The 140,606-nt window shown below is 48.5% G+C and overlaps 4 protein-coding genes and 1 long non-coding RNA gene across 9 annotated transcripts; 4 read left to right on the forward strand and 1 right to left on the reverse strand.

The window, feature by feature from the left end:
- Positions 1–28,852: 28,852 nt before the first annotated feature.
- HMGXB4 (HMG-box containing 4) lies at positions 28,853–44,333 on the forward strand. The gene is given in 12 exon segments (XM_049822696.1): positions 28,853–29,055; positions 31,235–31,340; positions 31,931–32,049; positions 33,426–33,501; positions 34,469–35,184; positions 35,187–35,681; positions 36,876–36,957; positions 37,470–37,534; positions 37,827–37,932; positions 38,490–38,659; positions 39,842–39,964; positions 41,913–44,333. Coding segments are annotated over 11 exon segments (2,028 nt in total). The 5' UTR covers positions 28,853–29,055; positions 31,235–31,309; the 3' UTR covers positions 41,958–44,333.
- A 627-nt stretch (positions 44,334–44,960) lies between these two features.
- Positions 44,961–66,139, forward strand: TOM1 (target of myb1 membrane trafficking protein). Of its 4 annotated transcripts, XM_049822698.1 has the most exons (16): positions 44,961–45,091; positions 52,377–52,461; positions 54,161–54,239; positions 54,384–54,533; positions 54,646–54,780; positions 55,039–55,185; positions 56,211–56,327; positions 56,785–56,918; positions 57,578–57,611; positions 58,187–58,295; positions 59,329–59,449; positions 61,877–61,952; positions 62,396–62,458; positions 64,155–64,214; positions 64,566–64,602; positions 64,707–66,139. In XM_049822698.1, exons 1-16 carry the CDS (start codon positions 45,040–45,042, stop codon positions 64,853–64,855), a joined length of 1,548 nt encoding a protein of 515 aa, XP_049678655.1. In that variant the 5' UTR covers positions 44,961–45,039; the 3' UTR covers positions 64,856–66,139. The 4 variants fall into 4 exon arrangements, with proteins under 4 accessions (XP_049678655.1, XP_049678658.1, XP_049678656.1 ...); XM_049822699.1 differs by lacking the exon at positions 62,396–62,458 and having other exon boundaries at positions 44,962–45,091; XM_049822700.1 differs by lacking the exons at positions 44,961–45,091; positions 52,377–52,461 and adding an exon at positions 52,472–52,559.
- Positions 66,140–66,727: 588 nt separating this feature from the next.
- On the reverse strand, positions 66,728–76,645 carry LOC126048125 (uncharacterized). Its single transcript, XR_007508796.1, has 2 exons — positions 76,468–76,645; positions 66,728–74,856 (listed from the first exon to the last, which is right to left on the reverse strand). It is a non-coding gene; the product is annotated as an uncharacterized LOC126048125 (long non-coding RNA).
- Positions 76,646–76,740: 95 nt separating this feature from the next.
- On the forward strand, positions 76,741–120,305 carry HMOX1 (heme oxygenase 1). 2 transcript variants are annotated; one of them, XR_007508795.1, is made up of 6 exons: positions 76,775–76,891; positions 77,228–77,345; positions 79,745–80,236; positions 80,847–80,955; positions 82,437–82,727; positions 120,296–120,305. XR_007508795.1 is itself a non-coding variant. In XM_049822702.1 (5 exons), exons 1-5 carry the CDS (start codon positions 76,860–76,862, stop codon positions 82,571–82,573), a joined length of 888 nt encoding a protein of 295 aa, XP_049678659.1. In that variant the 5' UTR covers positions 76,741–76,859; the 3' UTR covers positions 82,574–83,168. The 2 variants fall into 2 exon arrangements, 1 of the variants encoding a protein (XP_049678659.1); XM_049822702.1 differs by lacking the exon at positions 120,296–120,305 and having other exon boundaries at positions 76,741–76,891; positions 82,437–83,168.
- MCM5 (minichromosome maintenance complex component 5) lies at positions 85,700–96,621 on the forward strand. Its single transcript, XM_049822695.1, has 17 exons — positions 85,700–86,165; positions 86,982–87,168; positions 88,073–88,199; positions 88,312–88,440; positions 88,896–89,068; positions 90,331–90,486; positions 90,581–90,747; positions 91,365–91,536; positions 91,713–91,824; positions 92,596–92,739; positions 93,049–93,114; positions 94,043–94,219; positions 94,328–94,440; positions 94,649–94,777; positions 95,038–95,180; positions 95,740–95,867; positions 96,317–96,621. The coding sequence occupies exons 2-17, from the start codon at positions 87,002–87,004 to the stop codon at positions 96,416–96,418; spliced, it is 2,205 nt and encodes a 734-aa protein (XP_049678652.1). The 5' UTR covers positions 85,700–86,165; positions 86,982–87,001; the 3' UTR covers positions 96,419–96,621.
- Positions 120,306–140,606: the final 20,301 nt, after the last annotated feature.

Raw genomic sequence — 140,606 nt, forward strand, 5'->3', positions numbered from 1 at the left:
AATGCACCTCATCAGAGAAAAAATTGAATTTTTCAGAAGTCCAGCGGGGTTTTGGAAAGCTAAGCCTTGTGTCAAGGTTAATTAGGAGATAACTTTGGAAGAGCACCAAGGTAGCTGGCCCGACAAGGAAGACAGTGCCGTCGGGCTGGCCCTCACCCAGCCCTGCTGAGGCTCCAAGAGCCTGGATGCAGCCGGGCAGGCTCCATCGCGTGCTCTGGGGCGAGCTGGTGAGAAGGGTGGCTTCGCTAAGGTGGCAGGCAGCTCTCCACAGCAACCCCTCTCAACGCTTCTGCCCTTTCTCCCCACTGCACCCTTCAAAATGGGGCTCCAGCAGAAGGGCAAGTCCTCCAAACAGACACGGTTTCTTTCTCCAGATCTTATTATCATTACTATTCAAGCTATGAAGTGTACAGTTACAAAGCCAAGAGGAACATCGTGATTATCCAGCCTGCCTGCAACGGGCAGAGGGAACAGAGGTGGCGTTTGTCCTCATCATCGGCCTTCGGAGAGGACAGGAGAGATGCTGTCCCTGGGCACGCAGCCTGTGCGCAGAGGAACGTGTTTGGTGGATATTTCCTATTAAAACAAATAGGAGGATGACAATACTATGTCGCAGTCATTAAAAAAGATGTTGATTTCCCCAAAGGCTTTACTACAGGACTTCAGCCCAGAGTAGCTTACACCTTATGCCACATGGCCGTCATCTGTCATTTCACCCCCTCGCTGGAGGAGACCTGACTGAGCAAGCCCCTCTTTCTGGCTGCTGCTTTCGCAATGAAATCTGAGCCAGCCTTTTTCTCCCTGACAACGTGCTGAATCCAGCCCAGCCTCTTAGCAGCTAGAGCTATTGCCATCTGATGGATGGTTGGTCTCAGTCCAGTTCCTTGCTGAGGGAAAAACCCAGCACACCTCACCACAGGGCTCAGCAGGTTCTGGCAGAGCTCCCAACATGGAACAGCGTGGGAGGCACCCCATCATCCCGTGAAAGATGTACCTCTACATCGAGGGCATGGCAGGGATGCATTGCCCCACTGTACGTCCCTGGAGAGGGCCAAGCACGCTCCAGCTCCGCCCACCAGCAGATACCTCCAGCGGCCTCTAACTTTGAAGAATATGGACACCTTGGGCTTAATCCACAGGTCGTGGGACTTAACCTTCCAGTCAAGGCAAAGCCTTGACAGGTCTGAGCAGACTCGAGTGGAAAAAGGACTCTCCGCTGCTCCAAGTTCTTGCAGCTCCAAACCAACCACAGAGCCGTGGTGAGCAGCGGAGACCAAGCTGCAGGCGTGTTGTCACATAACTCCTGTACAGACTGTTTATTGCCCGCTTGATGCCAGTCCTTGTCAGCATCAATATCCCAATTTCTCTTGCTACAAACAAAGGTTAAGTGAGTCCAATTAGTCTAGTAAGGTAATATCAATAATGCTACTAATTACAGCAATTGCATTATGGATCATTAGTTAGTGATTATGACTTTGTCAAGTGCTTGGCAATTTTATGCAAGAATCACTCACAATGTGTCATAGAAAAGAAATATCTTCTTGGCATTGCTAGTTTCCAGTCTGTATAAATGATCTTAAAAGTTCGGGTGAAGACTGCCAGAAGCTTCTTAGGAAAAGAGGTGTCTGTCTAGTATTTGCAGTTCCACAACACAGAACACGAAGAGGGTGATGGTAAGTGGGGGTGGAGGGCTCCTACCATACGCAAATGAAAATTAATTGAGTCCTGAAGAGTTTAAGAAAACAGGATCTCATACAAATAAAATGGCCCCGGTTTGTGTGAGGTATTGACACATTTTTCTAATAAGAGGCATTATTATCCCTATTGCCTCCCTGGAGAGTCTTGGCATGTCTTATTTTATTTGAATAAATAATTAATTTAGTTTAATTAAGATCATCCAACAGCCTGGAGACAGGTTTTACTATTTCAAGATTCATGGCGGGGGGGGGGGGGGGGGTGTCTAAGTATGTAGATGGTAACCACGGAGACTGATTTTTTTCTTTAAATTAAATTGGAGGTGGTGGAAAGCTCTCTCCATCCAGAATTTTCCTCTGCCTGTAGCTCTGCTGTCAGAGCAGTGGCGACCAAAGACACTAGATTCCAGAACACAAACGGAGGGAACCCTCCCTGTCACCCCTTCTTTGGTCACAAACAAGTGAGCTCCAAGTGTCTAGATCACATTGAGGAACTTTTTGCTGATTTAACAGCTTTTCCAGGGCTTTTCCCAAGACCCTCTCCACCTGATCATAACCCACATTTTCAAACCCTTGCTTAGGTGAGTACTAAAATCATTCTAACCCAACTTTCATGAAAAATAAAAGAAAACTTGAATTTAAAGGCAAAGAAGAGGCCATTAAGATCCACTAATCTCACTCATGCACATGACAGACCATAAATTTCACCCTCTACTTCTTGCACCAATATGTAGTAGGATTGAAACGCCTCTTCTAGAAAAGGTCTTTGTCTGGATGATGATAAGCTTCCTCAGCTCATCATCCCACTACAACTTCAAGGACTCTTTAGAATTTTGAAGGATCTTATGAAGGTCTGGAAAGCTTATGAAGCTAGAGTAAACAGGTGGAAGCTAGAGTTATCCATAGACAACCCCAGGGTGCTGGAATATTCCTGAAACATGTAGGTATCTTGTCTACACAGGTCTTGACCTCTACCTTGTGCTTTCCACTGTCCTTCTGGACCGGCCATAGGAGTCAAACTGGCAAAATAACCAAGGTGAAAGTTCAACACCAAGAATGCTATAACCTACCATTACTCATGAGATTTTTCAGAAAAGGGGAAAAACCTTTCTTGACAGTTCAAGCCTTAAGAGTGAAATTTATGGGTAAACCTTTGCCAAGCTGCATGGCTGGACAAGTGGTTCAAAAAGTAAGTAAAATCCAGGGACCTCAAAGGACATGAGATGGTAAATCTGAGATGAACATGGACATGGACTGTAGAAAAGTGGTACCCAGAAAATGCAACATCCCAGACCAATTTCTGCTACTTTCTGTCAAAACGAATCTGAATAGACACCGGCACTCTGTTAGCCATAAAGCTGTAGTACAAGCTATGATATATTTGCACTGCTTCTGTTGGGGTTACAGCAAGCCAAAGCAGTAGGTGGGAAATCCAGCTCTTCACATGTGTTGAAAACCACAATGAAAACTGAGAAGACAAGGGCTTCACCTCATTTACCACTGCATAACCCCTCCGACTTAGGAAGATGGCTCAGGCAAAGCTGAAAGCAATATTCCGTCCATAATCACGTGAGATATTTAACAGACAAAGCAGATGCTTAGTAAGATTTTGAATGACTCATTGGAGGAAACCTTAAGCAAGAGACAATATATACACAAGCACATTAAACAGGACAGCATCTTGTTTTTTCCTGTTCCCTTTTTAATGTACAAGCAAGCAACCAAAGAGAAAAAAAATCCTTAAACTATTGTAATAAGGTAGCTCCCGTCTACATCATAGGAATACCTAGCTGGAAAAAGACAGATAATTCACCTCCATTTTCATTTGACAGGATCAGAAGAATTGTGATGGTGTGCAACTTTGGGTCACAAGTGTAAAATCTGCACTGTTTGTTCTCCACGGTCAGCATTGATTTACCCTCACTTGAACTGAGAGGTTATTTAAGCAGTAATTTCAGCTTCCTGCAACTCAGAAGCAATAAATGGATTCTCTCGTGCATTTGAGACATTTTTACTAAGCACATTCATGGGGAGACAACTGTTGATTATACTCCAAAGGCATCTGAAATAATAATTATGATAACAAAATGTCACAAGAAAAGCATGCCTCCTAATGACTTTCTAGCACACCTGCTACTTGTTTCTCTTTTATCTCCCTGACGTGCTCATAAATATCCACCCTCCTCCTCTTCCTTCTTAGGGCTCCAGGAAGAGAGGTGGCAGGGTGGGGAGAAGGCAGGGAGGTGCAGGCAGCGAGGCTGTTCGTGACACCCCTGGTGACTGGCCCTTGTCGTTCATTACTGTGTGTTGAGCAACTTCACGGCAATGGGAAGTGCTGTTGTACAAAAGCATTGGGAGTTCATTCCTTTTTCCCCATGACACCACTTGGCCTGTCCTGAAGACCCCACATCCAGTACCTTGCTTGGTTGTGCTTTAAGCGGTCCAAGACGCCCAGTCCAGATTTGAAGTCACTGTTTTCCCCTGCCTTCAAGGGATACAGCAGGGACCACAGCCTAGTCCTGTGCGTCAACATGTCCAAGTCCATGACGGGTGTCTGGAGACCACTGTTACCTACCAGTTGCTTTGTGGTTCGTGCAACCTGATTTCTGCCGGTCCCATTGCCAGGGGACACGGGAGGGCTCATCTACACGGTCCGTGAGCGTGCACCAAGGAGACATGGCACCAAAAATTCCCATCCAAGCAATAGGGACATGGTTTAGTGGGGGACTTGGTAGTGTTAGGTTAACAGTTGGACACGGTGATCTTAAGGGTCTTTTTCAATCTATATGACTTTATGATTCTACAATACAGCCCAAGGCACAAGGGGCAGCCTTTATGCAGGCAGGGACAGACCCTTGCTAGCTGGGCTGCACCGCTTCCATGACCTAACCCCCGGAGATGCTTTGTGCTACCCAGATGTATGGGGCTCAAATAAATGCTGGATCTGAGAGAAGGAAAGAGACTCTCTTCACTCCACCGCACACCGTATGCACACCCCACTACCACCATCAGGCACAACAGTGTCTGAGCACTGCACAAGTGTAGGATCCCCTTCCACCTACTCCCTCTAGTCCAAAAATTATGCCTTTCTCCAGGAAAGTCAAAATGTGCCTCATGTAGCTGAGACAGGGCTGTGAAAATTCATAGAGCTGCCATTCCGTCTCCAGCACCAGGACTATGCACCACACCGCTAAAGGAGGAGGTGCAGCTGACTGATTCTTGCTTCCTCAGTGCATTCATTCCCGAGCAAAGCATCCCTTGCTCATACTGCACTAGAACTAGTTCCCTGGCTAAATAAAACACTGCAGGCTGCAGAGCTGTCATTTTGGCACTGCTCACCAGCACTAAATTCAATTTTGAAAAGGAGAAAACAAAAGGGAAGAACATATCTGTTGGTTCTTGGCATTAATCAGTGAAAATTACTTCACTTCAGTGGCACCAAATGAATGTAACGGTGATTGAAATGCAATGGCCAGCAGGCTGACCACCTCAAACTCAATAGCAGTATAGTCTTTGTGCCAATTTAAGAATTATTTGGATTTTTCTCAGGGGTTTTTCATATGTATAATTACATTTGCATATAAGACCTCCATAATATGCCAAGCTAACAGCTCTCAAGACCGCAGTCCTCTGTTTTTAAACAAAACAGATTCAATCCAGGGAACAGATGCTGCCCTCTCAGGGAGTCTCATCCTCTCCATCAGAGATGCAGCTACTCTAGATCGTGGTATAGTTACTGACCAGCACTAGTACAGGTGCTAGAGAAGTTCAAGGAAAGACGTTTATCCCCACGTTTGTATTTTACCACCTCTGGCCTTTAATCAGGATTAAACCACCATAGCCCCATGCTCATGTCCGAGTTAGACGGGTCCCCTCTCACCATGGAGAAATAGGACTCCTGGCCAGGCTTTGTCAATCCATGCCTGTAAACATCTTCTAGCATTTCTCTCAGGCTTGGCTCTAGGAAGTAAGTGTTGTCTGCTGACTCTTGGCCAGAGAAAGGTGTTGACATGATTTTGTAGGGTCAGGAAAACTGGACGCATCTATACCATAGGTAGTATTAAGTGGTCAGAAGTATTCCTAAAGAAGGTCCCCTGGAGGCAAGAAAACTGCCCGGTCACCTGTCCTGCCTAGCTCTTGGCCACAGTGTCCAAATTGCTCATACATGAGATGCTAGTGTTTCTTTCCACGACTAAAGAGTCCACAAAGCACAGAACCCAAACACAGAGGTCTTCATGTAGCCCAGCCTGTGACGAAAAGCCGTGCTGGCCTCACCAGGTCACTGGTTCCTCTCCTTCGCGCCCATTCGGCTGCAGCCTTTGGGGATTTGATCCAGCACAGCTCGCTGCTTCACACCCAGCCAGCCTGGGCCAAGTCACCTCTTCTCAGAACAGAGCTGGGTGTCGCATGAATGCTGTGTCTAAAATCAGGAAACAAGGACCCAAGGGCTGACCAGCGTGACTACCGATGCAACAGTCTCCTTTCATAAAAACTTACCGATAAGTGCAACTGGCTCTTGGTCACCTCCAGTCTCCCCTGAATTTGAGCCATGAGGGTGTTTTGGGTTTCATTCTTAATTCCCCAAACCCAACCTATCTTGCAGTGAATCTGCTTTTGAGATTTCTTGCTTGGCAGAATGAGAAAACTGGCTTGTTAAAATGTCCAGATGGGGAGGGCTAACTGCACTGAGCATCTCCTGTATCTGTAATTCAGGCACAGAATGGAGGGTGCAACCACAGGGCATGGCAAAGCATGCTGATTATTCTGTCAGGAACTACTTAAGCTGGCAAATTTTAAGCTCTTACTTCTGATCAAGAAATGCCTGCAAACACATCAAGATTTTAGCACCTGCACTCATTATTCAGAATTATTTGATGAGCGTTTTGTGCAAACATGTTTAACTGCACGTGAATCATCCACAAATCATTTGGTGTGACCTTCATTCAAGAATACAACATTCACAGACTGCCAAGGGACCTGTCAACCACACCACTCTTTTTTTTTTTTAGCCTTGATTTCTTCAGGCTGAAAAGGGGAACCATTCCCAGGAAGAAAGATCAGAGGAGAAGACAAGCATATGCCCTCAGATTGTGAAGGCAGGGTACAAATTTAGAAATATTTTCATCCCTTCCTGACTACAGGATCAAGAGAGGCGTAAGGCTGATCAATGGACTGTTCGGAAAACTTTGCCTCCCATTTTCTCCTCTTGGTCTCAAAAAGTAATTGCACTTGCATACATGAGGGTGATCCTCTTTGCAGTCGAATATCTCTTTCTCTTTGCCTTTCATATCTACTAATTGCTTTAGCTCTGGGGGTCTGGCTAGAGGTATTAAATGGCCTGCAGTGTCATGCAGTCCTCTGTAACACAGCTCCCACAGATGCACCCACTCTCCTCCTCTCTATTTGCCTGTTTTAATTTCGTTCTCTTTCTCCTGCAGCCAGGAAAGGAAGAAAGAACCACCTGTGACAGACACCAGTGATATTGCTTGATAAAAGGTGCTCCTACACCATAGTGATGGGTGAGAGGAACCTGGAGAAAATCGAATTTGACTGACAGCATCAGTGCTGGATCTCTCGCCTGGGGTATTGGCACGGTAGTGCTAAAGGTCCCATCTCTAACACAATAATATTTCATATACCTGCCAAGCACGCTGATTTGAATGTATTCATCTCCCACTTTCTGTCACCACCTATCATGGTTCATCACAGTCACTGTTGCATTATTAATAATCCTTCCTCTGTGTGTATGGGTATGTTTGTAGCCCAGATGGAAAAGAGCTCCACCTGATCAACAGCAATCTCGGTGGAGGGCACCGTCTGGGGATTTGGGAAAAATTCACAAAAAGTCTGCCCTGCTATGTCAGTTTGAGGAACAGCCTACTGCTAGTTAAAGCATCCTATCCAGCTGGCCATGCACAATACAAGTGAAGGATGAGGTGACAGGGAAGAGAACAAGGGTTTACACATTTAAATGGCACTTGTCGGGTAGGTATCCTGATAAGATCAGTATGTGAAGAGTGTGCGGTTGAATGGGGATTTTACCCCAAAACTCTGCAGAAAACCAGACAGATAACAGCTTTCCCCTGCCAAAGTGGTCACTGGGACGACACCATGCAACATTTTAGTGAGCTGTCAGGATTGTCAATAGGATGACATTATCCCATGATTTCTGACTAGTGAGGTGGGAAAACTTATGTCTGGTGGCAGAGCAGAGCAATAAAGTACTTCAGCCATTAGTCATGGCTGCTGTCGGAAAAACAAGACTAGCCAGAGGACCATTGGCATGAAAAGAAATGTTAGGGGCACTGACACATAATCCCTACTTCAGAAAATACTGGGAAAGAGCTTTAAGAGCCCTGTGTATCCCTTAACACTGGAAATGGCTGTTGGCTCTCTAGGACACAGGGATGTGACCACTGATGTTTCCAGTGAAGACTCAAGTGCTAATAAACTTCTCTAACCCGTGTTTTGCCAGAGGACAAGCTCTCTTTCAAACAACCATACATGTTCCACCACCATCTTCCTTTGAAGACAGAATTGCAAACAAAACTGAATCCCAGCTCCCAAAAGTGAAAGCCCAGCCCACGTTTTACTCTGCGTGAGGTATCTATGGCACATTAGAAGGCTGTAATTTTATCTTTAGGGCCCAGCTGTCAAAATGGCAAGTTCTTCATCCTTGGCAGAATTGCCCCGGGACTCACATCACAGCAGATTTGCAGCTTTACCTGTCCTTTGTACACTATTTTCCCAAGCAGAAGGAGTTTCATGGCCAATGAATAATGGAACCATCTCTTTCCAAAGAACAAAACATGATGGTTGCTACCTTGCTTAAGAAAAGACAAGGCCAAGATAAATGTGAGAGCTGAATCCACGCTTCAGCTTTCAACCCAGATCCCAGTTACCCTGGAGAGTGCTCCAGAGCCACGTGCTGGGCTTGGCATGTATTTATTTCTTTGACAGAAGACTCATCTCACCAGTCTGACGGTAACGTCTGATTCTCACCAGTGCTTTGCAAACCAGCACGTACGTCACCACCATCCCTCCCATCCGTGCCTTGGGGTATTTCCCATTCCGCGCCCACCCTTCCACCCTCACTCTTCGGCTGCCGAAACACGGCTCCGCTGCCCCTGCAGCCATCCTCCGCGCCGGCAGCTCGCCGCAGCGTGAGGTCGGCACCGGTGGAACCCAGCGCTGGTGTCCCTCGTGTTGTTGCAGCACCCTGTCCCTGACGCATCAGAGGAAAGGCAGGAGAAGAGTCACTGGATAAATAGTAGTGCTCAAGATAACCGTGGACTCTGGCAAATAAGCTCTGCCTGGTTAAATTAGGGCTGTCCCTCGCCACCCCCCCTCACCGCTCTGCTGGAGCTGACAGAGGCACAGGGTGCACCCATTCGTGGCGTAGGGCAGCCGTGAAGGTGAGTTTTTGTTAAGATCCCATCCCAGGAATGAGAGAAGATGAATTGAGGCTCACGTTCCCTTCAAATACCACCGCAGAGAGGCAGAAACCCGTCACAAAAAAGCGGTGCGCGGGGGTGGGCATGTTTAAACTCACTCCAGCTGCCTGCCGTGCTCTGACAAGGAGATGTCCATCCTGCCTCAGAAGCAGGATTTCTGAGGTTTTGCCCCAAAGCATGTGATTCAATGCCTGCCCTTTTTTGCTTTACCTCAGGTAGCCACAAATGTTGTAAGGGGTTGTGAAATTAGGCCGGCCTCTTTAAAATCCGGCCACAGCCTTTACCTCTACAACCTCGGGCAGAGGGACAATAAATTCCATGGATAAACTACATGCAGTATTTTTTAAAGAAAAAAGATTTCTTTTGATCAGCTCTAAAGCTGCTGCCCTTTAATTTCAGTGAGTGACCCCTTGTTCCCATGTTGTGGGACAGAGTTTAGAAAAAAAAAAAAAAAAAGAAAGGAAAGAAAGAAAGGAGCAATCAATTTCACTTTCCATCTTTAATCATTGTGAATGTTTCAGACAAGTCTCCCTCTAACTAGTCATCATTTCTGGCTAAAGCGTCCCTGCGATCTCTCATCATCTATAAATTCAGTGACACTTCTATCTTCATTGACCTTCTCTGGACCTTTCAATATCTCCTACATTTTTCTTCACCTGACAAACAACAATTTCTGACCCACCATCAGCTCAATCCTTCCTGTCCTCCTCTGGAAGGGAGCCGGCTGCATTATTCAGCCAGTCCTTGACTATTGCTTCCTTTCTGCTTATTTAAAAGTAGATACTGGAGTCCCTGTTTTCAAAGCAAAGTCTTTTATTTTAGGCAGATTGTCAGTGCAAGAACAAGTTTAGAAAAATCTCTACACAAAAAAAAAAAAAAACAACAACCAGGAAAAAGTTTTCAAAAAGTGAGTTATTCCCTCATTTCTACTACTAACATACATGCAGAGCTGCAACCTGATATTGCTGTTGACAAGCCTGGAGAGAACAACAGGAGCACTTTTCATTGCTATGGCATCAACTTGCTTTGGAAGCTGCTCATAGTTTAGCTCTTTTGAGCTTATTTGCCCTTAAAGGAAGGTTTTGGGTTGGGCACAATATGGGTCATAGAAAACTACCTAAAAACAAGTATCTGTTGCCAGCAGAGATTGTAAGCACATTGCTCTGTGTATTCTTATGCCTTATCGTCCCTCTCTATAAAATAGTCAACGATGCTGTTGACCTACTTTGGAAGAACATTGATGGCTGCTGATGAAAAGCTTGAGGAAAGAGCTGGCTGTTATCTCACTGGCTTTCTCTTAGCTTTGTCTGAGGGGCATATGGAAGAGCCACATCTCCAGAATATTACATCTTCCAGAAGCCCAGCCTTCTCCCTCTTCTCCCCAGGCTTCATTCAGCAACAGAACATTTCATGTTGCAGACACTAAAATGTCAGTGCTGGCCGTGGAGATGGCAACTTCCGAAACCCATCGGCGTCATTTATGCACCACAGCTGTATTTGCAGGCTGTCTGCAAAGTTGCTCAGTGCCGCAACGCTAGACTTGCTTTCTTTTGAAATTTGCTGCAGAGCCCTGGGAGCAAGGCACTTATTTTTTTTCCACGAAACCTGAGATGCTGAAAAGCGGCTAGAGGCTTCTGTCAATCCTTCCCTTCCACCTCCTCGCTACGGCTTCCTGCTTCCCACAATACTACTGCACTAACACGCAAATTAACCCGGCTTAACTAGTTTCTGCTGCCAGCCCTCCACAGGACAGGTCTCCGTGCAGGGATGGAATGAGAAAAGAAAGTTACTTTGGTATGCCTGACACTCGGAAAAGTGGCTGAAAGCAATGATTATCAGGTGTTGTGATGGCAAAGGCCAGCAACAGTGACGTCCTGGAAATCCAGTGCCATATCTTTTTCATTCTGTGAACCACTGACCTTGAGTAGAAAATAATCTGCTACTGAGCAACATTATGACGGAGTACATGCAACGTGGGCACCTCTGCTGATATTTGCCTGTCTTTGTTTTACTATTTATATCTGTAATCGTCCTGGAGAGAGAAATTAATTACAGCCTGTCTCCCTATCCAGAGATCCTGTTCATATTACAAACCCCCGAAAGCGCAACTCAAGCACTTTCTGATTATCAGTGAAACTCTCAAACTGGAATACAAGCTTCTTAATTAATTTCTCCCTCTTTTTGAGTGATGATTTCACGATGTTTACAAAAAAAAAAAAAAAAAACCACAGAGAAGATGAAGAAGAAAGCAGTGAGAGATCAAGAGCAGAAAACAATTTTCTTCCGTTTAAAAGATAATTGCAGGGGAGAAGCTGGAGGTAGATGCTGGCAGGAGATTTCAGGCATCATGTGTGGCATTTCTTCTTCTCTAGAACAATAATGGAAGTTGGACAATAAAAACTGAGCATCCTGTTTGCACGGTCCTTCACTTCCCCAAGGCTCTCAGGGTCTTTTAGTCCATCTTCCATTTGCTGAAAAATCAGACATTTTGATCCAGATTTTCTAAGGAAACAGGATTCACACAACTACGCTCTTTATGCAGAGGTGTTAACGCACATGTGTCTGCCCATTTAGTTGTTTGCCTTTCCTTCCCTCACTCGCTTGAGCTCACTGTACAATTTTAGCTGAATTTCACTGGCATGACAGGCATAAATGAACGGTTTCATTAAAAAAAAGGAGGATGTCCGGGTAGAGGACAAAGTCTCTGTGTCCCAAATGATGGAAAGTCTACAGGCTGAACTCACAGCTTATTAGACTCAAGACAGCCCACATGGATGAGAAGCCTTATAAATGCCCCAACCACAAGAAAGATTTCAATTGGACTGACAATCAACCGTGAGACAAAAATGTATTGAAACCAGGCCTCATTAGTTCCATTCATCATCAACTATTCACTTCTTTCCTCCTGTGTCTCCTACAGGCTCCCAGCGGGTTTTCACCAGCTCTGGGGCCATCAGCAGCGTCCCCTCTGAGCACTGACCCCAATCCCTCTTTTCTGTCCATAACAAGGAATGGGGATGGGGAAGGAGAGAATTGCCACTTCTGCCCCCACCACGTCCACTTGCACCTCTGGCTACTCAGGCAGAGCAGAGGCTGTTTTCCATTTTTTTCTTGTAATGATATAAATAGAGGAAACTATTCCTCGCTCCCACCTTCCTTTAAACTGCCCGTAAGGGAGAGGATAATTATTTTCTTTGCAACTACTACCTCACGGGTGACTTCCCTCTTACCAGGTTACTACTAATCTGCTAATCCACTGCCACTCACAAGGACGAGACCTTGTCAAGACCCAAGGACAGCGATGGAGATCATCAAGGGCCATTTGTGGACCACACAGCCAGCACGGGGCCAGGGGCGCACCACCACCAAAACTCGAGCACACACAGCTGGGGATGCTGGCAAAGGCAGCAGTCCTTGATCCACACTTGACCATCAAGGTTGTGGATGGGAGACAACACAGCAAAGGCAGTGCCAACAGCCAGGGGAACCTGCTTACGGCTGCTGGGCTGGCTAAGGAGGTTAGTTTAAGCTGTATCACTATCTCTTGCTGGAGGGTTCGCCACTTGACTGCTTGCTTTGGAGGGCAAGCGTGCGATGGAGTGTCTCCTAAGGGGTTCCTGTACAAAGCCCCTGCTCAGCACTCAGATAAGCAGCTTGTATCTGAAGGCAGTGTTTCTTTCTGAGTTAATTCCTCTCCCTTAGAGGTTACGGAGGGATTTGAGCAGTTCATTCTCAGAAGAAAGCGAGGAGGGTTCTCTCCCCGTGGCGATCCATGTGGGAACCCCGAAGGAGACTGGGTGCTTCCTATCATGCCCCTGTCTGATCTTTAAGTCAGCGAGAGCTGTGCAGCTACAGCTAAGGGAAATTCAGCCGCCAGTTTTGGTAGGGAGGGCCAAGCTCACTGTTAATTAAAGGAGGAAGGGTAATTGTTTCTGTTCAGATAGTGTAGATAGGACCCCACATGAGATCATGGCCTCGCTGGAAGGTAGATTAGGAAGAAAACAAGCAAGCATGTTGGGAAGACCATTTGGGAAAAGCAAAGATTGCTCACTACCAGCATTTCCTAGCAGACTGTCTACAGAGTAGGTCAAGAGACCCACAGGCATGTCAGAAGAAACCAGATGCATCAGTATTATAAGCCAGCTCCTTAGTTGGTGGAAAACTCACCGGATCTGCACTTGTTACCTTGCTTTCTGATGGAAACAAGGCTATTAAAAAAGGCTAACAAAACCATCAAGTTCCAGTCCCCCTGCCTTCACATGAGTGACTTCTGAACAGGCTGATTGTGATACCAGCCAGGTTGGACAAAAAGCGTCAGAGACTGTTAAGTCCCAAAAAGTCAGTGAACAAAAGCTGTCTGAGTGGTGGAGAGAGACTCTTGAATAGCACAGCTGAAAAAAAGCTTTCAAGAGTGAGCTCAGCTCTCACAGAGATGAGAGGATCCATAAGGAAGAGACACCCGAGGACACCCCAACCGTAAGACCTTGAGATGGAACTCATCACCCCACAAAGCACAACCCCCAAGGACACGATGCTGCGTTGGTGCTCGCACCTCCTGGTGCCTTTCCTCCTGCCCGGTCCCTTCTGTCCCCTGCTTCCTGGAGACCCCTCTTTTGAGCACAGGGACAAAGTCTCAGCACGTGCCCATCCATGCCACCCTGCTGAACCAAGAGGAAAAACTGCATAAAAGAAGGAGAAAGAAAGAAGAGGAAGGGTAGGAGGCAGCTACTCCGAAAAACTAGATGAGACCCAGAAGGCCCACTTGACAGCTACTGAAAAGGAACGAGCATCGCATCGCACCGCAGTAAAACTGTACTCAGCTCTCCTCGCAGACGTTTCTGACAGATGTGTTCAATACCCCGTGTCTCACTTCATTTGGCTCCCCTCTCATCTGTTAGCAAGGGATTTTGATTCACGCAAGCACGAGCAGATGCGCACCCTTTCGTGTCTGCTGGTGCTTTTCCCCCAGCCCTGGGAGCCTGAGGCTGGACAGACCTTTGAGAACAGACATCAAAAGAAGGAGGCCATACCACAGCTTCTTAGCTGACCAACTGATCTGCGAGCTGCCTTACACCGAAATGCAGCTTCCAGCACCGCAGCCTTCATTGCAGGACTAATTGTCTTAACCTAAATGACACTGCGCAGGGAAGGCAAAGCTGGCTTTTATAAAAAGAAAATACTGTGGTGAATGCTCCAGCAGCAGCGTTACTGGGCGAGACAAGGAGGGCTGCCCAAGCGTAGTGGAAAACATAATGGGATGAAATCATTCGTGTATCACTTGTCCTCTTTGAGTTGGCATGGAAGAACAATCCATCTTTCTTCTCTGATCCCACCTTGAGCTGGCAAATAGGAGGAAGAAAGCATCTTCTGTTAAGCAGTGTGATCTGATAAGGACTAGAGCAATGCAATAAACATGGAGCCACACAGTGAGCTTTTTAGAGCCTGCTTTTCAGAGCAGAACGGCACTTGAAGGCAAACCTCATGGAGTTCCACAGACCTGACAATGCAGCTATTTGAATGCAATGTGTGATGTTGTCTGTAACCTGCAGCGTGGCTCACTAGTGCAGTATGTGTCACATTCAAATGCATTACATTGCACTGCTAATTGACTCTTAATTTCTCTCTGATGGGTGGTCAAATAAAGTAAAATCCAGCTTTATATAAGATTACTGACAAAAATGCTGTCATGAGTTATTCTATACATTAAGTAAGCTGGGTTGAAGTGGACACAAATCAGCCCTATGATCAAAGCCTTTAGGGTTCAAAACTTTATTTAACCATGTTTCCTAGCAAGCCCTGCTTTCACATCGATAATAAACTGTTATAGTGAGGCCCTCAAGGAGCAGCAATCAGGCTTGAAATCATAGACAATGATTTTTTCCTTTTTGGTACATATTGTACACTGAGAAGTCTTCAACTTGCCATGCATGTTGCTCCTTCGCATTTCAACACTCACTACTCCAGGGTGACTCCTCACCCCCTGCCTAGTTTTGGGGTTTGTTTCCCACAGTCAGCCTGGCGTCCTGTTTGATAAGGCACTGTGGCTTAGACCTGTCATCTCTTACCATGCACAATGAGATTTCCCTTCCTTCCTGCAACACTATTGCACATGCCAGTGTTGTCTACTTGACCGTATGAATTTGGAAAGACCGTCACGGGCGCTGAGGTACGCAGAACCTCAGAAAATGTGTGTGTGTTCTCTTAGCCCATTAGGAGGTTTTAAGTGATGTGCAAGATGGCAGATCCCCAAAGTTATTAATCCTCTGACACCCACTGAAATGGATGGTATTTAAGCAGCTAAAACCCAATAAGGACCAAAACCACTATCCTTTTGCACTTTTATAAAGCCTTTCATATGCTTACTCATGATGTGGGCTATCAGACTCTGTCCTAGACTCTCACCTAGTATAAATCAATGCCCTGCTGGTTTCAAAACCGAAGACATGAGCCAATGAATCAACAGCTTGTTTTTCTTAATCTAAACTCTCAGTTAGAATAAGGACTCTACACAGACCCCTGCCTGCGTCTTTTGTAAAGCTTTGAAATACTAAATCAAAACTCCTTCTGAATTCAACGCTTCCCTTGTTTCCTCTTTTCCCTTTGAGTAGAGCAGGAACATAATACAGCATAGTCCCGCAGCAGGAAGAGTTTGTGGTTAGCAGCTGGATAAGCCTCCAGAAGCAGCAAATTAAGGGGTCCAGGGCCTGAAGCAGAGAGAATTAGTTTGGCTTTTGAACACGGTCCAGCTTTGTTTTATCAACAACAATTTTTACTAAGCTCATCTGAAGCAGCGCAGGCATCGACGAAGTAGTTCGACCACTGGTTTGATCCCAAGGCACTGACATAGGCAAAGCCGGGGATGCATCTCAGAGATACCAGCCTGCCAGTTTACCCTCAGGACTGGTCTTTCCCACCATCCACGTTGTGAGCCTTCAGATGGGACTCACATGGGTGTTCCGTGTACACCAGGCGGGTTACCATGCCATAGGGGGAACATGTAGAGGTTGTTTGTGGGGCCGAGAGTGCTGCCAGTCCTCCCCCAAGCTGCTCCTGCACAGCAGCATAAACCTCATCGATATCCACAGCCACGGAAGGTGAGGATGTGTGAGGGAAAGCGCACTGGAGACCTCCGAACGGTGGGAGGCATGGGCAAAGCTGGGCTGAGAGACATGGGCTATCACGGGAGTCCTCACAGTTCTGAAGCAATGGTCTGCATGAGGGCAACCTCACCGGTTAACCCTGGAAACACTGGGGATGCCACCGGGTCAGCAGGATCGGTGTGGTGCAAAATGCAACAGGGGCTTCTTTTTGCTCATGACATTGTCACGAGATGTGAGATTCTTCTGGACCAGCACTCTCTGGAGCCAGAAATCTGGCAGGCAGGTATCGTGCAAACCTCTCACACCTCTCCGCACCCAGAATCACTATCGGATATGCCAGACCTTGCTGTTTCTGCATGAGACTTCTCCCTTTGCGGCTTGGTCCATGCTGCTCAGTTCTCAGCTACCTCATCCCCTGTTCAATTCAAACCTGGTGGTGTCTGCATAGCAGTGACAGTACTCCTAATTTTGCTCTGCTCCCAGCTATTTTAATTCTGAGCAGAGATTGCAACAAACTATTGCCAGTCCCTTCCTCCCTTTCCTTTCCCCTGCAAAAACAGGTTATGTTGCAACAGGAAAACATTCCGCCTCAATTTGAAGACCAACTTCTTGTCATAAAGGGAATAACGGTGGTCACAAGGCAGCTCCCAGGGCCCTGGTTCAGCAGTCGATCTCTGATCAGCGAAGCATTTAAGCACATGTTTACCTGTAGCCTGATGATTATATCCCTTACACTTTCCAGAGCCATGCTTTTCTGCCTCTGGTTTATGGACCCCTAAAGGCTCATGAACTGCTTCTAAGGGGGCCTGAAAGGTACTTAAGAAGAGCAAGCTTCTCCCCAAGAGGCTTGTTTGCTACGAAGAAGGTCCAGGCTCCTGCTCAGGGAATGAAGAGACCGAGGACCACTGCCTGAAATTAGAACACATCTGACTAAGCCAGGCCATGGGCTTTAACAACCTGGGATGCAACCTCACCCAAAGGGCTGACATCCCAATATCTCTAGGTTTGTCTTCGTGGTATCTTGCAAACCAACGCTGACTTGCTCTGGAGCCAATCTGGCAGGGTGGAATCAGCTCCAGACCCAGCACGGAGCAGCGGTGGTGAGCACAGGGCTGAGCCCGAGCTCAGACACCGTGCTGAGGGTGGGCTTTAGCACAAGCCTCCGGCGTGGGGCTTGTGTCAGCTGGTTTGGAGCAAAAGCAGAACATACTGATGTCCGCCTGCAAAGTATCTTACTAGACTGAAAGCTGTCGAAAGCTTGGTGTTCCTTATCTTCTCTGCCATCTGGACAGAAATGACACGAACTGCTCATTTTTGCCGGGACCAAGTTGTATCAGATCCTTTTCTCACAATGCTGGTCATGAAAAGGCACCTGATTTCAGCCCGGAGGGTATTGTGCCCACTTCTGCTCTTGCTTCCTCCTCGCATGCAATCCCAGCAAAATAAAGAGGCCTGCGAGTGGTGAGCTAACCTGGACCCATCCAATCTTACTAAGTAAATGTCCCATGTCTGCCCTTTATCGATCCATCTACAAATGTGCATATGAAAGTAGGCAATTCGTGCTGAGATTTACTAAAAATATGTCTAACTCACCTTGCATTTTAACTGGCCATTCAAATTACTTTCAGAAATCTATTATGTGCACTATCATTTTTATTTTCAGCACAAGGGGGATTTTTTTTTCCCCAGCCAGTCAAGTTACTGTCTATTTTTATAGAATAAATTGCTATAAATTAAGTTAGCAGCAGTATAAACAGAGGTAAAAGATCCCTGTCTCTGTAGTGGCAGCTGACAGCATTATGGAAATGTAGAATGTCTATTTCTGAGTTTATTCTGATGCTGATGAGTTTGCACTGATGTTCGTCTCTCTCATTTCTCATTTTATCACCTCTAATGCAGTGATTTTCCCTCCACAAGCTTCTCCTTCCTGAGGTTTGATTTAGTCAAGTAAATCCTACAGGCTATTTTAAAAATGAGCTGTAGGGAAATGCTTCAAGTTGGCATAGTGGGTAACTCTTAGCCTCTTGTTTGAATAACAAAACTTTGTTTTGAAATAATAAAAGTTGCTGCAATTGAATGCATTCAGTCCAATAAAAGTATAATCCATTTTCCCCTTGAAATATGCTCATAATAAAAGAGAGCATGTATTTTTGCTTTAAGTCCATTTCAAACTTCCAACCCCTACCGCAGGACAGCACAGAGAAAGTTAAGTAGGAGAGAGAATAAGGAAGTGAAAGTTTGCAGCCCTAAATGTGTGTCTGGGTGTGCAAATACATAACATAGTGTCCTTTTCTTTTTTACTTACTACTTTTCCATAACTCTGGATGTGTAAAGAAGTCTTTAAAAATGGGTGGAAAGCACCGATTTGGGGGATTCCTTCCACCACCAAATTGTAATAGGGACACTTGTGGGAATAAGAATTAATCCCTTATCTTGTGAAAGTTTCCAGATGCACCAACCCAACCCTCAGTATCAATATAAAAAAAAAAAAATCCATAATTTCACAGGTTACATAGGAAGTGACCTTGGAAGAGTCTCTATCCAGGAACTTGTTTGACAACCCTTTGTTTAGAAGCCTCCATCTGCCCTTTACTGAGCACGGCAGCATATTTTTGATTTTGTGAGAGTTTGGTAGAGGTGGTTTTGAAATCTATGACAAGAGCCATGTCCTTTCCAGTAGGTTTGAACACACTTACCTTGATCTACCTCCAGACCTAAAACTCCATTGAAAGGAGCTCTTTTAGGAGGAATAAAAGTGTGGGTTATTTTGGGTTTTTTTTTTCTGTTAAAAGAAGCAAGCCAGAAGAATCACAATAACCTTTCCCTCTTCCCTCTGCCCTAGAGCTCGGCTTGTCATTGAAACACGCAGGGAAGGAGTTATTGAACCCACAGAGACCAGATCCTGACTACCAGAGGAAACTTTCTCCTGGTTTTGGCACTGACATCTGAATGGTTCCTGGAGACTGCTCAAGTTCAGTGAGGTTTCTTGGGAAAGCAGGCAAAACACTTGACACCACTGGCCAGGCTGCTTTCCTGTCTGTGCACCCATCCGTCAGGCTGCTACGGAGCCTCAGTGTCTAATGGTTGTAGCTGGGAAACTGCCTAGGAATTACTCCTTTTTATGGGAAATTCCAGAATTGGGAAACTTGAGGATTGTTCCAAATCAAAATTATTCTGAATTTTGTAATCCTTTGGGGTATTTCTCTTCTCTTAGCATTTTGCTTTTAGCATTTTATTGAGCAAAACCAACCGCAATGGTGGAACAACAGCAAATAGCACCATTAACAAGATTCCTACTAGCCAGTTTCATCCCTGAGCCATGGAGTCAACCTCTGCTGGTTCCAGACACAGTCTCTGCTCTTAGCCAAAGCTAAGTTAGTTACCTTGCATTACCTTGGCAGCATATAACATACCATAAGAATGCAGGCATTAGCATGTGTATATACCAGTGTCTGCAAGCTACAAATTGGGGCAATTCTGGAGAAAAATATGAACTCTGGAGAAAAAAATAAGAGAATCATCCCTTAAAGCCCAGACTTCGTGGAGGCACCAAATGGAGAACATAAATCTCTTGCTGAGAAAGGGGCAAGTACTTTCTCAGGAGGTGTAGCTGCCTTTGCATACCCTGCAAATCTGGGAACTGTGGCTACAAGGAGCACCCCAGAGCATGCAGCTGTGACCAGGAGTTCAGGGCAAGAGGAGACCAGAAATGGCTCTGCTGCCATCTGGTGATTTTTGTAGCTGTTTGAGTTTAAGGAAAGATGCTGTAAATCTTGGCAGGTAGTACTAGCTTAGCAGCACAGGATAATACGCACTTAAACTGTGAACTTAGCTGTGGTAAAGAGAGGAATACGGTGAAAAATTCAGTGCTGGATGTCTTCAGAACATAATGAACATAATGTTGTGTGGATACATGTTCAGCCCAAAAGATATTGCTGAGACATTACTGCTGGCAATGACTGGAGCAGGAACATTTAAGAAATGCTGCAGTTGACATTTATGTGATCATTTGTCTCCCAGGAGCATTTCTTGACAAGTTCTCAGAATCCAAATTTGACTTCTGTTCTGGAACATGGGAGGGCTCTGCTTTCCCAAATGGCAGTGTTTAAATAAAATGCATTTTCAACTACAGCAATTACACTAGGGTTAACACAGAAATTTCCACCCTTGTTTAGAGCTGTGCTCCTGGACTCTGAGAAACACGAGAGCAGGAATTTCCACTGCCTCCTTTTGTCATATGGAAGAAAGCTTCCTTTTACCAGTCTTTTTCCTCTCCACTAAACTCTCCTTTCTTTTTGTTTCATAAAAAAACAGCAACTAGTGGTCACATCTTCTCCTGCACTGTACCTTCTATAGTGTACATTTCCCATCCCTTCTCTTCTTCACTAATGTTTCAATCTTTCTTTATACGGCAGTTTTTCCATGCACAGACTCGTCCTGGTGGTCTGACTCAACCGCCCTCTCCACCTGCTTTGGAGGTGATCTAAATTGAACTGAAAACTCCTGCTGAAGGCATAGCATTGATTTCTATAATAGCACTGCAATATCCCACATCCCATACTTGGTGCATTTTGCTTCTCTTTAACCACTAATTTTGTCCATCCACAGCAACTATTCATTTGCTGAATATGCTGAAAATATGCAAACACACTTAATAGAAAAGGAAGAATGTCTGCTGCTTTTCTCCTTGTTTGATCTTAGACGCTGTCCTCATCCTCCCACCTATCAGAGCTTATAATTTACCAGTGCTATTTCCAGGACAAATGTATCTAAAGAGTCCTAAATTTCAGCTCGGTAATAGGATTGCTAAATCCAAATACAGAATGATCCAAATAAATATATAGAGGTTTTAGCCCAGCCTCACTCATTTTACTAGAACACTGCTGTGGGGGTGTTTTGAGCTGTGCTAATTTGCAAATTTCTTGGTAATAATCATCTTTTCTTCAGGTTCCTTCAACTGGAAACTAATGCATTTCAAGGAGGAAAATGTGAAGAAAATGGCAACAACTGAAATAGACTCAGTGGGGGAGGTTTTCAGATTTGCTTTTTATTTGGTCATTTATTTCTTCAGAAAAAGCAAGCAGCTCAACTAAATAAAAAAGAAAACTCCTTGCTTATGAAATCTAGCAGACAATACAATGGTCTCTCAAGTGAAGTGGTAAAAGCTTCCATTACCTGAGACATTTAACCGTGAATTGAATTTAGGACCATAAAACATTCCATTCTTTCTGTGCTCCAAGTGCAGCACCAATACTCAATAGCCTTACCAGGATGCTACTGTTAAAAAGAGAAATGAGTTACGACTGGGATGTACACTGATACAATCTCTCTGCTTCTCTCTATGTAAGTACACTAAGTATTTTTTCCTTCATAGAAATGAACAACAGCTTTTTTTCTTGTTTGGGACTCCCCTGGTCTGAAACCTTCACTACGAAACATCAAATCCTTCCCCAGGCTTCTCACCAAAATAAATGTGGGGCACAGAGGCCTGTGTGCCTTACGTGGGAGCAGCACTTCTTGGGAGAACAATTTATCCTTCCTTGTATAGTGTACAATGGATCACTACACAGCTCGGGCATGTGGTGAGGATTTGAGGGTCACTGGGGGGGTTGGTCAAAACTGCTTCTCAGACCGTCACAGCTTCAGCATCCCCAGACAATGTTGAAAACCCTCAACTTCCATCTAGACAGCAATTAAAGGAAGAAAAGAAGACATCTCAAAATATTGTTGCATGCTTGCAGTGAGCTATGAGCTGAAGGAGCTTCCACTCTGATCCATCTCAGAGCACCTCAACTTCTTCCATAGGTTTCTGATGCGAATTGCACAGAAAATGTTCTCATTGCAAGGTTACCCCATGTTTTTACATACGCTTCAGACCAATACTGTCTTCACACAAAAAAATTAAGCTCAGCTTTATGACTCCTTTGTCTGCTTGGTGCAAAGTACAGTTAAAATTCATTTTAGAGAGACCTTCCACTCCTACATCTTTCCCAGCATTAGCTCACTCATGGCCCAGACTGCAGACTTCCCAGTTAGGTAGTTCTCTTATACCATGTTGCAATGCCACCGGTCCTTATTTCTAGGTTCTCCTGTAACCCAGAAAAGTGAGCTTGAGTTAATATTTATTTCAGCTTGTGGCACAGTGAAAGGTGAGGCTTCTTTAAGCAAGTTTGTTAACAAACACTAGTGCAACCACACAAAAAGTCACTGTATTCCTGACTGGCTATATTTACTCCAAGGCCAGGCTGCTTTTAGATAGCTGGGGAAACATGGATTGGTGGCTCCATGTAGTACAGCTCCTCTTTCCTTTGAGCGACAATTCCCAGAAAGCCTCAGCACTCCAAGATCTTCCCACCATGATGTGTGCCCCTGCACATGTAAGCCAAATGACCAGGATAAATATCCTCTCTCTAATAAATGTTATAACCATCTCCCATGTTCCTACTTCTCTAATTTCATCCTGTATTCCATCTGCAAATGCTGCAAGTCTTGTGATCTATCTGGCACAATATAGCAAACGGTTAATTTTTATCTAAGACAGTTAAAACTGGTACCCACCTAAATATAAATCCAGTATTATCTCAGACAGATGTGGATCAAGCAGGCAGCCAACCAGTTCATGGAGAGTGGTAAAAGAAGCATCTGCATTTACGCAGCAAAAGGGTGATAGCTGCATGTTCAGCATCCAATGGCACCTTGACTATCAGAAGAAAAAGTAGTGTAGAGAGGAAAAGAGAGAAAGAAGAGAAGAAAGATGGTAGACTCCTGCAGTAGCTAGGGCACATTGGAGACACAAAGCAAGACGAAGTCAGCTCCAGACCCCACACAACCAGCACCCCAAAGCCTCCAGCGTGATGGTGGTGGCCCACCCTGCAAGGCAGTACGACAGAGTGCGACCTACCTGAGACAACAGTCCCTCCTCCACATTACACGTGCTGCAATCACAGAGTAAATGTAGAGCTGAGCAGGCTCTGTCCTGGTCCCCAAAAGGCTGGGAATAAGCTGTATATGTTCCTTGTTTGCCATGTCCCCCTGTGACTACAGAGGAAATTATAATGCAGGCTGACTTGCTGGTTTTTTAACATCTTATCAGAAAGTTGTATCCAAAGGTTTTAAGAAAGTATTCAACTCTTCTATCCTCAAAAAAAAAAAAAAAAGAAAAAGAAAAAGAAGTATTTCCTCTAGAGAGAGGCAAGTATTAGAGTCACTGTATAAGACATTGGTGAGACCTTTGAGCAAACTGTGTCCATTACTAGTCACCCAGCTTCAGGGAAGAATTCAATGTGAGCAAGCAAAGAGCAAGGCTGCGGGCATGGGGAGAGGAAGGAGGAGGCCACCAGCTAGGAGTGAACTAGGAGAGCATGCCTTGTTTAGCCTAGCAAAATGAGAACTGAGAGGAGGTATGACGGCTTTCTATAAATACATCAGAGCAAAAACAGCAACAAGAGATAATAATTATATTAGCTAAAAGAAAATGTTGGCACAGGAACAAATGGATGCAAGCTAACTATGAATACATTTAGGCTGGTAATCAGGAGATGGTTTCTAACCATCAGGCAAAGGAAATTCTAGAACAGCCTCGAAGTGAGTGTTGTGGGGGGATGAGCCTTGATTGCCTTTAAGATAAAGATCGATCAGTTTACAATAGGGATTGAATGACAGCAGGCCTGCAATAGCAGGGAACAGCACTTGATGACCCAGATCATCTCGTCTAGTCCCATGATCCTGAAAGCACTGCAAAGTACCTGCTGTGTGGATGGCTGCAACATAGAAAGTGTCCTGCAACACTACCAGTTTCCCCCGACACATACCACCCTGCAATGCATGCAGGTGTACAAGGCACCTTTTGTTATTCCTCACCCAGTCCCAACACCAGTGCATCTTCTTACTGCCTTTGCCATGCCTCCAGACTTTGGGAGTCTGGAGCCCTTTCCACACGTCGCCTCTTGTCCACATTTTTGCAGCAGCTCCACAGATCACAGCACACCACAGTCATGAGGTTAGCATTAGCCCAGCTGGCATCCGAAGAGTTTTGCAGGCAGCACTATCCTGTTGCCAGCCTCTGCAAACTCCACTGCCACTTTGCAGTTGTCCAGAGAACAACGAAGTCTTCTGCTCTTCCCAAATGTTCTGATCTCCAGCTATGACATCTGTAGCCAGATGCAGAAGCAATGTGCAGCCCTGGTCCACAGAAACAGCCATGACCCATCTACATCATTTGAAGAGAAATTTTAGCAGTACAATAATTTCTGCTACCCTGTGCAGGACAGATGCTGAAGCTGTGGTTCTGTCATAAACAGAAAACTGCAGGAATGAAGCAGCCCAGAGTTACAGGCTTTTTTTGTACAGGTGAAGGATCATGCCACTCCGTCTAAAAAGAGAGAGGCAGGTCAGTCTGGCCTGTAGAGAAGAGGGCTGTAATGGAGACAGTCAAAGTATGAGAGGAGGAAATGAAATAGATTACCAGATCCAAGGAAAAAAGGAAAATGTAAACCAAGAATACAGATAGGGCTGTGTCCTGGTTTTGGCTGGGACAGAGTTAATCTTCTTCTTAGTAGCTGGTACAGTGTGTTTTGGATTTAGTGTGAGAATAATGTTGATAACACACTGATGTTCTAGTTGTTCCTAAGGAGCCCTTATCCCAAGTTAAGGATTTTTCAGTTTCCCATGCTCTGCCAGGAAGCAGGTATACAAGAAACTGGGGGGGAGCATGGCCAGGGCAGCTGACCCAAATGAGCCAAAGGGATATTCCATACCATAGAATGTCATGCTCAGTATATAAAATGGGGGGGGTTGGCAGGAGGGGTGGATCGCTGCTGGGGCATCGGTCAGCAAGTGGTGAGAAACTGCATTGTGTATCACTTTTCTCGGTTTTTGTTTTGTTTTTTAGTTTGTTTGGGGTTTTTTTTCGTTATATTCCTTTTCATTACTATTCTTCTTACTCCTGTTGTTATTATATTTTATTATTATTATTTTTAGTATTATATTTTATTTTACTTTAGTTATTAAATCATTCCTATCTCAACCCATGAGTTTTAATTCTTTTTTTTTGATTCTCCTCCCCATCCCACTGGGAGGGGGGAGGACTGAGTGACTGGCTGTGTGGTGCTTAGTTGCTGGCTGGGGTTAAACCACGATAAGCTGAATGCCTTATGTTTTATGGGACCAGGGCTGTGAGGAATTGTGGTCAGCAGAGACCAGCAAGGTCCCCAGGGAGCAGGCGTGGAGGGAGACCTGAGCACTGAAAGCAGTGGTATAGGCCTTGTATGGCTTTGTGAAACTCGGGTTAAACCAATTCTACCTCCCTGGCAGGTGGTGAGGAGGAGGAGATAAAAATCAGTGAAAAGAGGCAAATTCAATGCTGACCGATTGTCTGCATTTAGCCTTTCTTCTATGCCTATCTCTCCGGTACCGTCCCTTTCCCTTTGCCCAAGCACATCCAGGAGCACGTTCTTCCTCTCCAGACCCCACTAATCCTGCTGTAACACACAGTACTGTTTCCACACCAGAAGGATGAGGACAGGATAGATACCAGACAAGGATAGATGGTGAATATAATGTGGGGAAAGCAAGACCATACTGGGTGGCTTCATGGGTGGTAAGCCCTTAGCACACAACTCATCTTGCATTAAGCATACGAAAGTATACACACGTCCTAAAACGTTCTGCACTGGCAAGAGCATTTCATACAATATGTATCTCACTGCCAAAAAGACACCTGAGGGAACACATCATGTACCCTTTCACAGTTTCTCTACCTGGCATGTAGGCAAAAGAATACAAGATGCTTTCAACAAAAGGAATAAGCAATATTCTTACAATAGTCTGAGACTGACTGAAGCTGCACTTCAGGTCTTAAAAACTATAGGGACTGTTTGATTTTCCGATTCCCTCCCTACGACCTCTTATATTCAAGAGTACAAAGAAACAATTCTGTCCAGTGCTAAGGATTTGAAGGGTTTGTGACTCTCTTAAATTTGCTATCGGCATCCTGACATTTTCCCCACCTGACCTGTATAATCTAGGTGTACATTCTAAAGAGATCCCTGAATTTTCTAGAAAAAGGAAAGGCTAAGGTGTTTGAAAACACCCAGTAAATGCCAGTGGTTTGTGCTGGCTGGTTCCTTTTATTAGCTCTGAAGAATGGGAATGATTGAAGCGAGTTTTTCTGAGCATTTCCGCACTGATGAAAAGTACAGTAGGAGGGACTACATGTTGTTGTTGTTGTTACTATTACAATTACTATTATTATTATCATTATGATTGTTCTGTGGGAGGAAAGGAGCACAGATGGATCGCACCAGGGGAAGTCTGAATGATTGGTGCTTCAGTGGCTTTATGTGCAAGTATCCTGCTACACACTCATTTTGCAAATTCACCTGCAAATTCATTCTCTATCCTCCACACACAATCACTGACACAATCTAATACCTACGAACCATCCAGCACTAAAAACATTAAACTGCGGGGGAGCTAGAATCCTTTCTCATTCTAGGGTGCAGAATATTAAACATAGCATCCCTACACATTTACTAGCTGTCATTATCAAATGCTTGCCATCATCAGGCTAACTTGGGCTTTCAATTTTCAAAGCAATCCGTATCCCTGTTCCTTCAGGCTGCACCTAGCCTCTCCCACCCATGCTAATGGCTTATTCTGCCTTGCTCCCATTCTGCCTCCACCTGACCCATAGGCCAAGCGCTCCCAGGAGTTAACTGATATTTCCATACAGTCCATAATATGAGCAAGAAAGCTGAACACTGTATAATCCTGGTGACAGGAGCCATGTTTTTGTTGTACTGTGCATTGCCAAATGGGGTATGGATCCACCACTGGGACTCCTAGAAACATCATCAATAATCAGAGGTAAAGAGCAAGTCTCGGTGAGTTCAACTCTGGCAAGGTCCTCGTCATAAATTTGCAGAGGCACTTGTCCACCTGGGTAATTCCTCCCTGGGTTACAACTTGGAGGGCAAGGAGTGATTTTAGAGTTTCACCAGGAGCAGGCACATATGGGTACATGCGTAAGAACATCTGCACAGCCTAAAGGGCGGTGGGTTTTTACTCTGATGTGTTTCAGCTGCTGCACTTGCAGACACTGATGTGTTCACAGAGGCTGTACCCCTCACTTTGGATCAAACTATACTCACACAGCATAACAGGCATAGGCCTCCATCTTCTTCTAATTCCTCTAGGGCCTACTATACCACAAATAATTATTTTCATCATTATGTACTTGTTAGGACACAAAAGCATCAGCAGGACCAGAAGGGGGATCTGTAAGCACTGGGGAACAGGCATGTCTGTGATGGGTCAGGTTTAACCTCAGGCATGTGGGAATTGTAGTCTGCAGACAGCATGTGACTGTGAGCAGCCTCTGACAGAGTCATGTGAGTGTCTGCTGGCATCTAAATGAAAAGAAGACTCCTGCATCAGTGGAGATGATGGGATTTAAGGTAAGAGTTAAATGAGATTTGTTGAACAGGGACCTCCTCAGCAGTCAGAGTGAAGAAAGGCTAACCTGGTGGGGAAAAGATGTCTTTTCTGACCAGGCTGTTTCCTGAGCTTTTTTACCTCTGTTTTGAATCCTTTGCAGTAATGAATGAACCCTTTAGAAGATGCTGGGGGTAACGTGCCTTTCTCTTGCCTGCCTCCTTTGGACAGTTGATTGGAAAGGCTGTGAGGGTTGCATGATGCCTTCACAGGCAGTAGCCCCAGTGCACTGTTCAGATATGTGTATCTCAGCTCCGGCTGCTCCTGTGCAGTACATCTACTCAGTTCCTCAGGCACTCGGATAGGCTTACAGGAGGTGTGCCTGCTCGTGTGTGTGTGTGTGTGTGTGACTAATCTCATGAAAGTGCTGGGTCTGTAACTGCTTAATAACAAACAGGATTTCACCCTTCCCCATTGACCCACCGTGGCAGGCACAAGCAGCCAACAACTAACCCATGCTGCAAGCCCAGCCAGCTCCGAGACTCATCTCTTAAAAGAAAGGGATAATGAGAGAGCGGAACTGTGCCACGACAGCACAGCACATGCACAAAGAGGAGGTTGTGCCGAAGACGGGGCACACACGAGGTGGTAGAGGGCAGAGCCGGGGCCCAGCGCGGGCACCCTGCGTCTGGCCCACGCGTGTCTCCCACACCTCTGAAGGGGCACATAGCACCCGTGGAACCACCCTGGGGTGCCTGGGGACACGGTGGGTGGGCCCAGCCCCCGGTGCGAGCAGCAGTACGCTACGGCCCCTCACTCTGGCCTTAGCCCTGGGCCCGTACGCTTGCACCAGTGGGGGACCGGGTGGGCGAGGAGGCCCCAAGCCAGGCCCCGGGGCCAAGCCTATGGGTAAGCCCCGGCGCACGGTATTTCGAACCTCACCCGCGATAGGAGCGGCGTGCCGTGGCGGGGAAAGCTAACTGCGTGGCGGCTGCCGCCCCAAGGCCGTGACAGCCCGGTGCGGGGTCCCGCTCCCACCGCGGGCAATGGCGCTGCCCTCCCACCTCAGCCCCATCGATGCGCTCAGCAATCCCGCAGCCCGCCTTCTCCTCCGCCCTCGCGGGTATTCCCGTTGGACGTGCTCGGCGCTCGGCTCTCTGCCCCTGGCCCCGGCGCCGGGCGGGTCTCCCTTGTCTCCCTCTCCAAGATGGCGGCCGCGGGCGGCGGCGGCGCGGCGGGAAGTGGCAGTGCGGTGTGAGGCGGCTCGGTTACCGGCAGGCCCTGTCGCCTCTCGGCGGTTTTACCGCCGGGGCAAGCTCGGGCCTGCTGCAGGGGCGGAGCCGCGGGGCTGGAGTGAGGCCGGAGCCCGTTTGGGTGAGAGGACGCGCGGGCGGGAGCGGCCGAGCCCGCTTCAAACGGCGGCGGCGGGGCCCGGGCTCTGAGGGAATTGGCGCGCATGCGCCGGGCTGGGCCCTGGGGTGCCCCGGGGGGGGACGACACGACGGGTCCCGGCCCCGTGTCCGCCGAGGGGCCGGTGCCGACGTTTGCCCCCCGCTTTCTCCTCCGCATTCCCGGCGGGACCCGCCTGCCCCTCGCGGTTTTTCCTTCGGGAGCTCCCGCGGGGAAGTGGGGCGAGGGAGCCCGGTCCTCCCGTCCGCCGCGGTCTGTCACCAGTGGGGTGTGCGGCCTCCCTTGGGGGACCGAAGCGCGGAGGTCGCGGCGGAGTCCCGGGAGGGGGGCGGGGGGGCTGCAGAAAAGCAACGCTTGGCCGCGATCCCGCGAGCATGGGCGGTAAGGAAGGGGAGACGTGCAGGGAGAGCTTCTCCGCTGAACCTGTGCGATTACTGCTGAAACCGCAGCATTTGAACCAGGGGATCCTAATTAGGGTCTACAGGACAAGACTAGTTAAGGATATGTGTTGTATTTGCAGGGTTAGAGGTCTAGTTGTAAGCCCCTTTGGGCGTTACCTACCAATCTTTACACCTGCCAAGTAAATAAGATGTTAAAAGAGGATAAAAGGTATGTGTGTAGCTATAAACGGATCTTAGTTTCTCCAAGTCATCCATTTTTGAACGACTGTCGTCAGCTTTGTTTTGCTGAGCAGTATCTCGATGAGGCCCTCGTCCTCTTGAGCACAGCGCTTTGGTATCGTGAGTGTTCCCACCGAAGTCCATGTGACAGCTGAACGTCATGAAACGTTGCCAAGATCTGGTTCAAGATTGTGAGCCCACAAGTGGCAGGATGCCCTTCTGTATTGCAAAGCGCAGTGCTCTAGTGCGTACACATAGGCAGTGCTCTTGCTTGTAGACGTAAATTCTGCCTACAAATTGCTGTGCTTGCTACCAACAACGTATAGTAGTCAGAATATTGACTTAAAACATTTTGTGGCAGATGGTTTCCCAAAACCTGAAGAAATAACATGTATTCCTATGAATTTAAACAGAAACATCTTCTGTGTACCTGCAAGCTTGATTTAGTTGGGACTTTGTTGTTTCACTTAAGTAACCACTATAGGATGAATGTGTTGTACATTCTCAGCCAACTATTTATAAAACTGAGGTACATGCAGGGATGTACAAGCACAAGTTCCCCTGCTCTCAAGGTATTCAAGTGTAACTTCAGTGTGGCAAGATTGCTGTGACAGCTAGAATGAACAAGGTGCATGGTCATTGTGGTTGAATGCTTACACACGTGTGCACATACACAGAAACACACAAAATCAGTTAGGTGCAATTGGTTTAATTGCTTATGAGCAGAAGGTTGATTTTTTTCATGTTAAGCTGGTTGCTGACTGAAGAACAAAAGCTGTTTACTGAGAGAACCAGAGTGCAGCTGTTCCATAAGGGCACTGTCCTGCTATATGCCAGCAACTGTGGAACAGAATGACTCGGAGGAGACCTGAAACCTGGGGGCTGACAGAGGTTGGGGTGCTGCGGAAGGCCTAGTGAAAAGGAGTGCTTGCTTCAGTTCCCTCTCCCAGGCTGGCATTCAGAATGGCTGCAGTGGTAGTGTTGGGAAACACATCAGAAGGATGCACACCTTCACTATAAAATGTGTGATCCTTTAGTTAAAAAGATTTGAAATACTTCTTTTGTAGGACAATGATTTCTGCCTGGTTCCTCCTTTTCCTTCACTTCATCTGAGATTCAAGGGTTTGAAATCTCTCTTTAAACATCCCACTCTCCTACAGTGGCTCCTGACAGAAAATGGCTTTTACACAAGTTTGGGTGCAGTTTTGTGTGTCATGAAGATCAGACTCAGCTGTCTTGTCACCCTCTTTCTATTTTTGTAAATAAATTACTTCCGTGTCTTGGAGATTTTACAAGGAATAGGTGGTCTTTTATATCTTTAAAATAATAGAAGACCAACTTCCAATTTAATTTGAAAAAATTATTCTGTCAAGCCTGAAGAGTGAGCATGAACTGACCAGAAGGTAGACCCCTTTCCTTTCCCACTGTCTTCCAGAGAATCTTCACTTGGTTCAGAGGAAGTTTCCCATTTTACATCATGATTCTTCTTTATGGGAGGGTTATTTTCATTCTCTGTTTCTCAGACCTTTTCCTGTAGATGGGAACGGGGGAAGGAGCCCAGACGTGGCAACACATTCTCAGGCTCCTGCAGGACCACCATGGCTTATGATGACTCCAAGAAGAAAGAAGGTATGACTGCTTCATAATCTCAGAGGGAGTTGCCAAAAAAAAAAGGGTACCCTCTGCAGCCTTTGCCAGGCCACGCAGTCAGAGTGGGAAAGGAAGCTAGTATGCTGTGGAGCCCTTAAATTTATCCTGGCCAAGTTGTTGGAGGATCCCAAGCCCTTGAGTTCCAGGTGTAAAGTACTGGGATTAGAACTTGAGAGAAATGGGTGGTATTTGCTAATGCAAACACCTTGATTGGAAACTCTGCCACTGCAGCCTTTCTTCTCCCTGCCAGGTCAATGGAACGGGAGACCAGGGATAAGGACATGTTTAGTCATGGTAACATTTCTAGGTCCAGTTGTCTTTAGGAGAAATATACAAGGGTTAGAAATGAAATCTGGAGTGATTATGTTACAGCATTAGAGCACTGAGCCCCATCCCTGTGGTAAGAGAGTACAGACTGTTACCTTTTAGGCCCCTGTGCTTGTTGGGTTTTGTGCATCACTCTGTGCCAACGTCCACTGTTATCTTATTTTGTGCGTAGTCCACATGTCTATCATTCCTTAATGGGGTATTTCATTTCCTCCTTTTTTCCCATTTCACGTAAATCTTAGAGTACCTAGAGAGTGACCGAAGTGTTGATGACGTGGGGCTGCCAACTGGCAGGATACAGCGAGAGAAAAAGCGCTCTTACAAGGATCTGCTGCAAGAGGAAGACGAGATAGCAACTCAGGTCAGGAAGCCCTCAGAGAAGAAGTTGAAGGTGTAAGGATATGTGTAGAGCTAGTGATGGAATGGGATGGGTGGGTTTCTTGTTCTTTTTTATATAGAAATGCATGTAGAAGACAGCAAGAGCAGCTAATCGTGTCCTGTATTGTTCAGTAACTTTCCTGGGAAAAAGGAGGGGGTCAGTCCCAATTACAACTGATTCTGATTTTTCTGGCCTCAGAAAATAGGGTAGTAGGATGCTGTCCTAGTCTTGATGTAGAACCTTGCAAGTCACAAGATAGCATGAATAACTTTTTACACACACACACACACACAAATTTTCTTAGAATTTGTGGTTGTATAAATAGCCAGCAAAGAATGAATATAATGTTAACTGATACACTGTTGTCTTCCTGATTCTGCAGACAGCCTGAAATGATAGCTCTTGAGAGGTATGAACTTGCCCTATTCACCTCTTTGGGGCCTTAACTCTGAAATCACGTAGTAACAACTTAAGTTTCTTCAAAACTTTCCTCTTTGAGCTAAAATTTCTGCTGTTAGCTCAAAGGTGACTATCTTGTGTGATTTTTTTTTTTTTTTTTTTTATCTGGAAAAGAAGTTCTAGTTTAAAATGAAAATCATCTTCTACCATGCTGATGGAATTCTGTAGAGGAGCTTCATTTTCAGACCATAAATCGGTCAAGAGACAAATAATTGGATGACATAACATATTAAGGACAATTTTTTGGCCCATCATTATAATTGCCACCTCTTTGTACCTCCTTTCACTTTTATCTTTTTCAGCTTATTAAACATGAACTGCTCACCTTCATTTTCAAGGCTTGACAGCCTATGCATGCTTAGTTGAAATTTCTTAGCTTTATTAAGAGGTAGATGTCTGCCTTTTATCAACTCATCAGCTGATCTCCAAGCGCTGGCTTTCATTGCCCATTTCTTAACACTTTCAAATGTGCTTTTTCAAGTTTTCTTGTGTATTGCTCCTCTTGCTTGGGGGGAGCTCCCTATAGAGATCTGTCTTTCAATTTCCTTATAGCCATGTTGTGCTGCAATGCCTAAAGAAAGCTTGATGCCAGTTAGGTGGCTGATGTGCTGAAACCTGTTCTGACTAAGACCATTTTTTGTATTCTCCCACCTATCCGTACCATGCTTTTTGTCTCTTACCTTAAACCTACAGCGTGGGCTCCTGGGGACAGATATGTTTCCTTTGCTTGTTTTAGCACCTAGAATAATGATCCTGTTTCATACCTAGGGTTCCTTGGTGTTACAGTAATACAAATAACTCTTGATATCTCCTACAAATTATTATCTATGTCAATACTCCATGTGAATCTCATATTATTTCCCTCTTGTTTGTCAGCAATTTTTTTCTTCTTATTCTAGGACAGTGATCTTTTTCCGGGGACAGAACCTCACAAAAAGAAGAGAAAGCACTCCTCAGATGAGTTCTGCTACAGAGGTAAGATAGTAATCAAGCATGGGAAAGGGCTAAGGGATCATGACTTTGAGGAAAGGATGCTGTAAAACCAGTGTCATCAATCTTTGTGGTTAGCACTTTATGGGGGGAGAATACATCAACCTGTCTTAGGACAAGTAATCAGAAGCCTGATGCTGATCAGCACCAGACAGTAGAAGATTAGGGAATGATATTTTCAGAGTCTAGCTTACCAAGTTGCCATTGTTGAGGGTAGACATCTTCCACCCTCTTTTGATTGATAAGCTGTAGTTTTCTAACCCATGCCTTCCCTTTTAGCATTTGCATTTCATTTTTCCCTATTACATTACAAACTGTAATTTTACTTGCAGGTAGTATTACTCTCTCTGAATTTATAAAAATAGAATGCTTCAGGGTGAAAAAGAAATGCTTTTGGGTTCAGTTTAAATACAGAAACATTTTTCTCACAATTAATAAGCTGGCTAGAAAATGACAGTTCTGCTCATAAAAGCTTAACAGGTTTAAGATTTATTTTTGGCCCAATGAAAAGAGAAAGCCCAGTTGAAATGTCATCAAAATCTGTTTGCAGAACGAAAAAGCTTGTATTTTCAATTCATTGGTCTCACCTTGGCTAAAAATGGCACGAAAACCTTGCACTTGAGATGTAATTTCAGGCTCAGTAAGATACTTTTTCATCAAAATATGTTATTTCACAATGGAATAAAGAGTTTGACAAAACTTCAAGAACTTACCTACTCTGTCTTCCTGCCTTGAATTATTTGACCAGCTCGGGCACTACAGCTCCTGAACTGTATCAGTAAGGCTGTGCTAAGCTGGCTACAAGCTTCAGAGATGTTTTGTTTAAGCCAGGATGTAAATATGTTAGCTGTAATCATAAGTCTTGCAGGATTCCCACTTCACTTCTTTGGGCTGGTGTAATGCTGTCTTTAAGGGAATCATCTTGATGTACATTTCTCTTGATCTTTTTCAGGTGTTTCGCCTTTGGATCTACCATCAAAGAAGAAGAAAAAAGCAGTTTCTAGCCCATCCTCAGCTGATACAACCATGGATTTACTCAAGGCTATCACCTCACCTTTGGCCACAAGCTCAAAGTCTTCAAAGAAGACCTCTGAAAAATCATCTTATTCTTCCTCTGGCCATTCTGAAAGCAAAAAAGAGCACCACAAGAAGAAGCTGAGTGGGAGCAGTGGGGAGCACTCAGTGGATGATGGTAGCTTCCACAAATCTAAAAAAATGAAACCTCTCTATGTGAACACAGAGACACTTACTCTTCGAGAACCGGATGGCTTGAAGATGAAGCTCATCCTTTCACCGAAAGAGAAAAGTAGTGCAGCAGATGATGATTCTTTCTCCTACTCTTCAGCACCAGCAGCTGCAAAGAAATCTTCAAAGAAATCGGCTCGAGATGAGCAAGGCTCATTCCTGCTGGGTCATGAACTGCAGAGCTTCCTGAAGTCATCCCGGAAGAAGCACAAACCACCCCCGGACTCACATCCACCTTCTGAGAGTTTTGGTGCTGACACCTCCCTTTTTTCAGAGGGCCATGGGAGCGAGTATGAGATTTCAGGTGTGGAGGCACCACCAGAATCTGGTTCCTCTTCTGGTGGGGAGTTGGAGGCTGGAGAGCTAGTGATAGATGACTCCTACCGGGAAATCAAAAAGAAGAAGAAGTCAAAAAAAAGTAAGAAAAAAAAAAAGACAAAGAGAAACACAGAGAGAAGAAGCACTCTAAGTCTAAAAAGAGTTCTGGGCACGGTCCTGTGGCAGTAGCTGAAGTGTCACCACCACCTCCTCCCAGTACCCCCTATGTTCTTCCTCCACCTCCTCCTGCTGCTTTTCACTCAGATGGTCAAGGTGAGAAGAGACGGAAAAAGGAAGACAAGGAGAAGGACAAAGCTGAGAAGTGGGAAAAGGAAAAGGAAAGAGAAAAAGAAAAGGAAAAGGAAAGAGAAAAAGAAAAGGAAAAGGAAAGAGAAAAAGAAAGAGAAAAGGAAAAGGAAAGAGAAAAAGAAAAGGAAAAGGAAAGAGAAAAAGAAAAGGAAAGAGAAAAGGAAAGAGAAAGAGAAAAAGAAAAGGAAAGAGAAAAGGAAAGAGAAAGAGAAAAAGAAAAGGAAAGAGAAAAGGAAAGAGAAAAAGAAAAGGAAAGAGAAAAGGAAAAGGAAAGAGAAAAAGAAAGAGAAAAAGTAAGGAAAAATTGGAGGGAAAATAGGAATTGGGTGGTGGGTAATGGTGAATTAGGCACTCCATTACAAAGGCATGTTAAATTGAAACAGAAGGATAACTAATACCAGGATCAATGGTTTCAGTGAAGCATGTTTGGAAAAACGTGTCAGCCACTATGTCATTCTGGTTTTGTAGCACGGGCAGTCTTTAGCCAATGGAGGTTCTTTGAAAAGGTTATACTTAATTTGCTTGGTACAGGTTATATACCAAGCACAACTGCATCATTTTCTAAGGTAACCAGTTCCAGCTGTTGCCAGGCAGACTTTTGGACTAGTGATCTGGTCCATCATCACAGTTCTGGTAAAAAGGAATCGAGCTGTAACCTGAAAAGTGAAGATATTTACCTGTATACTCCTGTATTCAAATAAAATTCTAATTATAATTATAGACTACCACATTCCCAGTTTTGTCCTGTACTCATAAATTCAGTTTTCCATGGTTAGTGTTTAAAAATATGAGTAGGAGAAATAGTAGCTAGCGTATGAATGAGTTTACAGGTGATAGAACTGTAGCTGTGTAAGTATATAAATGGGGAAAAGCAGTTTCTGTATGTTCAGAGAGAAGACAAGAGTTGCTTTGTGTCAGGAAATGGGCAGATGTAGCCCAAATTTGTTCAGCCATTATTCTGTTATATTTGGTAAGTTTTCTCTGATCATAGCTCAGCAACTGCTTATGCCTCTGCTGTCAGCGTACTTATACTGTCTATTTTCCTGCCAATTTGAAGTGTTTGTAAGGATGCAAGGAATGGAACAAAACATTGTGTTGAGGACTGAATTGTTTTGACAGATCTGTAATACGTACTGTGAATAGTATGACAGATACATTTTTTTATTATTTTAAGTTTTAAAATGGATATATTAACAAAGTTGTATGTTGATCCTAGATTTAGAATAGTGCGTTGTTGTAACTTATGAATGAAATCTGTTGATAGAGTTGTTGCAAGATAAGCCTTGTACCAAGACTGGTTCTGGCTGGTTCCTGTGCTTTCATAAACACTAAATTCAGCTAGAACATGTAAAACGCTGCTTTTTTTAGGTTCCTGATCTAAGCACCACAGTTTTCTTTAAGTCTTCAATAAATGCCAAATTCTTATTAAATTCAAGTAGGTCTCATCGTAATTAAAAATCTTTGTTTCCTTTTCTTCTTCTGACTAGCCAAAGAAGAAAAACATGTCTGCCTATCAAGTGTTCTGTAAGGAGTATCGTACAACTATTGTGTCTGAGCACCCTGGAATAGGTGAGAGAATAATCTAGCCTTCTCTTCTCTTGATTATACACCAGTCGGATTAATTAGCAGAATGCATTGTCTCTGTTTCATACCAACGTCTTAACTTTGACAGAATGTAAAGAATCTGCCGATTTTCTTTGAATAGGAGGTGACAAAGGGGACAGGAGTGGATTTCATTATTTGATTTCGTTGCATTTTAACCAAGCTGTGAATGTGGATAAAGAAATCGCTAGGTCTTTCTTTCTTTACTTAAAGAGTTACCTTCATTGTGTCACTTTCCTGTATACACACATATGACTTTATATTCCCATCATCAAGCTTTTTTTTCATTATAAAGAGTAAAGGGAATGCACACTGGCAATCATTTTGAGGCCAGTATGGAGAGTTCCAGTCGTGGAATGGGTTGCTTCCTGAATGTGTATGCATGGGCCAGTAAATTTCCTATGTTCTCTCCATGATTTTATGATTTTCATTTGTTTTAAACATTTGTTTTAAACATTTTTCTTCTTTCCTTCTGCCAGATTTTGGAGAGCTAAGTAAAAAACTGGCAGAAGTGTGGAAGCAGCTACCTGAGAAGGATAAACTGGTGAGTGTGTGTGAGGCATTTTTGTAAAATGATTTCTGTAAACTAGATGCTTAGGTCAGAACGTGCTGGCAGCATTGCCATCATACCTTGAAAAATGCTACCTATGTCGCCGAAGTATGTAAAGATGGAAAGTATGGAAACCTTGCCCTTGCGATCATAAAAGCATCCATTTTCTTCTTATAGTATTGCTTCACCAGTTAGCTACATAACATCATTCTGCCTCCGGGTCCTGGCATCAGGTAACAATTACCTAATGTTACAAATCTCTCTTTTCATACCATGGTAACTGCAGATCTGGAAACAGAAAGCTCAGTATCTCCAACACAAGCAAAATAAAGCAGAAGCCACCACTGTGAAGAGAAAGGCATCATCTTCAGATGGGGCACCAAAAATAAAAGGTAATTGTTGCACTTTATTTGCTCTGGTCTTTTTTCTTGGACAGGGAAGATAGTGTTGCCTGTGGAATAAGGAACAAAGGTCCTTTCCTGCTTCACACCCCTACCTGCTTTCTCACAAGGCTTGACATTTAAATCCTCATATTACTCAAAAACAATTTTACTGTGTGAGAATGATATCAGCATTATTCAAAAGTATTTCCTTGTCTAATTTGTAGAATGGTATTGGTTTTAGCAGTTTAGGAATTTAAATGTAAAATAAGAAGAGGCAGCAGGGAAGTTCTAGTGGGATTAGTTTGCTGCTAGAGGAAAAAGGTTTGTTCTTGGCTTGGCATCTCTCTTTAACAAATCTCCCAAACCAAATGTCCCAGATTGCATTCATCTGAGGCAGATGCTTTGTGCATGTAGAAGGAAAGTGTTGACTCCAAAGACCACAGGACCAGTTCCACAGAACTATTTAAGTATCTCATGCCTTTGAGATTTGAACTATACTAAGTAAATAAGCTTGTAAGTAAAAGAAAGAAAGAAGAGAATATGGAATTTTATTTGTGTGTTTCCAGCTTCTCCAACAGGAGTGATTTCCCCTCATAAGAAATCCCCCACCAGCACTGTGGTGGTGTCTTCCTCACCAGCCAAAGTCCCTGAGACAGATCCTATTGATGTAGCTGCACACTTACAGTTGCTGGGTGAATCTCTGAGCCTTATTGGTCACAGACTGCAGGAAACAGAGGTGAGTCTGTAACCAGCGATGTCACAGTGATGTCCTGTAATCTCCACACAGGATTGGAGGTATTATTATTTTATTTTACTTAGAAGTTTAACCAATGCTTTTCTGTTAGGAAGAGAAATTGGAGATGGTGTGTTGTGTCTTTGATGCATTCCTGTTTGTTTTCAGTGAAATAAAAAGTCTTGTTTCTCAGTAAACAGTAGGCATGAAAGACAGACAGGTCCTTTGCAGCTCTAGGTCCTCGAAGGCAGTTCTTAGTTCAGCAAACTCTTCAGTCTTTTCTTACTATATGTTCACCTTGGATCTGGTACTTCCTTGCTGTCTTTGCTAGCAGTCTCTGGTCCAGTTTCTGTTACTGTCTCAAGACTTCTTAGAAAACCATCAGCCTTTACCAAGATGGTTTTTGCATGGCCTGTTGTTTTCTGGCAGTATCATATTGCCAGTGCTTTGGATAGGGACTAACATAGAAGATGTCAGATTTTAAGGGTTTCCTACTGTTAGATGATAGTGATTCTACGCACGCGCACTTTCAGAACTCAGCCCAGCCTGTAAGCAGAGCAGACATATTTGGCTCAAATAATATAATTGAATTTTATGGCTAGCGTGGTCATCTCATCCCACTATGCTTACTTGTTTTATCAGCAGTAAAATAAATGTTCTTGCATTTTGTTTCTGGTATGACCGATTGAGGTCATTCTTCAGAGGAACAATCAGAGTAAATTCTCCCCCTTTATAGAAAGGCACACAAGCAAATTCCCTTTCCTGAAGGTATGTCAATGGTTAAAGCAATTGTTACAGACTTAGCATTTCTTTAGACTTCAATAATAAAACTATTGTCTTTAGGACTCATGTAGTTAACAAAATAGATCATACAAAATGGCAAAGAAATTACATTTTAAAAAATTGTGGAATTAAGTGTTTTATGCAACTGACAACTTTCTGACCTTTTCTGTTGTTCCCTACTTTCTTCCTACACTAATACGTTGCCTACTGAATTCTTGATTTTTTTTGAGCCAGCAGTCTCTCTGTGAAGCACATGACACAGTTTTGTTACTGTGTAAATAATGAAAGTGGACTAGAGAAGCTCAAAAGTGAAGATACTGTATCTGCATGAGAATCAATACAGTTGTGAAAGAACCCTAATTTCCCTACTCATCCCTATCAATTTTCTTTCCTTACTTCCAGGGAATGGTGGCTGTTTCAGGAAGTTTGTCAGTACTTCTAGATTCAATCATCTGTGCTTTGGGCCCGTTAGCATGTCTGACCACACAACTACCCGAGTTGAATGGCTGCCCTAAGCACGTTTTGGTGAGTTCCTTGTGATTATTTCTGTTCTAGCACTGTTGATTTCAGTGGAGTCCAGCTATAGTTTTTTGATGAATCGGTCTTATGATGTGATGGTAATTCCAGTGCAATAAGAAAATTGTCTTGGTCTTATATTGGAATATTTCTTGAAATTCTTTCAGATGTTACTGTTGTATGATATTTTGTAACTTTTTTTTCTTCCAGTGGTAACTGACCCAGTATTTGTAGTGTTGATTGCAGTGTGTGTAGGTCCTGTTTTAGTGACTGAATCAATCCATCTGAATCAAATCAAAGTGCCTGTACACATACCAGTATTTTTGAAAGTTTTTTCGGTAAAAATAAAAAGCACCTTCTATCTGCTCTGTATCACCCAATCTGTTTTTCCTTTAGGAGCACAAAAAGTAACTTGTGATCTCAGGATTCCTGATGTGATTGAGTACGGCCTTTTACATGTGGCTGTAACCTTCTCCAAGGAAAGAAAAATAGTCTCTGTTTTAAAGAACTGTGTAACTACAGGTTCTTTTTCACTTTAAACTACACTTAATATTGAGCTCTGGTTTAGCAACAGCTTGTGGCATCTCTGTAGCATGATGTGGACATAGATTAAGATGGCAGCAGCATAAAAGGAATCAGGAGTCATGCCTCCAACAGGAGACATGAATAAAGCAGGGAAGGAGAGGAGCAGAAATGAAAAATAAATATATAGTCTGCAAAAGTAAAGAGATTAAAAACAAATCTGGCAGAGACAACAACAAAAATGGGATATGAATAGGCATGTTATAATAGGGCAGCCCAAACATTGATTCATTTTGAGAACGGACTATTAACAATAAAGTTGACAGCTTAGACTGTGAGCTCCAACAAACTGGCTGCCTGCACAAAAGCTGAGTCAGTGGGGTGTTCCCATCCTAAGCCATGGAAAAACATCCTATGCTTTTTTTCCTTCTTGCTTGCCAAGTGCATTCAGAGCAATGACACCGTATGACTAATGGTGCATATATTTCAAACTTGATCAACTTATAAGGAGCAGTGGAGCTTTAGGTGGATTAAGGCACTTACCCTTCACTTCTGAAAACTTGTATTCAGACTTGATAATAAACAATTCTGATTTTTACCATCAGATATGTAATGATAGTGGTGTTTTAAGACATGGATAAAATTGTTAGTGGTCGTGTTGCACGTAGAATGCAATTTGTCCTTTCAGTCAGTAGATGGCATTGCTAAATTCTAGAATCACAACTGGTGCAGCTACAGCTCCTCTGTCTTCAGCAATTAAAAGGTGGCATTCCTAAGGCCTTGTTCAGCCATCCAGCCACAGGCTTGAGCTTACTGAAGTACTGCATTTGAAGAACATACAGATAATATACTGCTGGGTCTTGTTTTCTGGTGTGCACAAGGACTCTTTCAGGATTCTTTTATGTTTTGCAGGAAAAACTGGAGGGCACTTCTTTTTCCCATCTGGCACCCTATTAGTGGGTGCGTTTAAGGATTTTTCTCTTTACTTTTACACTACAGAATTTCATGAAGGACTTGTGTGTGTGAAGTCAAGTAATTTATTTTTTTTTATATGCTACAACTTTGATCACTTTGCTCAAGTCCTTCATCACTAGTCTTTCCTGTGGTTGATGTGATATGGTCAGTGTGGCTTGTTTCAAATTCAGAGACAGAGTATGGGGTTCATAAGGAAGAGGTCACTTGAGGAAAGCCTCAAGCATTTTCCTTGTTTCCACGTGCTTAAGTACTGAGGCTACCTTTATGTTTAGTTAACTTACATTTCCAAAACTGTGAAAATAAGCCTAGCAGTGGTGGTGATGACTAGGCAGATTTGGTTGTCTTATTAATGATAATTTGTAACGCAAGTGAACCTGCTTAGTACCCTCATCTGTGTCATTTTTTAAGGATTTTTGAGTCATTACCTGACACTAAAAAACCACTGAATTTCTTTTCCCAGTCAAACACACTAGACAACATTGCCTACATCATGCCTGGACTTTGATGGGAAAGGATCCTGGGATGTACTCAACCTCTGCATAACTGACTTGTGTACATATGCACTACACCGGCACTCCCAATGGGCTCAGTGTGTAGGGTTTTAAAGTTTTATATCTGTATAGTATATACATAGGATTGTAACTATTTGACTTCTGTTTTATGAAAAGTTGTGAAGTTAAGCTGAGAAAACCCTTTTGTGTTGGTGGGTGAAATGTCCTCCAATCTGAAAGTATTTTGTATGAAGAATTCAGAAAGCGTTTGAGATATTCGCCTTAAATTCAGATCCTTTGAAGGGGGAAGCAGCCAGAGAATGGACTTCTCGGTATAAAGAAAAGAACATCACCATGAGAAGGGTCATTGAAACAGGTGGCTCACGTCACCATGAGAAGGGTCATTGAAACAGGTGGCTCAGAGAGGTTGTTGACTCTCCATCCTTGATGATAAACTGAATGATCAGCCTGCTCTAGTTGGACTTTCTTTAAGCAGCGGGATGGACCAGATGACCTCCTGATATCCCTTCCAAACTTAAATATTCTGATACTCTACGAGCAGATAGAGATGATGATGATATATTTTGGACCAAGGAATAGAACTGAACTCTTCACGAGCCCTGTTTCTAACTGATTTTCAGTTTAAAATCTACTGTGTGAGGGGAAAGCTGGATAGCTGATCAAAGATACAGAGGTCTTTGCCTCTTGGTCACTTCTTCCAACCCCCCCTCTTCAGTCAGTAATAACTGAAAGTTGTCAGCGTCAGCTGGCTGGTCTGGTAGCTGGCATTTGAAGTAAATGGAAGATGACAACAAATTTAATCTTTTCCTGTGGAGTTACACCCAAATCATCATTGGCACGATACATCAACCAGCTGCATTGGCTTGAGAGAATGAACCTCCTGCTGATTTTTCCAGGGCATGGTCAGCCTGCTTTGATGGAGAGGAGCACGGAAGCGGATGGGAAAATCTTGGATTGCTTCTGCCCATCTTGCACCTGTTTTGTGAACAGACAATTTTGGTTTCTGAGATCGCTCATCCCCCATCCCTTTCACCAGCAGTATCGAAAGAGCTGTGGTGCTGCTGTGACTAATGACCAGTTTGAAGCAGTTACGGCTGAGTAAGGCACATGTGGGTTGATTGGACCGATTCCCCTTCCTTCCAGCCACATACTTGGTGTTTGGTTTATCTGCTCCTCTAGAAGAGGAGCCGCAGGAGAGCACTTGATTCTCATATAAGCTTTTGTGTGTCTGTATGTACGTGTATGTGGTGTTCATATCGTATGTATTTAACGTTTACGAATATCTGTAACAGATTTTAATTTATCCTGTATATTTCTGTGTGTGTATATATATATATATATATACATAATTTAAAAGCAAAAATCCCTCCCTCCACCCAACAGTGTGTGGAAAATACCAATCAAGTTTGCCTCACCCCCACTTCCTGCAGGAATCAGCTATAGGCGTAGTAGTAAGCATTGGCATTGTATGGGGAAACACCAGGAAGTTTTTAAGTGGCTGTAGAAATAGGCTACCTTGTGAAGGTAGGTAGAACAACTGAAATATAGTTCGACTCTAGCCTTTCCAGCCTTATAATATAAAAATTTTAAAATGACGGAAGAGCACTTTTTTTACTTCCAATCTGAAGTCTAGCTTCTGTTTTTCAGGGCAGTTGAAAGTGAGCTGTCCCTCATTGTGGTTGAGCCCCAAATCACACTTAAATTAAATCCTCAGGTGTGCAGGATGGTTTTTTTCCCTGTTCCCCTTTACCATGTATTCCCCAGCTGTGCCTGCACAAGGTAGTCTGTCTCTTATGGAGCCTTTCCCAGTGCACTGTTAGGTTTTTCTCAGTTAGTGGAGGAGGCAGAAGGTTCTCAGACCACCGTGCGAGTTCCCAACCCAAGCCTCAGACCAGAGCATACATGTTTTAACAATACATCGCTAATCCCAGTGAGCCTGGAATTGGGAAGGGCCCAGGAGGGAGGCAGTCTCATCCTGTGTCAGATCCTGACCTGTACTAAAGCATTCGCTGTTGGGAGCGGCACAAAATCCGTGGCTCTTTCCAACCCTTTACAATTGAGAGCATCGTGGTGGATAGATCTGCTCTCTAAGGAACAGAAGGGGATCAGCTTTAGCTTTGTCGTCTGTACAATGGAAAACTCTTGAAGAGTGAAAAACACACACAACCCTGGTGTATTGTATTTTTATTAAAATTTGTACACTTTGTATAATCTGTATCTTGTGGTATTTGGTACTAGAGGGAAAACTTTGGCAAGACTTAGCAGTTTTTATATTTTTGTTATTTCTTTGCTGTTTGATCCAGATTACATTACAATTATACAGCAAAACTTTTTTGTACTGTACTTACAATATAATTTTTTTTAACATTTGGAGTATCGTCGTTCATTTCTGGCATGCACCGTGTTTTCGGCAGCTGTCGTCACTGCTACTACCTAGTGTTCCTCGGCAAATTCTGAACTCCTTACACTCGCTCGGTTTCTCCTCCCTGCCGCCTCGCCTCGGGTCGGCGGCGTTCAGGTGAGCACAGCCCGCGGGGCTCGAGGTGAACGTGTTAGCGCGGGATGTCAAGGCGTGAAATCGCCGGTCATCGACGCGTTCCCCTTTCCGAGCGTTGACCGACGGCTCGGGCCGGGAGGATGCTGCCGGACACGGTACCTTACCGACCAGTCCGTACCGTAACCCCCCCGCGCCAGCACGCTCCGACACGGGGCTACGGAAAACTCAAAACCTCTCGCCCCGGGGTTTTCGTGTATTTGGGCCGAAAGCGGGGTGGCGGGTTCTCTTCTCTCCCGAAGCGCACGGCGGTTGCGGAAAACGGGGAAACCTCTCGGTGGCGATCGGTTCCTGCCAGACGGGGCCGGCAGTGACACCGTCCCTGCCGCCGTCCCCGCCTCAACACCCGCCCCCTGGCCGGACCGGACCGGACCGGACCGGACCCTGCGCCCCTCCCGGGCGGCGGCCGCTGGCGTCACAACGAAGCCCGGGCGGGGACCCGCCCCGGTCTGGCGCGCGCGCGGGTCACGTGAGCGGCGGCGGCGGCGGCGGCGTCGTCAGCTGATCGCGACGCGGCGGCGATGGACTTTCTGCTGGGGAACCCCTTCAGCTCTCCCGTAGGGCAGCGTATCGGTGAGACCCGCGGCCGCGCACCCCCGCGCCCTCGACTCGCCCGCCCGTTCGCCCTCCCCCCCCGCAGCCCCGGGGGCGCTCGCCCGCTCGTTTGCCGGACCCCTTCCTCCGGGAAGCGGTGGCTCCCGCCTCCGCGGCGGGACGGAGAGGGCGTCGACCAATGAGAGGAGAGTTCCGCTCTGACTGACGGGCGCTGACGACCAATAGCGGGCGCGTAGCCCGAGGCGGCTCCGTCGGCGACCCCACCAGCCAATCCGGGCGCGAGGGGGTCTTGAGGTGGCCAGGCGAAGTTTCCTCACTTAAAGGGGCCGCGGGCGGGTGGTCCGAACCACGCCCTCCGGTTGAGCCGAGGTCCGTGATTGGCTCGGGGCCATTCCCGCCCGCACCTTTTTGGGGGGCTTCGCGGGAGGGGCGGGGTCCTACCGGGTTGGGGGGGGGGGGGGGGCACAGCGGGAGTTGCTGATTGGCTGGGTTCCAGCTGCAGCGGCCTATCGCGTTCTGGGCGGGAAGGAGCCGAGCTCTCCCTGAGGTGACAGGGCGGCGGGGGGCGGCCATCACTGAGCTGGAAGCAGTGGGGGAGGACGTGAGCTTGGGGATGGCCTGGACCCGGGGCATCATGGCTCACCTAGTCTGATCAGTGCTCCCCACCCGAAGGATGAGCGCCCTGGGCACCCCGGGGGTGGCTGCCCGCCCTGAACTTCCCGGCACGGAGGTCTGGGACAAGCAGGACCTGGCGGGGCCATGCCCTGGCTCTGTGGAGAGCACCTCCCCTGCACCACGGGCCTTCTCACAGGGCCGAGTACCAGCTCTGGCAACGAAATCAACAGCAGGAGCGTAGCGTCCGCTCTGTGACCTTGCAGGCCTGCAGACACGCAGTCTCTCTTAGTCCCTGAGCTCAGGTCAACTAGATGAATGCAGGAGAAGGACGCAGTCTGAGGAAGTGGAGCAAAGAGATGTTACAATTAGAAAGAACAAGGCCAGCTACACTGGTCTCAAAACAGAGATGCAGTTCTTAAAATACTTAGAATAAAGATTCTTTTCTTCACATGTTGTATTGTCTAAGTGCCTTCAAGTTGTGCTTGAAGGTTGCTGTTGCCCATTTAAACTCCAGCTCGTTCAACAGCCGTTTGTAAGTTTATGCACTTGCTCAGTCTTGCTTTTTTGTCACTTGTGCAGACCTTTGTTCTTGGCTGCGAACATCTGGTCCCTGATTCAGTAGGTTTGGGTGTGCTTGCATGGGTGGATAGGCTACTGTGTCTGGGGTGGGAAGGGAGCAAGCAGCTGGTTTAGGTAATGCTTTTATAAGCACCGCTTATCTTAGAGGCTACCCAAAGCGCTGTCCGAATGATGTGGGTCGGGGGCACTGCGATGTGCCACTCTCTAGTGTCGGGTGAGATTAGGTGAGAGGCACTACAGCAAAGTGGGGGAAGGATCACCAGGGAAGGTTTTCTGTAACAAAAACCTCTGGATGATCTTTGATGTGTCCCCAGATGAATGTCACAGGTTTCATCACACTTTCCGGGAGAAACCGTCTCCTGCCCTTTCCAGAATGAATGCTCTTTGATTCCCTCAGTGAGTCCATCAGATACGTTTCTGTGTTTGGGTAGCAGCAATCTGAAGTTATCTTTAGATGTCACAGATCACTTCTTGCCCTCCGGATCTTCTGATCGGTATAGTAACCAGATTGTAAAAGGGTTCCCTCTGGGCTTTGCTTAGATTAAAGAAGGGAATTTTAAGTAACAAACCAACAGAAAAGAAGAGGAAAAAAATATTTCAAGAGTGCTGTTGAACAGGAGTTTAGAGTCCTTAGTACCAGAGGTGTGACAGTGGAGAGATCTTAATGACTGGGGTTGATTTGGGTTATGGGAGTCCAAAGGGATGGAGTAATTGCAGCGTATGAGAAAGGAACTCGCTGTGGAGGACTTAAAAGGGCTGGTGGCTGAAAATAGGAATGTTTTCTCCTTTTGAACATTGCCTATCAACATCCTGGGGACATGGATAAATGATATCTTCCCTGTTTAATTTGAGACGCGAACATGGCTTACCCAGACTTGTTTGGTAGGTCCGTGGCAGCTGCATGTTGAACCCATGAGCCTGATCACCAAACCTGCATAGTGCTGCTGCTTTGGGCTGTCTGCCGAAAGCTAATACTGCATTCTTGTAAATTACTTGGGCAAAGTCATGTATGCCTGATACAGCTTATGAAGTCTAAAATAGCTTTAAATGAAGGCTAAGGAAAAAAAAATCCTCTGTGGCACACTGCAGCGACATTCTCAGATTCCTTCATTAATGTTAATCTAGTAAATCCCATTTATTTTGCTGACAAGGAATAATCTCAGTGATCCGTCACAGAATGAGTCAGTTGCAGAGGAGTAGGTTTTATAGCTTCTCACTCTCAGTGCTGAGATTTAGTCACAAAAGTTGCCTCTGTCCTGTTTTTGGACCGTGATGTCTCTTCCCAAGTAAGATGAATACAGACTTGTTTGTTTGGGTTTTTGGGTATTTGGTTTTGTTGTGTGGTCTTGTTTTTTTTTTAAACACAGTACTTCTGACCAGTGGGAAAATTTCCAAAGAGTGCTGAAGCATCACAGTTTGGATTCCCCCCTCAAAAGGAAATCAATGGCACCTCCATCTAGGAGCTAAGAGAATCTTCAAAATGGAAAATCTAATTTCAAGGAGGTGCTCTGAGTGAAAGAACGGAGAGGAAACCACCACTGCTCTCTCCTGACCCTGGAATTCTGCAATAACTAGTAATTATAGCAATACTGAAAGGGACAGAGACGGGTTATTTCAGTGAGGGCAGGCAAGGGAGAGAAATAACGGTGTAGCACAGAGATTAAGAGGATTTTTTATGGTTGGGGGTTGGTTTAAGCGTGAGAACCAGGAAAAGTTGAGACTGTAAAGAGGAGCAGGTAGGAGAGGCTCATGGGTGAGGAAGAGGGGCAGATACAACACAATATGCCAGAAAAATCCCCACAGCTATTTGGATCCTACCTTGCAGGTGTCCCTGCACCCCTCTGGGAGCTGGGACCTTGGGAGCTGGTGGGCAGCAGTCATCAGCTGTTGTCAGTAACGCTCTCCTGTCAGAGCCAGATGGGTCCCTGCGAGGCAGTGCTTCTCAAAAAGGTGTTGCCTTGTCTTCTGTGCCTGCTCTGTCTGGAGGAGAAGGGGCAAAGGCAGCAGTTGAAGAGTCATTTGATCCCTAAGAGTTTTGAGCTGATTCAAAGGAAAGGAGCAGGAGTTCAGAGACCCAAATACCCACAGCGCTATGTCAGCACAAGTCTGTGTCCATTGCCATCCTTGAATTGGAGTTGTATCTCTCTTCTCTCTAGAAAGCACCTTGTCCCCTCCGTCTTTGGGAGGAGCAATACAGCTAAATGGTGGAGTCCTGACTGAGCTGATGCTGTAGTTTCCTCAAGGGAAGCGAAAGCATGAGGCTTAGCAAGGAGACTTTGTGCAGGATGCTAATTTGGGCCGGGGGGGGGGGGGGGTTATGAATTGAAGGGGGGTTGGGAGAAAGGACTGTTGCGTTGCTTTCTGCTGAACTTGCGCTGTCTCATGCAACAAAATGCTGGTGCCCTCAAACACGTGTTGAAATGGGTGAGAAGGTGCTTGATGCTTTGCTGAGGAATTTAAAGCCAGCAGGACTGAGCACTGTAGGGAAATGCTGGTTAAGGGCTTGACTTGGAGGATGGGCACGCAGTCTCGTGATGAGCTATGGCAGAGCACCTCACGGGCAAAGGGTTTCTGAATGGCACCTGGCTGGTTATGGGTGCTTCAGATCTGTGACTGGGAGCAAAGGGGACAGGAGCCTGCTCAGTATCTTCTGTCCCCGGCTCCTGTACGGCCCTGCGCTATTGACTGTACTGCCGGTGTGCTGCTGCAGGGATGGCTGGGTGGGATCGCCAGCCCCGCAGTGGGCTTTCCCCTGCCACGAGGGCAGAGACAATAAACTTGAAAAGAAGCAAGGCGGCAAAGTTTACTCATAGCACGAAGCAATGTACAGCTCCACTGTGTCAGTTATGCCAAGCTCAGGGTTCTTTCTTATCTGATGATTCCAGATAACTTTTATAACCTAGTTGCTGTCAGCAGGAGCACATCAAATGCCAGGCAGGAAAAGAGCCAATGCTCTGGTTCAACCCATACCACAGTCCTCAGCAGTTCTGGGTCGATCCGAGCAATTTGTGAGGCAGCAGGCTGGAATCGGACAAACCCCAGTGCTGTCACACCCGGGAAGCCGGACTGGCTGCCAAAACAATGTGGCTTTGAAGCAGCCCCGTGAAGGGCCTCCTGTACATTCAACAGTCAGTTGGTTTCGCACTTGGAGGGAGACAGCATTCGTACACTCGCCGATAACCTCCGCCGGGGGGAATTGTCCGCAGCAGGTCAGGCTCAGCTCATTAGCCCGCAGAAGCAGATGCTGCCTGATGAGCCCAGCCAGGCAGAGCGCTGGGTGGGTGGCCGTGCCCTGCCTCCTGTGCTTGCTGTTTTTAGGGACTTGTCACTGTCCCCAGCCATCCCAGGCTCAGATTTCGTGAGGGGCAGACAGCTCATGTGCTAATTACGGCTCGTGAAACGGGGCCAGCCACCCTGATCCTTCATGTGACTAATGAATAGACTTTGTTTCCTTCCCTCCTGCAGGCTTTAGTAAAAGGGTAAAGTTCAGGATTTTGGAGAAAACTCCCAACATATCTTACTAGGCTTGGACAGTCCCTCAGTGCTTGGAAGGAAGCAAGGAGGATTAAAGGGGCATTAGCTGTTCCAAGGCCAGCTAGGCCAGGCCTTAATCTGTACCGGGTAAATTCAAGTGCTTTGTCCTTGGAAATGCATCATGGTCACGTTCCTGTTTTCCATATGCTCTAATACTGCTCTTCCAGCTTTGTATTTTTTGAACCTATGTTGCATTTATGGCAGGTTTGCTGCTTTCCTGCAGCCCTTCACTGACCAGCGTGTGAACAGGGGTGATGGTAGCAGGATGACCACAGCGTTGTGGGGTAACAGCTGAGCGGTGTATGTCACTTCTGAGGAAGCCTCATTTTCCTGTAAGTGACCAGCCAGGTGAAGGAGCACGGACAGTTTGTTTGCATTCCTATCTGAACAGCAAACCTGCTGCTCTACCTTGGCAGGATTGGCGTGTTTGGAGGAGAAGGGGGGCGGGGAGGGAGCAGGTTACAGAGTGCCACCAAACATAGGGAAGCCAGGGAAGGGTGTTTGCAGACTCAGTTCATGTTTGTGTACAGGGAAAATGAGGATGAGGAGGGTTGGGGAGCCTTGAACAGCAAGGACTTGATGGTTAAAGGCAGTTTTGATTTCATTCTTGGTTCCTTCTGTAGCTCAGAGCTTCCCAGCAGGCTCAGCCCTGTTCCTGAGTTGTGGTTTTCTTCAGGGGTGAGAAGTGTGGATGTGGACTTCCTTTCAGTGTAGTAACCCCATGTGATTGTTTTGTGTGCTTCATTGCCAGAGGCGGAAAACAGTATGGAGAAACTTCTGGCTAGCCTGGGGTTCAAACCGAGGTGTGTCATGAGCAAGGGATGCTGGAGGACAGTGCACCAGACATGCTCCCCTGTAGCTCACTGCCCTGGATATATTTTCCAGGTGATGCTGCCTCCTGTGCCTCACTGAGGAAGCTTGGATCTGCAAGAGACAAGGATTCCTATATAAAATTAATACTCAAAGTGACAAAAGTTCACCTGAATCAAGGGGCCTTCAGGATATTACAGTAGTAGCCAGACCTTCGGAAAGGTGGAAGAGGATCAAGAACGTTCTGCCACTCTCCTTCCCTTCTTTGTCCTCTTCCATCTGTCTGTGGCCACAATGTAATTAGCGTAATCACAGTGTAATCAATACATTCTGCAGTCAAAAGAAAAGGTGGTGGCTGGGTTGCGATAAGATGCAGATAGGTAGCTTCACGCTGTGGTGTGTAATCTGTGAGAGGGACACGTGTATAAGAGGCTGCATTGCACAGTGCTGTGAAGAGCGCTCTGCCTGACCCCTAAAAACAGAACATCCCAAAACATGATGGATGTGCTTACCCAGGCAGGAGTTAAAAAATCTTCTTTTTCCTGCGTTATGGCCCTATGCCATTACTGCGTGAATGGGCATTTCATTCCCACAGAGGAATCGTTAGCTGCTGGGTCAAAAGCAGAAAAGGCAGCTCTGCAGAGGAAGGGCCTCTCCAAAGGGGTAGAGGACCCATAGCAGCAAGGGCCAGCTCCAGATTTTGCAGGCACAGCAGTTTTAAAAATGCAGGCACTTCTCTAAGTACCTTGTTGGGTCTGAGCTCTTCTGAAGAACACTTGGTAGGTGCTAAACCGGTCTGCCTAGTTTTAATTCTCTTGCCGCAGTGCTACGTCAGGCATTTTATGGGATGGGAGAGCTGGGAAGGATGGTTCTTGTCCGTTGCTTGCCATCTGCTGCTTCTCTGCATTTCCCTATGGTCTGGAAAGTGCCAGGGTCCTGCCTGCCCCACTGGCGGTTCTCTTTCTCCCAGCCGCTGGTGGTGTCCCTGAAGGCATCTGTCGGTCGGCGCGGCTAGGACTAAGACATGGCTGATTATAGGGTGGAGACACTGGTGCTCTCAGTAATAGCTGCTCATTTCCCAAATCTCTGCCTTGAATAACATCAAGGCTGACTGAGGAATTCCTAATTAAAGGGGACACAATCAAAGCCGAAACAATATGGCTTCAACTTCAGCCTGCAGTCCACTTCAGTCCATACTCCCCAGAGGCCAGAAGTTCAGGGGAAAGAGCCCTGCTTCAGCTGTTTATGTTCGCTTGTTTGTTTTTGTAGGGCCCATGTAAAAAGAAGGGGGTTGACTCTTTTGTCTCCTTAATTTGATGCAAACCAAGAGTGGTGCCACTGACATTAGATCCGTGTCAGTGTGAGCAGACCAAACTCATGGTTTCTAGCCCTGCAGCAACAAAACAAATAAACCCCCTTTTCTCCAGCTGTGGAGCTGAAGTCATGCTGAGCCCCCTTCCTTCGTGTGCAGGACATCAGGGATCGCACGGTGTGTGTTTGTGTGTTGGTAGCATGGGTGGCATGGGCAAAACCGAGCAACCTCGTGTCCCAGCGCGGGCCAGCCATGTGCTTTGCAGTGGTGACACCTAGTGGGGAGCTCTTGGTGGCCTGGACTTTGCAGCTGGATTCTCCTCCTTGCGTTTCGCAGTGGAAGCCAAGGAGAAGGTGGCTGGGCTCTGGGGTGTCCTGACAGCTGAACAGCAGCAGCCCATGAGAGTGCCAGAGCTGCTCTTAGCCTTGCCATGTCTTGGTTTCTCTTTTCCAGAGAGAGCTACTGATGGGTCTCTGCGGAGTGAGGACTGGGCTCTCAACATGGAGATCTGCGACATCATTAACGAGACTGAAGAAGGGTAAGGGAGCTGGCAAGGGTACACATCCAGCGGCAGGTTCCAGCACACCCTGTAACACTACATCCCTAGACTGCAGTGGTAGCACGGCACTGGTGGAGGTAATAAGCTAGGCTTCCCAACAGTCCCTTAGATGAAACTCTGCTAGGAGACCTAGAGACACAGCAAAGCTGTCAGAGCATGTGTTAGATGCTTCCCCGTAATCTTTGTGAGTGCTGGGAGCCATTCAAACAGGCCTTCGGGGTCCCCAGGGAACCTCAATTCAAGCCAGGCTGCCTCCCATCTCCCAAAGGCATATTTGCAATTCTTCCACTTCGGTTTATTCCTCCTTCATACCCCTCTCGTTCTCTCCCCTGGGAATGTAAAAATCTGCAGGCTGGTGACTGAGGAGAGAGGAGAATTTCAGGCTGCTATTCAGTCCTCTGACTATGCAAGTCCTGCTGGGGTTCACTTCTCAGGTATTTTCATGTGCGGTCACTCAGACATGTGGTGGGGGAGCCCTTGTCTCCCTCTCCCTGCGGGGAGACATTCAGAAATCTGCCAGACTTGTTAACTCTGGACCTGGGGATTTGCCAGTAAATTCAAGGGGGACTGCTCCTTCTCACAGTGGAGATGTCAAGAGCAGCATGTAAAGAAGAAGGTGCTACATAGAATAAAAATTGTAGGTTTCACTCCTGCTGTCCTACCCCACAGTGATGCTGACAGAGGATTAGCAAGCCCAGTTTGCAGCTTCACAGTTGTATGAAAACAAAGTCAAACATCTCTACTCACAGATTTGTCACCACTTCTTTTCCATGCTATTCCCACGGTGCAAATACATCTGTCTCTGCCCACAGTGCTTAGTCCTGAGCTGTGGCCACTTGGTGTTTCAGTTCTGGGTGCCAGATAACACAGCTGTACCCTCCTGGCATGGTGGGCTCTCCCATTGCCCTGCTAATGCCCATCCATTGCAGCCGTGCTGCCCCACGGGCCAATACACTCCTGCCCTCCTATTGCCTCAGTTCTCCACCCCACTTTTCTCCAGCACTGCTGCTTTTCCAGTCCGGCTGCTCTTCATGTGTTCTGCCAGAGCATGTTGGTTCATTTGTGCCCTCTCACAACACCATGGTGGGCTGAGACCGCAGTACTTCTCCACTCTGAGAATGGTTATGGAGACCATGCTATGCTGCTGCTCTCTTGCCCACCTGCAATATAGGCAAGATTTTGCCACCGCATGTCCCCTGCTGCTTTTTAGCCTGTTTTCCTTCAGGGAAATGTTGTTAAACAGCTTCTCTCTGAGCAACACAAGGATTGCTGCAGCTTGCTCTCTCCTTCCTGTTTCTAACCCACGCCAAGCTTTTTTGTGATCTCCTCCTCTTCAGTCTCTCTGCCATGGGATTTTGCTCTACCCCCAAGTAATGCATTTCTAGCATTGCTTTTACTCTGCTTTCTGTTGTGTCCTGTACAGCTTGAGTTGTTGCAGACATCAGCACAGGGGCCTCCAATTTCATTAACAGCACTCATTAGCAGGACCCCACTCCTCTTGCAGAACCACAGGCAGAAGCTGCTTTACCAGTCATTGCTTCAAGCTGCCCTGAAAACATGGTGGGGAAGGTCACTTGCTGAGTATGAGGCATCCAGAGCCAGTGGCCGTTTTGCTTTGCCTCTCTGTAGGTGGATCTGAACCTTCTGATGATCTTTCTTCATCTGATTTCTGCTGCAGGCCCAAAGATGCCTTCCGAGCCATTAAGAAGAGAATTGTAGGGAATAAGAACTTCCATGAAGTTATGCTGGCTTTGACGGTGAGTGGTCAGGGCTCTTTCTCAGCTCTGTGATATCCTGCTGTAAAGCTGAGTCCCTGGCTCAAAAGATGCGGGTACCTAAAGCCAACAAGGCGAACACACATGGCAGAGAAGGCTATAGCTAATGCTTCATTGCCTTTGAAGGTCCTGGAGACATGTGTCAAAAACTGTGGCCATCGCTTCCATGTCCTTGTGTCCAGCCAGGACTTTGTAGAAGGTGTCCTGGTGAGAACAATCCTGCCGAAGAACAATCCGCCTGCCATAGTGCATGACAAGGTGCTGACCCTCATCCAGGTGAGCTAAGAAGCGTGAGCATCTGTGCCAGTTCAGAGAGTGTTTGTCTTTAGGCATTTGTACAGAAGACTACTGTAAACGATGATGGGCTCTACTGTCTCCTTCTCCCCAGTCCTGGGCGGATGCCTTCCGCAGCTCACCGGACTTGACAGGTGTCGTCGCTGTCTATGAAGACCTGAGACGGAAGGGTCTGGAGTTCCCCATGACTGATCTGGACATGCTGTCACCCATCCACACACCACAGAGGGTACGGGAGCATTGCTGAAGAGAAGGGTGTTGGGCAGCTGTCATTCTGGAGCTATGACGGGAACTCTTCAGGAACTCTAGCTTGCATGTAGAGGGCTTTTGGGAAGTGAGAAGCTCCAGGACAGCCTCTTTGCTAGAAGAGCTATTGAAAGCAGATGGGGAGTTGTCATCAACATTTCTCTCCTAATTGCACTGCCCTGTGAGCTCTGAGTGTCTAACATCTCCTTCTCTCTGTCACTTTCCCTGCCTCTGTGTGTAGACTGTGTATAGCTCTGACTCCCAATCTGGACAGAACTCACCTGCAGTCAACTGCCCTCAGCAGATAGAGTCCATCCTCCACCCTGTCACCCTGCCCACCGGGAGAGGCACATCCAGCGACGCGCCCATCACACCCACACCAGAGCAGGTGAGTTGGACACAAGCCCCATGGTGCTGCTGATTCTCCCTGTGTTTGGGGGCTGTTGCACAAACACTGTTCTGGGACTGCTGTCCTGGTCCTTCCCCAGCCTCTGTCCTCAAGGAGCTGTTCCTCCAAAGCATAGTCCCTCAAGAGCTTCCCACAGCTCCATTGTGGTCACAGTGATGAGCTGGGATACCACAAACACAGAGTGGTTATGTTTTCCGAAGGCAGGTCTGCTTGCAGATAGAGGGAAGATCTCCTGGCTGTAGGGAACTGGGGAACTGAGACACAGAGGTTTTGAGTGAGGTCTTTGTAGCACAGTAGAGCAAAAGCTTGCTTAGTAGATGCCTCCTTATCATCTTTGTTTCTCTTGCCTCGCTGCTGACTTTGTATGAATCAACCTTGTCTGGCTATGTGGTTTCCAAAGGCCAGGGCGTTCTCACTTGTTTCCCCATCCTCTTTTCTCCTTCCTCACCCTGACTTCATATGACACCATGTTCAGCACCAATCCTCCAGCTGTTGGTAGGTTGCATCCCCTTGCAGAAGAGCGGCTAGAAGCTGTTCTCAGGAGGCTCTTTAGCAGCTTATAAAACCAGAGGGATAAAGCTTCAACCGCACACTTAGCCCAGGCTCACCTTTTGAACGAAAATTCATTTTTTTCGCCCCTTACACCGCTTTGGAAATGAAACGATTTGAGTGGCTGCCACACAGGAGCTGCTAGCTGGGGAGAGATTTGAATCATAACAGCAGCCTGTGCTGGCTATTAAAAATCAAGGCTAGGCTAGTGGCCAAAGATCTCAGGTAAGGACCTGGCACCTGATACCTGCAAATGAACTTGATGGTAAGTAATGCAGCTTCCTTCTGCTGGGAGCTCCAGAGAGCTGAACTGAGCGGTGACAAATGAGCTCCTCAGTGGCCGTTCCCTTCGGCTCTGTGAACACATACACATGCGGTGCGCTGCCATTCAGAGCTACCTCAGCTGTCTGCCCAGTCTTCCCAGGCAGAGCTGTCACATCCCCTCCCTTTCGCAGATCGGGAAGCTGCGCAGTGAGCTGGAAGTGGTGAACGGGAACATGAAGGTCATGTCGGAGATGTTGACAGAGCTGGTGCCGTCCCAGGCTGAGCCTTCTGACCTGGAGCTGCTGCAAGTAAGGAACACTGGTGGGGTGGAGGGCTGGCACACGCAGCTCAATTTAGCAATGACTCGATGGACTGAGGCATGACGCATGCCAGGCGTGGGGAACAATTGCACTGGACAGTTTAGTGTGGGCCTTACCAGGGAGTGATGGGATAAGGAAGACACAGGGAAGGTGGAGTTTCAATGGCCAAGGGAAGTTGCACTATTGAGGCTGGAATCATCTCACGTGGGTACTTGTAGTCCTCGAGGGCCTTTCTGGGTGATGTGTTATGCAAGAGGCATACAATTATTGACTGTAAAAGCTCACTCAGTTTACCTCTAACACCAATATCTGTTGCCCACCAACCCTATCAACAATGATAGACCCCAGTAGCCTCTGGGGTCTGTCTGTCCCAGTCAGACTTCCAAATCTGTGAGTGCTCAGCCTTAGCCTGACCTTCATGGTAACTTCCCCTTGCTGTGAGCAGGAGCTGAATCGGACATGCAGAGCCATGCAGCAGCGTGTGCTGGAGCTGATTCCCCGTATCCTCCATGAGCAACTCACTGAGGAGCTGCTCCTCATCAATGACAACCTCAACAATGTGTTTCTGCGCCATGAAAGGTACCTCTCTCCTTTCTCTGCCCTGCTCTTCCACAAGAGTTTACTGCCCTTTGAAGTCCTTCTGTCCCACCCTTTTGGTCTGCCCATGAGTATAGAGTTCAAGATCTATCATCCATCTTTGAGAACAAAGCCTGTTCTCAGTTTTTGCTGATTTATTCCTGTCCCTTCAAAACTGCTGTGTAAATTATTGACGGAATATAAAGATGTCCCTCAGCATAATCCAGAAAAAGGAGGAGGGAACTGCATGGAAAGAGCTGGTTTTCTAGCTCTGAGGCAGATGGGGGCAGAAAGAACTTGCACAGGTGGGGTCAGCACACCTTTTTTTTCTTCTTCCATTTCATCAAACCCATCTCTTACGCTAGGATGAAGTGTGGAGAATTTAGTCCCTGTGTCTGTATGGAGAGCTGGGTTTGAACCATTTTGGTTAGAAGTAGCTCTGGAGGATCCCAAGAAGCTTCCTCACACCACCTCTCAGGAGACATCAGCTCTGTGGGCCTTGTGGTGTCTTCGGTCTTGAGGGGGAATTGGGCCCTGAGCCATGGTCCCCCTTTCCTAGTATGTAGGAAAGGACAAACTATGCCAAACCTTATAAGAAGTCTCTTGGGCTGTGGGTGAATAAGCACATACTACTGAAAGGCATCCTGTCATCTTTCTTGCAGGTTCGAGCGTCTTCGGACAGGACAGCCTGTTAAGGTAACTCGGAGTAACTGCCCCTCTGTGCAGCTCCGTTTCCATCCTGCAGTGTCCTGCTGAATTGGAGAGAGGTTCAGTCTGCCCCACTTACAAGCTGTAGGCTTTGCTTCCCCAGCCCAGCTGCACCAGGCCATACTGGAGTGCAGGACGCTCCAGTTCCCACTGCTAGCCTCTCCCCCACTGCCAGTGGGAGCCTTCCTCTCACCTAAAGAGCAAGAGCAGACCAGCAGCAGTTACGGTTTTCCAGTATTGAACATTGAGAGGATCAATTCCCATATAAGCCTCCCTTTGTCCTCTGAGCACTGCCCTGTCCCCTGAACCAGCACCTACCCTACTTACTAACATCCACAGCAGAGCTGGGATGCTGGCTATCAAGGCAAATTCTGCCCTGAGACACTATTCCCAGCAAGTTCTCTGGTCACTGTCCCCCTTCTCACAAGAAGAGGGTTCACAACTGGTATCTTTCAATGGTTGCAGAAGGGCTTCCCTCTCCAGTGTTAATGAGCTAGGACTGAAGGGTCAGGGTATCTGGGCTTCAGAAACTCTCCACCATCTTCCTTTCTTTTTCTCAAAAGGCACCAAACGAGGCAGAGAACAGCTTGATTGACCTGGGACCCAGTCCTCCTTCTGCAGTGAGACAGCCTGAAGTCACCAACAATCTCTCCTCTCAGCTGGCTGGAATGAGTATATTGCCATGTGGTTTTCCTCTCAGTCCTCCTGTGCTGCTCTGGGAATCCTTTCTCTGCCCTTGAATCACCTCCCAAATTAGTGACATTCATAAAGTAACCTAGAGAAATAGGGTGTATTGTCAACTAATAAACTCATGAAGAAACTTGCATATGCCCCAAGGCACACAAGCATATGTCTCAGCATCCACACCTCATGTTGTGCAGGTGGACATGACTTAAGAAGGACATCAGCATTAGGCTGTGGCTAAGGACTGAGCCTTCCAGCAGGATAAGGCAGAAATTTGCTCCCTCTGCAATGCCCAAGCAGCAGTGCAGTTGCCTCTCTTGCTGTGTGGTGTCAGGCTGACCACTGAGGTCTGGGAGAAGAAAAGCAGCTGAGCTGTGCTGCAAAGACAGCCATGAGCATGTTGGGCTGAGGACACAGGATCTGACAGATTGTTTACTCAGAAAGCTTGAGAGGTCCTGAGGGTTCTTCAAGACATACCAACAGCCTACATAGCATTGGCTGAAGCTCTCGCTAGCTGTGAGCACGTTCAGTACAGCTTGGATGCAGCTACAGAAAATTGACCAGACTGTTTTTACAAACAAGCCGGTTGAGATATTTTTTCAAGTCAGGGTTTTTTCAGATGATGCCTGAGTCATGAAAGTCCAGTCATCTGTCTCAGAGGTGCTTGCCCAGAAGCACAGGTTATCTTCTTCCACAGGTTATGGAGCAGTTCCCTCTGAGTTGTCTTAAATGGTCAGGAACATGTAGCCTTCAGCATCAGTGCAGTAAATTGATGCTACTGCTGCTGCCTGAGACTGAGCTAAAAATATCTGCTGCGCAGGCGAAGAAACTGCTTCTGTTACTTCACCCACAACACTGCACACATGCACAGACTGTGCTGCAGCTGAGGGGCAGCATAGAGGAGTGGGCCTAGAGCAGTTTAGCTTGTTCTGATGCTAGCTTTCCACTTAGCACCCTCCAAGCCCACAGCCTTCCGTTTACTGCCCTGTGTTGCCTGCTCACCCTTCTTTCTCTCCCACAGACCTGGGCTCGAGCAGCGTAAGTGCGGGGCTGCACACCCTCGACACCTCTGGCAAGCTGGAAGAAGAGTTTGACATGTTTGCCCTGACCCGTGGCAGCTCGCTGGCTGAGCAGCGCAGAGAGTGAGTGTAGCAGCCCACTCTGTCCTGTCCTGTCTTCTTGCAAAGGGAGAGGGCTCAGGGCAACTGGGGCTGTGACCCCAACCAGCAGGAGTGCCTGGGAGACAGTAGGATGCAATAGAAATGCACTCTTCTGACACACAGTGTTTTGTGGGACGATCTCTGTGTTCCCAGTCCTTCTTCCTTCTGCCGTTGTCTCCCCTTCTCAGTGTTCTCCCGGGCATGGGCAGAAGGAAGCGGTCTCTTGCATGTGGGGACTGCGGTGCCACATGTGCTGGGGAAATGCAGTGTCTGGAGATGAAGGTGTGGGATGGGACTGGCTGAGTTTTCTTGTCTGCCTCTGAACTCATGTACCCTGACTGGGGTGATGTTAAATTTGGGAATTGCTGAATATCGATGCAGCGTAATGGACAGAGTATTGAACTGGAGTGCAGGAAGTATGCAGTCAGTTGTGGCTTGGAATGCAGGGCACTGCTCTGTGCCTCAGCTTCCCTGTTGGTAAGCAGGACTGATGTTTCTTCCTCCATAGTGTGCTTGAGACATCCTGGTGTAAAGCACCACGGGTTGGGTCTCCATAGTACTGGCTGAACTGAAGAGGCCTCTTCTCTACTGCAAAGAGTGGATTCCTGAATCCATGTTCTGGGAGGAGCCGACAAGGGCTGTGCTGACCAGATCCCTTTGGCTGGAGAGACCGTGGCTGATCTTACGCTGTTTTGCCTGTCAGAGTCATCCGCTGTTCTCCACCAGTTACCAAGCAGTAGAGCTCACAGGCACGTGGCTGCCTCCAGCCCTCAAAGACCTGTGCTCCTGACCTCCATCCACCGGCGTGCCTTGTTCTGCAGCTGGGCAGTAGCAAGATAAGGTCTCTTAAGGTTGTCTGCTTTCATTTCTCTGCCTCAGACTGCTTCTGGTAAAAGTGGTGGGAAAACCCGTGGCCTACGCACAACTTCATGTGTTTCGCCCATGGGTTTCCCCACCACTTTTACTGTGGGGTATACTGCCTGAGGAGAGGGGCAGTCCAGACAAAAACAGTGGTGCTGACACCCGAGCCACTGGAATGTGCTCAGTGCTGGCGGCTGGGGGAGATCTGGGCAGGGGTGGAATCGTATCCTCTCCACTGTGGTGCAATCTTTAACAGACTCCGGCTTGTGATCTCTGCCCAAGTAACGAGACATCTTCTATTTATTCCTCACTGCCCTCCATCTGCCCGCACTTGCGCTCCTGCCAGGTAGCCTCTACTCTCACTGCCTCAGGCTTCACATTTCACTCACCAGCCTCTGCTCGCAGTGTCTCCCTCCGCCTGAACAGACCCATTGCCCTGCTGCTGCTGGACGGGACGTGCTGGCAGGAGACACAGGCAGGGCCGCTGGGCTTTGTTCCTGACCCTCCCATGCTTCATGTCTGTCTCGGCGAAGCAGTGCTTGAAACACCTCAAGCCTTTTCTGCCATTCTTCCTCATCAGTGGCATGATAGCAGCATTGTACTTCATCCTTGATGCCATTGTCCACAGCGGCCCCTTCACTGATGAGCACTTCTTTGAGAAGTTTGAGCGCCGGTGGCCCAAGCCCCTGGCCCCCAACAAAAACAGCTCCACTTGATGGTCTGCTGGATCTGCGGCAAGGGGCCTGGGAGCAGCTGGAGAAGAGGCTTGCGGAGAGTTTCTGGGAGAGGCTTCATTCTCCCAGCAAGGATGGACTGTTTTCCCCACTCTGCATGGATCAAATGGTGACGTGTGGCATTAGCATGTGTGGTAGCAGCCTAAAGGGGACACAGAAATGGGATGAGGGAGATTATGGGTGAGACGTGTGTCTGTGTGTGGAAAGAGGCTGCTGTAATGGTGCATTTGGAGACCTTGAAACAACACTAGGCTCTTCTGATCATCCAGGCTCACCTCCTACGTAGCATAGACCAGTGAGTCTCTGCCACCATCAGTTCTTGAGTGGTATCGGTTAAAGAGATGTTTTTGAGCTGTGTTTGTGTCTGTGAAGGTAGGTGAATATGTAGGGGCTTGTTACTCAAATCCTTTCTAAAATAGCTGTAGTCTTCTGGTCAGTCTGTGTTAGTTATCTCTCTTGTGTAGTCAAGCCCAGAGAACGTGAATGTGAAGAAGATGAATTCACCTAGCTCTGTAAGTCTGTGTTTTAGCCTGTTGGATGGTTGTTTTCATATGATGCCTTGTCATCCTCTTGTCATATGCCAGGCCTGTCCTGTGGTGTCCCACAGTGATGTTGCAGTGAGGAGATTAGTCTGGTTTTTGGTGGGCTACATCTTTAATAGGGGTGTTGCACACTTTTTCTAGAAGCTCTTGGGAGCAGAATGATGAGAGGAAAAGTTTTGCAGTCAGAAGCACTGAATATATGTTTAGGAGTTCCTGCTCTTCACTCTCAGGCATCTCATCACCCTGTGTTTTATTTAACTTCATGCTTTCAGGGTAAAGTACGAAGATCCCCAAGCCTCCAAAGGACTCGCTGGTGCCCTGGATGCCCGGCAGCAGAACACAGGAACGGTAAGTGGCCACAGAACTTTCAGTGCATCACCAGCAATGAAAGTATCCTCCTTGCTTACCAATGCAATAAATGTGCTGTCCGTCTGGAAAAAAATCAAGTGTTTAACATGACTGATGATAACTCCCAGTCGCCACCAACCTGCATTTCCTACCTGAGCTATATACCTCATACTTTAAACCCCGGGAGTGGGGAACTATGGAAAGTCTGGGGTTGACTCAGTCAGTAACAGGATGGCCTCCTTATATCTGCAGGGAAATTTCCACCTGGAAATGTATGTTTTATTCCTCTTCAGCAGGTTTCCAAGTCCAATTGCCTTCTCTCTGCAATCAGAGAAGTAGGCCACCAGCACTAGTGTGTTCTTTCCCCCACCCTAAACCCACTGCCTCCCTTCTCCTTCACCCTCTGCGATAGCAGCTTTCAGTGCTGACTCTCTCTCGACCAGGGGGACTCTGGTGCCTCCAGTGATGGAGCCCAACTGACTAAGTGGATGATGCGGCAAGGAATGGTGAGATCGTGGAGCGCCAGCAGGGAGGAAGGAGGCTGGGGCTGCTGAACTAGAGGTGGTGCTGGCACAGCACGTGAGGATGCACAGCAGACATCAGCAGAGACTGCAAATTGAAATGAAGCAGCCCTGGTCTGGGCCAGTAGTGAAGACCAGGGTTGGGAAGGAAGCAGGCAGAGTGTCAGTCCTTCCTCAAGTAAACGTGTCTGTAGGAAGAAATCCTAGGAGCTCTGAGGCCAGGAGAGCATGTGCCACTCTTTGTGCTAGAAGATGGCCTGTTTTGGGGTGGGTGTCTGGGGCAGAGGCACTAGCTGGTGGCATCATGAGGAAGGCTGCCACCATTCATTCCCCCTTCAGCCTCTCCTGCTCAGCATAAGCTGCCTGCCCCATTTGGAGGAAAACACATTCCAGCTTTTACTCTGTTCAAGGCCTCCTCCTCTAGCTAAAGTGTTTGAGCCTTCAGGCTGTTGAATTTGGTCTTTTGGCAGCAGGAATTCCTGCAATTCCATCCCCTCAGGCACGCTGAGGCTTTGACACACTCCCAGGTCTGAAGCTTGTTAGCCTGTCTTCCTGAAATAACTACTGCCCAGACTGATGTCTGCTCTAGGAAGTTTCCCCACATGCTGTCCAGTTGGCTTGAATGCACTTCTACCCCAAAGAGTTCCTCTTTGGGTAGACAGAGCCACTTTGCTTTGAAACTTGCCTAATCTCACACATCCTCTTCCATCCCCATTCATCCATCTGCCAGCTGTGGTAACTATCTGAACTTGCTCCCTGGTTTGGGGAAATCTGCCTGTCCTCAGTAAGAAGGGGTTGCTCTTTTTCTTGGTCTCGCTATTTTTCCTGAGAGCAAGGGAGCTATACATATTAGGAGACTAATAAATAAGTTCCCACAAATATGCTCTCACGCTTCTGCTCGTGGATCCTCTAGCAAGGGCTGCTCCTTGCTCAGCTTTGTTCAGGTGCTCGTAAGTGGAGAAGAGGATCTGGGGTTTTGAATCAGGCTTGGTTGCCCTCAAGGTTATTTCTGTCCATTAGGAAGGTGTCTCTTTGCTGCTTAAATTGGCCAGGGACATGAAGTCTTCTGAGCTAGCCTCGTCCCTACTGGAAGCAAAATTTACTTTAATTGTGGAGGACTTTCTCTTTGGTGGGTCTGTTTCTGTAGTTTGGTGAGATGTCAAATCCTGCTGTGCTCCATGATCCTACCAAGTAATCACTTCTTTCCTTCTTAATGTGGTGCCAAACCTGGCATGTCCAATATCTTCAGCATTGCAGACTTTGACATCAGACTGCCACTGGTTTGTAGAAGGGAGGAGGTGTGCAGAAAAGCGCATCTCTTGGTCTCTGGCTGCCTACCACAAGCAGCCAATTTCCACCTAGTGGGTCCTCACCAAAACTGAAAGCCTGGTCCAGTCCTAATACCCCAAAGCCAACCACCAAACCCCAGATGCTTTTAATGGCACGTATTCTAGAAACTGTACGTGTCTGGGTGTGGACGGGGCAGAGGAAGCAGGTACGCGGTGGCAATGGTAGCTGGGAGAGCTTTGCGGTGGCACTGGCTGGATTTGGAAGGGCCTGAGCTGACTGAATGGTGGGGTGAGAGAGTTAGCTTTTGGGTTGGGCTTTCCTTTTGCAGAGTGGGTTTCCTGGAACATCCTCTCTTTTCTTGGCCTCATTCTTTCCTTTCCTTCTGTCCCAGGTGCCGGTTCCCCAAGCCAATTTCATGGAAGACATAGAAAAATGGCTCTCCACTGATGTGGTAAGTGAGGGGCTGCTTTCCTGGAGCCAGCAGTCCTGCCAAAGTTGCCTGCAGGGCTGGATTTCAGGCAGTGTACAACAGCGCTGGCACTGCTGAATGTGTGGCACAGGCTGCTTGGAGGGAGCAGGGGAGGAAAAGCCAAGGACACAGGGTTTGGGATACCACACCAGTATAATTAGCCTTCTGGGAAGCGTAGTTAATGAACTGAGGCTCAGGGCCACTCTGACATGTCTGTACTGTGGAAGTGGGGGGAGCACTATCCTGTCTCCCTCCATGCAGACAAAGAATTACATCTGTGGAGGTGCCTTTGTCTACCTTGCTTCTAACTGTGCCCTCCTCCTCCTTCCCTAGGGAGAGTCAGAGGATGCAAAAGGTGTCACCAGCGAAGGTAAGACTTGCCAGCCAATCCCTTTCTCCAGCCGTTCCTGGCAGCAGCTTGGCTCTTCCACGAACATCCCTCCTTGCTAATGTTCTGCTCTTCTCTGTCTCCAGAGTTTGACAAGTTTCTGGAAGAGCGAGCGAAAGTTGCGGACCGGCTGCCCACTTTGTCCAGCTCCTCAGCAGGGACGTCCGTCTCCCCTCCTGCTGCCAGCCATCATCGGAAGCAAGCAAAGGAAGATGATGCTATGTTTGCCTTGTGAATGCTATGGACTGGTGTGCTGTGGAGCAGGAGGCTGTTGTGTGCTGTTTTGCTTGCCTCCGACCAGGGGCCAGCAGGGGAAGGACTCTGTCCCCTTCCTCCACTCTCTTCCTGTTTTCCCTTTGAGTTGTTTTTATTTTAAGCTGCTTTCAGGTTTCAGATAATCTTTGTTGTGTTTAGGGATGTCACACAATAGACTTGTGAAGGGGGTTTTCAAAGCTGCTAGAGAACGCACGAGTTCAGTGGGGTGGGGTTTTTTGGTACAGTGTGGGCAAAGAGGAAGAAGCTCCCCATCCTCCTCTCCAGTGCGGTAGTTAGAGATCTTGCCCAAGAAACAGGAGAGGCTGCACTCTGCTGCTGAAATCATTCCAGCCTGCCTCTTTCCTCGCCCCATCCCTAGAATGGATTTCCAGCCCTCTGCCTGCCACTGCTAGACTGGAAAGCATGGCGATGCGAAGCATTACAGTGGCAGAGGAGGAACACTAATGGTAGAGGGGCCCTGTTGCTCTAGTCTCTCTTGCACAAGTGCTTGTGGTATGCAACACCTTCCCACTCACAACCCCTTCTCTTCCTTTTCCTTTCCTCCCCCTCCCTATCAGTTTATCTCGAATCCTACCCACAGCCCAAATGTTTCCGTTGCACGACAGCCAGTCACCGACGGCCTCGGCTGCGCACAGGGCTTGAGCTGCGAGCGGTACCCCAGGCTGAACGGGCTGTCTGCTATGGGGTAGGACGTGCCTTCAGCAAACTTTGCAGTTAATTTAATTCTCCCGTTATTATACTTTTCTCCCCTCTTTCCCCGATGTGATCCCACCTCCCTCTCTCACTTCCACTGATGCCTTCCACCACATGGTGCCGCAGTGTGGGGAATCTTTCTGAGCCTCTGCTCGGGCGAACGCTATAAGCTCCCTCAGCGTAGCTGTGTGTGCTGGGGCCGAAGAGCTGTGTTCCCTAAAGCAGGAGGCCCTTGCATTGACACCGTTAGACTCGCAAGAACACGCTGTTGCTTGGGTAGCTTGTTCAGCTGGTGAGCACAGAGGTGAAGTGAGACATCAGTCATCTCATGCCAGCAAAAGCAGCCCTGCAGCAGCCAGCGGCTCCTGTGCACGTGGGGAGAAAAACCTTTCCGAGCAAACCGCACACACTGCCCGATGGTAAAAGGCAGCCAGGGAGGAGGGTGCCAAGCCTGGGGCTCCTGCCGGTGGGATTTCCTGTTGAATGTGGGAGAGTTGCCTTTTTTTTGTAATTGCACATTAAAGGAGCGAAGTCTTGAGCCTCCCTTGAAGATAGGCGTGCGTTCTCAGCGCCTGGCGTGGGGAGGGGAGGACCCTGGGGGGGTGAGAAGAGGGGTGCAGCCACATTTGCTCTCCACGAAAAGGCAAGGGCACTGTGGTGCTGAGACGAGGCACAGCGCGGGGGCCGAGGGTGCTGCGAGCCAAGGCAGGTGCTCGCTGCTTTTTAGCACGGTGTCCCGGGGAGGTGACCACATCCCATCTCAAAATAGCAAAAGGGCGAGCTGCCGCCTCTCCCTTCCTGCTCTGCCTCGTGACCAGATCCGAATATTCACCTCGCAGCCCACAAATCACTTTAAGACGCGCAAGAAATACGGTTGCTATGAAAGGGCTCTCTGGTATCCACAGGGCGTCCTCAGTTGTTCCCATGCCATCCCCTGGTGTCCAGCTGAGTGGGAACTGGGGGAAAGATTCTTAAAAGCAGATTGAACAGGTTGAAAGTGTCATCTGAGCCCTAGACTTGTAGGAAGGAGTTGAATTAGCCGAAGTTGTCCAAACCTCAGCACCTCCCTCTCCCCTTGCCTGCGCTGCAGTCTCAGCTGTACCAAGCTCAGGCAGAGACTTGAGGATAAAAGCTGTGAGCAAGGCTGGTCTGCAGCTGGTGGCAGCGGGGCTGGAAAAAGCAGGGTGCTGGGTTTCCTCCGCTGTAAGCAGTTGTGGGACGGGACGAGGCTTTGTGTCTTCTTCAGCTTTCCAAGACGGACATCCTCGGATGGGTTGTCCCTTGGAAAAATGAATCACCACTTCCAATTCCATTGCATTCCCAGTGCTTCTGGGAGAAACTGGGGAGGCCCCCCCTCCTTTCTGAATATATATCTGTTATATATTTAATATAACCCTCTTTGAGCAGCAGTCCTCAAACCAGGGTGCGCATGCTGTCTTCTGGAGGTGGTGGGGAGGGGAAAGCCCAGCCTAACGAGCCTAAAAGCCGCCCATCCTGCCCCATCTTGCTGATGAGTCCACGAGTGGCTCTGCTGGAGGTTGCCTGAAGCGAAACGGTCACGGCTTCATCCCCGAGCGACTCCCCCTCCCGCAGCCAGCTCTGCAGCAGGGCTTCACCCTGCCACGGGACCTCACGCTCCTCACCTAAGAAGGGCTTAGATCGAACGAAGCGTGCAAAGCACTTTCTGAAGAGCGCAACCCAGGAGCCGCGGGTTTCTGCCTTACCAAATGCATGAGGGTTTCATGCGGCAAACACGGGTAAACGCTGGGGAGTGGTGCAGCTGCAGGCGCTATCACAAGTCCATTTTTACCACGCTCGCAGCTTCCTGAAATAACCACCTTTTTTTTTTTTTTTTTTCCAAATTTCCAAAGCATCCTTTTCCCAGCAGATGCTAGAAGTGAAACCTGGGTGGAGAGGCTGGATTTGCCCACGCAGCGCTGGCTCTGGTCTCTGCTGTCACCCATGCAGCAAGCCCAAGAGCCAAACTGGGCTCCCTGGAGACCACCTTTCCCCCCACCCCAGCCAAAGCACGCAGAGCTTGCACCAAAGGCTCTGTGCTGGGCAAATGGCCCGCGGGAGGACATTCGAAATCAAGGGACCATGAGGTACAGGCCAACGCAGCATCCCCCCCAGCGCTGCTGACCCAAGGGCAGGTCCCTCCTGCGAGACAGGACTCTGAGCTGAGACACGAGGGTCTGACAGCCCCCGCAGCTTCCCTCCTGCAAGTCTCGACAGAAAAACAGAACAAGGAGGAAAGGCAAAAGGGACAAATGCTGAGCTTCCCCTCCTGGAGCGCTTAAAGGATAGGAAGCAAGAGCAGAGGCACAGTGGAGCCCAGGCTGGTGGGGTTTGGAATTGTGGGACCAGAAAGACCCCCAGAGCAAGGGGTCCGATGCCCAAACCCTCTTGCCGGTGCCTGGACTTGGGCTGCCTGGATCTGCTGGGATGGGAGGGCTTCTGGTGTCCGGTCAGCATTCGTGAAGAACAGCAGTCTGTTCACGCCGGTGAAGTTTTGAACACCAGTTTGTGCCTCAGCGCGACCTTAAAGCTCTCGGTGCCGCCAGCTCCCTAAGTGCGTTGCCTGCGGCTTCCCTTCAAAGAGAAATGAAGCCATCCCCAAATGTATACCCCGAGCACAGGGAGCCGAGGCTTCTCCGTGCTGCCCCTGGGATGCCCTGAGCCCACCTCGGGGTAAGGACCCCTTCTCCACCCTCACCTTGTTTTCCTCCTCCCCAGACAGCCGGCACAGGAGCTGGCAAAGCCAAGAAGGAACCGTCCCCGAGGGGAATTGGCTCATCACTATTTTCATCACGGGGCGAACAGGTGGGAAGGGTTTTTGGTGGCTGTCAAGTGGGGTCAGTTTGAAGCAATGACCAACAGGTGAAAATTCAAAGTGCTGTTCGTGGCGAGCGTGTCCCCTGCCCACCATGCAGCCAGCCATGGTCGCGGTGCTCTTCGCCGCGGGCCACCCAGCGCAGAGATTCATCCTACAGGGATGACGTATCTTTTTTTTTTCAAGCAACTGAAAATATGAAGAATGGGGACGAGGGCATGGAATCTTTCCATGCCCAAATTAGTACTGTCATACTCGTTATAGATTATACCAGTAATAGCTTGAATAATTTTGCAAGATTTCTTTTGAGGAGGAACTTGGGAAAAAAAAGCGTGCCAGGTCTGCAAGGGATCGTTTTAAGTAGAAGCCAGGTGTTTTGCATCGGCAAAAACTGCTTTATGATTGCGAAAAAATAAAATGACACCGCTATAAAGAATTCCTTTAAATGCCTTTCCCTTTTTAAAAGTGTTTTCTAACGTTGCTATTTTAAAAAGAATGAAGGCTGCCTGCTGGCTTCTGACCACCAGATGGCTGTGGTCCCTCGCACACTCAGCCTGAGCTCCACCAACCGCGGAGGACAACCTCCGTCAGCAGGCTATGCAACCACCCGTAACAAAACAAAACAAAGTTTTTCCTTATTCGAAGTATCATGCTGCAACCCAGCAGCATGGACACACACGGCGACGGCTCCAGAGCACGCATTCAAGCGTTGCGACTGCACGGGGGCCGGGAAGGAGCGTTTGCGCTGTGTCTAAGCATCCATTAATAACCACACTGGGAACAGGATCCTGACCTGGACGGATATTTTGCATGACCCAGAGCAGTTGTTTCTATGTCAGCTGAAGAAAGGCATAACTTCCTTGTACCGGGTCAGAGTTGTTCCACATCTCTAAAAATCAAATATATGCTAAAAGTTAATGAAAATTTCCATGATGTTTGGGTTGTGTGGTTCTCGGCATGCCAGCATCGCATTCGTAGAGGCAAAAAAATACATGCTTCTCTTTATCTACTAATAACCTTCAAATAGTATATCAACTTTTTTCTGAAGAGCGGTTGACAAAAATATCTCCTGATTTCCTGCAACATCATCTCACAGAAGTGTCCTGTGCTGGTATACTGGGAAGGCTGTTCTCCATCCCACAGGACTTTCATGTTGCTCTGCCATGTCAAAACTTCCTCAAAGCCTATTTTGGATAACAAAATTCCCCTTTCCTTCACAAAACAAGAATAAAGCCACTTCTTCCCTTTGTACCACTGTTAGTGGTGCTGCTTAGGGCAGATGGAGATGCTGGGAAGGGACGGACGGCGGGGACCCGGTGGGCAGCAGAGGGGGGGCTGTGAGGAAGGAAAACATTTCTGCAGGTAACTCATTTTTAACTGTGTGGGGGCATAAGCAAACGGAAGCACAAGAAGTGAGGAAAGAGACCAAAAAAAGGAAGGACGATAGGAAAACGTGCAAACACATGAGAGGAAAAGCAGGTGTCCCAGTGCTCGGGAGCAAGGAAACGGAGGTGGCTGGTGGTCACCGGTGCAACACGTGGCGTTGTACTGGCAGCCAGCCTGGGGTTTTTTTCTGTTTTTCCTGAAGATATTTCACAAACCACACAGACGGAGGTGAATTCTTGCACCAGGGTGATGCCAAGGTGGTCGGTAGCTGTGAGGAGATTTCTCTTTTGTTGACTTGCCTGCTCTCCCCCCGGCTTTCAGGGCACCCGGCTCCGCCGCGTGTTGGGCGAACAAGTGTCCCTGTTGCTTTGTGTCAGGGACTGATGAAACCTGGGCGAGGGAACGGGGACTCAGGGGCACGGGCTCACAAGCAAGAGCTTCCTCTTCCCCATCTGCCATCGTCCTTGCAAAATTTTCTGCGTGTGAGGGGAAGCGCAGCGGGTTCGGACTGTGTGAGCAGATTCGTTTCCCTTTCCCGGTGGGGTCACCAGCAGTCAGGGGGATGGAGATGGGTGAGAGGGGGACGGGATCGCTCCCCGTGAGTAGGAGAAGTTTGCTGCGGCGCTGTCTCCAGCAGCGTTTCTGCAGGGCTGGACCTTGGTCCTTGCGGGAAGCCCCTGGCCGGGGGGGACACGGGGATGTTTCATTCTGCACCAGCGAGGCTGGGGGCTCAGCCCTGGCGAGGAGACCCCAGGGGAGGTGGGCTCTGCAGCAGGGCTTTTCTCCAGGGGGGATCAGTAATTCCCTCCTGGCACAGAAAAGCCGCACGTGCCGGTCTCCAGACACTGCTTTCCTGGCTGATTTCGGCAAAAAAGCGTGGATCGGGCACAAGGTGAATTTGACGGTGGGGTAAGGCAAGGACATGGCTTTCCTGCGGCTTTAGGGGAGGCTCTTTCACCGGCATAGAGCAGCAGGAAAATCTGTGTTTAGAAAAATTGCTGTGAGGCACTTCAGTGGTATTTTTAGCTCCTTGACCAAAAAAAAAAAAAAAAAAAAAAAAAAAAAAAGGGGGGGGGCCTTAAATACCAGACTGGTCTCTCAGCGGGATATAGGTGACAATTTCTCTGAGCCCCTTTGCACAATTTAAGTCCAAATAGAAAAAAAAAAAAGAAAAAAAGCCAGGGTGTGGGTGATCTGCTGCCAGCAGTGACCCTCTGCCTGTCCCCACTTGCCTCCAGGCAGGGACGTGTTTTGTGCAGCGACTCACACCATCAACCACCAGCTCCGGCAGAGCGATAAGGGGGACGCTCACCCCATTCCAAGCACCTTTGGTCCCTCTTGCCTCTGCCAAGCCACACCTGGCGGCTGAAAGCTTTAATTCAAATCTCATGTTGCCCAGGTGCTCTTGTTAATGATTATTTAGCTGACGAGCTGCAGCCACAACCCTGAGGTCCTGCTGTGCTGGGCACTGTATAGGGGAAGGGGGGGAGTCTCTGCCATACAGAACCGACAGCTCCGGCTCCCTGGGGAGATCTCCCCAAAATGGGGGATTGCACTAGTGGCTGCAGTCTGTAAGTACCGTGGTACACGGGGGTCTCCAACACTGAGCTCACTCTGCCCCTAAATGAAGGGCTTTGAAGAAATATCTGCCCTTGCTAATCCTTCTTTGGCATATTTCTTTTTGCTGGCATGTAGCCGTCACCCTTTCAAAACAGACAGCAGCTCGGTGGGGTAAATATAGTCTTGCCTGCCTGCCCTGGAGCGATCTTTGGTAATGAGTGAAGAAAAAGGGAGCGGGGAGTTGCGGACACAAGCTCTGTCACAGACACCCAGTGTGGCCTTGGGTAAGTCACTTAAATTCGGCACGCCCCACATGCCAGCCTCTAAAATAAACTCATTCCCACACCCTGTATCTCCCGGATCTGGTGTTTTCCACCAGCACAGGTGAAGCTGGGTGCCCACGCAGCCCCCCGGAGAGCAGTGTTCCCCTGCCTTCATACCCCCTGTATGGAGCAGGGACCGTCCCCATCCCGGGACAGATGGTCCCACCATCCTCCACGTCCCCAGGTCAGTGAGGTGTGCAGCTTTCCCAGCCCAGCACACCAGTTTTTCCGACCTTTCCCAGCCCGCCTGGTGCAGCTGCAGAGGGCTGGAAAAACACAGCTGGATGGGGAAACATTTTGCGGCTGCCAGTGATGCCGTACGTCCCGCCGGGACACCCCGCTCTTGCGTGAGCCCCCAAAATCCCGCACCCTGCTAATGCTGGCTCATCCCTTCCCGAGCGTGGGTGTCCTGCTGAGTCAGGGTCAAGCCGGGACGGCACGTATTGCTGAGTCAAGGTTTCAAAAAAAGTTTCAGGCGGTGGCGGAGGGGCTCTTTTGCTGAGTCACGGCGCAGCAGGGTCGACGTGAGGCTGTTTATTAAGGGGTGGTTTCCTGCGCGCCGCCCTGAGATTGCAGCTGCTGCTTTTGGCCTCGGTCCTGCTTTTCAGGACAATCGGAGAAATCTCCAGAAACAGCCCCAGCTGCCCGCGACCCATGGGCTGCACAGCCCCGTGTAGGAGGGGGACACGTTGTGTCCCGTACCCCAGGGGCAGGGAACCACGCAGGGGTGGTTTGGAAACCTTGGGGGGGGGGGGGGGGGGGTTGTCTGGGTCTCACTCTCTTTGCAGAACTCGGTTTCCAGCTCCATCTCCTTCCCTCCCCTGAGAAAGGGCTGTGAGCTGTGGCACAAGGTCCTCATTGTTGTGTATGTGTGATTTTCAAATCCAGATTTTCACAGTTTGTCCTGTCTCGCACTCAGGGCACGCTTTGTTTTACATGGTTGTAGCACTGAAACAAAGGAGGAGGCACGGACTGAAACATTTGCACAAATGGGATTTTAACTCGCTAACTCTGCCCTACTCCCTTCCACGCCTCCCTTTTGCTCCCAAAATAAATGCCCAGCGGGACACGGGGCCGATCCCCACCAGCACCAAGACTCTAAGGAGCGTGGTCTGCTCTATGCACCCTCCCCCAAAATTTCAGCCCTGTGTACCCATAACCTGGAGACCTGCTTCACATTTTAGGTCACTGCCTGACCCTGGGTCTCTGGTCACAAAGCAGGCAAGTGCCTTGCAGGGTGCTTGCTCTGTTCTCGCTCCTCTCCCGCCTGTATCTTTGATCTACACTTGGATTGTTTGATGCTGACGGCATCGAGCACACTCAGTTCTGCCAGGGCCGGGCAATGTACCTTTTGATAAACACAGATTAACCCCCAGAATATCCCTGTATACTCCAGCACTGACTCCCTTCTTCAGCACGTCACTTTAAGCAGTTATCGCAACTTCTTTTTTTTTTTTTTTTTTTTTTCCCCCCTGCCATTACACAGCAAATCGTGGTTACTGAGTCAACTTTCGCGGCTGCATTTTGCTGTGTCATGGTCCAACCAACCCCATTAACCCCTCTGAGCTGGCAAAGGTTGGCTTTCACCGGGTGGTGCCTTCCCTGCCGAGCCGCCAGCAGCTGCCTGCCAGAGCCCAGTGTGGAAAAAAGCACTTCCCACACCAGTTCAGAAGAGCTGACTTCGCGCTCCATGACTGCCTGTGAAACCAGGCATTTCTGACCATAAATCTATTGGCAGAACGGGCTGTTAAGTGTTCTGAGAAAGGAGAAAGAGAGGAGAAAATCCCTCACTTCCCTATCCCTGATGAAAACACTGACTCCTCAATAACTTTCTGTTGTTAATCATTCATCTAACCCATTTCTTGATTAGGCATTTTCTCAGGGGCTGGGCTGTGCAGACGGAGGCATTTAAGCCCAGCAGGAACTGTTACAAATATCTTGCCTGAGGCTACTTGATTCATCTTTGCTAGAAATCTCCTGGGCAGTTTTAGCGGTGCCCGTGCACATCGCGCTCACGGCGAGTTCCTCTGGCATCACCCAGCCGCTGCTCGCTGGAAGAGCAGGAGACGACAGGACTTCTGGCAGGCACGGTGGAGACCAGAGGTCTGACACTTTGATGAGATCCCAGCGAAAATCTCCTAGTGACCTGGATGCGGGCTGGCTTTTGCTTTCCAGAGTGAGTTGCTCTGGGAGCCAGTTTGTTCCTTTTGCTAAATGCACGCACCTCCTTCCCCGTGCATCATCCTCAAGTGTTGACTTCCCAAGTTCTCTTCTAGGAAGAGATGGTCCCTCGCAGATCCCTGCCAGAACGTTGGCACACTCGGTGTCTTTAACCTCCCCACAGCACGTAGCAACAGCACAGCAGAAGCAATACAAAAGTCCTCCCCGCAGAGCACTGGATGGGGCCAGAAATGCCCCAGGCCAGGGACTGCAAAGATGATGACACCACACTTTCAGTTCTTCTTCCATCTTGCTGAAGGGCATTTGGACCTTTCCGGAGACCTAGGCCTGGTCTTACAGCTGCTCCATCCCAAGTAACCCTGACCAGCTAGAGATCAGACAGCATAAATCAGTTACGGGGCACGGCTTGCTTGCCTGCACCTATGGAAAAGCTCACAGCGGAGCTGAACTGCAGTAGGGACCTTCTCTCTTGTGACCAGCCCGGGAGAAGGTCAAGCCCCAAGATCCAGAAGGAGGTACATTGGCTCCATGTCCTGGGGCAGTGTGGTTACGAGCCCAGACTTCTTCCTGGGAAGAAGTATCCTACCTGGAATGGCAGCGACATGACTAGACACCCTCTCTCTCTTCCCCCAGTCTCACATCCACACCTACTGCAACCCTGGATGAAAAGGAAGGAGGAGGACCTTTTGGATGAATCCTTTAGAGTGCCTCCAAGCATGCAACCTCTTGGAAGAAGGCAGGCAGGGGACAAAAGCACTGGCCTGAAAGCTACCAGCAAGTCCCTGGGGAGGAACTGGGTGCATTACCAGAGCTGCAGAATGGAGGTGAAAGCAGAGGCAGGGCTTGAGGGTTGGATTTTTTTCATATTATTTCATAAAATGAATCATATTATTAATTTTCATATTCTCATATATTTCCTACTTCCCTCCACCAGAACTACAGGTCCAAACCGTGCTCCAGCTTCCCGTGTCAGAACAAGACTCACTGAAAAGGACAGAAAATGAGAGCTTTAAGGAGCGATGCCAGAAGGAAACGCTCATTTGGGGGCCATACCCGTGGCAAAATGGCATCAATGTTTTCAGGAAGGACTGGCCATGCAGCCCTACACTCCCCTGGGCTCCCCGCAGGAGCCCTTTCTCAGAGGACGTTTGGGGTTTTGTCACACTTACTTCAAAGATTCACACATCCTGAGATATATTTATTTTACTTTACAGAAAAACAAGCAAGCCAGCAGCAAGTTGTCTGCAATGGCATGGGGGTAAGAGTGGAACGTGACAGCTTTTGCTAGCATGCACTGTTGCTTTAAAAGACAAAAGCAAGGCAGGAAAAGTCTGGCTGAGTCAGGGTGGAAGCGCTGAGTAATCCTTCCTGAGTGCTGCACCGCACGCCAGATGTGTGCCCGAGTCAAAAAACAAGCATGGAAGCATATTTCCTCCAGGACATCTTTCTAACCTACAGCAACAAAGCCAGCTGTGGCCAGATGTAGGTGCAGCGACAGGGAGACACGTGGCTTGGATGGCAGCACCCACCAGAAAAACCCCACAGTGGACTCGCTCGAGGGGACAGACGGACAGAAGATGCCACGGTCCTTCCCCCTTCCTCCCCAGGCTCTGTCTCCCTACCACCCCACACACGACTGCACCACGGGGCTTTTTCACCCCCCCAGCAGCAGGGGAATGGTGGGTTTAAGTGCCTTGTTCTCCGAGTCGAGCACAAAACACGTGCTTTTCTAAAGTACGGCTGGCCAATGCATCATCCGTCCTGGCTAGCCCCGCTTCCAGCACAGCTACAGTTGGAAAAGAAGGGCCCCGCTTCATCTGCTGGCTGCCTCCTTGACCACTTCACCGGACAAAACAGCAGAGCAGCCAGCCACTGGCAGAAGCACCTTGTCCAACTCTCTTTTCCCAAATTGGAGAAATTACTTGCTTTTGAAAGTCTCTGCAGTCTTCCTCGGTTTCCCCCAAGTCCTGGATCACATCTTTTCAGTCCACCAGCTACCCTAGCCTTCTGGGCATTTAAGAGATGGAGTGCTATTCTCCTAACTTGCCCTGCACACAGCTGTGGTAACAGCAGGGGCCACACAAATCAGTATTTTTTCCATGCATAAAGGAGTGTGGAAAAGATTCCCGGTGCAGGCACGCTTGTGCTGGCTCTATGCAAAGAGACAGGGTTTATTCCCCACTGCCCAGCACCGTGCCAGGGCACTCCTGGCACTTGCAGACCAGAGCTGGTGCATGCATGGACCACAGCAGCCAGATTACCCCCGGAGACTGGGACCGGTACATCCCCCAGGGTCCCTGCTGTGGTCCCTGCTATGAAGGGGGTACGCTCGTTACCTGTAGTGCCGAGCTCCCCATCCCGTGGCCCGCAAGGACCGCGTTAACCTGAAAGACTCCCTGAAGACACGCACAGTCACGGGAAAGAAAACGTTAATATCTGAGCCGTGCTGGAGCAGATGAGGGCAGGTGCTGTATTAGCTCCCCAGGCAGGGTGCAGCAGGGAAACAGGCTGGGGTGTAAGAAGAGGAGGTTGCCCACCCTGCCCCAGGCACTAGCCCTGTAAATCCACCTCTCCTTCTCCAACCCCGCTGCCCACCTCTTGCAGCATCTGGGCTCTGCCTGCCACGGGCACTGCGCCGAAAGGGTTACGGAACCAGGCAGCCTTGAAGGAGAAGTCGGTGGACATCCTCTTGTTTGTGCTTAGTAATCAAGACGTATCAGGTGGCTTCTTTCTGGACCCTTGGGGCTGCAGGCGAGGAGAGGGCGACAGCCGTGCTGGGAAGGGAAGTGCGGTGGTGTTGCAAGAAGTTTGTGCTCACACTGAGGTCAGCAGTTTGGCTGCTCACGTGGCCTGGCAGTATAAAGCTGGAGCGGGAGCTGGGCTGCCCAGCTCAAGAGCTTCACCGTACTGGGAGCAGAAGGGAAGGAGGAAAGCACGAGCAAGCAAAAACAACAGGGAAGCGGAGGAGTGAAACGACGGGGAGAGACATGGAAACTTCCCAGACACACAGCTCCGAAAGGTGAGAGCGGGATGGGAACGAGAGGGAATTTTTTTTTTTTTTTTGCCAGAAGAGTATTGTGTTTCTCCCCTTGCTTTTAGGCGTGCTGTTCCTGTTTCTGCTCTGCAGGGAACGGCATGCTCCCGCTCTCACCTCTGGATGGAGTCTGTCAGTCTTCCTCGCTCGGGACAGCGTTTGGGATGCTAGTGCTCCCCACTTCCCACCTGTGGCTTTCGGGAATGCTCTGCTCCTTTTCCTGCCATCCCAGGCTCCCCCTTTTTTCCTAGAGAGCCAAGATCTGTTTTGCCAGAGGAGAGCGACAGCACTGACATCTGTTTTGCTGCTTTTCCCCTGCAGGTCCAAGGACCTGTCAGAATTGATGAAGGAAGCTACCAAGGAGGTGCACGAGCAGGCGGAGAACACGCCGTTCATGAGGAATTTCCAGAAGGGGCAGGTGTCACTCCACGAGTTTAAGGTATTTCATAGCAGCGTTGCTCGGGGATGGGATTTCCTCAGCGGGAAATACACTATTAGATCAGACAGGCTGCACAGGGACTAAAGCAGGGAGGATGGGGATGGCACAAGGAAGGAGTTTTGCATTACAGCTGTCTGGTGTCAGCATCTCCTCTGCAAAACATCCTCCTCATCAAACTCCAGCACCTTAAGATCTTTCCGGCCCCTCTTGCAAAAGGCAGGGCAGGACTGTGCATATCACCATGGGCAGCCAAGTTGAAACAGGATAAAAAGACTAAGAGTGTGATGGGATTAATGCAGTTGCTTTTCTCTTTCCTCATAAATGTCTGCATGTTAATTATTGGCAATGATAGCTAATGGGGATACGACTATGTGCAGATACTCGAGTGGCTGAAACGCCAAAAAGAGGGAGAATACTAAATTTACAACACTTTAAGCAGCTACAGCTAGAAATAATGATGGAATAGTGAGAAAATGAGGATGTGGGATCATCTCTGGGACTGAACTTTGCAGTGCTTCTGTTGTCACTTGGGTTATACCAGAGCCGAGATCGTGAACAATAATAACTCAAAGGCAGACTGAGCTTGAGCAAGCCATGTCTGCCACTAACAGGCAGGAGCCTGTTGCTTAAGATAAAAGAGAAACATTTGCAGACATTAGTCTGTACCTAACCTGGCTAGATACGTGATTCCTGGGATCTGAGCCACATAACAACGCCATGAGCAAAAACAAAGCACACACCTGGGCCAGAAATTCCTGGGAGGCTATAGGATGTGACGTGTGGGCTTGCAAATAACAGCTAGTGATCCAACCTGTGGTTTAATTACTTTGTTGTTGAATTGTTCCTTGGCAAATAAATCCACAAGAGTAGGAAAAAGACTACTTATTTCTGACAGGTCACATTCAGGATATTTAGCCAAGCATAAATTTAATCTCAGGTGCTGACTTCCTGGTGTTAGAAATGCAGCATTGGTTAGGCAGTGAACTTTGAGACAGGCTGGCAATAACGTAAAAAGTCAGGCCTTCAGGAATACAGCTCACTTTCTTAGAAGACATTTACATGTCGTCAGGGGGACTGAGATGTGACGTGGGTTTTAAAATAATGACAGTTTTAAAAAGCCACATTTCCCATTAAACCACTACCTGCCTCTGAAAACATCCAGTCAAGTTATATTTTCTTCATTTGTTAGGCAACGTTCCCATATTTTGTTCCTTTTCCAGTAAGCTGGATAACGTGGTACTGTTTAAAAACCTCTTTTTTTGTTTACTCTCTTGGCAAACGTATGTATGTGTCCTGACACTTGACTCCCCAGAATCTGAGTATTTGTCTCCACAACCAAGCCACTGCCCATGTGCTTATCAAAGTCCTATTTGCTGGCAGAGTGGGGAAAAGTTGAAACAGCACCTCTTTTACTGCAGAACTGATTGCTTTGTGGGAGAGTAAACTGCTTTCTCTCCTGTCATCAGCGTAATCCCCCCCCTCTCCAAACCTGACTCACCTGTACTGCAATACCTTCATGTTTTACCCTTTGCTGTTGATAAGGGATTCCAGTGTAAGGAAGGGGTGGGGTAGTTGTAAATATCAATACAGCCTCTGAAAACAGAATGCCCGGGGAAAGAAAGAACACAGCTAGATTGTCTTACGCCACGTGGAAAAGCTGGCAGATAGAAGAAAGTATCGCGTAAGCTGGGAAAAACAACAATAACAATGGTTTCAAAATAGAGAGGAGAACACACATCCTCGCAGTTCTCCTTCACAAAGGCATCTTTTAGAGGCAGGCTGTGCTTCCCAGCCCCCTTTTATCTTGTCTCCTCGAGGCAACGAAGGAGGCAACCCCACTTGCAAGTCTGAATGAGGACAGCGGTGGTGCCTCAGTTCCCAGGATGGTGGGATGCCAACAGGATGAATATGTTGAAAAATAAACAGGGTGTGTCATCGTCTCACAAGGCCCCACAAAGGGAAGCCACATGTCGAAGCATTCAGATTTGAACAATGCACCAGAAAACATACCTTTGGGAATACCCTCTCTATTGACCGAGGGAATGAGGAGAATAGACCAGGCATGATTTAATAGGGCTTCAGTTTCCATTACATCAAGCTGCAAGACCTTTAACTTGAAGGTGAAGGCAGCTGCTTTTAAGGGCAGGTAAGACCAACATCTGCTGGAAAGGGCTTAGATCTTACCTGATGCTGCCTCAAGCAGAAGAGGAAGGGCTAAACTGTGTCTCACTGCGCCTTGCGACTCTGTTTTCCACATGGGAAACCTGCAACATCACAGATGTGCGTGAGTCACACTGGGTGTGCCCATGAGTAACTTTTTTCATTAGTAGGATTTGTCCCCCAAACCCAAAGCAGACAGACAGATGCACCTGTAGCTCATCCTCTTCCTTCTCTTTCAGCTGGTTACGGCATCCTTGTACTTCATCTACTCTGCTCTGGAAGAAGAGATTGAACGTAACAAGGACAACCCAGTTTATGCCCCTGTGTATTTTCCGGCGGAGCTGCACCGGAAAGCTGCCCTGGAGGAAGACTTGGAGTACTTCTACGGCAGCAACTGGAGGGCAGAGATCCCATGTCCTGAGGCTACTCAGAAATATGTTGAGAGGCTCCACTACGTAGGCAAGAACCAGCCAGAGCTCCTGGTGGCCCATGCCTACACTCGCTATTTGGGAGACCTGTCTGGAGGACAGGTGCTGAAGAAAATTGCCCAAAAGGCCCTCCAGCTGCCCGCCACTGGAGAAGGGCTGGCTTTCTTCACCTTCGATGGAGTCTCCAACGCCACCAAGTTCAAGCAGCTCTATCGCTCCCGCATGAATGCCCTCGAGATGGATCTTGCCACTAAGAAAAGAGTCTTGGAGGAGGCCAAGAAAGCATTCCTGCTAAATATACAGGTAACAACCAGACAGCCCTGCCTGTCCACACCCTCTCTGAAACAAGATAATACCTACAGGGCAAAAGCAAAGCTGGTATTTCTGCCGTGGAGTTTACGGGAAGTTGTGGATTAGGGCAAGCCAGTCAGAGTTGGATGGCTACACTTGTCCAAACTGGGAGCCTGGTAAAAGGCTGGTCTCTGAAAAGCTCTTCTCCCTCCCTTAGGGTTTGAATTCAGTCTCTTCCATGTGGCATTATTCAGATATGAATGAGGGCTTATACTGGGAGTGGGGATCACCACCGATCTGTCCTACCTCTATAGTACAGCTCCACAGGTCCTCTGTGGATGCTGACTAGATGCACAGGTACCTTGCTTTCCTTACCATCAGAAGATGGGCAATAGCCTTCTCCTGAGCTGGAAGCTTCAGGGAGAACCTGTAACGTGAACAAGGAGTTCGAAAGACATGCTCTTGACCCCACAGGCAGATTATGTTCCATGCAAAAAGTGCCAGGAGACATACTGAAGGCTTGTGTCTTCCTCTCGTTCTTAAAGTGCCTAGGGCAGGGGCAAGGGGTCTAGTGAAAGAAAAAGAGGAGGCCACATAATGAGACAGTGTTCCCTCTTCTCAGGTGTTTGAGGCGCTGCAGGAGCTGGTGTCTAAGGGCCAGGAGAATGGTCGCACTGTGCAGCCGAAGGCAGAGCTTCGCACAAGGAACGTTAACAAATCACATGAGCAAGGTAAGACACTTCTAAGGGCAGGTGTTTAACATTGCCCCTTGTGGGTTTGTTCTCCTCCCTTCCTCTGTTCTTGTTTGTAAAAGCCACCGAGAAATAAGCATGAGATGCTTGCCCCATCTCGTCTCCAGCCATCAGTAGGTCGTGCAAGGAGAGGCACCGGTGTGTGCAAAGCCTCTTCTAGACATGACAGAGCGAGGATGACACATGTGGGCTCCCCAGAAATAGCATCAGTGAGGGACCTTTACAAGAAGAGACTCCCCTCTCCTCCTTTTAGGTTTTAACAGGTGTAAGGTTCATTTGCCACATGAGTTTTGACCACAGGGAAAAGTTGCCTTGAGTTCACAGAAGGAAAGGCGGCAATTTTGGGCCCAGCAGTTCAGCCGTGGTGCTGTGATGCTGACAGGAGGTTCTTCCAGACACAGAGTCTTATCCAACAACCTGTCCTATTGGACTAAGTCTCCCTCTGGTCATTTTCCTGCCTTCCAGAAGTATTTACTGAAAACACTCCTGAAAGTGTGCTGGGTTGATGGTGAGCATTGTTCTGGATGGTGAAATGTAACCAGCTGGGAAGTGAGGATGTACAGGTTGCCCATCAGTTTTGCAAAACTGAAAAATCTCCACTACTGGCAAGCGCTGATCCCAAACTGGGCAAAGCCCGAACAGCGGCTGCAAGCAGAGCAATCCCTTTTCATGGAGTCAGGCTTGTAACTGAGTGAGGAGCAGGCTCAGATGTTTACAGAGGAGAGTGGTTTCCCTGATAATGTGTGATTCAAATAAAAAAGCCCTTATGAACTACCTATTCTGATGCTAAAAGGGAGATTTTTCAGTGCATACTGGGTTGAACCACAGTTTTCCTGTGGCAAAGAATAAAAAGCAAACCTTGTCTTGTGCATCTCTATACAATGAAGCTTAAAGCAGCTTCTCTGGGAAAGGCATTAAAAGTTCTCTGTGAAACTTTGCTGCTCCTTTCCCAATGTACTCTAAATTAAAGTAGGATTTTCTGAAAAGTTTGGTGTTGGATGAGGAATCCCGTCCTGAAGTCGTACTGGGAAAATTATTTGTCTGGAGTGCTAAGGACTACCTGTTTAAGGTCATTAGATGCCTAACCAATTAAATCAATGAGAAGTAGGAGACAAAATGCCTTTTAAAATTCTGGCTTAAGTATTTGGCTGTCTTCTGCACACATCAGAGGTTTGATGGAGCTGGACAGTGCATTTATAAGCCTGTAAGGAGACAAGGGAAGAGGTCGTGAGCCTTTGAGATTCCCAGGTCAAGTCTGCTGCTTCCCTTCTTCACCTACCCCAGGAGAGCAAAACCTGCTGCCACTGTTTCCCCCCAGCCCAAATGGGCTCTGGGCTTCCTCCTTCTCCCCTTGACCACTCCAGCAAGGTCTGCTCTGGGACTGGGGAGAGCAAGTGTGGCAGCTTCTTGCCTCAACCTCTTCTCACCTGCCTTTTTTTTTTTCACCATATTTGATCTAGGTCCAGCACCTGGGCAAGAAAGTAAGAAGACAAACAGGAGACCCACAGACATGATGCCCATCACTCGCCTGGTGCGGTGGATCCTGGCGCTCAGCTTCCTAGCCACGACAGTTGCCCTGGGCTTATTTGCCATGTGAAAGAGCAGGACCTTCACCTTCTCTTCATGCCTTCCCTCACCCTGAACTAATCCACCTTCCCAGTCCTTATGAGAGAAATTCCCCCCGACTGAGTACTGTGATCTTGGCTCTGCCACTAATATTAGGAGACTTTTCTCCCCAGAAATCAAAGAGCGTGCTAAGGGGGTTCAGGCAAAGTCTCTCCCGTGCTTGGTGTGAGCTCTTCTCAGAGACTAACTTTATCACCAAAAACTAAGGGTAGAAAAGGCTAAAAACAACGGCCAGGAATTGTCATTGCTTTACAGACTGCCTGCAAAAACCCTACAGGATCAGAAATGCAGCTTTGACATCTGTCTCTTCTCAGAAATATAAAGCTCCCCGGAGCTCCGTTTGCTCAATTTTTTATACTGCTAGATAATACTGTGATCACTTTTTCTGTGGAGCCATGTGGCTCCTGTGGGTTATAGACTGTTTTATATGACACTAGTAGGTCTTTGTTAATTCTTTTTCCAATCATTTTTGTTTTTTAAAAAGCAGAAGACGGTTGTTGAAGATCAGTGTCATTCTCTTGTCTGGTTATATAATTTATATACATAATAAACTTCAATGTAATGTCTTCAGGCCTGGTGTTTCCTATTATTAAAGCCTTGCCTGGGGAGAAAGGAGGTGTCTTTCTTCCTCCCAGTTTTATGTCTTTTGGACCTGCTGCCTTCACAGACATGTCAATAGATGAAAGTGGGAGCTATCATCAGAGCCAGACTCTGCTCCCACTCAGTGCTAACAATAACCTGTTACAGGCTGGGGCAGGTTTCTTCAGCTCCTACATACCGGTCTCTATTTCTAGAAATGACATGAAATTCTGTGAGCGTACAAAGTATTTTTTAGGGGTGGAAGCTGTACGTAAGAACTGGTTGTTATACTATTAAAAGCAAAAGGTGACAGGACCCTCATCTGGTTGAAACCAGGATAGCTCTCCCTGACCACTACCAGTAAGGGCTCGGTTAGCAGACTGCCTTTGCGAGAACTTCAGCATGAATCAGAAAAGCAAGTATGTTTTCACCACCCAGAAATGAAATGCACACTAGGTTTTGATCCTATGAGGCAGCTAAATGGGAGACATGAAGCATGCAACTGCATGCTCTCACCAAGGTAACAAACTAAGCCAACTTACTCCCAGGGCTCGGCAGGCACATGGCATTGCTAAAGACACACCAAACGCACGGCGCTGCCGAAGCAGCCCATACACGCAGCTTTCTTTCCTCCCCTTTTGCTGAGGCAGATCTGGAGATCTGGCTTTGTGGCCAGCCACTGTTATGGCCATAGGCCCTATCTGCTTCAGAGGGTCTTCTAACACAGGAGTCACTGCAGGAGAGGCTGCAGTTCAGGGATGGCACAGCAGGTACCGACAAGGCCATTATCTATCACCTCTGACTCCCTTCCTCTCTTTCTACCAGAAAGCCTCTGTGATCAACCTGTCTCCACGATGCTGCCTGTTCTGGCTGTGACCTTAATCCCAAAGACACGCTTTCCTACTGATCTGTTTTAATGACCGGCACTGAGCCTTGCTCAACGAGCAAGAATCAGAAGGCAGGTCCTGCTGAGAATAAGCAGTGGGAAAGAGGGACTGTCATTATTCTCAGGCTCTTACCTACCCTAGATCCCTTCAGAAATCTCCTTTAATACTTCTCTATTTGGACCCATTTGCCAACCCCTGGTAGAATAAAATAGTTAATTCTTAAAAAAGATAGTCAGATGTTTGAGAAGCAGGGATATGAGGCTTGATAGCTATTCAAATACAAGAACTTATTCATTCATTCAAATTTGTATTAAGTTCTACCTATTCGGTCCTTCTAACCCACCCCAACTAAATCATTATGTTCACTCAACCATGCTGAATAGGCGAACCTCCCAAACATGCAAACAAATGCCCATGAGCTCAGAAATGCACTCCACCACACTCAGCCCCTCTCCCCTGCCCAAAGAGATTGTAACTTGTGACCTCAGAGTTAGGAAATCTGGATGCAAACTGACATCATCCCCTCCCTGCTCACAGCAGAAGAGGTATGGTGCTTTGAGTATCTCATAGCCATTGTGCTTTCGCACACTGAAAGACTCCGCACTGAGCCTAAAGAAGTGTTTGCAGGCGAAGACTTTTAAAGCTTTGCTTGTACTCGTCTACAATCTTTATGAATGTGACGTGTGGAAACAGACTCCACAATCAGTGAGATTGTAAAGTAGGTATGTATATTCAGTGCTGGGCAGCACGGGGGGTAGTCCCACCAAAGTCGTGCGTGCCTGACTCAGCAGTTTGCTTCAAATTTATACAGTCAAGCGTTACATATACATGGTGTATTGCAATACGCCTATACATAGGCATGATCTATCCCCACTTCATATTAAAATTAGTTCCCAAAAGTCACAAGGCCGGTCTTGGCTGGTTTCTGGGGTCGACTGCTGCTTCTTATCAGGGACTATCATCTCCTGCCCCAGCCAGCCTCAACAATGCAAACGTTAAGCATCACTTCTCATCCTCTTGGGCCATGTCTACCTCTGTTGAAATTTCTTTAACTTGACTATAAGCCAGATAATTATTAAACAGTTCCTATCTACATCCATGTATCTACTGCATGGACTAAGGTTCCTTTGGCTCCCCGTTTCAAATTTCTCTGGTTTGTCTGCAACACATGAGTTGGTTTCTCTGCAACAACGAGACGGTCTTTATTTTCCACCTGCTGCAGTTACACCTCCCTTGCAATGCACTACGCTTCCCAGCTTTGCTTCCATTTAGGATGCGCACTGCCGCATTTCTGAAGGGCCAAAATGCTTACCCAACAACCTGCCAGCCTTCCCCCCAAAATTCACTATCGGTCAGGAGAAAAGCGTCCCGGAGAACACACCCCCTGAGGCAGCAGCCTGTTCACAAGCCATCAGGCTTGCTGCAGGGCCATGGCCATCCCTGTGGGGCCCCAGCCAGCCCACCTGCCCGCCCTTTCCTCACAGTACGTCCCACCACATCCAGCGGGTTTCTCCTGTGCCCTGCCCTCCGTGGCCGTGGGCCTGCTGCACCACAGCCAGCCATGTCAGGCCTAGGCCTAGGCCCAGGTCCCTCCTGCCCACAGGGACACCCCGCGCAGGCCCTACCACCCCACCGAGCCCCGCACCAACAGCCTCCAGCCCTCCCTACAGCAGTAATTTATTTTATCCTCCGTAACTAAGGCCTCCGCCTCCCCCTCACGGGCTCGCACCCATCGCCTGAGGGCAACTAACGCTCCCGCCGCCCGCAATGGTTTCACCCGCTTCCCCCCCCCCCCCCCCGCCCACTGCCGCAATGGTGCCGTCCTCCCGCCCGCCATTTCACCTCCCCCAGATTTCGCGCCAAACTGCGCTCGGCCGGCAGAGGGCGGAGCGCCTCAGCCAATCGGCGGCAAGCGGAGAGGCCGCGCTCTTCCTCTTGGGGCGGGGCTGGAGGGCGGCCGGTGCCCAATCCGCGGCGGGGAGCTGCGGCCGGGCCAATCGGAGAGCGAGGCTGTGCGCTCCGTTGCAGCAGTTTGGTTTCCGCCGCGCGCCGTTTTTGCCGCGAAAAAGTTGGTGGTGGCGCCCCGCGGGCGGCGAGGTGCGGGGCGAGACTGGGGGGGGGCGCGTGGGGAATTTGGGGTGGGGGATCCCGGGGGGCGTTGGGGGGGAGGGGTAGGACGTGGGCAGGCCGGGGGGCGGCATTTCGGGGGGGATTTGGTGCGGAGGAGGTCGTGGTGGTGGTGCTACTGGTGGTACTGGTGGTGGTACTGGTGATGGTGGTGGTGGTGGTGGTGGTACTGGTGATGTTGATGCTGGTGGTACTGGTGGTGGTGGTACTGGTGGTGGTGCTGGTGCTGGTGGTGGTGGTGGTACTGGTGATGGTGGTGCTGCTGGTGCTGCTGGTGGTGGTGCTGGTGCTGTGGTGGTGGTGCTGGTGCTGGTGGTGGTGGTACTGGTGCTGGTGGTGCTGCTGGTGGTCGTGCTGGTGCTGATGCTGATGGTGCTTGTGGTGGTGCTGGTGCTTGTGGTGGTGGTACTGGTGCTGGTGGTGCTGCTGGTGGTCGTGCTGGTGCTGATGCTGATGGTGCTTGTGGTGGTGCTGGTGGTAGCGCTGATGCTGGTGGTCCTGGTGCTGCTGGTGGTGGTGCTGATGGTGCTGATGGTGGTGCTGGTGCTGGTGCTGACGGTGGTGGTGGTGCTGGTGCTGATGATGGTGCTGGTGCTGGTGCTGACGGTGGTGGTGGTGGTGGTGCTGATGGTGGTGGTGGTGCTGGTGCTGATGGTGGTGGTACTGGTGATGCTGGTGCTGATGGTGGTGGTACTGGTGGTAGTGCTGATGGTGGTGGTACTGCTGGTGGTGGTACTGGTGGTGGTGCTGGTGGTTAGGGCTGACCGTGCGCTCTCACCCCCACAGGGGAGCAGCAGTCAGTCACCATGTCCGGCTTCGACGACCCCGGCATTTACTACAGCGACAGTTTTGGGGGCGATGCGTCGGTGGACGAGGGGCAGGTTCGGAAATCCCAGCTGCAAAAGCGGTTCAAGGAGTTTCTGCGGCAGTACCGGGTGGGCACGGACCGGACGGGCTTTACCTTCAAATACAGGTGCTGCCATGAGCCCTTTTCTCCTTCTGTGCCTTCCCCACTCCTCTTCGCATGTCCAGTCTGCTGTTAACCCCCCTCCTGCTACGCACACCCCGGATATACAATAGCACATGTCAGCTTTTCTCTTCCCATAGACCGTAAAGAGCTCTTTGTCAGTATAAGAAATGTTGTTGTTCCCATGTCACATTACTGGAAAACTGAGGTCTGGGTTCTCCCAAATTTTTAGGCAGCTAGCCAGTGGCAGAGGTAGCAATAGAGGGATCTGCACTGCCAAGCTTCCATCTAGTTCTGAAATTCAAGGTCTGTCTTCAAGCTGCAGTCCTTTCTGGTCTGGAGTTTTGTCTGTATCCATTAAAATAAGTGCAGCACTGTCCAGGTGTGGCTTCCGAGGCTATGAAGGTCCCTTGGCCATCCCTTTGCCTCCGCAGCTTGGAGACACAACTGTGCGAGAATGTGGAGATGTATCACGCAAGGGCTAGGACAATCTCTCACCTTTCGTCTCTGAATTTCATGCACCCTGGCTTCTTTAAGGACAGCATTGCCTGCTACGCTATTATTTCCTTTTTTAAAATCGTATTTTAGGTATAGCAGGTATTATCCTGTATAGAAGTTTTCTAATTGCCTATCTGGTTGAGTAACTGTAGTAAACAATTAGTGCTGTACTTTACATTGTCACTGGAAGCGCTGGTGTCCCTGGTCTTACGGCACATTTCAAAGTGGGTTTGGGAAAGATTTGCCCCGGTCCCCCTAGGCTTCTCTTGGCACTCTTCTGATTTTTCCTGTTTGCTTTCCAAACCAAGGACTCCCTGGAGAACCTGCCTTCTCTGCTCCCTCCTTGTCATATCTCACTGCGGGTGACTGGTGCTTTCCGTCCTGCAAACCTCTACCGCTTACTGCCTTCCAGGGATGAGCTTAAACGGCATTATAACCTGAGTCAGTACTGGGTGGAGGTGGAGATGGAGGACTTGGCCAGCTTTGATGAAGATCTCGCTGACTATCTGTACAAACAACCGGCGGAGCACCTGCAGCTGGTAAGGACGGAAGAGTTCGGCAACCTGGCACGCTGACGCTGTCGCCTTGTGCGAGCGGCCCTGGCGACGCACTGTAACACCCCCATAATAGCCTCGGTTTTGCCCTTTGTAGTTGGAAGAAGCAGCAAAAGAAGTCGCAGATGAGGTCACCCGTCCTCGTCCTTCAGGGGAAGAAACTCTCCAAGATATCCAGGTGATGTTGAGATCGGATGCCAACGCAGCCAACATCCGCAGCCTGAAGGTGAGGTGAATCCGCTGCCGCGCTGGGCAGCGGGTGGCAGGGCTTGCTCGTGTGGGGGTGTGATTGCAGAGGAAGCTTTTGGTATCGATCACATGGCTTGTACACTAATTTACAAGCAGGGGTGCTCTGCAACTTAAATCTGACTGCAAAGGACTGTTACTACTGATTGCTGCTGTGGGGACGCTATGGCTATAAGTGATGTTCTGCAGGCAGTGTTTCGTCATTTTCTCTTTTGTTTTGAAATCAGCGTGGCTTAAGTCACGCAACCATCCCCTGCTACTCCAGAGCAAGAGAGCGATGTTGTCAAGAAGCGCAGGCTTTTTTGTTCTGGTACTTTAGTTCCCTGAACGTGGGAAGCGTAGCTAAGGAAGAACAGTGTTTCTTTAACTTCTTTAGTTTCCCATCCATCCTCCAGTGACAGTTTTCTCACCTTCCCTTCACCTTTTCCCTTTCAGTCTGACCAGATGTCCCACCTTGTGAAGATCCCTGGAATTGTAATTGCAGCAACCCCCGTGAGAGCCAAAGCCACCAAAATCGCCATCCAGTGCCGCAGCTGCCGCAACACCATCAGCAACATCGCGGTGCGCCCGGGCCTGGAGGGTTACGCTCTCCCCAGAAAATGCAACACGTAAGGACTGACGTGGGGATGATGGGGAAAAAAAAAAAAAGCCGCGTCCCCTCCTGCTGCCCCTCTGTCCCACGCGTGCCGCATAGAGTCAGCTCCCTGTCACACAAGGCAGGATCGTTCTGCGCTGCTCTCTGCTTCTTCCCTTCGTGTCACCCTCGAGCCTGCGCTCACCCGTGGCTGGCGGGTTTTAGCTCCGTCCGTCTGTGGTCACACCGGTCGTGGTGCTGCGTGAGCAGCGCTGCAAGCAGAGTTCGTTATATCTACAGGGCACTTTGCCTCTTTTACCTAAAAGTTCATTCCTGCCTCCACCTGTCCCGTAATGCTGCGTTAAGCTGCTGTCCCAACTTCCTATGAAGTTGTTCCCTTTTTCAAACAAACTTCTTCCTTCTGTGTTCCCCCTCCAGAGGGGGGCTGTTTTGCGTTACCTTCTGTAGGGATGCTTTGCCACTAATTTTCCGATCACGCTTTACAGCTCTTGATTCCCGCGCGAACCGTGAGCGTCAGGCTGCCGCTGTGGCTGCGGCTCTCGCGCCGACCGATCCTGGTGGGTTGTGTTTTCGAGCTCACGCCTGCCAGTATTTATTTTCTGCTCCTTACCTCTAACGCAGCTTGAGAGGTCTTCGGGATAGGGATCGTTCTTGCGCATGGTCTGTACGGCATCTCGCTCCTGATACTTGACTGCACGAGTGCATTTGCACTCTGGTGTTGCTCTCCCTGACAGCCCTGCGTGGCGTCAGGCATCTGTCGTGATGTACTGAGACAGCAGCGGGACGTGGAGGTGCTCCATGTCTCGGAGAGCTTGTAGCCTAGCAAGGCAGATACGTCTCGAGAGACCGGGAGGTTGACAGCAGCCTTGTCACATTGCTAATTGCTTTCTTACCAGAAACCACTTAACATTTGCTTCGTGCGCGAGGTTGTAAAGAAAAATGCCCTGCCGTGTTGTTGAGTCTGTACTGTCACCTTCTGTGTAATTAATTAATTACCTTTCTCCCTGCTTTTAGCTAGCAGGGGGAGAGGGGGGAGGCAGGGAGAGTACTCGGGCAAGTATCACCCTGTCTTTGCCTTGTTCTCGTGCCCACTTTTGGCAGCTGTTGAAGACAAGACAGAGGGCTTGGGGAGCCTTTGGTTCGTCCCTGTGTGACCGCCCTTCTCACCTGCTGGGCACCGCTGCGGGCTCTGTCACCGCTGTCCCCTCTACAGGGGGGCTCCCAGGGGCGGCTCTTGAGTGCCAGCAGCCTTCCCTGATGGATCTCTCTACACAGAGAACAAGCCGGCCGCCCAAAGTGCCCGCTGGACCCCTATTTCATCATGCCAGATAAGTGCAAGTGTGTGGACTTCCAAGTCCTGAAGCTGCAGGAGTCCCCGGACGCTGTGCCGCACGGGGAGATGCCGCGGCACTTGCAGCTGTACTGCGACAGGTACCGGCGCGACCTCCCCACCCTGACCCCGCTGCGTATTGCTGGTGCCATCCTTTTGCCCGCTACCATCCTCTGCTTTTCTCCTTTTTCTTAGGTACCTGTGTGACAAAGTTGTCCCGGGGAACAGAGTCACTATCATGGGCATCTACTCCATCAAGAAATCCACCCAGAGCAAGAACAGAAGCCGTGACAACGTGGGCGTGGGCATCCGAAGCGCTTATATCCGCGTGGTGGGCATCCAGGTGGACGTGGAGGGCTCAGGTGAGGGCTGCTTTTGGTGCCCATGTGGTCTGTGTTGGTAGCCTCATGTTGGGATAGTCCCTTCCTGAAGAAGGTGGTCCCTCAGCAAGGACTGCATGAAGTCACAGCCTGGGTCCTTCTCTGCTGCTTATATAGCAGAAGGTTCAAGCCAGTCCAGGGGTCTAACTTGCCCTGAACGCTCTGTAGTCATGTCCTGTGTGACTTTTTCTCAGTGATATTAGACGAGGAGGCTTCAGCCTGAGTCCTCCAAGGTATTTAAGTGCTTTTATCTTATTGATCTTAGTGGGACTCTGCTAAGCCATCCCTGAGGATCTGGGCTGAAGTCGACGGTTAAAATTGAGCTATGTATTTAAAACATGGTCCTGACTGTAATTCTCCCGCTGGTTCCTCCAGAGCTGCTTTGTCCAAGGTCCTTGCTTTTTCTTACTAGCCTCTAAGGACACAGCCTGCCTTGCTGGGATAGCAAACGCCTGCCCTCTCCACCCTTCCCACCCGGTGGCACTTGGCGTGATCTTCAAGAAGAGATTTTGGCGGTAGCGGGTGTGGGGGGAGTAGCATCATTTATTTTAAAACATCCATTTGTTTGCTGTTGCATCATTCTCCTCATCCCTGTACAGGACACAGCTTTGCTGGCTCGGTGACCCCTCAAGAAGAGGAGGAGCTTCGTCGCCTTGCCGCCATGCCCAACATCTATGAGACCATCGCCAAGAGCATCGCCCCCTCCATCTACGGCAGCACCGACATCAAGAAGGCCATTGCCTGCCTCTTATTTGGAGGCTCTCGCAAGAGGTGGGGAGAAGTCCGCCCGGTGGAGAGAGCGTGGCGGCAGGGGTGTCGTTCATGGCACAAAGCCCTCGCACGGTCTTCTGGCGGTGCTGCCAGCCGCCTGCCACTAGACAGCAACGTTTGGTTATCAAAATAAAGGCTCACCGACTCTCCTTCCCTCTCTTTTTCCCACTGTCCAGGCTCCCGGATGGGCTGACCCGCAGAGGAGACATCAACTTACTGATGCTGGGTGACCCCGGCACGGCCAAATCCCAGCTGCTGAAGTTCGTCGAGAAGTGTTCGCCCATTGGGGTAGGTGGTTTGAGGTGCTCGCTTGTAGCGCGGCTCGTTTCTTCCTTCTGCTCCCTGCGTAGCACCGAGGACCAGACCGTGGTCCAGCAGATACCTGCCCGCGCATCCACAGCTCGACTGGCTGGCAGAGGTGTGAACTGCCATTTCTGGTGCGAGCCTGGAAGAGATGGGGCGCAGGGCAGGGGACGAGGGAGGGAAGGGGAAGCGGGTAATGCTTTTCATTATGATACGAGCCAGGCTATTTGCAGGCGTCCAAAGACGTGACTGGTGCTGTTGTTTGTTGTTGAGACTTGATCAGCAGAGAGCCTGGCTGGTCAGGACAAATGAAGTTGACTGCATCTCAGGCACGGACCTGCAGGCTGAGCCCAGGCATGAAATTATATTTTCGGCTGTGTTTTCTTGTAGTCTCTATTAAACTCGGCCGCTGACTGCGTTGTTCCCTCGGGGGGAAACAAAGCTAATGCAGCAGCGCGCTAAACAATGAATCACTCCCTGTTCTGTACTTAATACCTGTATTTGTGTGTCTTCAAGCCCTCTGGTGCGTCACAGCTGCTTAGTCCGAGGCCTGGGACTAGGCAATAGTCTTGCTCGGTACCCAGCAGGTCTGCTTTTGGCACGTGTCGAGGGCTTTTCCTGGAGGTCCTTCTGTTTCCTCCAGCAGCTCTGGTTTTTGCAATGCCGGGGCTGCTTTGTCCTCCGTCGGGAGCGGTGGGCTCCTGGGATCTGCGGTGGCTGACGTGCTCTCCCCTTCCTTGTCCCTCGTGCTGCTAGGTGTACACCTCGGGGAAAGGCAGCAGCGCTGCCGGCTTGACAGCCTCGGTGATCCGCGACCCTTCCTCCAGGAGTTTCTTCATGGAAGGAGGAGCGATGGTGCTGGCGGATGGGGGAGTGGTGTGCATCGACGAGTTCGACAAGGTACCCGTGGGGCTGCCCGCGTGGGAGCGGGGAAGAGAGCCCTTGGGCTGCCGGCTTCTCCCAGGAGAGCCCAGAGCTGCAGGAGAAAGGGTGACTCTCCTGAGGCTGCCTCGCTTTCTTTTGGGGAAAGAAATAGGGCTGCTGGGAAACTGGTTACGTCCTGCGCTCTTGGGCAGAGGTTCTTGCAGAGCTTTACCTCGGGGGTCAGCGTCAGTGGGTATGTAGCCGAGGTCTGGCGGAAGAGACTGATGATGACTTTTTTGGGTTTTTTTTCCTCTTCGCCTCATTTCTCGCACCTCGGATGAAAAGATGCGGGAGGATGACCGCGTGGCCATTCACGAGGCCATGGAGCAGCAGACCATCTCCATTGCTAAGGTGAGTTACGGGTGCGTGTTGCCCCGGGGCGGGAGCCTGACTTGCCACTGGGTTTCTGAGAGCCTAGCAGCCAGTGGCCAGGCATCTTTTGCCAGAATTGCCCATTTTAGAGTCCAGGCAGTGGTTTTGATGGTTACTGGTTTCTCTGATCTGAGACCGGTCAGCCCTGCCTGTAGGCTTCGGGTTGTCTTCTCTCAGGCAGCCTGAACTTTGGCAGGACTGAAACAAGCTCCCTCTCTTCTGCCTGTCCTCTGCTCCTCGAGGTTTAGTAGTTCTGCTGATGTCCCTGTGCCACAGCCTGATATCACTTCATTTGCTTCCTTCCCACTGCTCTCCAGCCTCTCAGAAGATCTATAGAAACTGCCTGACATCCTGGTGCCAGGTCTTCTCTCAAACCAGAGTTCCTCTTCATTTTCACTGCTCAGCCTTTTTTTTGTAGCACCTCTGCTCCCTCCTGGTCGCTCTGGCTCACCCCTTAGCTGTTCAGCTGAGCACCCACCACCGCTTTTCCTTGCTGCTCGCTCTTGCCCTGCTACCTGCAAACCCACGCTTTGCTCCTGCGGCTGCTCGGGGGACTCGGACCCGGCTGCCGCGTTTCCAACTCAGATCGCAAACTTGGGGTCTTGCGTGTCGTTGCCCTTGACGTGAGGTTTTAAGTGAAGTTACTCGGTGCTCAAGCCTCAGCTGAAGCCAGTCCTCCTCCAGAAGGACATGTGGGTCCAGCCCCACGTAGCTCCTGTGCTGACCCCTCTCCAGCGTGGATTACAGAGCGATTGGATGCTACGTAGGGGGTTTTATTTAAATGCAAGTGATCGAGGATGAGTCCTTGCAAACTGGTTTGGACCTTTCACTACGAGTTGGTAGCCTTCTAGCCCTGCTGTGACATGGATGTGGTCTTGACCCCGTCCGTTTCTCCTTCCCCCCGCAGGCAGGAATCACAACCACACTCAACTCCCGCTGCTCAGTGCTGGCAGCTGCCAACTCCGTCTTCGGGCGCTGGGATGAGACCAAAGGCGAGGAGAACATCGATTTTATGCCCACCATCCTGTCCCGGTTTGACATGATCTTCATCGTCAAGGATGAGCACAATGAGGAGCGAGACATGGTGGGTCGGGGCGCACAGGGGCAGCTGGGACTGGTGATGCCCCATTTTTTAGGAGGAGGATGCGGGGGGGGGGTGGTTCTGCTGCCTGACTGCCTTCTGCTCTCCTAGACACTGGCCAAGCACGTCATGTCCTTACACGTGAGCGCCTTGACCCAGACCCAGGCCGTGGAGGGCGAGATCGAGCTGAACAAGCTGAAGAAGCTCATCTCCTTCTGTCGGACGTGAGTGCGAGGCATGACTTTTTGCGAGCGCTCTGTCTGGGTGACCTATTTTTTTCCTAACTCCTGCCTCGAAAAAAGGGAAGCGAGAGCAGCTCGCAACGGTGCCGCAGCGTGGCCCGAGGAAAGGAGGGGCGCCCGGGGACCCCCACCACTGCCCAGGGGACCGTCCCCATCGACGTTGCGTCCATCTCCTGTCCCCCCCTTGCAGGAAATGTGGCCCTCGGCTGTCGGCGGCGGCGGCGGAGAAGCTGAAGAACCGCTACGTCCTGATGCGGAGCGGCACTCGCCAGCACGAGCAGGAGAGCGACCGGCGTTCCAGCATCCCCATCACCGTCCGGTGAGCGAGCCTGCTCTCTTCTCCCCACCGAAACCCTCGGGGTTGGGATTGCATCGCTGGGTGTAGCCCGGGAGGGGAGTTAGTGGGGTGCTGGGATTTGGGGGAGCCCTGTGTGAACAGGGCAACGCTGGAGGTGCCGCAGGGGGCGGGGGGACAGGAGGTGCCTGGAGTGGGGTTAAGTGGGTGTCAGGGCTCAGGGGGGAAGGAGACGACCCCTCGGAGCCGCAGTAGAAAGCAGGGAACGTCTCCTTTGGCCGCAGGCAGCTGGAGGCCATCGTGCGCATCGCCGAGTCCCTGGGGAAGATGAAGCTTCAGCCCTTCGCCACCGAGGCAGACGTCGAGGAGGCCTTGCGGCTCTTCCAGGTGTCCACGCTTGATGCAGCCATGTCGGGCAGCCTGTCAGGTGAGGGGGAGATGCTCTGTGCTGGGGACAGGAGGGATGTGTCTGGTCCGGCTGCTCAGGGCAAGGAGAGCTGAGCTTCCCTCCCCGGACCAGGCTGGGGGTGCTACCAGGCACCCCTCTGGGTAGGTGCTGGACCTTTTTTCTGAGCAAAGGCAAAGCAATGCCTGCAGCAGCAAGGGAGGGCAATGAGAAATGTCACCGAGGGTCTCCATCCGTGCTGGGCAAGGGAGGGAAGGTCTGGGCCTTTGTGGTCCCAAGGGCAGAGTCCAGCACCGGAGGTGGTTCGTCAGCCTTTTTGTCCTCTAACATCTTTACCTGTGGGGGTAAATGTTTCCTTGGGAGGCAGCGTGGCACAAAGGCTTTGAAGGAAGCTCCAGCAGTCGGGTCCACGTTCAGACGTGTCTTTGGAGCTCCGCCACCTTTGGTGGTGGGATTTGCTCATGGGTTCCCTGAAGTCGTCGAGGCGTGCGGGTGTGGTGGGAGACACAGGAGACGGGCATTTTGGCTTTAAGAGTGATGTCTGGGCGGCACAGAGCGCTCACACAGCCTCTCCCTCCAGGGGCAGAAGGTTTCACGACACAAGAGGACCAAGAGATGCTGTCCCGCATCGAGAAGCAGCTCAAGCGCCGCTTTGCCATCGGCTCTCAGGTGTCGGAGCACAGCATCGTCCAGGACTTCATGCGGCAGGTGGGCCAGGGACCCTGTGGAGGGTTGGGCTGTGAAACCAGGGACCCCAGGCTGCCGTTCGGGGGGTGAACCCCATTCCCCAAGAGGTGGCTGGAGAGCCTTTTGGTCATACCTGCTTCTGAAGTTGTTTGTAGGGAGTGGGGCGCAATGTGATTGCAGAGTTTAAGGGGGGTGAGGCGAGAACTCATTTTTCTGCAAAAGCCCTGAGGTTTGGGGCTGTTTGGGTAGGTTGGGGTCCTACCCTTGAAACCAGAACCGTTTGATTTTTGAGACTGGCTGCAGTCAGACCTGAAATAGTGAAAGGGGAAAGGAGCAGCAGCGCCTGGTGCCACTGGGCTCGCTCCCTCCGGAGAGGCACAGCCAGGCTTTAGTGGTGGTTGCAGGTTCCCACTGGGCTCCGGTGAGTTTTTCCCTGCCGGCTCATCTCCCCCTGCTTTCCCCTTTTCCAGAAATACCCGGAACACGCCATCTACAAGGTGCTGCAGCTGATGATGCGGCGGGGAGAGATTCAGCACCGCATGCAACGCAAAGTCCTCTACCGCATCAAGTGACCTCCCGTGCATGGGAAGGGAACCGCCGCTGCCCGACGTGAGCCCACGTGCAGGCAGAGTGTCCCGTGGGGTTGGAACCTGCTCCTGGAAGAAGCTTTTCCTTGGGGAGCCAAACAGCTCAGGGCTTCCCTCTTGAACTGGGGTTTGGGGTGGTCAGGATTCCCCTTGGGTGCTCTTGTCACTGTGTCAACGTTGATGTTTCTTTGAACTCCAAAAGCTTTTAGTTTGTATTAAAATAAAAACTAATATTGGTAGCGCAGGGTCTTTGGCTGCCCGGATGTATCCCCTTCCCCTTTTGGAGGGAGCGCAAGATTTTGGTTGGAAAGGCATCCCTCCTACTCGCCCAGAGCCCATCCTGGGGTCTCGCCTCGAGGCAGGACACAGCCCCATGGGCAGCACCAGCACCCCTGAAGGCAGAAACTCCTTTCTTGCTCAGGGTTTGATCTGTCTATTAAGGCATAAATCCTGTTGGCGCAGGCTGCCCTGTTGGGCTCAGCGGTGCTTACCCGGTCCCTGCGTGCAGGCTGCTGCTGTCTTCCTTGTCTGCCAGCAGCAGCAAAGGAAATACCCTGCTTTTCCCCGCTTCAGAGCTGCTCTTTCCTTTTCCCTCTTGCCCCTCTCCAAGGGCTGCAGCAGGCAAACGCTTTACCCTGCATCGTAAAGGGCTGTGTCAAAGCCTTGCTGGAGGCATGGGAAGCCGCTGCAGGTGCCGGAGAGGCTGCTGCCATGTCTGTGAGTGACCTTCAGGCTGAAAAACACACCCCAGGAGAGGCTTCATTAGCAGAAGAAAACCTTCAGGGCCAGCAGAGGGTACCAGAGCCTTGAGGATGCTGGGCTGCGGTGCTGCCTCCTCCTCCTCCTCCCAGATGGGAATCCAAGGGGTCCCTTTTGGGACGGGGTGGTGGGCTGCGGGGTGCACCCAGCCTGGCAGCTGTCACACAAGGGCTGGGCTCCGCTGTGACCCATGGGGACCGAACGGTATCCCTCTTGGCTTCTCTTTGGGGTTTTTGAGAGGTGCACGGTGCGCTCCGGACGTGGCTGGAGCTGGTTATGGGGTTGGGGGGGTCCGTCTGCAGGGGATGGGGTGGTGGTGACCCTGACAAGATGGGCTGCACTTTGGAGAAACCTCCCTGCTCTTCTTCCCCCAGTTTTTCAGATGGGTCCGACCTTTGTGGAGGGCTGGAGGGGAGAGGAGGCTGGCCCAATGGCTCCCTGCAGGAATGGGTCTCCAGAAAGCTCACGCCGGTGACTTTATTGCCCAGTATTTTTGCAGGTGCCAGGCACCTTGCGGGGCTTCTTGGAGCAAGCAATGCTGGGGCAAAAGCGGGCACCCTTCTTTTCCCTCTAAAAAAAAAGAGATGCCTTCTCTCCCCACACTGCTCCTTGGCTGGGGAGGGAGATTCCCTGAGCTGCTGCTGCGTGGAGGGGGAATAAGTGGAAGTGAGAATAACAGGGCAAGGTCTTCACCTGAAGAGTGAAGTTCCCAAAACTGCCAGTGTCTGAAAGCATCCCACCCCCCTCACAAGCTCCCATGCTTGTCAAGCACTTGATATTTTGGCATCGGGAGGTGGCCCATTAGAGCAGGGTCAACACGGTCTGGAAGCAGCAGCGTGGTGTCGTGGCTGTTTCTCTGCCACGTGCCGTAGCCCATGTCATGCTGTAGTGACGGCTCCTACACGTCTCTCCCCCCTGCCACCCTATCCCAGTACCTCTGTCCTTGCTTTGGAGATGCTGGCAGGACCTGTCTTATCTACGGTCCGTCTTCCAGAGGTGCAACAAGAGCAAAGCAAGCAGAGAGGCGAGTACGGGACCGGTAGCCACAACCTGCTGTTAATGCTGCCCGCGGAGAAGGCTGCGAGGTTCTGTTCCCAGGCTTGGAAAGAGCTCCCAGTGATGGAGATGGGCTGGGTGGGGAGTGTCCTGGGAAGGGGAACGCAGCACAAAGGGCTCCGTTTCCATCACGCTTCTTGTTTTCTTCCTTCCCTCCACCTGCAGACCTCTCCCCAGCCTTTCCTCACGATCTTTGCTCCGTGCTGGAGCAGTAGCGGATGGCTGGATTTCGGCTGCTGACTGTCAGTGGTGGTCGTGTGGTGCTCACGGGTTTTAAAAGAGCCAACATCTCAAGGTACATCGAGCTATGCTGGGCGTTGGCAGGTGCGGAGGTTGGAAATTCTTTGTGGGTTTGGGGTTGGTTTTTTTTCTTTTCACGACATGATCGGGAGCAGAGGTATATTTCTGTGACGGGGATCAGAATGATTGATCTCTTCCTGCTATGAAATGTGTTGATTATATGGTATGAGGTTATGTAAGTGTACATACGGCTTGAAACAACACTGTTTAGCAACTAATGTATGCAGCTTTATCGCAAGAAGGGGAGCTGGGATGTGCGCAACTCTGGCATTATCTTGGAACTAGAGATCACTGATTAGTAACGGCTTGTTTTGATCATCACGCTGCGGATGGAAATTTTGGGAGGAAAAGCAGTTCTCATTTGGGTAGAGTGGTAGTGCTTGGTGGTATCTAGTTGATAAGAGATTGCTGGTCCTCCTGGTGAAGATGACCGGATTTTTCCTCAAATGATAGCTACTTGACAGAGGAGTGGTCATCCTCCTGGTGAAGGTGTCTTCGTCACCCCTGAGGTTTTGGCGTGCTGAGATTTGGGACAGAGTCCCTGTCTGGGTGTCCTTAGATGACCAAAAATACCATTCTCAAATCTAAGGCCAACAGGGAGAGTAAAACCAGACAGACGTAGCCACTCCACGTCTGAGCAGCGCAGCATTCCCTTACCTGACCTACAGAGCTGACCTTGTCCCTTCTTTAACTCGGTGCTGTGTCACAGGAGGCTTCTTCCCCACCCTTGGGAAGTCCAGTCGGATGAGTGTAACGACCCCAAACCAGGCAGCCACCAGCGATGCTCAGGTGCCTTTGATTCAAAGCTTGGGCTTCTGTAGAAGCCACCCACCTCTTGCCACAATGAATTACCCCCGAAGAACTTGCGGATTACGTGTAATCCTGCACAAAGTGTGTCAATCTGTGTGAGCGGAGGGGAGTTTCTCACTCCAAAAAGATCCAGCACACTGGGCTCTTGCCAGCCTTTTTAGTTCTCCACGGGAGGACCAGGAGCACAGTGTTTTATCCAAAGTAAATGTTTAAAAGAAACCAGAGAAGCTGTGCCCTAATTGCATTTGTTTTCTCTCTGTTGCCTACAAAACGAGGTCAAGGCAACTAGATCGAGTGGGTATTTTTGCATCATAAGCATCTCAAGCTGGGGAGATGTGCATGTCCTCCCTCCCTGTGTGCTGCACTGCCGTATCGGAGGAGAAGGGCTTGGGTGAAGGCTTTCTTTGGGTGGCTAACTCTGGGGCAGCTTCACTGGGTTTGATTCTCTTTCCACTCACACCGAGCTTATGAGAATACCTCTGTGGAAATGTCAGCAGAGTTCCACTACTGTAAAATCCAGCAAAGCTGAGTCATCACATCTGCACTGCTCGGATCTCTTCCATCTCCGTGTAGGATGGGAGCTGTTGCAATGCAGCAACCTAACCTCTGAGTGTGTTGTGAGTGTCACTTCCTCCATAAAACAAAACAAACCCAAACTGCAGAGTCCTGAGGGCTATTGCTCAAGGATGTGAGATAAACACTGGGAAGCGGAATATGCTGATACAGGCAATGCGAAAAACTACCCGAGCTGGTCCACCAAGCACCGACATCAGATGAAGGAAGCTGGGGCTCCTTCCCCCTTTCTGCTTCTGGTTTACTGGGCCAGTTGAGCAAGCAACTTCATCTCCTTGCCTGTCCAGGCTAATAACCTTTTTGGAGCACAGACCACTTTTTACCACAATTTTGTGTAGTGCCTGGCACAACAGTAGCCCAATCTTAGTGGCAGAGTCTACCTGCTGACATAAATAACATTAACACGTTCTAGGACCTCTCCAGCCCTCGCCAGGCTGAGAACTGATCTCCTGGAGGCAAAGAAATCCTTGTGCTTTGCTCTGGACAGTGCCAGAAAAGACCAAGAGACAAAGGGAGAAGTCTCTGGGAGGGAGACCACGGTGCAGCAATGCCATCACCCTGCGGAACGGCACACGTGTCATGGGTCTGGGTGCCTGTGATGTGGTCTGCTGGGTGTGGGTGTCTCACGCTGTTTCCAGTCCTTTAGGAAGTTTGATTAACAGCCCGTATCCCCTAATTCTGGGCTAGGTTCCTTCAAAAATCCCAAACCACTCATTCTCCCACAGCTGTGATGTACCAACGCTCTTCGTTCCATTTTGCCCATCCTTTTGCAACGTCTTTTGCTCCTTCCTGCACACCTCTGCTCCAGGTCTCTCCCAGCAATGCCAGGGGGACCATTTTCTCCCCCTCCACCCCGCTGCATCCCTCGTGCCTGCTCTCTCTTCTCCTCCGCGTGGTCATCCCCTCCTATTCCCCTTCCTGGCCGTTGTGGTCAGTCCCTGGCCACCTTGCTGAGCGCCAAGCACAAGCCTCCCACTTGTGTTTTCAAGCCTGCTGGCTTCACAGGCAAGGCAGGACATGGGGGTATAACATGCTGGATCAGCCCTCAGGGCTGCCTGGTAGGAATGGGACACCAAAGGACACGCATCAGAAAATGTCCTCTGGACCATCTGCTGCTTCTTGGCCGTTTCTCTCCTCCCTGCCCTTCAGCTTTCATCCAGCCAAGCTGCTCCACCTCCTCTCCCTGTTCTCGATCTTTACCTCATCTCACCACCCCTTTTCATTTCTAATACTTTTTTTTCTTTTCTTTTCTTTTTCATAGACTCCTGTGTGGGTAATTTGGCCAGAAAGCACACAGACCTCTGGCCAGGAAAGCCAGGCAACACTGGTTTACCTTTGTACCACACACTTTTGGACCCTCAGAATGAAAGCAGGAGCATTATCCTGCCTGCCTTGATGAAAGTACCCACGAAATGCTTGGTGAGTGGTAAAGCAGGTCTGGCTGCAGCTGGCCGCATGCTGTGTGCTCATCAGCACCCAGCACCTCTGCGGTATAAATAGGCATCTATAAATAGATACGTAGGCACCTTTCCTTTGGGGAAATCCTTCACTTGGTGGAATCTGTCAGGTCTCAAACTGCACCTGGTACTTTGTGGACTCTGTCACAAGTGATCGTAAAGATGAAATTCAGTATACCACTAGGACTATGGAGTTAAACACAGTGCTCGAGATGTTTATGAGGTTTTTAGAGCTTCGGGTCATCTAGCATACAGGTAATATCACTGTCCTAGACCCTCGCACCAGGATAAGCTGCATATCCAACATTATCAGTTACCTTGCATTTGTGTTCTGTAATGAAGAGGTGTTTGCTGGTCTGACCAGGATCGCAGAGACTGTCACCAGTCTGGAAGGTTTGCCATCCGTGTGGGTCCAGCAGGTGAACGGTGATGGCCTGGGTTGTGGTGAACCAAAGGACACAAAGAGGGGAATAGCCTTCCCAGTGCCACATGGCTCTGATAAACTGGTCAGCCACAGAGCACTGCGTACCTGATGCTCAGTCCAGACCCTTTTGGCAGCACAGTTGCTGCAATGGGAGAGCTACAATGTCTGATTTACCTGGCTTCTCCTGAGTCAGGCAATTAAAATATCTTGGTTTCCACAGTAACATCGCTACCGCCACACTGCGCCAATGTCACATTACTGTACCCTAATCAGGTGCAAATGCAACTTACAGTAATAGACACATCATGTGGAAAGAGGGTGAAGCTTCCCCAGTCTTGAGTTGAACTGGAACTGGAGCTGTTGAGGTCAGAAGGCCCTTTTTGGCCCAGCTCACCTGACCTCCTGCATGGCACAAGCCCTAGAGGTCTGGCCAAGGCACCCAGCAATCGAAGAGCTCCATGGGCAAAAGCAAATTCTCGCTGGCTGCCTTAATTTGATGTAAAATCGGCTTGCTTTCCAAGAGGCTGGAAAAGTAAGGGCTCTAAAATGGCCAAGAAAAGTTGATCCCAAAGGGGCTCAAAGTTTTCCCCGATGAACCTTACCAGCTGGTGGGAAGGCAAAGTGCAGAAGCACACGTATTCGTAGCTGGGACCACACAAAACAACCACGTGTGGGCATGCAGGATCAGACAAGACAGATCCACACCTGTATTTCATGTGACCTGGCAGGCGTATTGTCGTAGTGCCTCCCCATGCCATGCTATTTGACTGCTTTCCAAAACCTCAGTGAAGAAACCAGGACTTCTGCTCTTTTGTTTCTTGCACTGGACAAAAGGGTAACACCAGGTCAGAGAACCAGCTCGGAAGGAGAAGCCCAGCATTTGAGTCCCTGCTCTATGAGAAAAAACAGAAGACCCATTTGTTTGTGGCTCACGTTGCATGCCCCAAACCCAGAGACACACAATTTATAGTCATGACCCCTTCACCTTTCTTGCTCCTCAGAGGATAAAATGGTTTCCTGTTTATTCCAATGGGCAGCTGTTGTATCCACAGGGGAGAGCAGCGCTCATGGTTAATATGGCTGATGTCCAGATACTTTTGCAGAAGTGGCTTGTTTGCTTGCTGGGCCGTCCAGCAGCTGCTGAACGTCCTGCCTTTGGGAGCAGGAGACTCCCAGGCAATTCTCAGATGCTCGAGCATGGGATAGGACTCAGTCCCCCCACACTGGGAGCATTAGGCAGTAAAGAGGTCCTGAGGGCTTCTTCAACCTCTATCATGTGCGGGAGTATTTCAGGAGCTATAGGGCCTCCTTTATCTTCTCCACCTGGTTCATCTGTGTCCCAGGGATGTTCTGTGTCACCCACGCGAGAGCGGAGGCAAAGCATCGTCCTGGGGGGGGGTCTCATAACCTCAGCAAAGGCTGCTAGACATGAGGTGGGGTTGCCAAAGGTGAGACATTCAGGAGCAGTGAGGGAAACTCCCTGTAGTCAGTGCCCAGGCAAGAGAAGTCTGGGGACGTGGGCGATTCCTGGAAATCGCCAGAGAAATATTATCACCATGGGAGCCACTGCTCGGGTTGCTTTTGTGGTCACTTGGACAGAAGAAAGTGTCCCAGGATGCGGAGGATGCCGCCCCTGGGGGGTTCCCTGCCAGACATGCAATCACCATAGGACATTTTTGGTCTCCTCCACCAACAGGGAAGAGGCAGTTAAAATTCAATGCCCTTGGAAAGGAAGCATCAAAGATGATTAAATGCAGGAGAAAGACAAAGCCTGCTGCTTCCTGCGTCCGTATGTTTCTCTTTTGAAATCAAGAGCGCTTCTCATGTTTGCTTTCCTTCTTTGCTTCTGCCTGGCAGGGCTGCGTTGGCTGTTCGTGTTTTTAAATGCCACAGTGACCCAGATTTGGAACAGGCAGGTGGTGATCCAGGCAGTGGTTTGTATCTGACTCTGCTTATGCAGCCAGCTATGAATTGCTGAAATGGAAAGCAATCAAAGCCTAATCTCCAGTGACCCATCCACAGGCGTCAGAGTCACCATCGGTTTGGAACTGGGGCACTGAGACACAGGCTGCAAAGTGGAGAGCTAGCCTAATGAATCAGTCGTGCCCTCTGGTCAAGCAATAGCTGGTACCAACCCTGTATCTACTCATTGGCTTTGCTTTTCAGCAGCACCTCCTGTGTGCATCTCCAGGCTGGGAATGATGCTGGCTCACAGGCAGTGCAACAGCCGAGGGCTTTGGAGAACCCCTGTTGAAGTGGTAATTTGTTTCAAGCATGAAAACCACCTGCTTATTCCATAAGAAAGGATGTAAATGGTCCCACAGGGAGCAGCAAGAGGTAGGCGAAGTCTGTACAGCCCAAATTGCTCTAAACGAGTTAGCTTCTCTGATTTTTCTGGCCGCTTTTGTGCGCTCCCTCGTGTAAAGGGGACAGCAGAGCAAAGGGCTGTTGGTGCAGTTGAAGGCTGCCCAGACAGCGCACGTGAGAAGATCGATGGGTGCCGGTGGAGGCAAGGGAAATACCAGGCTACCGGGGGGTGCCGACAGGCAGAAAGGGAGATCTTGCATAAAGCAAGCCTCTGCAGTCTCACCGCTCAGTCCTAAACTGGTTCCGAGTCCCAGCAGTGACTTGCCACCTTGCGATCAATAAGACATCTATCCTTTCAAACCCTTTGGTGGTAGAGAAGTCCGGTCATCCCTCCTGCAGAGGAGGGAGTTGGGGCACAGGAAAACAGCATGTCTTAGCCCAGGGTGCAGAAGACTTAACAGCGACGAAGGACGGATGAAATGCAGCTTCTTCAACCCCAGGCTCTGCTCCTGGGGATTTCCTTCCTCCTGCAGATGCCACATCCACAGTATTTTTTAATCCTCCTGAACTCTCCCCTGCTCTTTAAGAGGTAGAGAAACGTGTGCCATGACTTTTCACCTCTGTAATGGTCCCCTCCTTCTGTTGTTAGCTCTTTTTTTGTTTTCCCGCCTTTCTTCCGTCTCAAACCTTCCTCTCCTCGTGGGCTGAATCGCAGCCCTCGGTGTGGAACACCTCTGCTTCACGAGAGGCCAGTGACACGGTGAATAAACCCCCTCCGGAGAGTTTTGCCTGGCTGACCTATATTTGCTGCTGCTTCAATTATGTCTCCTCAGCAACTTTAATGAAATGAAAGCTAATTTTCCTGCTCATGCCGTTCACACTGATTTGTGGCAGGATAGCCTGCTCAGTACTGATTTCCCAGGTTTCACTCTCGGTCCCTGCATTAGCAGCAGCGGTGTGCCATGCTCACCTCCACGCTATCGTCCTCTTGCCATCAGAGCTGTTATGATTATTGGTGGCGATCACGTTTATTGCAGCAGGATTTCAGGAAGAGTGCGGATCTGAAAAGAAAGAAAGGAGTCCCTGCTTCAGTGCATTTCAGGCAAATACATTGACAAATAGCAGAGGTGAGGACTGTAATATGTTAGCGAGAGAAAAAGTGATTGCAGTGCTTCTCTGCAGAAGGTAAATGGGTTTCTGTTTAAGCACAAGTTAAATATCAGAGGAATGATGATCTTACGAATGAAACACAACACCTCCGGGGGCTTATTCGATATCAGCCACTAATTTACTGTGTGACCTTCAGTAGTTCATTCAAGCTCTCTCTGCCTCGGTCACTTCTTGTGTCAAACAAGCCCAGTGACAAATTCCTTTCTCGCAGAGGTCTTGTGAGGACTATGCATCTCCACGAGATCCTCACGGGACACCTCAAAGGCAGAGCATTTTTTTCACTGAGACCGCATTTAACATCCTCAGTGATGTCATGTGGCACATTAGGTGGCCAGTGCTAAACCTGGAGCCTCCCACTCGGAGCCCGTCCCACCGGCCTCATGCAAAGGCGTGTGTTGTCCCTCCGCTGCCACTTCTCAGCACGGTTCCTTCTTCTCCCCCTGCTTCCCTGGGGATCTTTTTAGCCTCCTCAACACCTCCTCCCTTGCTGTGGCACATCGGCCTTCAAAGAAGAGCCCTTGCATCGGCATAGATGGGCACAGCCAGTCGCTTTCCTTTAAAGGGAGGTGTTGCCTCAGCAACCAAAGTTTTGAAGTCGGGCAAAGTTCTGAAAAAAAAACCCCAATTGTGATGGGAAATGACACTCGGGAACAAATGTACCATGTTGCCATGGCAGCCTGAACACTTGCACGGAACTTGGTGTTTTGAAAATATAAAAAGACTGTGTTTCAAGCGGGTCCAACTAACTTAATGCCTTTGTCAGGTAGCTGCACAACGCCAAGTGTCTGGTGTTTATATTTTATACCTGGCATGTGAGTGACTCCATCGCTTCTGAAATGGAAGTAGCTTCTGCTCTCAATCCGACAGAGGACTATTTGAGACTTCAGGTTTTTCTGGGTTGCCTGGTCTGGTATCGATCTGTTGGGGTTATTTCTGTCATTTAGAGTCCATCAGTTCTTGGTTGTCTTGGTTTCCACATCTGTGTTTTATCTCTTACTTCATTTGGTGTACTTTTATGCCACAGTGTCTGGGCTAAAAACAGCAGGTAATTTGTTCAGAAACATGGATCCTTTTCCTAGTCCCACAATAATCCATGCCTTTCCTTTGAGCCATGAGGTGCGTGAGTGGCTTTCAGGGGCCACAGTCTGCTTCATTCAGCTGTGTGAGCTGAACCAAATGTGATTTTTCTCCATCAGGTGGGTGCCTTCTCCTAATTCTAGTGAGGAAGAGGATAACCAGCCTGAGGGTATTCCTGTGCTTGTTGGACGGACTCTCTTCGCAAACCCAAAGGTGAACTGAGCTCCTGTAAGACCGTGTAAGACCACCCAGATCTGGGATTCATCACTATTTCCCCTAGAAAGGCCTGATTCTCCTTTGGCATCTACTTGGTAGGGCTCCCTGTGGCCTGGGAAGTTGGGAAGAGCAGAAGGAGAGAGGGAAACTGGATTTCAGTGACCTGTTGCTGTTATTCTTCACTGTCTCAGGCAGCCAGCCCTCTGGTAAAAGCAATGTGAGTAGGAAAAGGGCTGTGAGATGCAGAAGGAAAACAGCCACTGGTCCAGTCCTTAAGAAGATTAAATCCCAAACAGCTCACAGGAGGAGGGGGATTCTCACTACTCAACTGAGAAATAATCTGGGGCCCTGACAACACGTTTCATTCCTCGCCGGTGAACCCTTACTAAGCGCTGAGCACGGGGACAGCTCTATCAACTGGGCAGAGCCAAGCAACGACTTTGGCAAGGTCAACCCTCCTCTGTCGGTCCCAGAATACCCCAGCTGAGGACCCACCGTGCTGCGGGTATACGGTGAGGCCAGTGATGGACCCCCATGTGCCAACCTGGGCTGGATACATGCACGGAGCACCGTGCCGTGAGGACTTCCCACCCTAGGCTGGACCACAGCTCAGAGTTCATGTTCCACCACCATCCCCGAAGACCTTTTGTTTTCCCTCATCCACTGGAGTGTAGGTTTCTATTGCCCAATCCACCCTTGCATCATACCATCTGTGGTTCTGCTTCATCTTCGTTAGCCTCCTCCCCGTTGCCCTGGGTGGTCCAGCGTTGGCTGCTCTTGCTTGTAGGCTGTGTGGGAGTGACCTAATTTGGAGAGACTGTAGAAGAGAAGCATCGGGAAGCCTGCAGGGGAGCAGGGATTTCTGTGCTCCTTGGCAGGAGCTCAAGCCACGTACCCAACCCCTGCAGCTCCTGGGCTCTCTTCCCTGGGTCACCTACTCCCCTCGTCCGCGTGTACATCTCACCCCAAACTGCTCCTCTCCAATTAGAGTATTAAGCAGACAGTTTATCTCAAGTGCTTTGGAGAGGGCGTCACTGTTCTTAATTACTTGGCGTTGCAAAGGCTTCTAGTCTCTCGTTTCCCCTTGACAGTTTTATTATGGAAATGTTTTTTACTCTGGGCTCTCTCCTTTGTGTTTCTGTGTGGCGTTTACAATAGGGGCTCCTCAGTGCTTGTTCTCAAGCAGCTCAAATGAGAGATTGGCTTTAGACAAAACACGCAGCTGGCTCCGAGGAGGCAAGCGGTTGGCAAATGCCAAACTGTTTCATAAGGACTCACCCTTCTTAGCCCCAGCCTCCAGTCCCCACACCTGCCTTTTATTTTCTTGGCCTCGGCGCCTGCAGCGGGCTCAAGGGAGAGGACCAGTCCCGTGCCCAGTGCCAGGTTCCTCTTTGCAGCGGTGCCCACCCCACGCTATTTGGGACCGCAGGGCTATGAGCTTCGTCCTTCATGGGAGTGCCCTCTGCCACTCTGCCTAATTTCTGCTTCTTATCTACTGTTTGTACAGAGCCATGCTGTGGAATGGAAAGGTATGGTACTTACTGGGCAGATGAAGATGGGATCCGGAGGAGGGTGTGAGAAGAAAGTGAGGTCACTTAAAATATTTGCTTGAAATGGAGCCCTTGATCTGAGCTTGTTTGATGTCCTTGGCATTTTTCCTGGAGACTAATTCCACAACTAAATGCAAAAAAACTGTATAAAATCCATAATCATCTGTACCTTTGGGATTTTTCCAGTTCACTGGAAGAGCACTCGCTTTTGCTCAAGCCTACAGCAATCCCATTCAGGAAGTTTGTTCTGTGTCATGAGGGCTAAATATGTTACTGAGACCCATACTTTATAGACTTAGAGAGATGGAACCTCTTCTCAATCTATAGGGGAAAAAAGGAAAATCCTATTTCTGGCAAGCATCCTTTACCGAAATTAAAGTATCACCCTGCCCGTGATCCTGCCCAATGCAGTTTGTTATTTGATGTGGAATGGGTATGTCCTCTGACCACGTAGGTGGTCTAAGGGTATCGCAGTCACCATATGAGGGACAAGGCATTGAAAGTAGATGGTGTGTGCCCCAGCCTGAGCCAGTCACCCTGCCCCAGCCGTGGAGGCTTTCAGGGGGTGGGAACCGTGTAGGGTGTTCAGATAGGGAGTGAAGGTCCGTTTCATGTTATGTGAGTATTTTCCTTGGGATTGTATTTTGTATTAGTAGGGATGAGTAAAGCTGGATTGGTGGGAATGAAGGAGAAATGGTTTCCTAGAGAAGTCCCAGTGGATCTGTGGTGGTAACTTTGCTAATACTTTATTGCTCAGAGTTGACTCACTCTGTCCAGAGGGGACCTGATCAGCAGTGGCAGAGTCTGCCTTGCAGGACAGAGCCTGATGATGTGGATTTTTCCAGGATGGTGAAGATGGCCACGTGCCATTACCTCTGAGAGTTCCTCCCAGGACCTGTCAGTAAGGTTTCTGCAGGTAGGAAGTGTGTGACTATGGGGTTGCCTGCAGTTATGGTGCATTGCTTGGGGTTTGCTGCTTTTGATATGTGCAAGAATTTGTGTGTGTGTGCATGCGTGCACTCATCTCTAAGTTGTAAATCACCATGGCCCTCATCAGCCAAAGGAATCTGTAGCTCCTTGTTCCCAAAGACCCCCGAGAACTGCCAGCTGAAAACACTACCAGCGTAAATAACCAAGGGGGACTTGCAATTTCCCACATCCCAAAATAGGAAAATGGATGCAATTTCTCACCATACTTTATTTTTTTTTTTTTTTTTTTAAAAAAAGGGGGTTGTGGCTGAATGAATCTCTGCTTTCTGGTCTCAGCAGCTGTGTACAGATGTGTAGAACCAGCCCCAGTCCCAGGGCTGGATCAGTCCACAGGCTCCTGCCACCCCTGGACTGCTGAACTGAAACTGCAGGAATTAATTATAAAGTCAGGGAAGGAGAAGGAAGAGGGACCTGAGGATCATACTGGATTTTGGCACCTGTGGGACAGAGGGGAGGGTGACATTGCTGACAGTGCCAGAAAGGAGGAAGGGCAGGTGAGGGAGCAGAGGTTAGGTGTTTGGTGCTGGTGGCTGCCACGGGTTGTGCAGAAGGAACTGCAAGAAAGGTGACGGAGAACCCACATCAAGGAGGAAGATCAGGGAAGGGACATTACAGAGATGCCAGAGGAAAAGACAGCAGCTAGGGGGACAAGAGCGGGGTTGTTGGGGCAGAGGAGACCCCAGTGAGGCTGGAGAAAGGGTGTCAGAAAGGATGCGCTCAGGGAGGGACCGGGGACTCTGCAGCCGATGCAGGTCCTTGATGGGGGCCGAGGCAGGTCCAGCAGACCGAGGCAGGGATGGTCAGATGATCCCGAGCCCAGGGATGTGCCACTGGGCTACCTACACCGATGCTGGTGTAGGGTTGTCCCAGCAGTGGACAGTCCAGCAGTCTAGGAATGACAGCAGGACACAGGGCCGGCGCAGGCAGCCAGCTCTGGAGCTATGGGTGGGAGACTGCCTGGGAACGCAGGAGGTGGCTGATGGGGCTTGGTGCCCTGACTGGGGAAGAAATCCCAGGAGACAGGAGCAGTGAGAGAGCCGCAGCGAGCAAGGTTGTGTTGGGGCCAAACACAGCTTGCAACGGCTACAAAAAAAAAATGCTGCTGCACGCCCACAGTAAACAGATGCCAGCTGTTGGCCAGCCACACGCTTGGCCAAGTTGGAAAAAGTGCCAGCATGGACCGAGATAAGCACACCCTGCTGCTGAACAGCACGCTTTCTCCCTGGCCTCCTCTACATCCAAGGGACCTCTAGTCCTTAAACACAAGGACATCGGTCACCAGGAGATATGGGCTCCTCCTGGGCATTTGCTCTCCACCTAAAAGCTCTCTGTCCTCCAGCAAGGAATGCTGTGATAGCCCTCAGGTAGTAGAACTAGAGACAGCCCAGCTCCTTGCAACCAGGGCAGAGTCTTTCTCGAGCCCCAGGAGAGCCGGGGCTGCACTCCTGCTTCTTGTGTGCGTCCCTGAGGGGCTCTAGTTTGGCCCTGCGCTGATCTGGGCTTCACGTGTGACCATTTGCTAACAGCCAGTGTGAGACACAATGGTAAAACGGGTTTTCCAGCAACTTTTTCCTCAACGGAGCTCTCATCACCAAAGAGAAGGGGGCCAGCATCTCCTCTTGGGACCGGTTTACACCCAGCCCCGAGCCTGAAAGCACTATTGTTGTGTAGAGGCAGCATAGCTCCCATGTCCAGGGGAATGTGCAAAATTCAGCAGAAAGATTAAGCATGTCGGTTAAGTTAACACCCAGGAACACCTGAAATCAGAAAGAAGGAGGGAAGCGTGATCTCTAAGTACTGAGGCCATCAGGATGGACCTGGAGTACCGCAGAGTGGAACAAGCAACGACAGGTATACTAAAATAAATGACTCGGAAAAAGGTCAGTCATACTTGATTTGCCAGAGCCAATTTGTGGTGAGCGTGCAGGCTGTGAATGCAGCAGTGACCACTTTCAGATGATTCGTTTTGAGGTAACCGTGAACCTATCGTCTTGGGAACCATGCTCTGAGAGCCTTCAGGCAGTGATGTCTAACCCTGAGGAGGGTGGATTTCAGCAGAAATGGGATGGAGGGGGGCACAGGCAAGGATCTTTGCATTGTTGGTAGGCAAACCTGGTCAGCAAATTAAACATTTTAGTGAAATAAAAAAATTAGGGTTTTTTTTCAAACCTTCATGTTCCTAGTGTTTGCTTTGTCATAGAGAAAAGAAAAAATGTTGAGATTTCAAAAGAAAAAAAAAAACCTTTTTAGTGTCCAATACTACATTTTCAACCAAAGCCAGGAATGAAAATTGGTGAAGATGGCATTCATCTTGGAAGGAAGAAAACAGATCATCTCTAAACATGTTAAAGCAAAAGCCAGATGGCTTTCAACGACAGTGTTTTGCCATGCCGTGTCCCAGGTCTCTCTCAGTTTTTACAAAGGGTCATTCCATGAATACCCACTTAGGACACCCTTTGGTAACAACATCCTCTCAGCAGTGTCTTTCTGGGACAGCCCAGATAACAGAACATAACATTTCTTCTTCTAAAAACAGCTCCCAGACGGTCTCTGGGCACTCTCAGTCTGGTTATATAAGTGGCTTTTGAGTACAAGATGTGGTTTGGTCATTACAAACTCCCATCCTTAAATAAATTTACATTGGTGCTTCACGGGGAATGTTTACTCCTGCTTCCCTGAGTTCCAGCCGTCAAACAAATGGATTTTGCTTAATGAAAAGCACTCTGCAGGAGTGCTCCTTTAGCTGGGAGATGGGGAGTCAGGAAAGGAAATAAATGGGGAAAAAAGAGACGTATTTCTTCTTCTCTTTGAACTGCAGATTTGTGGCAGGATCCCCCATTCTGCAAATTTGTTATACATGGGGTTGTTTGACTTCAGAGTTAAAAACCCATAAAGAAAACCAATTCATTTTAAGCTTCCCACATGGATCTCAAAAAGAACAAGATATTCCTTTGCACCACAGCACAATTGGGAGTCTTTCGTTATTTCATTAATTTTCTTTTTTTTTCCCTACTTTAGCGGGGTGGGATGTGTTTCTGAAGGATACTATACCTCTTTCTTGCCTGAGCAGGACTCCTTGTTTCATGGCAGAGCACAAGTCCAGTCGAGAGGGGTCAGGACCTTTAGGGAAAAGGGTAGTGTTACCGCATTGCAGAAAATCTGGATTTAGCAGAGGGATGATTACCATCACAACTGACCCTGTAAATGAATGGTCTCAAATATAAATCTCAAAGATTTAAAAAGATGCTGGTATTGACTATTAAATGGAGTCAAACTGTTTAAAAAACATTTGGAAGATTAATGCTGGTGCTGTAGCAGCCTCCAGATAGCAGTTCTCAGCCCTTTTCCCTGGTATGTTGTGTTTGCTCTGGCTCTAGGAACAACGCTGCTCCTAGTCCCAGCACGGCCGTATTCACAGAAAAGTGCTCTCTGGGATCCTGGATCCTGACGGCAAGACAGCAATTACGACGACATAAGCTGTTAGAGCGGTTGCGTTTACAGCGGTGAGCTGCAAGATGAAAAGGAGACCTGTCAGCAGAGCCACACTTCTCCCTCTGCGCATCCAACGTGGCGGCAGAAACGAGAGTCACAATTTCCAAAGCAGTTCGTGTGATTCGTGTCAGCGGAGCTAAGGCGAACGTAAGAGGTGAACACAGCCGTGGTGGTGCAAACCCAAGATCCAGGTTTCCTTTGCCTCTTCCAGTAGACAGTCTGGAATGCACAAAGAAGAGTACGGCACGCAGGGTAGATCTTGAGTGGTCTGGCTTCAGGAGAACCCTTCCAAAAAATCAGCAGTTACAGGAATTCCTGAGCTGGGAGATACTTGTGGGTGACTGTGGTTAATAATCGCTGGGGAATCCAGTTATAGCTACCACCACACCTCAGCAAGAAGTTCCACTGTGGGATAATGAGCACTTCTTGCCAAGATTCAGAGAGTTCTTACTGCTGTCATTTTAACGACGTTTTTATACTTGACAGTTTTCAAAACCTTGTAAAATTACAGGACGGTGAACTGGATGCAGTTCTGCATGTGTCAGATTGTGAGCTGAAATTTGGTGTTCCAGCTTAGACTCTTTATTGCTAGAGAGAGAAATATTCCCAGCAGCCTGGTGATGAGCAAAAAAGCCTCCCAACCGTGAAGGAGACAGAGAAAACAAATAACTCTGAACTCTGTTATTATTATTTATAAGATGAGAATATTTCCTATTTCTAAGAAATAGTGTGCAAAGTTATTTTCATAGAATGTTTTTGCAGAGCATCCCAGTGCTGAATTCTATGACCAAAAAAGGGTTTCTTGGTGTTTCTGAACTGCTTTGCCCAAATCCAGGTAGCATATGGGATTTTCCAGTGATCGTAAACACTTATTTGGCCAGTGAATACATGGGCTGTCACAGTGTTCTGGAGCCAAATGATGTTCCTACAGCCTTGCCTGGTACTGAGCTTACCCCTTCACACAAGCAAAGTCTACTGTGGAGCTTTCACCTTATGAAAATGTTCCTAGAGCGATGGAAGAGGAAGAAGTTTAAACAGCCGTTGGGAAAAGAGGGTTATGCAGGAGTGAAATGTTTCACGTAACAAGCAAAATTGAAAAAGTAAACCAAACATTAGAAATTAACAAAACAACAGAAAGAAAAGCAGAAATATTTTGAAATGCATCAGTGCATCCTCATGGAGATGCCCTTTATACAACCCAGTGCCATTGGGCTCGCTCTCTACTCACCATTTAAGGAGCTCCTTGCATGATCTGTGCATCATTGCAACATTGATCCTAGTATGCAATGAATAATTGTGTTTGCTTTCAGTGAAAAGCTCCAGCCCCCTAGCTTGGTTTCTATAGCCCTGTTCCTGTAACCATTCTTGAGATGGTGCCTGATATTGTTCCACTTATTCATTAATAACATGTGTTGTGGATTCCTCTGATGTAAACATTAGCCAGGCTTTCATGAAGTTTTTAATAAACTTCTCCACCACCACATACATTAAAATGAAAAATTATCGATGACCGCTTTTGCAAGCCATTAATGATGACACGCAATTTGGCTGATGAATCACAAGTTTGCTGTAGATTGAGGAGATGTTTGTGTCCGTCTCAGTGGAGTCTGTCCCCTTCTTCTCCATGGTAACTGCTCTGCCTCTGACATCACTAGCCAAAATAGAGTGTGGAGGTTATAAAATCCTGAGGGGGTGTGGAATGGGGAATGGTAGAGACAGAATGAAAATATAATCCAATAAAGGAAACTTCCTTAACGCTTAAGTCACCGGACAGCGTCCAGTGCATTGATCAGGCAAAGGACATCTGAAATCTGAGAAATGGGGATATCAGCATTTTGGAGCTGGAAATTTGGATAAGGTTATTGAGACAACTTGGAAAGCAAAACAATCTGTGACTTCTTTTTGGACTGCATCATGATGCACTCGATCCATATGATTTTTCTTTCTGACATCAGAAATCTGCTTTGTCAAAATGAGGGTAAAGAGCCCCATGTTGGGAGTCGAGAAAGTTCTTTGGCAACTAGGGAAGACAACAAGACGAGAGCAGAAATCTCAGAGTAAGCGTACTAAAGCGCATGCCAGTGCTACCCAGTCTCTGTCACAATCTTTATCTGTGATCTGGGATGCTGCTTTTCTAAAACCCAGACCCCAGAAACCATGTGCTAGATGACCACCTTCAATTAAAAAAAAGAAGACTTCTTGTGCTAGGAGAGACAATGACAACATACTCCGAAAGTTCAAAATCAGAAGGGAAAGACGATGAACCCAAAGTTTCCCAGCCATTAACATTTCACAGGGCAAAGTACAATTGGGAATTTCCTAGACCCCAGTTTAATGCTCTGGAGCCATCAGCACTGCAGTTTGGATGCCGCTGGAGGACAGGAGAACTTAGAAGTTGTAATGTGGGGTGGAGGGAGACAGCGGGCAGGGGGAAAGGTCGAGAGGATGGGAGGATGTTTAAGCTCATCTCCGTTCGTTTGAACAAGGCTGTCAGTCGTGGGAGGGTTAAGTGTTTCCAGGGGAATGGAAACTCAGCTTCAGCCTTGACAGAGCTCTGACGCGACAACACGTACAAAATAAACAGAAGTGGAGCGTTAAGATAATGCGCATACACCAGGTCTGTGCAATGTCGGGATCATTTTGGTTCACTTCACAAAGCTATTATCCCTTTTTGACTTGCATGGTTAGCCAATTTTAAACGTCCTATGGACTGTTTCATTTAGGAGAAAAAAGCTAATAATGGAGCCCCGTATTTCCTTACTAGCAGCCCCGCTTTATTTACAAAGAAGGTACATGAAACCCTCTTTCCTTGGACAAAACAGGAATGAAACAGCAGGAATCAGTTTCTTTGTTCACAATTCTGAGCCAACATTTAGTCTCAAAACCTTTTTCTTTATGTTCTTTCATTCCTGCTTTTTCCCTTTCTCAGCACTAGTTGGGGTTTTTTTTCCCCCCATAAACCAGATGTATGTAGGGATTTTGGTTTTTTTTACTTTAATAAAATGTCTTCTAGGAAATTTAGAAAGCAAGTTGTCCAGTGAACACCAGAAAGAATGCAATGTGAGTTCCTATAAATTTGTACCCACTGTCCCTGTCTCTATTTCCACTCAGAGCCCAAACAACACAGACAAGTGATCATCCGGCTGATATCCATTTGCAGTTTGGCTTGACAGCATGCTAAACTGGAAAAATAACTGTTAAATGTACACTGTGGCCTTTCCCTCAGCAAGTTCCTAGCTTGGATACCTTCATTTGGTTATTGATTTTCATGCAACTTGTAAGAATATGTTATCTTTGTGATTTTCACTGAAGAAATTAGGGAGACTGACAGCAAGACAGCGTTGTCTCATGTCTTATTTCTTTAGGAGAGCCAGAAGAAAAAAAAAACACATAAATAAATCTACATATTTTTTTAATTATTATTTCAATGAACTAAAGAAAGAAAGAAACAAAAAAAAAAAAAGTGACAGAGGGAGGGACAGAGGGAGAAATATGGGGAACAAAGGAAAAATACATTTTAAGCCAACGTGACAGGAGAAAGAAAGAAGGGCACAAGCAATTAAGGAGAAATAGAGACAAAGAATCAAAAGTAATCTACAGATATAATTTAGGTAAAGGAATTTTACTCAGCTTATTTTAAAAAATGAATTAAAGCTGCCTTGCAAATACTGGGGCAATTAAATCACGTTTCTCTATTGAAGTCAAACATGAAAGAATAATAAAATTTAGTCATGCCATCTGCGGAAACAGCTGTCAAATGTCTGCTGTCTCTATTTTAGTGAATCCAAGTGAATTTGGGCCATTGCATGTATGCTCAGCATATATATAATTATATTAAGAGGACAGGTGACATGATGTGGTCCATTCTTGAGCTGGTTTTAGCCGGGTGCTTAAACATACATGCTCCAAAACACTTTTGGCTGAAAGGACGGATATTACAGTGCGGTCAAAGACCCAGTGTCGAGGTTTGGACTGGTGTCCAGCAGGACCGAGGGCAGTGGCGGGGAGCTGTCGAAGAGAGGCAGCAGGTCCCAGCCCAGCTCCCCGGCTCAGCCCCAGCTCCACGGGCTGCAGGACCAAGGGACCTCCAACCACCTCCTTGGCCCCTCTTGCCTCTTCCAGACCAGGGTCTCCCAGGTCTTGCAGAGCATCTGCTGCCACATGGCTTCCAACTCAAGAGAGAGAGGTACGGTGTGGTGGTCCACCACCCTCCGAGCGTCCTGCCCTACTCCATGAAGCGAGGAGCTTCCCTGCCTGCCTCTGCCCTTCGCCATCGCCTCTCCCCGCTCTGACATGCTGGCTGGCCCCCGGGGAGCAGAAAGACCATGCCACCCTCCGATGGAAACGCTCTGCCTCCAGCCCTCACCTGTAAGACGAAGGCTGCACCGGCGTCAGCAAGGATGCCGCGGCAGGAAAGATGTTGTATGGAGTCACTGGTGTGCAACCACGCAGGACGACATCTTCGCTCGCTCCTGCGACCGGGTTGAGAAACTGGCACCGAGCACGAAGGGGAACGCAAGCAATCGTCGCGGGGTGATTCAGACGTGAGCAAGGCGAGCCCAGAGGCGCAGACGTTAGCTCAGGGGTGATGAAGAAATCTCGCCATCCCTTTCCAGGTCACCGTTTCATGGGTGGGCATCTGCAAATCCCAAACGTTAGACCCCCACCTCACCTTCTCCTCCATCTCGTGCTTTCGCCACACCGTGACGTGTGGCCTGAGCTGTGCAATTTGTCACCATGCCGCAACCGTCACAGAAAGCTGCACCTAGCCAAGAGTAACGGTGCATATAGATATTTTAAAATCAATGAGGAGACAAGGCACAGATGACAAGAATCCGCCCGAGAGCCTAAACCCCAGCTAACAGTGCAGTTGGGATCCAGCTAAAGGAGCAGAAAGGGTTTAGGGGTACACTGCCAGGGGTGAGCAGGCAGGCTGGCTACTCTTTTAAGGTAAAGATGGAGCTCCTTTTTCTAGACTGATCAGAGAACATTGCTGCCTACCTCAAAGGTGGAAAAATGGCAGTTTTCTCTTTGGGGTCAGCTGTCCTGTTCCTCTCCTGTGTGGGATTGAGGGAAAGCTTTTTTGAGGACAGTCGGTTTCGTGCTGACGTGGCTGGTGCATTCCTTGGTACGGAGTTGCCTGGAGGCCCGGTCAGCTTCTTCAGGTGCCCATGTCCCACGAGAGCTTCAGGAGAAGGAGCTTCCAGCTGCTGCCTAACGTGGTGGTCTGTCCCTTGTCCTGCGTTAAGCTGCAGATACGCCAAGTGACAAACGTGGGTTTGCTCCAGCCACGTGACAATGAATAAACCCTGCCTGAATAATTCAGACCATGCAGACGCTGTGCCATCCCAGCGAGGATGCCGGGGCTGATGTGTAGGTCAGAAGAAAGTGGAAGAACCCACGAACTGGTGTCCTCCTTATCAGGCAGGGAGGCAGGTGCTGATTAAAACACAATGTTTGGTTTCTCTGCTTCATACTGCCTGTGCCCTGGAGTTTGTGATCTGCTTCAGGAGACATACAGTGATCCAAGTTTCACAGCGTGCGCATTCGATTTCAGCAGCGTGTGCCGGTGAGAAAGATGGGGTGGGTCTTGAGTGAGTCCTACAAGAACAGCAGATTTAGATATAAAAAGGAAATGACAAGGAAAGCAGTGAAATGATTTTAACTGTGGAGTTTATGGATTCCCTGGTGATTTTTGGCAGCTGTACTCAATAATGCCCCATAGCAAAAGACACGCTTCTGCGCATGGGGTGGAAATGCCGCTGCTGTGGTTGGGATGAGCATCCTTTTGCTGCAGAGGGCCAGGTGCTGCAGCTTAGATGTGGAAAAGGTGCTTTGGGAGGCAGAGGACGTCTGCCTGCTCATAGGCAGAAGATGTGATATGATAGTGTGGCTTGCTGCCACCGGACCCAAGTTGTAGCTATTACTGCAGATAATTTCAGGTGTCGCAATTTTATCAGTGTGCTTTTTCCAGAACTGTGTATCTTAGCACAGTTCAAAAGAAGCAAGCAACCCACAATAATCATGCTAATTAGCAAGTGGCGCTGACGAGAGAGACCAAAGAGATGCTGGAGCAAAAAATGCCACAAATCCATCGCGGAATCGGGCATTGCGGCTCTCAGCCAAACTCAGATCCTGCAGCCAGTCTCCTGGCTTTGTGGGGTGACATCGCTCGCCTTTGAAGTCCCGTTTTCTTTTGACACCTTTGTGTGCCGAAGACGAACCCACGCTGCAATCCTTGATGCGCAGAAGCAGATGCAGACGGGCGAGTACAACTCATTCCTGCGGCAGAGCAAGAGCCGAGCACAGGCTGCAAACCCTGCAGCAGGCACCGGCTGGGGACGTGGGCAGCCTCGCCGGGCTTGGACGAGCTCATTCGGAGCAAGGATGTCCTTGGGCAAGCCAGGACAGGCACACGGTCTGCACAGCAGGTCCTGGTTGGAAACCTGACTCCTGGGAATGCCAGCAGGCTGCTAGGACTGCTCCTGGCTGAAGGAAATGGCACCTTGCTTCAGAAACGAATCACAAAGTCGTCTCTTTCACGTTGCCATTAACCACAAAAAAAATCATCCTTTTTTTTCCTTCTTCTTTTTCTGGGCTCTCTCCCAAGTGCTTTCTCAGAATTTCCATGAAAACTAACTCAAGTATAATGGAAACAGAATTTTAAAATACATTATATCTTTTTTTTTTTTTTTTTTTTGTGCTGGCCTCAGCTTTTTTAAGGTGAGACTGTCACAATGGATGAATGGGGAAGTTTATTTCCATTTTGATTTTAAACTGCAATGGAGTGGGTCGCCTGCTTCATTCTCTGACTGAGGCACCATCTGCTGAAAGCTGTTATCTCGAGGCTTGGCTGTATTAAGAAGTGCATTACGTTAACTTCAGATCTCTTCACGTTATAATGAAACTCCAGGTGTGCCTACTGGGTGCCTTTGCAAAGGCTGCTGTTAGCCTAGCAAAGCCAATCTTTCTCAAGGAGCTGCCCCTGTAGCCAAAGGTCAAAGAAGATGTTCAAAATTCTGTTTAAAATGGTGGAAATCAAGGCTCTGACTGGGGCTTGGGTGAAAAAGGGTCCTTCTTAGTGTGCCTTTGCAGTGGGGTAAATACTGGGAGAGGTAGAGGGAATTGTTTGGGTCTAACTGAAGGAGAAAGTTTTACATATATTTTTCATAACAAAAAAGAGTAAAAACATTAAAAATGGTGTTTCAGATCATCCTGCAGCCTTTTTGCTCAGGCCGGGAGAAAACACTTCACTGCTGTCTTATGAATCTTCTGCAAATCTTACTTTTCCTTTTTCTTTTTCTTTTTAAAAACCAAAATGCTAGTCAGCTATTCAATCAAAAACCACTGTTTTGAAATTCAGTGGTTGGAATGTTGTTTGAAAGTCTGAAGTCACTCCGAAAAACTTTGATGCAATTTAGGCTTTTCCAAAATGGAACATCTCATTTTTCACATGTCTAAGTGACATTGCATGGCATTTTCAAAATTCCTCCTTCTCTTCACACTTTTTCTTTTCCAGCCAAAATTATTTGCTGATTTTGACCCAATTTTGCAAGTAGTTCCATTTAGTGTTTGTCAAAAATTTTTCCAGAGGATCTAGCTGTGCTGGGGTGAGAGGCTAGAAGAAGACACAGGCTGCAGCAACAAGGATCTGTGTGAGGATGGTTGGGCAGATGAACAGTTGCTAAGGGTCCTGGCCACCGGCCTCGCTGGGGATGCTTGAATTCAGCAAACGGGGTGTCACAACAAGGGCACCGCTCAGAGAACAAGAAGTGGGAGGAAAACCTGGAGCGCAGAAGGCACCAGGAGAAGAACTGAGGGGAAACGGAGAGAGAGTTAACTGGAACAACCAATATAAACCACCAGTGTATCCTCTGGTGACAGTAAAGCCGCGCTAATTCGTCCCAGCTCGGCAAGGAACTGAATGCAATGAAATTGATTCAAAGCAGACTCCGAGTCTATTAAGATGGTCGTGCAGAGGGTTAAGCTCAGCCAGCTGAGCAACGTGTCTTTGAGCTGGCCCCAACGGGAATGGGGAGAGGGCCAAGTCCCGACTGCAGGCTCAGGGATGCTTTGCAGGTAGGGAGCAAAGCTGGCAGACAAATTCATTGCCCGTTAGCCTCCCAGTCTTAAGACTGCGAGCTCTCAACCCCACTTGCAATAAGCCGGGCTCTGTTTGCATCCCTGTCCCTACGTTGGCTGGAGAAGCCAAGCCCCAAATTGCCCAGACGCATCCTGGAGTGGGCGATGAGAAGTGCTGAGCTCTCTCTACGCTGCCAGGTGAACAACCCACAGATGACACCCCCCCCCCTGCATTGGATAACACTGTGTTTCTTGAAGGTAAAACCTCTGCGTTCGGGCACTGGCTGGGTTTTTTCACAGCCCAGGGTCCGAGTCAACCTCCTGCGGGGAGATGGCAGTGCCGGACCCACGGCACGCAGCGGAGCGGACCTGCGGAGGGCAATAGGGACTGCCTCCGTGGGCAGGAAAGGAAAAGCAGAGGCAGGAGCACGCTAACCCATAAAGATCAGAAAATCCAGGAAAGGGTTCCAGGAAACAGCATCTTAAAAACCAGGCAGTCAGTTTTCCCCTCTTCCCTTTTTTTTCTGGCCGGGGACAGGACTGTCTGCTGGGGTTGTGCAGCACTGAGATGTCACAGCAGTTAGAACCAAGCGGATCCTCTGGGTCCATGGGGACCTGTCCCTCCCTCCTATTATTTACACGTTGGGCTGGCTTCCATGGTAAACGACTGTAGATCTGTTTCTCTTCATGTCTGCGTTGTTTTATGATATTTAAGCAGAAGAGACATCCATGGGAAAGAGGACTCGCCCACAGGGCTGGGGGAAGCCCACATATTTTAAGTATTCCTCAAGGATACAGAAGATATCCAGGGATAAAGGAAGCCTGGCAGCTTCAGACTTGTGCAAGTAGTGGTGGAGGGAGGCAGGACAGTAGAGCCTGGTGATTTAAATGTGAAACTCATAATTGCCTCAATTTCCCTTGCTGCAGGCCAGGTATCCCGTATCTTGTGTGTAGGACATAATACTCTGGCTCTCTCCTTTGCCACAGCCACCTTTGGCCAGATGGAGCTGGACACCCCAGGTGTCTTCTGGTCCACGATGCCTGGGTGGGAGCAGCAGTGCAGTACCGCACCGCTGCAGGGAGTACTCCAGCCTCCACGGCTGCTGCTTCCCACTGCAGCCCCTTCCCCATCCTCCCTGATACGCTGGGTATGTCTCTCATCACATAACGTGATCCCTCAAGCATGAGACAGGAGGATGCTTGAGAGATCTGGGCAAGCAAGATAGGGCCTTTCACAGAAAGGAGGGGGGAAAAATGCTAGTCCTCTCTCCAGGGTTAATTGGAGAGAATTATTGCAAGCTCTAGTTTCTTCCCTGCATGAAGGAATAATGGGGTAGATCCTCAGCTGGAGTAAATCAGCATTGCTGCACAAATGAGCATCCCTCAGCACACATAGCAAGTTGTTGTCATGCAGTCTCCTCTGCCAGTAACTCGAGAGCATCCTTCTCAGTTCAACATGAGAACAAACTCTTTACATCCCTGATGGTGTCATTGCTCCAGTAGCTCTCTCTGGCTTTGGCTATGTCCTATATACTCTGCCTTTATTTCCCGGTTTCTCACAGATCACTTTCCATTTTATGAATGCTTTTCCAGTGAAAACAACAAAACAGGTAAACAGAGAGCTCTCAGGTATGCTCAGAAAGGAGGAATGACTCCACATTGAGGGCTGCAGCTTGGCCACACCATGGTCAAGTCTCTGCTCTAGGCTCCCCAGGCAAGACCCCTAGCTTTTAATCCATGAAAATAATCTCCTGTAAAAAGAGCAGCTGGAAGGACAAAAGCCCAATGCTATGCTATGTTGGAGAGTCTCAACACCTTCACCCAGTTTCCACCTCATCCTACAAGTATTTAAGTGCAGTTCTGCCCTGCTCACGTGGTGCCTCACATGCAGGTAGAAGAAAGTACTTTTAGGAGTCTCTCACAAGCACCAGTGGGAACAAAGAGCCAGGTTGTGCAGAGGCTGGCGTTGTGCAAGGCTGATCTTTTTAGGAGGAAGAAGCAGCACTTGGCCAGATTTCTTGGCTTAGGGTGATCACAGAACACCATTGCCTCAGTAGGAGAAGGGGACACTATAGACCCCAACCTGACCTACAATTGCTTGGAAATGTAGAATTGAAAAAGGATTAAATAGCACTGCATTCTGTATTTACAAGCAGGGGATACCAGCAAAAAAAAAAAAAAAAAAAAAAAAAGTGTCAATAGAAACATGTCAAGGTTAAAAAGAAATATCTGAGTGATGTGTTTGTAAACAAAGTACAAAGATCTGGTGAAAAAGGTAGACCGACTCTCTGTTGTTGGCTCAAGACCTTGAAATGGTGCTTTCTATTCCTCTTGCCCATGTATCTCCTTGACAGTCTCACTTTTCTCAGAGTAACAAAGAAATGCCTCTCCCCAACTTACTGTGTAGAGCCTCTAGAGCTAAACTTCTCAAACAGAAAAGCTTTTAGAGCAGTTTTACAAGCTTTTAAAATCCAAGGACCACCCTTCCTTTCTGAAAGGACTCCAAGGACATCCTATGCTGTGTGTCGCCACGGAGGTTTTCCTTCACAATCCGGTAACAATTAATCCATTAGAAATGCATCTATTAGTTTTGTTTATTCCATTTGTGTGTATTTTCCAGCTCCTACATCAGGAGAATGGCGAGTGGGAGCAGGTTAGGAAAGAAAAGCTTTTGCAGTCATTTTCCTGGTCACAGTCTGATGTTTTTCAAGTAACATCTGAGGATAAGATGCTGTAAGGGATATTTCTATCCTCTCTACTGACAGCTACCATCTCCTCTCCCCTCCTTCCCAAGGGAACTGGGGCTCATTTGACCCTTCATTATGCTGGTTTAGAGACCAAAACTGGTGGAGAACTAATGATTTACTTTTTCTGTGACCTAGCCCTGTGCTCTGGGTCAGAGAATCACCAGTGTTAGGGCAAGGGAAGGGACAGGGCACCTGGCTGGGGACAGGGTGCGGGACAGGCTTGCCAGAGACAGGTGGCCACTGGATTTGGGACCACACACGTCAGACCATACTGGTCCAGTGGATGGGGAACACTGCACAGGGACCTTGATGCTGGTCTAGATGCTGACCTGCTAGTATCTTCCATTTTGCCTAAAACCGCTGAGCCTCCCTGACATATTTCTTCCCTCACTACAGATATTCACTAAAACCAGTCATATTAAAACTGAAGTTTTGTCTTTAGGAAAGAGTAATAATCAAACCCTCAACAATGCAGGAGACTACAGGTTTAAGAGAGTCCTTACAAAAAGGACTGAAATTAGGGAGTGCTAATACTTTCCTCTGCCAGCCACTCATTCAAACCCAGCCTTGGTCATTAGTAACTGGAAGTGGTTCCTGCCTGCTGGATTTTTCACTGAGCTACATAAAAAGAGGTGAAATGGAGAGGATCCTTAACACAATGGCCAGAAGCCAACATCACAGCCCCCCAATACCATTTTCAATGGAATTGAATGGATCAAATGGATTATGAACAGCACCTTTTTCACTTGGTCTAAGTATTTTCCTCCACGGTCCTCTCCTGATGGTAAGTAGCTTGCCTCACTGCTATCACAGCTGTAGCTTTTTTGTGGATAAGTGGAAGTTTTCACTCTTCTGGGCTGCCAATTAGGTGGCTTTCACTACCAGCTAGAGCCAGAGGGATGATTAAAATAAAGTGCAGCCTTTTTTTCTGCCCCTTGCAAAAGGAACTGAGCCATTCTCTTGCAGTCCAAAAGATGGAAGAGAATAACTTTCAAGGTAGCAATATATATTGATTTATCACAATTCTTGTTTCCCATTTAAAGAAACAACTTGTCTTTTTTATATGACCCCTGGCATTTTATTTTAGTGTTTTGGCTTTTTCCTGGACCTCTGCTTACAGTATTAGTGCAAGTTAGTGACCAGTTTTAGCCTAGCTCTTACTCAAAATATAGACTTTTTTTTCCCTGCTACTTGACATAACTGTACACTTTTCTGTTCTCAGGAATGTAATAATGTCTTTAATAGGAGACTGACATTCAGGTATGAAAAGACCCTCTAAATTCTGATCAGACAAAAACCCAGGCTACTCACCACTTATGGTCATTTGCAAACAAAAAGCACTTTCTCAAACAGCAGCGGTCAGACTGCTTATGTCCTGGCCAGATCCCAGCCTGGCAAATTTTAATTGCAGTTTGGGCTGGAATATTTGTTTTCACTCCCAACCCTAAAGCTTTCTGCAGGCTGTTAAACAGATGTCACATTTCATACCAGATGTGAATTTCCTAAAGTAATTCCTGCTGTATATAAGGAGGACTCATCTAAAGCCTTTGAAGTAAGTAGTAAGACCTGCTGTTGACTTTAGATCACATATGCATGGGCTGTAAAGACAGTTGCAAGTTCTTTGGGCTAAGGAGACCACATAGATGCAGAACATCACTACAGGCCAGTACCAGGGTCTGTGATTCATTTAAGATGGGAATCTGCCCGCTGTCTTCAATGGCAGATATATTTCAGACTAAATATGGATAGTTAATGTATTTTTCCATCCTTAGAAGTTTTTGGAATGGCAGATATTCTTCTATTCTTGCACCGATATGAATCTTGTGTGGGGCGTCTCTCTTCAGTTTCAACAACGGCAAATAATACACAGTGAGGTGCTGAACGATGACTAACCTCCCCCAAGAACAGTTTCATCCCAGATGGTATATCCCTGAAAAAAAATCTTCAGTCTCAGTGGATGGGCATGACAACATTAAAAAAAAAACAAAAAACAAAACAGCTTCTTTGGAAAATTCCTGACCGGGAATTTTGTTACAAACAGTTCTAAGCAGAAGCTGCTACTGAGAAGGAGACTCGGAGGTATTTGGCTCCTGCCAGGCGTTGTTTCTCAGTTTGATTAAGCTCTTAATCTTGTGTTTCCTCTGTGGGTATCAAGCTCCAGAAAACTGCCTTATTCAGATGCCTAAAGGGAAATAAGGTTCGACTTCAAACAAACAACAATCACCACTCCATTTCTGATCGTAATCTGGGGGGGAAATGCATCATGAAGCACTGCAGCTCGATACCTCCAAAAATCAACTTTGGGAGTCAGAATTTAAGAATCTGTCAGAGCTAATCACTTCAAATAATGCTGCAATAGAAGATTGGACTCGCCACAAGAAGCAATTGCAGCAGGAGATAAAAAGATTACATGCTGAATGATCTGATGTGAATAGGAAAGATGCTATTCTTAAAGCCCTGAGCTCCCATGATGCAGCATTTCAGCTTTGGGCTGAAATGGTAAAGCTAAACTAGAATTGTGCACTGATAACGTCAGAGCAATCAGCCGCTGGGATGGGAGGAGAATTCTTACTTCAAACCCATTTTTTTTGTTGAATTGCGGTTATTAGTATTTAAAACAGCAGCAACTGGAGTCACTGAATCCAAGCTGCACTGTGCTAGGCTTCATTCCATACATTATAATACACAGCCGTTGCCCCAAGGACCATAAATGTGTAAACAGGCAAAACAGACATATGGTTGGAGGGGACATGGAGAAGAAATGATCTGCCTAAAGCTTAATATCAAAGCAGCGTCAGAGCCAAAAATACAATACAGGGTCCTAGCACGCTACCTGCTCCAGCCAAGCATCCCCCAAAGCTGTCTCCCCCCGAGGTTTCACAGTTCCCATTAAAAGAATCTCATCCTGATGAGACTTTACCCTGGTAGAAATGGAGAGGGAAATGACAGCAGCTGTGATAAGGTAAATCCCACCGTGGATTAATTGACTACCTGTTCTGCTTTTCACCTCTGAAAAGAAAAGCCTTTTGGAATGAAGCATGGAAAAAGACAGTCCTAAGGGAACAGGGACTGAGTCCAGGTCTTCCTAGGATCCATGTCGGCACCTTTTCAGGGAATTAAAAACTGCTCTGCAGATGCTCAAACATCTGAAGAACAGTGGGTATCAGCTGTGGTGAAGCCGAGGCTGGCACGCTGCATTCAACCCTAGTCAAGCCATGTTCGGGAAAGGTAAATTCAACAAAGAGAGGGAGGATTTTCTTGGGAAGGTGAAGGAGATTCTGTCATATGAGGGGAGAAAAGAGCCTCTCTGTAGAGTCTGGCTCCAGCTAAACACAGCAGGAGGAAAATATCAGGCTGGGAGAGAAGCTGTTAAAACTTAAAACAGGATGATGTTAAAAAAGCAGTAAATAAGCAAAAGTTTTCCACAAATGCATTTAACCTTAGAGCAACCCCTGCTGATAGTACTAGTGAGGCAAAAACTAGTGATGCATTTAAAACAGAGCTAGGACAGCTTGTGAACTGGATATTGCAATGTGCTTCTCTATGGAAAAGGGAATGGAGTTAATAGGCCCTCCCAGGCCTTTGTTCCTAAGAAGACGTGCTGTTCTTCAAAAGCTACTTTTCTAGAAAGAAAAAAAAAATTAAAAAAGCTCTGAAATCTTGTAAAGTCTCTGTCCTGTTATGACATCATGAAATATTTTATAAATCTGGGAATATCTGATAACGTCTTGGAGAGGATCTTGTGATCATTGAGTCGTTTAGTCTTTTTCTTTTTTTTTTTTTTTGTAGCTGGACCTTTCACATTTTTAAGAATTACACTTCTAAAAACTGAATCCTTTTGGCCAAAAAAACCCCAGATCCCCCCCATAACACAGGAAACTGAAAGAACAACTATCCTCATCTGAAAAGCAAGCCGGTGAACTGCAGTTATCTTAGAGTTCGTAACAGACGTATTTATAGCGACCTTTTGACCCCCCTCAGGATGAGTCATTTTTCAAGAAAGCTTGAAGTCTGCCTTTAAAGGATATTTTCACTACCACGTACACCCATATCTCTTGCCTCTGGGAAAAAAAAAAAATTATAATACACTGCGTTGGTATCACATATGTGATGATTAGTCTTGATAATGCAGCATAACAATACAATACAGCGTTAAGGTAGAGGTCTGATTACATGTCATTCAGCAAGGGTTGAGCCACTATATTTAGATGCTGACTAATTTGGGAGAGCACTTATCCATCTTCCTGGGGGATTTCTGCAGCTCCCCTTCCCGAGGTATCTGAAGACTTCACAGCCACTTGGGCGTTTTGCTCCCAGTGCTCCTGCAAGGTTGGAAAGTGTTGGCTTCCCCTGCCCCACACCTGCCTCCTGGGGCTCCCTGCCTCTTCTGGGGGGGACAGACCCCCTCTCCTGGCTCTTTCTGGGGCAGAAAAGCCCTGGATGCTTTGCCCTTGCTCGCTGGTGTCACCTGGACAGAGCTGAACTGAAGGACATATCCCAAGAAAATGCATCTGTGACGACGGAGATCTGATTTCTCTGGTACGGCATCACCCAGATGTAGGCTTGCACCATATGTCCTAAAATATTGGTTTGACTTGACTGAGCCTGATTCTTAGGTAAAATATGGGCACTTTACTTTTCTCCCACAGTGTATGTAGGAGGGGAGGAGTAGAGAGTTCTTGAGTAGGTGTAAATGCTCCCCTTCAAATTCCCCTTAACAGTGCCTCAGTGTATCTCCAGTCCAGGGCACTGTGTTCATCTGCAAGGTAGCTCCGAGGAAGCACCCTTACCTGGGGGACATGGGGTCCTCGCGTCCGCACTGCTGCTGAGACATGTTTGCTGGGAGCTAGAAAAAAGCCCTGCTCACATCCAAGATGAGGAGCCATGATTACAAAGCCCTCAGGGACAGCAGAAGTCAACTCAGCAGTGACTTTCTCAGGTTGAAAAAACACCATGCCTGGGACAGTCCCAGGGACTTGTAGCCAAAGCCTTTTTAGGAGCCTGTGAACGGACCGTGCAGGCAAATCCATCGGTGGCAAAAGCTGGAGGAGGCAGCAAAGAGCTGGCAGGGACGTTGGCAAGGAGAGGCTGCGAGAGCGAAGCTAGCCCAGGAGAGCCAGGAATCACCCATCACTCAGCCCACAGCTATAGCAACACGGAAAGACAAGCCAATCAATCTTTCTAACTTACTTGGCTACATGATCAAGGAACATTAAGGTTCATCATAAGGTTGCTGTACTTGGAAAGGTATTTCGAGTCCACAGTGTACTGCACCAGAGCGTACTGAGCAAGGCTGGATGGGAGGTTATTGATTGATTCTTACAGAGACAACTAGCTCCTCGGCGTAGTAAGAAAGGACCACACATAAAGATTGCATGCACGAGCTATACAACTCTTACGCTCCTTTAATCAGGCCCCTGGACCCAGGCGATGAAGCACATCTGAATGTCTCTGGCAAGAACACGATCCCACAGAGCACAAAGACAGCATGGTGCACACAAGGTTAGAGACGGCCGAGCCAGAGGACATGGGAACTCAATCTCGTTTCGGCACAGGGACCCGTCTATCCCTGCTTTGTAACAGGTGGACGACCAAATAACAGGATCATATTTGATTGCACCCCTCAGAAATGTCAGGTCACCGTGGCAAGGGCAGCTGGCTGAAATGAATGTGATTTTAAAATCACCACATTTAGCTGTGATTAAAGCTAGCAAACAAGAAAGTTTAATTTATTATTGTTATTCATGGGCGGGGGGGGGTGTGTGCATTTTTGTTTTTAAATTGTTTCTCTGGAAAAAGAGAAGTGGCTTCTTTTTGGTTACTTGACAGTCAGATTTGCAACTAGTTACAACCCGAACAATAAATAAGGTACTTCTTTTTACTAATCAAGAGAATAACCTGTGCACATGCTTGAACATGTTAGCGTATTGGAACTGCCATTCACAATTCTCGAAATAGTTACATTTTTTTAATTCCTAATCTATGTAAAGATCCTTTTGGACAAAGATTAGGAAACAGCTGAGAACCCAGAAAACTAACATTTAAACTGATATTATTAACTAAAAGTCAAACCACGTTATATGTGCTGGATAGAAGTCACTTATCAAAATATTCTACATTAAAATATACGGTTTGTTCTCCAAAGAAAACATGCTAATGGAAATGATTTTCCTTTTGGAGTTCATCAGGACTGCAGACCTAGTAGATCTCAGCCTAATTGTTAGTCCTGGCTTTGAAGAGAAAAACAAACTTCCCTTTTTCAATGTTTACTCTGCTTCTTAGCTTTGAGTGGGTTAACTGTCGGGCTGATGTAAACTGGAAACAAAAGCAGAGAAAATGTTATTCAGCTGCAAAAGGAATCTCAGTTGTCAAAGCGATCCACCACTTCTGTAAACTCTCGCTCCTGGCACGTAGCCAGTTCAGCCAGTTTTTAAAAACTTCAAGCAGTTCATCTCTCCTGACGACTGTTATTTTTAAACCTTGGTCCTTCACCGTTCTTATTCCCCAGAGGAAACAGTCCAGATCTTTAAGGCTAATAGCAGCCTCGGCAGCTTGGCTCGGGGACACCTCTTGCACGGGGAGAGGGAAGGGGAAAGAGGCAGAAGATGCTACAGGCAGATGCTATAGGAGAGGAGGAGATAGCTGGCCCACCCCGAGTTAGACGCCTAAGCAATTCATTGGGAGAATTAGGGTTTGCGATTGATTTCCTCGTAGACTAAGACAGTGCCTAAATTAGCCAATACGCGTCTGAAAAGGGAATTATGGCTACATGCCATCCTTCTCAGGTGCTTTGCTGACGGAGTGGCTGGGTGAATACTGCAAAAGATCAAGGTGCTCAAATACCGCTGCAAGAAGCAGATAGGGACTGACTGCATTTTAAAGCGTGTACCTAACCATGACTTATTTTTGTTCTGAAAGCGACTTATGTTCTTCACATATGGGTGCTTTTGAATGCAGCCCCAAAATAACAACCTCCAGTTGGTTGGGAGTGAGAGTACAGAGGAATGAGCAAAGCAGTAAACAGCAAATTCTCCAGGGAAATAAGTAGCAGTTAGGAGGTCCTAATTAAAGGCTATTTCATATCTTTATAGGCATTATTGGATTCCTAAAGGAGGAAGGTTGACTTCGAAACTCCCCACCTCTGCGATTTCCTCTGGCAAGTAAGTCTTGGATGGAAGTTACCTGGTGTCTCACCACCAAGTCTCAGATGCCGCGGGAGCACTGGTTAGCAGTTGCTGAGAACATCATCTCAAAAGCAGGTCCCACAGATTTGGAAGGGGCATTAAACAGCTGTGCTCGCTGGGGAGGGTGCCCAGGGATCACCCCAAGGCTCACACCAGACAGTCAGCGCTCTGGGCCAGAGAAAGAGACAGAAAAGTGCCCTTGGCAGAAGGCGGCTATGGCTACGCTGGGAAGTTAACCGCTCCAGAGACGGCTCTCCATCCCCTGGCCGTGCACTAATGAGTTGTATCTGTCTTGCCGAGAGCTACCCACATGAGAGCAGCTGCCTCTACATTGCATAGTGCTTGGCCTTGAGCCTCCTCGGGCACCCATGTGCACCAAAGACTTTATTACTCCTCTTGTGTTTACTCTTCCCCCACGCCCCTGAGCTTTGGAGTCTGAAATGGTGCGGGCTGTGCTGCAGCCCACCAGAGTGTTTTTTATAGCTCCATGCCGGGTGCACGTGTTGCGTGCCTTGGAAAGTAGAATAAGGGACGTGTGAGCATGCAGTGCCTGGGGGCACAATCCTGGAGGGCTGTATAGGGCTGAGGAAGCCAAGGCTGGTGCAGATTCCACCATGCTGCCTGCAGGGCAGAGCTAAATGTCCATAGAAGGACACCCAGATCTTGCCTCGGTAGCAGCTGGTTTATCCATTCCAAGAGAGGCCAGGAGTGAGCTAACGTACGTGCAGTATGGATGATCCCATGACGAGGATTCAAGAGAAAAGCTGGGAGCTGAGTTATTCGCAGTATAGACATGCTCTCCGACGTCCTGTCCTGTGGGGTGGAGAGAGTTGACCCAGAATCACACCAGCCCTGTCCTACAGCTGGTGTGTAGGACATATAGAGTTCCCAGCCAAAGCAGCAGACTCTTCCCCTGTTCAGGTCTTGGAGTCCCTTTAAATGCTTCTTAGTACTAAAAACGGATTTATTCCACCCCCCCCTGCTTCTGATGTTGCCTTGGGTGCTGTTAGGGCAGGGCCTCAGTCTGTTCCCAGCACAGGGTGGCTATTAGTGCTTATACCAGGGCACACTAGCTGAGTGAGCATCATTCCACCATCCAGGTGGTAACTGCAACATAACGCTGCCCTAGCCCATGATTTCCTCCCTGCACTCTTCTCCCAAGTAAGCTGTATGCTAAAGCACCCTCTGCACAAAGCCAACGTGCTGCACAGTGTTTGGGAGACGTCGAGTCCCATCTCCCCCCACAGGCATACATAGCTTTCTGAACTTTGCCAGCACTGAACAGAGCCATTCCATCCGTCAGCCTCTGGTATTTATTTTCATCTGTCAAAAAAACAAATCTGAGCCTGAAGGCTCCCAGGAAGATCCTGGGGTCTGGATCCAGACTTCAATCAGAAGCAGTAAAAGTCACAGGTATTTATATTAACATGTACAGTTTTGTGCATGTGGAAAACATTTTAAGGAAACCAGAATTATCAAATATACAGCAGATTTTTACTGTATCTTTAATGTTTAGCTCTACATCCATGTTCATATTCAGGCTGGCTAATATGCTTTGCAGCCATATGGAGATGCCATATTTTGATCCTGGAGTAAAAAATATGGCACCAGTAAAATGCCATATTTCAGTTTAAAAAGTCTTGAAAGAATAGTCTGTTCTACCAGTAATGAATACAGAGAGGGGAAATTACACCTAACAGGATTTGTCAGTAAGGAAGAGATGCAAACTGGGGAGGACAGAGTGATCCCTGTGCCCATTTAGGACTGGGCTCTTAGTGGCAGGTTTGAATCACCTCCAAATTCTCCCTGAGCAAGTGTAAAAGGCACCCTCCGAAACTGATTCTAACCAGTATCTCCAATGGTTCCATGTATCCAGTATATGTCTCTACCCACAAGTTTTTTGCTTAAGCCCTCCGTTTTTGAAGAATAGGGAATTGTATTTTTTCTGGATTGCCGACTGTACTGATGCACAGACCGTTCATAAACCAGGCTCTGACAGTGATGCCAGGCTGCCATACAAGGCTTAGACTGTGGACGTGGGTTATCCTGATGGAAACCACAGCAATCAGTCTTTCACCACTGAGCAGCTAATTACCCACTAAGTGTTGGGACGCTTTGCAGGTACAGATGGGGCAGAACTGGCTTCTGCAAGTAAACTGTGTTAGTCTGTCTGTAAGTCCTGCATTCTGACTCTAACAGTAGAAAGACAACCTCTTAGTCTCTAGCAGTTAAGGTCTAGTGTAAACTGTGAATTACAAAATTGAATATCTCTTCCAGGATGGATTAACAGGCTCTGACTCTACCCTCTTCTTCTAACTCAGATGGGGATTTGCAGCTGTGTAAACGAAATGAGAATTGCATCTATATTTGTGCCAAGAAGATGTGCTAAATATACAAATAGGCTTAACTGAACATGATTTAATCTTCAAAGCAGACACATTTTGAAGGATTTTATTTCCTTTCCCTTCTAAAAGTCAAGCTCTTGCTGTGAGCCTGTATCTACAGAAAGATACTGTTTGCAGGGACGCACTAGCCCTTCTTTTGGCTTAGGGAGTACCATGACCCACACCAGCTAAGGTAAGGAGCAGCCTCTGCCTCAAGGCCCTAATAAAGAGTGGAGAAAGCTCAGAGGAGCTTGCTGGGCAATTTTATCCCCTATTTCTCTAAACATGTACCCAGGAATAGGAGCAGAGTCATGAACCAGATTCACTTCTAGCTAAGGAAAGACACTTATCAGTACGTTGTAATGAAGTTCCCTCTTGCTGGCCATTACGGCAAAAAATATGGAAGAGGCATGAGCCTACACGTTGTTCATGAGGAGGTGCATATCCAGTGGTAAACTGATAGCTGCCCGCTATCAAACATTTATGTGTGGCTTGCTAGCAAAATGAAAATCCACCTGGGTGGAACGAGAGGAGGAAATCCCTTCAGTGGGTGGCAGAGTGCGAAGGGTTGTTGCCATTTTGGCAGTGGACCTGTAATCCGAAGCTTTGCAAGACAGTATTTCTCCGATGAATCACACGGAAGGAGGCTTGGGTGTCGCCTGCCCAGCCTGGATTAGCTCCGTGACGAGGACGCCTGTTTCTCTGCACTATTGCGCTTCGCTTTCAAGAAGCTGGAGAGGCCGCGGCTCGGTCAGCCATGCGCTCGTGGCCTTTGCAGAGATACGTCGGGGCTGGGCTCGGGGCCATTCTGGCAGCGTTGGTGGCTTTGGCTAAATCCGCCTGTTTATTAAGGTTGATGTCCCCTTAAGTCTCAGTGTGCTGAGAGCTTCCTGTAAGTATGCAGATAAATGCATATGTAGGTGCAGTGCGGTGAGTAAGACTGAGAGGAGAGAAGCAGAGAAAGTTATACCCATACGTGGCAATAACGCACGCTGGGGAGGTGGGATGAGCGGGCAGGAGAGGGCTGTCACCCTCCTACTAAAGCAAATGAGAGCCCCAGCCCACCCGGGACACAGGATTTTGGGGAGTTTCTGCCATGTGTGTGTTTGCACAGGGGCTGTTTCACATCGGGTGTATGTTTTAACGAGAGGGATCTACCTTCCCTTGCAGTAGGTTGGGGCACTCGCCGACTGAGCTGGGAAGACTGGGCTGCAAAGCCGTGGGAAAGCGGTCATTGATCGTGGGCTGCCCACGCTCTGGCGTGAGGGAGTCTGGCTGGAGAGAGCAAATGTCTATCGCTTATGTTAAAAGAAGAAAAGGAAGCAAGAAAAGAGGTTAATGCTACTTACTCTTGATAAAGCTTTTAGCTGCAAAATGTCACATTCTTCAAAACCCAACCAGCCAGTCATGCTCTAGGCTTTAACAGCTATAACTCTAATTGGACCAAGAAAATTAGTTGATGCGCAGCATGAAAATGCAAGGCACAGCAAAAAACCCAATCGAGTTTGCATGGTGGGAGGCTCTGCACTACATGGGTGTTAACTGTCCCCACTTCATTGCCAGTGTGGCCTTTCCAGCCTCCCCCAGATGACAGAGCCCACTCCAAACTCTGCCTCCAAAACACTTGAGCTCCTAAGATGTAGCAACCACACAAAGCTGCCCCATAAAGAAATGCCGTTTTAATTACTGCTATCAATCAGCCTTCGAGCAGTGGAACAACCAGCTCACCCGGATCTTTAGCATTCCTGCTGCTGGAAGAGTGTGAGTCCAGCCTCCCCGAGGAAGGCAAATGTTGACTGACATCTTCCTACCTTCACCGTGCTGCCGTGTCCTTCCCTGGGAGAAGGGCATGCTCCTCTTTGTCCATGTCTGACAGCATCACACATCACCTCTCAGCATCCTGCAACATTCATCCAATGACACCAACAAATAGCTCCAGACCTCAGGACAGGGAAGGAGCTGCCCAGGGTAGACTTTAGAAGCAAAGAAAATTCTTCCAAGAGACAGTCAGATGGGCAGCTTCCCATTTTAAGCCATGCGTTCCTTATTTATTTATCTGCACTGCCTCCTAACCATCTTCACAACATTAGATAGACCTGGATTTCTGCTTGCGAGAGTTTCCTGCAGTGCCGTGTCTGAAGTTTGAGATGTGCTGCAGCCTGCCCTGGGAGGACTCCTGGGACTCTTGTCGCAGGGTTGTTCATGGAAGGCAGGGCTGGGCATGCTGCTTGGGTTACTTAGGAATAAGAAAGGCTGGTGTTCATTGCGGTGGTGTGTTCTTGCAGAGTTCTAGGTATGGAAGAGGATCTGAGAAGGTAACTCTGAGATGGTAACTCCTTGCCAGAAGAGGACTGCTCCCTACGGGGCACTTCCCAGCCTCGGAGTCAGTTGAGTTACACAAGTGACAAAAACCAACATGGCTTTCACCACTTCCCCTGGAGATCAATCCAAAGCCAGCCAGACCCCAGCATTCAGAGGCTGTCATGGAATCGGACTAAATGTTCTGCCAAATGGTTCCCTCTTTTCCTTGATGTCTGCATCCTTGGGGTGTTTGTGGACCATGGCTATATCGTCTATTAATCTCCCTGTTTAAGGCATCTCCCACGTGCAAAGGTCTTACCACTTACAGAGTGATAGATATAGAGCTGCTATCTTTTTCAACCAAAGGGTAATTTTCATCAGGCAAAGAATGCAGCTGGGGATTTTTGACATGGTCTTGTATGTTTACCAAGGAGGTATGAAATCCTGCTTCCATGCCCACAGCAGGCATCAAATGGGTAGCGAGAGCTTCTTTCCTCTTGGGTCCTAAAATCTTTTAAACAGCATACAGCACAGAGGCCTCTTTCTCCAGGCCCTCTTCAGAGCCATTCTCCCATGCATTTCCTTTATCCAAATGTTGCTGCCTGTTTTTCACAGGCACCCACACCTTCATGGAAGAGTAATAGGCAAAAGCCTTTCATCTGCCTTTGATTTGGGCAGAAAAACCTGTCTGTATTTGAGGTAGCAGATGCTCTTGTTTTAGTTACTCACTTCACAAAGGAGCTTATTTACTATCTTATAGGAAAGGCTTTATGGATATCTCATACATAAAGCTGCATAAGTCCTTGATTTGCTGAGGTATCACAAAGATCATCGTTTTATCAACATGAGCATCTCGAGAGGCCAGAGAGAAGTGAAAGGCGTTGTTCCAGGGTGCGTGGGAGAGCATCATGGACATCCCCACTTTCAACAGTACCAATGTTTTCCAAAGAGGAGTACCCTCAGCAGAATTTGGGGTCTTCAACTCTTGAATCATCAGGGACGTGATGGTGAGGTCATGCTCCCAGAGGTTTGCGTTTAGTCCCCGCTCTAAATAAAGCAAAATAGGGATGTCAAAACCAGGCTTCTCCCTTTACAGATTTCCATGGTGGATTCTGGCAGCGGATGACTGAGAGGACAGGGAGATGTGGCCCTCTGGGAGAAGAAGGTGATCTAAGCTGGACTCCAGGCAAGGAGTCACAGGACACTCCACCATTCCCCAGGATCCTTCTGGTAAAGGACCACACTCGAGCCCTGGCCAGAGTCATGTAAATAGTAGGTATTGCCTTTCAAGGCTATGACAGAAACAAATGCAGGCCAAACTGCTTGTGTTTAGTTTTCTGGCTGACATACATGGCCTGTGCAACCAAGATCAATTTGCTCCCCCTTATTTCTCTTGGGCGTCTCTTTAGCCACTGTTGCTTTGTGGTTTTCCCTCTCAGGAAGCATCTGTGCTTTTTGCTGCTTTCAGCAGCTTTTTACACAACTTGATCTTACTATCTTTTCTACATATACCTTCTCTCTTTAGGCTGCTGATGCAAACATGGTTGATGCTTTTGAACCTGGACTGGTGTGTACATCTCAGGGTTACTTGCGACTGCAGGCTTGTTTCAGAAATTAAGTGCTCTTTTGGGGTCCTTTCTGAGAACCGGAGAAGGGATAAGTGTGTCCACTTCACTGTGCAGCCATCCATATCCCTGGAGTTTCATAATAATATCCATCTGTTCTTTAGCTTGCTTACGAGAAAGGACCGTGGGGTTACAGTGGTACCAATTAGCACATCTTGTTGAGACTGTGTTTAAAAATATTCACTGCCCATCTGTGTGGAAAGAAAAATCCATTTCTGTTAATGAGGTTGTTTTCCCTCTGACGCTTGCTGTCTGCAGTACCCAACTTGGTACAATGAGTGTTGGGAGAAGGGGTGAGCTTTACAGCGAGTGGACCAGTGCCTAACTTTGAATGGGACTGGCCAGAGTCAACGTTGGAGAGTGAGAGGAAAGTTTTGGGTGCACGAAAGTGGCAGAAGAGCACAAAGCAGAGGAAGTATTTGTAATATTCCCCCTCCGCACCCCCAAATCCCACTGGAGACAAAGCCTACAATGGTATGGTGCTATGCTTGGGCTGCACTATTGAACAGGGCTCTGTTATGTACATGCTCACTTGCATCTTGCTGGCCAAAGAGGGACCACAAAGGGCGGTTTTGCAGAGCACAAGCACCGCACTGACCACAAATTGGGATCTGCTTGTCTTACAGAGGTCCTTAAAAGTCTCACGGCGAAAGCGCCAGCCATTCCCCACAGCCACTGACTCCAACTCCATTGTGCTTGGCCTCTGTATCCGTGACTCTCTTTTACTCTCCCTGACAATGGCAGACAACAGAAAGCAGCAGAGATGTGAAAGAATTTGGCTGTCCTCTCACTTGAAGGCAGCTTTGGCCATCAGGCCAAATTCAAGAAAATGGCTGGCATGGAGTGCTTGCAAATCCCTGTGTGAGCAGAGAGATTGAGGCGGGTGGCCACTGGGGAGGAGAACAATGAGCAGCTCTCCACCATCCCTCTGCCATCCCCAGCAAGGCACCCCCTCCAAGAGCCACTCAGCCCATTTTTAAATTTATCCCATGTCGGCTTCCTTCTCAGAGCTGGCACTTTCCTCCAGCAACAACGAAGCCCTGTGGAAGGCACTTACTGTGTCTCCAACAACTCCCTCAAATACCTGGGATTTGGGTTCCTAACTGTGTCTGTATGCTGGGTTAGGCTTGCTGCCGGTGCCACGGCAGGGAGAAATGCAAAGCAGCCGTGGCTATAGAGAGACTTGAGAGAAATAGTAGGCAGCAAATCATGCTTGGCTGTGCGGTCCATGTACGCCAGCCAGAAAACTAAATGTAAGCCTGGCCTACATTATGCATTGGTCTCTGTCACAGCCTGAAAAGGCAATACCCCCTCTATATAACTCTGGCCTGCTGTGTCAAACTGTCTCTCAGGACAGACAGTACTTGGTGAGGAAGGTGGATGCTGTCTGTGTGGGGTGGCAAGGTCTGACAGTTTGAATAAAGCTGAGGGAATTCTCCATCACTACACGAGGATGCAGGTGATATGCCAGGACCTCTCTGCATTGCAGCTCTGGGGCAGTTAGGGAATGCAAAACCTTTAGCTTAAGCAAGAGTTAAAAACTGTGCTGTAACATATTTCTTGGCTATTTAAGACTGAGTGATCTCATGGAGTCGGGACTGACGCGCTGCAGTCTTACGTCTGCTTAGCTTCCTTCGGCAATAACCAGAGGTGAGGTGGCAGTACGTGACATTTCATTCTTATGGTTACCTGCAATTTTCATCTTAGTGTCATAACGTGGGGTTGATCGAAAAGGTAGCCTGAAGGAAGCTTACAGATCCAAGCCACCAAATGTGAGGACCTTGCAAGCAGGCTGGCTTGCATGCAAGGATTAGCTTGCCCAAGTGCTGGCGAGCAGACCATAACCTCCTTCCTGTGAGCCCAACCAGTCTGGGCTTGCTCTGGGAAGGATCTAGCAGGAGCAGCGGTCCCCTCTGGAGGTGGTGGCACAAGTGTGACCATCTCTCCCTCCCTCCCTGCAGACCCATTTTCATGAGTCCTGTGGGCCACACACGGGATAGCTGGGAAACAGGAGTTGGGGCAGGGGACTGGAAGAGGTGTTAAAGGATATTCCAGGCAGCTGGTGTACCTGTTCTTTTTCCACAAGTACATCCATACCTTCAGAATAGCTGGGATGAGCTTTGCCAACTCCCTCTGTCACCTTCCCCTGCTCCCTCCTGTCCAGGGGTTGAGAAATGCCTGGAAGTACCCCAAAAGAATGCGTACACGTTCACTTTGCCCCAGCAACCCATATAACAAATGCCCTGCAGCTCAGTGTCTGGAGTGCTGGAAAACTGCACCCTGGCTAGAGATGATTTCTGTAAAGAAAAAAAGCTGTCCAGCCACAGAGCTGGTAGTGAACTGGCTAAGCTTTGCCCAACAAAATGCTCCTCACCCCCCGCGATGATCCATGCTTAAAGAAGCTTGGCCAGGTTTGCTGAGAAACATAGTAGGGCATGTTTGGCAGGCCAAGGCACTGAGGGATAGCAAAATGCTAATATCTGGGCAGCCAAGGCTTTTTGCTTATGTGGCGGTTATGTAGGAAGTCCTAGCACCTCCAACTAGGTGCTAATGGGACACCAAAGGTATTTGTAGCAATGTCAATACTGCCTTGCCAAGCATTTTGAAACATGAGTCAGCTCTTCCCGAATCATGAGACTGGTTTGCAAGTTATTAATATTTATTTTCAGACTGAAAATAGGAATAACCTGCCTTTACTTCCAAACCTTTGAATCTGTAGGGTTAATTCAAATGATGTTTACTGAATTTTCTCTGCATGCATGAAAACTTTGGTTTGATGTCTTTGTGTTCTTTCCCTGCTTTAAAATAAAAATAAAACCGAATTTTTTTTTTCTCTCATCACACAGATTCAAATCCGGGAGGACTTGAATCTCATCAGCTGTTAGGAGATTTACCGTAAAACCACAAGGATTTGCACTGGTTATTGAGCAGCCATATGCTCAGCTCAGTGCAGTGCCCTTTTGCACCTCTGACCAAGCTGCCTATCTGTCCACTTTAAAGCTCTCCTGCTGGCAAGAGTTTACATTAGCTCAGATAGAGCAAGGACATCAGATTTATTCTCTATTTGCCCTTTTCAGTATTCTCAAATAAAATTTGTCTAGCGTGATAGATACAGTTGCCAGTGGTGTCTAAAAAACTCGTAACTGAGGATGCAATGAGCCAAGATGAAGGCAGATCTCCGATCAACCCCATGAACTGCTATATGCTGGAAGAGCCTCTTGGAGATTCATTCTGCAAATAAAACCCCTGGCTTCTCTTCACCTTTCCCCTTTGCTTCTAGGGGCAGGACAGAAGAGCTGCTTAGCTGTTGACCTGAAAATGCTTAATGCCTAAAACCTACATGCTTCCTATTGGCAATGAGAGCAAAAAAGCGGTCATACCCCCTCTTTGTCTTGTCCTGGGAGCTGCAGGATTGCATTTCTGTGGCACAGGCCTGGAGCACGGGGTTTTGTAAGGCTGGGTGTGCTGAGGGCCACCAAGGACTGCAGCATAGCAGTCAGGGGGTCATACATTTTATTTTTAGCAGTGCACTCTGTACCTGAAGCACCCTTGGTTGGCTACTGGTGGTGGGCAAAAACACTGAGCTACTAACCTTTCTCAGGGCATGCTCTGATGGGTGATGGATGGGGTGAAGGGTGCTTTGGAGGCTCCCGCTGTTGCCCAAAAGCT

Source organism: Accipiter gentilis, chromosome 18 (genome assembly GCF_929443795.1).
Source record: "Accipiter gentilis chromosome 18, bAccGen1.1, whole genome shotgun sequence".
Taxonomy (NCBI): domain Eukaryota; kingdom Metazoa; phylum Chordata; class Aves; order Accipitriformes; family Accipitridae; genus Astur; species Astur gentilis.

Bases quoted from the DNA above. Each gene is read 5' to 3' on its own strand.
- TOM1 (XM_049822698.1), top strand. From the start codon at position 45,040: ATGGACTTTCTGCTGGGGAACCCCTTCAGCTCTCCCGTAGGGCAGCGT. The intron at 54,534-54,645 runs GTGAGCTAAGAA...CCTTCTCCCCAG, and splicing joins AGGTGCTGACCCTCATCCAG to TCCTGGGCGGATGCCTTCCG. The intron at 58,296-59,328 runs GTATATTGCCAT...TCTCTCCCACAG, and splicing joins CTCTCAGCTGGCTGGAATGA to ACCTGGGCTCGAGCAGCGTA.
- HMOX1 (XM_049822702.1), top strand. From the start codon at position 76,860: ATGGAAACTTCCCAGACACACAGCTCCGAAAG. The intron at 80,237-80,846 runs GTAACAACCAGA...CCCTCTTCTCAG, and splicing joins CATTCCTGCTAAATATACAG to GTGTTTGAGGCGCTGCAGGA. The intron at 80,956-82,436 runs GTAAGACACTTC...TATTTGATCTAG, and splicing joins TAACAAATCACATGAGCAAG to GTCCAGCACCTGGGCAAGAA.
- MCM5 (XM_049822695.1), top strand. From the start codon at position 87,002: ATGTCCGGCTTCGACGACCCCGGCATTTACTACAGCGACAGTTTTGGG. The intron at 91,537-91,712 runs GTGGGGAGAAGT...CCCACTGTCCAG, and splicing joins TTTGGAGGCTCTCGCAAGAG to GCTCCCGGATGGGCTGACCC. The intron at 92,740-93,048 runs GTACCCGTGGGG...TCGGATGAAAAG, and splicing joins GCATCGACGAGTTCGACAAG to ATGCGGGAGGATGACCGCGT.